Source organism: Dendropsophus ebraccatus, chromosome 11, assembly GCF_027789765.1.
Source record: "Dendropsophus ebraccatus isolate aDenEbr1 chromosome 11, aDenEbr1.pat, whole genome shotgun sequence".
Classification (NCBI taxonomy): Eukaryota; Metazoa; Chordata; class Amphibia; order Anura; family Hylidae; genus Dendropsophus; species Dendropsophus ebraccatus.
Genome location: NC_091464.1, coordinates 23,340,266 through 23,484,444, shown reverse-complemented (window position 1 = coordinate 23,484,444; position 144,179 = coordinate 23,340,266). Strand labels below are relative to the sequence as shown.

The window sequence follows — 144,179 nt, the reverse complement described above, 5'->3', positions numbered from 1 at the left end:
TTTTTTTTATTTCATTGCAGGCAGCAAAGAAAATTCCTGCTCTGCCCAAGAAATGATTCAGGTGTCTGGCGGAGTAAGTATTTCTAAATGTCTCATGTTATTTTCTTAAAAGCACTATATTGTAATCCGTATTCTTCTTCTTCTTCCGTTTCTTCTTCTTCCAGCTATTTTTCTACGAGTAATACAGCCCGAACCGCTTTGCGTGCACACTCCGATCAAACTGCGTTTCGAAGCCCTCGGCGGTGTGTGGTGTGCTATCTATTTTTCGTTTCGATCGGATTTGTCATTTTTAAGAAATTTACGTTTAAAGACCCCGAATTTCCCATAGAAAATAACGGCCCATTGAAAGTAATGGCCACACTCTAACCGCTAACAGCCAATCACAGCACATATGCAAATAGCTGAGATATAGCAGCCAATAGGAATTCTAAGGTCTTGTCAGTCAATGTATCACACCATCCACAGTCACATGTCCACTATTGGCCAATAGAAGATGTAATATATGGAAGGTCCTTAACGATTTTGTCTCACTGACATGAGTAAGATTGTCATGGTAACCGAGCAATGATCTTTACCATTATAAATACCCAGATCGCTCTTAAAGGGACCCAAGTCGCTCTTAAAGGAACCCAAGTCGCTCTTAAAGGGACGGGAGTCATGACACTCTTAAAGGAACCCAAGTCGCTCTTAAAGGGACGGGACCCAAGTCGCTCTTAAATGGTCCCATGTAGCTCTTAAAGGGATCCAAATCACTCTTAACCCCTTAACGACCGCGGGTGTAAGTGTACGCCCCCAAAACCCGTGCCTTAACGCAAACGGGCGTACATTTACGCCCGCGGTTTCCCCGATCGCTGCGTGTACACACGCAGCGATCGGGGAAGATGGCCTGCTATAACGTATAGCAGGCCATCCCTGCTTGTCTGCACGGGGGATGATTAACCCCTCCCGTGCTGACGATCGCCGCTATTGGCTGATCAATTCAGATCAGCCAATGGCGGCGATCTGCAGCTTTCCGGGTCATCGGTGACCTGATGGCCCGGAAAGCAATGGCGGTCGGTGCTGTCCGAGGACGGCACCGACCGCCATTACTGTTAAAAGTAATGGTGGCCACGGTGCCACGTCCCGACCGCCGTGACCGGCCGGCCGATTACGGCGATATAAGTAGCCCATGAAAGGGTTAAATACCTGCTGTGGACACCTCAGCTAGGTACCTGAGGTGTCCAGAGCAGGTATTGACCCATACTCACCGAACCCAGCGTCCCGATCGCGTCTTCCGGGATTCCGACCGCCTCCTCGTCTTCGTCGGCGTCTTCGTCTTTTTCCGGCGGTCCCCATCGGCAATCATCGGCTCCAGCGTCGTCAAACTTCGGCTTTTTCCGGAATTTGCGTTCTACTGCCCCCTAGCGGCTGATAAGTGTATACAATACACATATCAGTAGCTATAGGGTTGAAGAAAGGGTTTTTTTTTTTCCAATTTATTTTTCTTTTATTTTCCGCACCCTATCGCCGCTGAGTGCGCCACTGATCAGCAACTCCTCCTTTTTGGCGTAGGGTGTTTTTTTCCTATATCCAACAGCCATGGTCTGCTTATAAGTGCCGCACATAAGTGCAGCATTTATCGGCAACTCCTTTCTTGGCGTAGTTTTTTTTTTTATACTTAATGTGTAAAAAACACCATTACACTACACGGACTAAAGTTTTACACTACACCACTACACATTTACATACCCCATATACTAGTCCCCGTATAAAGATGGCCCCCAGGGTGTTTTCAGTGTCGGACGCATACGCTATTATTGCCTCCGACACCGAAACAGCCAGTGAGGATGAATGGGGGGATCCTTCTTTCTTACATTCATCCTCATCATCCTCATCATCCAGTGACGTGTCTGGGGGTAGCGTAGCGTACGCTGCCCCCCAGACACGTCTTTTCCGCCAGTACCGTCCCAATAAGAGATCACGGTATGGTGTGAAATTCTACAAACTCTGTGAGAGTACCTCTGGGTACACTTACAGATTTAGGGCACGTGCACAAGGATAACCCTTTGTGCATTCCGCAGCTGGCACCCACCGGCGGACTGATGCGGGCGCGCATCTCCGCCCGTGTCATAGACTCTATCCTATGCATGGGCGGATTCCATCGTCCGTCCAAAGAATGAACACGTTTGACGGAGAGCGGAATCCGCTCGTGCATAGAATGGAGTCTATGACACGGACGGAGATGCGCGCCTCCATCAGTCCGCCAGCGGGTGCCAGCTGCGGAATGCACAAAGGGTTATCCTTCGCCATTCCGCAGTGTGCACATACCCTTAGAGTGTATGAAGGAAGGGACACCCGAATCCAGCCCCCAGATGCCCCCCCCCCATCCTGGGAGTTAGTGGGGAGATCGTTCGGGAACTGATCTTCCCACTGCTGGATAAAGGTCACCACCTGTACGGGGATAACTTTTATACCAGCACTCCCTCTTCCGGTCCCTCGCTGCCCGAGCTGCTGTAGCTTGCGGCACGATCCGAAAATATCAGAAGCAGTAATAGAGCCCTAATATTTAGCAGCCATGGAGTGGACCCAGCGCTTCTGGATATGAAGGACCCCGTATCGCACCAGGACAACATTTTCCAGGTGACGTCCCCCACGCTGGAAAACAGGAGACCCCAGAAGAACTGCAGAGTGTGGCGTAACAGGGGGATCAGGAAGGACACCATTTTCCAGTGTGACGCCTGTCCTGATCACCCCGGCCTCTGCATACTGGATCGCTTCAAGGCGCAACACACATCATTGGGGTTCTACATTATCTAAATTCTGTCCCTTATTCCTATTTCAGGGGTCACGTTGATCCAGGGATTATTCTGATCGCCATTATGGAGTCGGGAAGGAATTTTTCCCCTGTGATGAGGCTACTATCATCTGCCTCACGAGGGTTTTTTGCCTTCCTCTGGATCAACACAGGTTGAATTTGATGGACACCTGTCATTTTCAACCTTATAAACTAATAATTGGCCTAATACCCCCAAATAAATTAGAATTGTCCCTTTTCCCCAGCTAAATAGACATGGCCGCCATTCCCATTAGAGGATGCCATGATGCAATTACAAAGCCTCTGTGCGGCCAGGACAGTAGAAACCCCCCACAAGTGACCTCATTCTAAAACCACACCCCATAAGGAATCTAACAAGGGGGGCAACGGTGATATGGCCCCCTGGTGACGGCCACATTTTGGACGTGAAAATGAAAAAAATGGTATTTTTTATTTTCACGGCACATGTTCTACATATGTGCCTGTTACCAGTGGGGTCCATATGCTCACTGCACCCCTTGTTAGATTCCTTATGGGGTGTAGTTTCCAGAATGGGGTCACTTGTGGGGGGTTTCTACTGTCCTGGCAGCACAGGAGCTTTGTAATTGCGACATGGCCTCCATCCTCAATTCCAGCCTCTAAATGGCGCTCTGTCCCTTTGGTGGCTTGCCCTGTGCCCATATGGCACATTATGTCCACATCTAGGGTATTTTCGTACTCAGGGGAAATTACCCTACATGCTTTGCGTTTATTTTCTTTTTTAACCCCTTGTGGAAATGGAAAAAAATCAAGGCTAGACCAACATTTAGTATAATTTGTTTTAAATTTTTACTCTAAATCATTGATCTTGTCATGATTTTTTCATTTTCACAAGGGGCTAAAAGATAAAAAAAAAAAAAAAATGTGTAGAGCAATTTCCCCCGAGTCCGTAAATACCCCACATGTGGACATAAAGTGCCATGCGGGTGCAGGGTAAGCCTCCGAAGGGAAGGAGCGCCATTTGGTTTTTTGAGGCTGGATTTGGCTGGAATGGATTTCGAGAGGCCATGTTGCATTTAAAAGGCCCCTGTGTTGCCAAGACAATTGAAAACCCCCACAAGTGACCCCATTATGGAAACTACACCCCTCAAGGAATGTAACAAGGGGTGTAGTAGGCATATGGACCCCACTGGTGACGGACACAAATGTGGAACAATGTGGCGTGAAAATGAAATATTACATTTTTTACACTATAATGTTTGTCTAGCCTTGAATTTATCATTTTCAAAAGGGGTAAAAAGAGAAAAAAACACACAAAATGTTTAGAGCAATTTCCCCCGAGTCCGTAAATACCCCACATGTGGACATAAAGCGCCATGTGGGTGCAGGGCAAGCCTCCGGAGGGAAGGAGCGCCAATTGGATTTTGGAGGTTGGATTTGGCTAGAATGGATGATGAAAGCCATGTCGCATTTACAGAGCCCTCGTGCTGCCAAGACAGTGGAAACCCCCCACAAGTGACCCCATTCTGGAAACTACACCCCTTAAGGAATCTAACAAGGGGTGCAATGAGGATATGGACCCCTTGATGACGGGCACATTTGTGCCGTGAAAGTGAAAAAATGAAAATTTTCACTTTCACGTCACATTGTTCCACATTTGTGCCCGTCACCAGTGGAGTCCATATGCTCACTGCCCCCCTTGTTAGATTCCTTGAGGGGTGTAGTTTCCAGAATGGGGTCACTTGTGGGGGGTTTCCAGTGTTTTGGCAGCACGAGGGCTCTGTAAATGCGACATGGCCCTTGAAATCCATTCCAGTGAAATCCAGCTTCCAAAAGCCAATTGGCGCTCCTTCCCTTTGGAGGCTCGTCCTGCGCCCGCTTGGCACTTTATGTCCACATGTGGGGTATTTCTGTACTCGAGAGAAACTGCGCTACATGTTTGGTGTTTTTTTTTTCCTTTTATCCCTTTGTGAAAATGAAAAATTGAAGTCTAGAACAACGTTTTAGTGTAAAAAATACTTTTGTCTTTTTTCACGCCATATTGTTGGGAAAATCTGTGAAGCACCTGTGGGGTCCAGATGCTCACCGCACCCCTTGTTACATTCCTTGAGGGGTGTAGTTTTCTGAATGGTGTCCCTTTAGGGGTGTTTTTTAGGTTTTGGCACCCCAGAGCCTCTGCCAACCTGAAGTGGTACAGTCAGAAATGACCAAATATAACAGAGCCATTGAAATGCACTAGGTGCTCCTTTATATCTGAGGCTTGTGGTTGCGTCAAGTAGCGCAATAGGGCCACATATGGGGTATTTCTATAAACTACAGAAACAGGGCAATAATTATTGGGGTGCATTTCTCTGGTAATAGGTTTATAATTATGAAAAATATTGGATTACAATAAAATCTCTGCACAGAAAATTAAAATTTTCAAATTTCTTACACACTTAGTTTTTATTTCTGTGACTCCCCTAAAGGGTTAAAAAACTTTCTGGATGTGCTTTTGCAGAGTTTTGGGGGTGCAGTTTCTGAAATGGGGTGCTTTGTGGGGCTTTCTAACATACAGTCCCCTCAAATACACTTTATAGCTGGGTTCACACTACGTATATTTCAGTCAGTATTTTGGTCCTCAAAACCAAAACCAGGAGTGGATTAAAAACACAGAAAGGCTATGTTCACACAATGTTGAAATTGAGTGGATGGCCGCCATTTAATGGCAAATATTTGCTGTTATTTTAAAACAACGGCTGTTATATTGAAATAATGGCAGTTATTTACTGTTATATGGCGGCCATCCACTCAATTTCACCATTGTGTGAACAGATCCTTTCTGTGTTTTTAATACACTCCTGGTTTTGGTTGCAATATGAGGACCACAATATTGACTGAAATATACGTAGTGTGAACCCAGCCTAAACCTGAACAGATCCCTAAAAATATCTGATTTTGAAATTTTACAGAAAATTTGGAAATTTGCTGCTAATGTTTTACGCTTTCTATGGTCTAAAAAAATTAAATATAGTTTAATAAATGCCGCCAACATAAAGTAGACATGTTACTAATGCTATTTAATATATAATTTATGTGGCATAACTATTTTCTGTATAAGCAGAAAGGTTTCAAAGTTGGAAAAATGGGTTATTTTGGGTTTTTTCATAAAGATTCGTTATAAGTATCGACTCCAATTTCCAAGAAATGTAAAGTACAATATGTCACGAGAAAACAATCTCAGAATCAGCCGGATAGGTAAAAGCATTCCGAAGTTATTAATGAATAAAGTGACACTGGTCATATTCATAAAATTTGCTCCGGTCCGTAAGGCCATTTTAGGCCCGGTCCTTAAGGGCTAGAGCGACCTGGGTCCCTTTAAGAGCGACTCGGGTCCCTTTAAGAGCGACCTGGGTCCCATTATGAGCGACCTGGGTCCCATTATGAGCGACCTGGGTCCCTTTAAGAGCGACCTGGGTCCCTTTAAGAGCGACCTGGGTCCCTTTAAGAGCGACCTGGGTCCCATTATGAGCGACCTGGGTCCCTTTAAGAGCGACCTGGGTCCCTTTAAGAGCGACCTGGGTCCCTTTAAGAGCGACCTGGGTCCCTTTAAGAGCGACCTGGGTCCCTTTAAGAGCGACCTGGGTCCCTTTAAGAGCGACCTGGGTCCCTTTAAGAGCGACCTGGGTCCCTTTAAGAGCGACCTGGGTCCCTTTAAGAGCGACCTGGGTCCCTTTAAGAGCGACCTGGGTCCCTTTAAGAGCGACCTGGGTCCCTTTAAGAGCGACCTGGGTCCCTTTAAGAGCGACCTGGGTCCCTTTAAGAGCGACCTGGGTCCCTTTAAGAGCGGCCTGGGTCCCTTTAAGAGCGACCTGGGTCCCTTTAAGAGCGACCTGGGTCCCTTTAAGAGCGACCTGGGTCCCTTTAAGAGCGAAATTGTCACATCCGGGGCAGGGAAGAGTGAGCCCTATTCTGAACCCAGACCCCTATCCCTACCTGCTTGGACGACCTGCCCTAAACAGCAGTCCCCAACTGGGCGGCGGTCCCTACACTGGCTAAGTGCAGGAGGGGAGATGAAACAGTACAAGTCTGGAGGAAGCAAGGGCAACAACAAAAACAGGAGAACTACAAGTCCCAGCAGACCTAACCGTTAAGGCTAGACAAAGGAGAAAGATAAACCAAATACCAACAAGCCAGGTCAAACCAGGAAGTCACGTCATACACAGAATCACAATCCAGAAGTACCACAAGTCCAAGCCAGAAGTCAAACAGAGAAAGCAGTCCAGGGAAACAAAGAACAAACCAAACAAGCCGAGTCAGAACCAGTTGGTCACGTCAAATCCAAATCAGAATCCAAAAGGCAAAGTCCACAATATAGATGAAGAGGTCAAACACAGAAAGGAGCACACAATAAACGCACGAGCCAGCCAAAAGACTTGATCACGGGCGAGGCATGGAAGCCTCCACCTGTTTAAATCAGAGCAGGGAGGGAGTAAGGAGGCAGCATCAGCTCTGATTGGACCGGCGTCTCTGTACTCTGACAGGCTGAACAGCATGCCTGTCAGACAGTCCAGAAGCCCCCCCCCCTTTCCAGCTGGTGTGCTGAGAGAGCAGTGGAGGCATCAGCAGGTATGTTCATAACAGAAATGGTCCCTATAAGAGCAACCTAGGTCCCTTTAAGAGCGACCTGGGTCCCTTTAAGAGCGAAATATGTTCCTTTTAAGAGCAAAATGGGTCCCTTTAAGAGCTATCTGGGTCCCTTTAAGAGCAACCTGGGTCCCTTTAAGAGCGACCTGGGTCCCCTTAAGAGCGACCTGGATCCCCTTAAGAGCGACCTGGGTCCCTTTAAGAGCGACCTGGGTCCCTTTAAAAACAAAATTATGTCCCTTTAAGAGCGAAATATGTCCCTTTAAGAGCAAAATATGTCCCTTTAAGAGCGAAATATGTCCCTTTAAGAGCGACCTGGGTCCCTTTAGGAGCGAAATGGGTCCCTTTAAGCATGAAATTGGTCTCTTTAAGAGCGACCTGGGTCCCTTTAAGAGCAACCTGGGTCCCCTTAAGAGCAACCTGGGTCCCTTTAAGAGCGACCTGGGTCCCTTCAAAAACAAAATTATGTCCCTTTAAGAGCGAAATATGTCCCTTTAAGAGCAAAATATGTCCCTTTAAGAGCGAAATATGTCCCTTTCAGAGCGACCTGGGTCCCTTTAGGAGCGAAATGGGTCCCTTTAAGCATGAAATTGGTCCCTTTAAGAGCGACCTGGGTCCCTTTAGGAGCGACCTGGGTCCCTTTAGGAGCGACCTGGGTTCCTTTAGGAGTGACCTGGGTCCCTTTAAGAGCGACCTGGGTCCCTTTAAGAGCGAAATATGTCCCTTTAAGAGCAAAATGGGTCCTTTTAAGTGCGACCTGGGTCCCTTTAAGAGCGAAATGTGTCCCTTTAAGCGTGAAATTGCTTCCTTTAAGAGCGAACTGGGTCCCTTTAATTGCGATCTTGGTCCCTTTAAGAGCGACCTGGGTCCCTTTAAGAGCGAAATATGTCCCTTTAAGAGCAAAATGGGTCCCCTTAAAAGTGACCTGGGTCCCTTTAAGAGCGAAATATGTGCCTTTAAGAGCAAAATGGGTCCCTTTAAGAGCGACCTGGGTCCCTTTAAGAGCGAAATGGGTCCCTTTAAGCATGAAATATGTCTCTTTTAAGAGCAAAATGGGTCCTTTTAAGTGCAAAATGGGTCCTTTTAAGAGCGACCTGGGTCCCTTTAAGAGCGACCTGGGTCCCTTTAAGAGCGACCGGGGTCCCTTTAGGAGCGACCTGGGTACCTTCAAGAGCGAAATATGTCCCTTAAAGAGCGACCTGGGTCCCTTTAAGAGCGACCTCGGTCCCTTTTAAGAGCGACCTGGGTCCCTTTGAGAGTGAAATATGTCCCTTTAAGAGTGACCTGGTTCCCTTTAAGAGGGACCTGGCTCCCTTTAAGAGCGAAATGGGTCCCTTTAAGAGCAAAATCGGTCTCTTTAAGAGCGACCTGGGTCCCTTTAAGAGCGACCTTGGTCCCTTTAAGAGCGACCTGGGTCCCTTTAAGAGCGACCTGGGTCCCTTTTTAGAGCGACCTGGGTCCCTTTAAGAGCGACCTTGGTCCCTTTAAGAGCAACCTGGGTCCCTTTAAGAGCGACCTTGGTCCCTTTAAGAGCTACTCTGGTCCCTTTAAGAGCGACCCTGGTCCCTTTAAGAGCGACCCTGGGTCCCTTTAAGAGCGACCTGGGTCCCTTTAAGAGCGACCTGGGTCCCTTTAAGAGCGACCTGGGTCCCTTTAAGAGCGACCTGGGTCCCTTTAAGAGCGACCTGGGTCCCTTTAGGAGCGACCTGGGTACCTTCAAGAGCGAAATATGTCTCTTTAAGAGCGACCTGGGTCTCTTTAAGAGCGACTCTGGTCCCTTTAAGAGCGACCCTGGTCCCTTTAAGAGCGACCTGGGTCCCTTTAAGAGCGACCTGGGTCCCTTTTTAGAGCGACCTGGGTCCCTTTAAGAGCGACCTTGGTCCCTTTAAGAGCAACCTGGGTCCCTTTAAGAGCGACCTGGGTCCCTTTAAGAGCGACCTGGGTCCCTTTAGGAGCGACCTGGGTACCTTCAAGAGCGAAATATGTCCCTTTAAGAGCGACCTTGGTCCCTTTAAGAGCGACTCTGGTCCCTTTAAGAGCGACCCTGGTCCCTTTAAGAGCGACCCTGGGTCCCTTTAAGAGCGACCTGGGTCCCTTTAAGAGCGACCTGGGTCCCTTTAAGAGCGACCTGGGTCCCTTTTTAGAGCGACCTGGGTCCCTTTAAGAGCGACCTTGGTCCCTTTAAGAGTGACCTGGGTCCCTTTAAGAGCGACCTTGGTTCCTTTAAGAGTTACCTGGTTCCCTTTAACCTCTTAAGGACATAGGACGTACCGGTACGTCCTATGTCCTCACTTGCACTTCAAAGCGGGGCCGCGCGGCGGCCCCGCTTTGAAGTGCCGCGATCCCGGGTGCCGCGTGTAGCCCGGGACCGCCGCTATTAGCGGGCACGGTCTGATCGCCGTGCCTGCTAATTAGCTAATCGGAGGCAGCTGTCAAAGTTGACAGCTGCCTCCGATTACCGGAGGCAACGTTTCCCTGGTGTCTAGTGGGGGAGATCGCTCCTCCGGGACCTTGTCCCGGAGGAGCGATCTCCGTTACTGATGCCGGCCGGGGACGCGTCCAAGATGGCGCCGTCCTCGGCTCGGCACTCGTTCGTTTTCGGCTGCAGCAGCCGAAAGCAAACGAGTGCCGATCTCATGGATCTCTGCAGCATATCTATGCTGCAGAGATCTCAATGAGAGATCCAAGTGTATATACTAGAAGTCCCCCATGGGGGCTTCTAGTATATGTGTAAAAAAAAAAAAAAAAGTGTTGTTAATAGTAAAAAGCCCCCTCCCCTAATAAAAGTCTGAATCACCCCCCTTTTCCCAGGTTTTAAATAAAAGTAAACAAATAAATAAATAAATAAACATGTTTGCTATCGCCGTGTGCGTAATCGCCCGAACTATTAATTAATCACATTCCTGATCTCGTACGGTAAACGGCGTCAGCGCAAAAAAATCCCAAAGTGCAAAATTGCTCATTTTTGGTTGCATCAAATCCAGAAAAAATTTAATAAAAAGCAATCAAAAAGTCGTATATGCGCAATCAAGGTACCGATAGAAAGATCACATCATGGCGCAAAAAATGACACTTCGCACAGCCCCATAGACCAAAGGATAAAAGCGCTATAGGCCTGGGAATGGAGCGATTTTAAGGAACGTATATTGGTTAACAATGGTTTGAATTTTTTACAGGCCATCAGATACAATATAAGTTATACATGTTATATATCGTTTTAATCGTAACGACTTGAGGAACATGCATAACAAGTCAGTTTTACCCCAGGGTGAATGGCGTAAAAACACATTTCCCCCAAATAAAAGAAATGCGTTTTTTTTTTCAATTTCACCACACTTCGAATTTTTTTCTGGTTTCGCAGTGTACTTTATGCAAAAATTCAGCCTGTAATTGCAAAGTACAATTAGTGACGCAAAAAATAAGGGGTCATGTGGGTTTCTAGGTGGAAAAATGCAAGTGCTATGACCTTTTAAACACAAGGAGGAAAAACCGAAAACGTAAAAACGAAAATGGGCCATGTCCTTAAAGGGTTAAGAGCGACCTGGCTCCCTTTAAGAGCGACCTTGGTCCCTTTAAGAGCGACCTGGGTCCCTTTAGGAGCGACCTGGGTACCTTCAAGAGCGAAATATGTCCCTTTAAGAGCGACCTGGGTCCCTTTAAGAGCGACCTGGGTCCCTTTGAGAGTGAAATATGTCCCTTTAAGAGTGACATGGTTCCCTTTAAGAGCGACCTGGCTCCCTTTAAGAGCGAAATGGGTCCCTTTAAGATCGAAATGGGTCCCTTTAAGAGCAAAATCGGTCTCTTTAAGAGCGACCTGGGTCCCTTTTTAGATCGACCTTGGTCCCTTTAAGAGCGACCTTGGTCCCTTTAAGAGCGACCTTGGTCCCTTTAAGAGTTACCTGATTCCCTTTAAGAGCGACCTTGGTCCCTTTAAGAGCGATCTGGGTCCCTTTAACAGCGACCCTGGTCCCTTTAAGAGCGACCTGGGTCCCTTTAAGAGCGACCTTGGTCTCTTTAAGAGCGACCCTGGTCCCTTTAAGAGCGACCTGTGTCCCTTTAAGAGCGACCTTGGTCCCTTTAAGAGCGACCTGGGTCCCTTTAAGAGCGAAGGGACCCAGGTCGCTCCTAAAGGGAGCCATGTCGAACTTAAAGGGCTGGGAGCCAAGTTGCTCTTAAAGGCACGGGAGCCAAGTCGCTCTTAAAGAGACGGCACCCAGGATTAAAGTTTCTCTTAAAAGGAAGTCACTGGTAAAGGGGCGCTCTGGAAGTCACTGGTAAAGGGGCGCTCTGGAAGTCACTGGTAAAAGGGCGCTCTGGAAGTCACTGGTAAAGGGGCGCTCTTTTCAAGCACTATGTATTTCCCTGGAAATGCAAATCTAGTTTTTACATAATATTTCCCTGCTCCATCCTTGTCTGTTCAGCACTCCTGACATTCTTCATAGCACTTTTCATCCCTTACTTCCCACCCTCAATATATGGGTTCCTGACTCCCATGTAGTAGGCCTCTCCACACTGTGCATAAAGAATACCACCCCTATACCTCTCCCCTCATTTGGACAGTCATGGGCAGGTTCATTTTTATATTGGCCTGCAGTTGAAGCACAAGCACAGGGGTGAGAACACAGGTGAGGGACAATACCCCCCCCCCCACCACCACTACAACCACTTTGGTGAGCATGGTTAACTTATCACAGGGATTGGCTGGACAGATACAGTATGTATGTCGAGTGCCACACTGGCCATTACTATAATGAATAACCGCCAATTACAGTTCCCCCACCTCATAGAGAATGCAGGAACACTCAGCTGTGTCCCGAACGTGTGGTGAGGCCATGAGAGATAACCGATGAATGATTGTTCAGCCATCAGTTATTGAAGATGAATGTCCATCTTTAGAACTATTAAACCCCTATTACACAGGCCAATAGGGAGGAGCAAGCGAGCGCCAAACTGTTAGGTCAGCGTTCGCTTGCTCCTTGTCCCCCACTCACTGCAGCACTATTGCTTGCACCGACAGAGAATGGTTCAGACCAGGGGGGCCACAAGAAGCTGCAAGAGGGGGTCCCCAGACGCTCTTTAGATCATCCGGGGAGCCCAGAGGAGATAGGTGTATGATGCTGCCGCTCCTATTGCGCGGAGTGACAGCCAAAAGAAGAGCCTGTGGAGCCTCATCAAAGAGTCTCGAAACACAGGACTAGCCAGATATCCCTCCGGGAAGGACCCAGCAGACCGTCGTTATCGTTCAAAATCTTTCAACATGTTCAAAGACAAGAATCAGCCAACATCGTGCATGTCGGCCGATCGTTGCCTTTTAACAGGAGCTATTACAGCAAGCAATTATCCAATACAGCTGATAATCGCTTGGTGTAATAGGGTCTTTACATTGAACTATATGCATTGGCTTATCTACTACAACACACTTTTAAAGCTCTCTAAAATACACAGTAGTGCAGGAGTCATTGCAGCTCTAGAGCCCAAAATAACTTACCCAATAAGTGGAGCCCCCGCTCTGTAGGACAGATGTTCTGTCATTACCCATGGGGAGGCTGAGGGCCCCAAAAAGGCATACATGGGCTGTTTTGCAATTTATGTATATTTGCATGTTTATTTAGCAAAAATAAAACCTAAAAAAATATAATAATTGTGTTTTGTGCCTATATGTAGACTCAAGAGGAAAATGTGATATATGGAGATGTTGTTATTAGTGATCACAATAAAAAGCCACTGGAAAAGAAGTCAGAAGAAACCACCTATGCTGAAATCAAGGTAATTTCCTATGTCTATGTTGAAGTAAAACTGACAGATTTGTCTACTCGCTCATATCCAGCCTTTATAATGTGTGCGGGGAGGATTGTTGTCTCGGCACTGTTTTGCTTTCACATGAAAACCTTGTCAAGTAGAATATTGATGTCTACGGGAAGCAGATGTCTGAAGAGCTTTATCCTATAAGGCTACAAACCCACTTGGCGGAGTCCCCTCGCTGGCAGACATCCCTGCTGCGAGTTTGTCTGCAGCCCACCCCATTAACCCCCCGGCCGCCGGAGCTGATACATCACCTGATCCCGGCTCCGGCTTGCTTCGGCGGTTCCCGGTGTCTTCAGCAAGTCTGAGCGGGGACCAGGTGAAGTATATGCTCCAGCCAGCCACCCGCCCGCAGCCCCTTTAACACCTCCCGCAGCCCCGGCCGCCAGATCGCCCCCGATCGGTGCTGCGGGGGGGGGAGGGGGGCGATCGGACAGCCGGGGCTGCAGGGGGGCGATTGGGGGGGCGCGTGCGAGCGATCGGGGCTGCGGGGGGGCGATCGGGCGGCCGGAGCTGCAGGAGGTGTTAAAGGGGCTGCGGGCGGGCGGCTGGCTGGAGCATATACTTCACCTGGTCCCCGCTCCGGCTTGCTGAAGACACCGGGAACCGCCGAAGCCGGGATCAGGTGAAGTATTAGTTCCGGCGGCCGGGGGGTTAAGGGGGTGGGCTGCAGACAAACTCGCAGCAGGGATGTACATCCCTGCTGCGTGTTTGTCTGCCATTAAAAGTATAGGGCCGGGATCTGTAGCGAGTCTCGCTGCAAATACGCAGGGAGGGGACTCGCTGCAGACCCGCCAAGTGGGTTTGTAGCCTAAAAGGGAATGTTCACACTGAGGAATAGGCGCAGAATTTCAGGCAGATTCCACATGAAAATGCATGCTCGAAATTCCGCCCGTAAAAAATGAACATTGTGAATGTTCATTGGCTTTAATGGGCTTCGTTAACACGGCGGAATTTCAGAGCTGAAAATTCCGCCGCGGATCCGCTTTCCTCCTGAAGAATTGACATCTTTGGGTGGATTCCGCTAGAGGAATCCTATGGAACTCAATGGGGCTTGAATTTTGCTTGAATTCCACTTGCATTCCGCTCGAATTCTGCCAGAGATGAATAGATGAGGAATTTCAAGAAGAAAACTTTCCTCTTGAAGGGTGGGTTCACACTACGGAACCCAAGCGGAGAATTTCCGACGGATTCCTTAGCTCATGCCCGTTCCTAGCCACGCGCCTCTCTGCCGGCTCCATAGACACCATTCTATGGGCAGCGGATTCAACACTGACTTGGAGGGGCACCAGTTCCCAACCACCTTTGGCACCAATCGAAGAATTCAGATACTGGACATGATACAATATTCAAAGAAAGGCACCACTGATCTGAGTGACCCATAGCCCGTAGTTCACATTGCTTTGTCAGTGATTTCACAACAGTGGAAATAACTTGGAGACAACTCTTGAAAGTGAAAGTGGAACTTTAATAACACCAGGATGTACAGTTTTTAGCTTTGGTAAGACTTTCTTAGAAAAAACTCGGAAAAGATTACTACATCTGAATCATTGCATACTGCAATTTATGTTTTGAACTGCTGACACTGTTAGATATCTATTAGGACAAGGAGACACATGATACCTTTCATATATCTGTCTGTGCTTCCAGGACGTAGAAAAAAAGTTTTTATTCCTTGGTTTAAAGAGTCGAGCCCCTGAATTGCTACAAACTAGGAAGCTTCTTTGACCACCCCCATTCTTATTTGACAGCCAGATGGAAGCTAAGCCATGTCTCCAAATCTCATATATGCACTGTGCATATAAGTTGTTTGCAGGTATGAGATTTAAAAGCAGGTTCTGTTTTTTTAGCTGTCAGTTATCAGTGATAAGTAAGAGGGTAAAGGAGGCATTACAGCCCTCATCCCTTCAGGAGCTTGGTAAAGCCTCTTTGACTCTATGTATGTTTTTCTATGCTACAGAAGCACAGACGGATATATGAATGGCACCATGTGTCTCCTTGACCTAACAACTATCTCATGGTGTCATTCATTCATTTAGAATGTGAATTTCATCTGACAGATTCACTTCAAGGCCACGTTAACACACTATTTTTTTTTTTTTAGTAAAATAACAGCCGTTATTTGATACTTAAAATAATGGCCGTTATTTTCAGTCTTTAATGATTTCCATTGAAGCCTTTGGAAACAACAGTCTTTAGTTCACACACTGAATAGAATAACGGCCATTGTTGGCAGCAGCCGTCAAATTAATTGTTTTAGGACATTTATTGGCCGACGTTATTTAGCGAACAACGTTATTTTAGGTTGTTCACACATATGTATTTTTTTTCTGGCCGTTCTTTTCAACAAAATTCAATGGACTTTTAAAAATCACCCCACCCAAGAGGGTGTTGAACGTAGCCATCATTCAACCTAAATTTAAATAATATAACGACGGCCCTCATTGCAATGATGGCCGCCAACGTATGTTAAACGGCTATTAATTATTACTCAAAATAACAGCATAGCCTAAATGTATAGATATATTTTTCCCCTTTAACCAGTTACTTGGTGGAAATGACTCACTCGTATAGCTATACATATATACATGACAATATTTTTCTACATAATTCTTACAGAACACATCACAGCAAGATGATGGACTTATCTACACAGAGGTAAAACATAATGCAAAAAGTAAAGCAAAGAATCTGCCTCGAAGTATTGATCCAGAAACCACTTATGCAGAGGTGAAAGGAACGTCAGCAAAGCTGGAGCCAAGAGCTGGCAGCAACGACCTATATGCCACCGTGAATAAGAACAAGCCGCCAACCGCACAAAACAAGTAAAAGACAAAAATGTGTCATGCCGCTCCAGTGAATAAGGACACATCAAACATCTCCTTTTCATGTGTACAACTACAAAATAGTACTGGCTATGCTGAGTGCCTAGTCTATAGGATTTAGACTACAGGTGTCAAACCTTCGGCCCTCTGTCAAAACTACAATTCCCATCATGTCTGGACAGCCAAAAGGAAAGAAAATATGGCCGTGCAGGCATATATCATCTGTCCCATAAGTAAAGTGGAATCTGCATAAATGCTAAAGTTTGTGTATCCAATCATTGCAGGGCCGTTTCTAGCTAATTTGAACTACAGGGCGAACCTTGCTAAAAGCTATGGCATGTAGAAGTGTTATTTAACCCTTTTCAGCTGGGGTAAAAATAAAGTCATTCAGTGACTCACAGGTGACGTTGTGTTCTGAGGCGTCACTTTCCTTTTCCTCTCCTTCTGGCCCAGGCCACCATGATGAATTCTTGCAGCTACAATTCGTCTCTTCTGAACCTGCCAGACAAACATCTTAGGCTCCGCACTTTTACAACTTCCACTTTTTTGTGTCATGTGCATTAAAGTCAGTAGGTATGTGGGTTGCCCCTATTACTATATGGGGGCACTGCTGTGCCCCCATATAGTAATAATGCCTCCAGCTGTACCACTGTGCTACCCACATAGTAATGATCCCCCCTGTGCTCTGGCCCATATTAAAAATCCCCCCATGCTGTCCCCATAGCAATAATCCCCCCTATGCTGTCCCCATAGCAATAATCCCCCCTATGATGACCCCATATCAATAATCCCCCCCTGTGCTGACCCCATATCAATAATTCCCCGTGTGCTCTATCCCCATATTAATAATCCCCCCTGTGCTCTATCCCCATATAAATAATCCCCCCTGTGCTGCCCCCATATAGTAATAATCCCCCCTGTGCTGCCCCCATATTAATAATCCCCCCTGTGCTGCCCCCATATTAATAATCCCCCCCCTGTGCTGCCCCCATATTAATAATCCACCTGTGGTCTGCCCCCCCCATAGTAATAACCCCCCCTGTGCTCCCCCCATATCAATATTCCCCCCCTGTGCTCTCCCCCCCCCCAAATATTAATAATCCACCTGTGGTCTGCCCCCCAATGTAATAAACTCCCCTATGCTGTCCCCATAGTAAAAATTCCAACCCCCCCATGCTCTGCCCCATAGTAATAATCACCCCCTGTGCTGCCCCCATGATAACAATCCCCCACAGTGCTCTGCCCCCCCCACCCCCCCCATTGGCTAACACACACACACACAAAAAAAAACATTATACTTACTTTAAAACATCCAGAGAGTCCCTCTCTCCTCTTCCAGCCTGTGAGGAGCAGGCCGCCGCCGTACACATCTTCTCCCTCCAGCAGACACAGTGATATGATGCCACTGCGCCTGCTAGAGGGAGAAGATGTGTGAGGGGGTGGCAGCAGCGACCTGACAGGTGATCGGCGCTCAGTTGGAGTGCGGTCCGGGGGAGCTGCGGGCGTTCGGCTGGTCGTCAGGACAGGTGAGGAGGCTGCCAGGCGCGCGGTCCGGGGGGTGGGGCTGCGGGCGTTCGGCCAGTCGGGAGGTGGCGGTCTGGGCAGGTGATGGGGCAGGCAGCTGGGGGGCCGCGGGGCGCACGCTGCAAAGTGAGGTCCGGGGGATGCCACCAGCGCCCCCAGGCTGTCGGCACCCCGTGCGGTCGCTCGGCCCGCCTGCCTATAGAAACGGCCATGAATCATTGCAGTGTCTGCTAATAAACTAAATACAGAGTGTCAAAAAAATTATAGAATAATAAGAATAAGTTATTCCATGAACAAGGATTTCCATAGAGGAGGATTTTACTACCTCCTTTTTTCACAGAATGGTTAAAGCAATTCTTTATCCACCAACCCAACCCACCAAACTGCTAGTACCATACGTTTAATGAGAGTAAATCCTTACCTATCGTGTCTTTTAAAGTGCACCCGGTGGCTTGGTTAGAGCAAAAAATGATCTTTAAATCTGTAGCAGCCAAGACAAACTGGCATGGCCTAGAGTGTCTGTGCCCCAGGTCTGTCACGCCTCTCCTTTCTTCCTCTGCAAGTTCTTATCATTAGGAATGCCCCTAGGCAGGATTTCTCCTATTCATCACTTATCTAAACCTGTGCTGTAGTGACACATGTGCACTGTTTAGAGGAGTTATAAATAGAAATCCTGTCTAGGGGCGTTCCTAATGATGAGAAGTTGCGGAGGAAGAAAGGAGAGGCGTCACAGACATGGGGTACAGACACTCTAGGCCACACCAGTTTGTCTCGGCTGCTACAAATTTAAAGATCATTTTTTGCTCTAACCAAGGCACCGGGCGCACTTTCAAAGACATGATCGGTAAGGATCTACTCTCATCAAACGGATGTTACAGCCTTCATCTCTGTTACAGCCCACATTGGTGGGGTGGTGGATAAAGAGTCGCTTTAAAAATTTCAGACTACATGATAGTAAAATATCACAAGCTATAGTGCTCCCACAGCAATGTACTGCAGAGAGGGTGATGGAATCCCCTACATTGTGAAGCCTCTGGGACAACATTTTTTTTAATATATATTTTTATTGAAATGGTAACAATATCATGAAGAATATCTGCAATCTATTGTAATAGCCAGGATATAAGCAATGAATCACAAGAGTTACAATTTGAATTAATTCATTAATAGGTTATGTTCCCACTTCGGGCAGGATCAGGCAGCAGTCCTGTTATATAGATGACTACTAATAATCATGATTATTATTAGCGGCTATCTGTATAACAAGATGGCTGCCTTTGCCGATATGTTTCCAAAGTGGGAACATAGCTATAGTATGTAACCAGTATTACATAATAAAATAATTAAAGGAGGAGGTCGGCGGGTTATAAAATCCTGCAGCCGGCAGGGGGAAATTAATTACAAGTACTAACTTACCTCTCCCTGTGCCCATGGTGGGTGGTGGGGCTGACCACAGGACCCTCTCCGGGCTCAGGGATCTCCGGCGCTGGCACGTCACGACCAAGCTGATGGACTGGCCGCTCAGCCTTTTAGTGACTGGGGCGACCAGTCCATCAGCCGGGACAGGCCTTTTTCCTGCGGGACAAGCCTTGTGACTGCGGGGGGTCCTGAGACCGGTCCCACCGCTCACTGCAGGCACAGGGAGAGGTAAGTTAGTACTAGTAATTAATTTCCCCCATGCCGATTGCCGGATTTTATAATTCATCTGATTTCTTTAATAAAAGGTACAGAGGTCTAGTCAGAGTGAGCATTGGAGATAGTATGCAGTATTCTTTCATGCTTCCACTAAAGAGTCTAAAGGCACCCAACATCCTACTATACAAGTGTCTATCCTCAGAAGGCGGCCAGCAATGGAGTTTCAAAACCTTAAAGAGGATGTACCACCAGGTCGAACGGCGCCGTCACGGGGAAGTCGGTGCCGCGCCTCCATTAGAATGAATGGAGCCGCGTCATACAGGGGAGGGTATTCCCTCCCACTGGGGGCGGCTCGGCCTACCTCCAGTGCTTGAGCATCGGCCGATTCTGATGCACAGAACGGTGCCGTGCCCGGGAACCGAAAAACGGACCGCGGCACCAGCTTCCCCGTGACGGCGCCGTTCAATCTGTCGGTTCAGCTTAAAGAGGAAGTACCTAGTGGTACATCCTCTTTAAAGATGTCAGCAAAGTGCACTAACATAGCTCTTTCCCTTAAATAGAGGATGTTTGATAATATGCGGATTACTGCAAAAGCAATTTCATAACCGGTTACCATAGATTTATAAGAAGGCTGCACACAGTATACTGTATAATTAACCCATGTAGGGCTGAAAAGTTGCTGCTACATGGATGTATACATTTTATATCTTTAACTGGATACTAAGGTCTCCGGCACATCACAGCAACACTGTGGCCTTTATGGGGGAGATTTATCAAACTGGTGTTAAGTGAAACTGGCTCAGTTGCCCCTAGCAACCAATCAGATTCCACCTTTCATTCCTCACAGGCTGTTTGAAAAATGAAAGGTGGAATCTGATTGGTTGCTAGGGGCAACTGGGCCAGTTCTACTTTACACCAGTTTGATAAATCTCCCCCTATATGTCTGGGCCATTGTGTTTCAGTCAGGGTCATGCGTACATTACCACCATACAAGCAGCTATAAAACCGCCATACAGTAATCAGATACCAGGATAGCCACAGTGCACGTTATATAGGAGAATACACCACCTATCATATGCAGAACTCATATATTTTGTGTTTCTACTATTATTTCTCTTGACAATGTATAAATTTATTGATAATTGACCATTCCTCATGTTGAGGGATGTGTTCCTACACAATGCGGCAGTGAGTATAAGGATTGGGAAGGCTGTATAAGGATTGGGAAGGCTTAGGGTATGTTCACACTGAGCATAATCAGCGTAATCCCGCCTGCCTCGGGAATTGACATGTATCCCGGCTGCCTCAGTGTCAAACAGTGATTTCTGCCGATTTTGCTTAGTGTGAACATACCCTTAGTTGTCACAATGGGACATTGTGGTCAGTGACAGCTGCACTCCATAAGATGCATGCAGCTCAATGTGCTGCTTTATATTGCAACTTTTGTTCCATAATGAAACATGAAACTAATAAAGAACATCCCCATCAACCTTTTCTGCCATGGACCAGTGGTTTGGGGCCAATGGCAATTGTTAGTATTTCTTTAGATCTTTTAAAAACATGAGTATACGATTACTAAGGATGTCAGCCATTGAAGAGCAATGTAACCTGAAAGAAATATTATTGAACCCATTGAAGTGATATTTTGTCTCCAATAAGATTTCCCAGTCCATGCATGCACGTAAATACTTTTAGGATAAAGGCTGTGTTAAACAACACAATAATCCAGGGAAAGCGAGCACCGGGCTGTCAGTTCTGCGCTCGCTTCCCCCTCGTTCCCCGCTCACTGCCTGTGCTACTACACGCACAGACAGCGAGTGGTAGGAGCCGCCTATACGATCCTTAGATCGTTTGGGCTGCCCATTCAAGTCAGCAATGGTCTGCTGCCACCATTTTTATTACATGGTGGGACCTTTAGTAAAGACACAGTTACTCACTGTATCTCTTTGGCTGATAAGCCGGGCAAATGGTAATGTCACCCTGGTACTTACATCCACTATCTGTGTAATGATGGACCGAAGCAAAAAAGGAAAAGGTGCAAATCTTTCTGGTAAAGTTTTTCTATTTGTTGGTTCCACTCTTGGTTTTAGCTTAAAATACTGATTAGACATTGACCAAAAACTATGTGTGAAAGCAGCCTAACATATGTTGGACATGTTGTTTAGTCACATCCTTTATTCAAATCAGCGCTGACAGAAAGCACATTGAAAAGTACAGTCCTTTCTATCTGTTGTATTGGCTTTAATGTTAGGGATTTCTAGACTTATGTTATGTGCACAGTTCTATAGGCCTGGACATGTATTCTCAGTATGTCCTAGCACTTAATATTTCTAACCATTGGATACTTACTCCTATGCTCATAACCATGTATGCATCTTACTGTATGCATCTTTATAGTAACATTAAATATTTTATATATATATATATATATATATATTTTTTTTTTTTCCATTTATTTATCTAAGTTTCTACGGTAATTGATATCTATTAATAAAAATACTTTATAAATTATATAATTATTAATATATCACAAATATAAGTTTGTAATCGTGTCATCTTATTTCATTAACAATTTCCATCCTTCTACATTTTGGGGGACACTTATCAAGACTGGCATACGAGTACGTCAGTCTTAAATAAAGCGCAGCCCCTTTTGCCCGGCTGGCATGAGCCTCTTAGTACAGCCAGCCGGCCGTGCACCTTCTATCTAGTACAAAACAAGCTTCTCACTATTTTCTCCTTATCCTCCCTGGATCTCTATGTCAGTAACATGGTGATAAAATTAGAGCTACTTTGAATTTGTTAACTGCCTCTTGGAACGGTTCTTGCCAAAATTTCAAGCTATATTACATGCCTGTAAGCAAAAACCTGTTCTTTGTTCTCCACATTTACAGCAATCTAAATAATCAGACTTTATGCATATATTATCACACTTTATATGTATATTGGGCTACTTTATACTTATATTATCACACTTTATATGTATATTATGACACTTTACAGGTATATTATCACCCTTTAGGGTAGCTTCACATGTTAATAACGCTGCGAGTCGGCTAGGTCCTGGCAGATCACTTTTACTACATACACGCAGCGGTCTGAACGACCGCTGCGTGTATGTAATTCTGCTGGCCGCTTAACCCCTTCAGCTGCCGCTCGGCTCCCGCTCTGTATACTTTACCTGTCCTCGCTGCACGGGTCCCGGCATACTGCTCTCCCGCCTGGCCAATCAGTGGCTGCGGCTCGGCAACACACTGATTGGCTGGCCGGGAGAGCAGTACGCCGTGGACCCCGTGCAGCGAGGACAGACAATGTATACAGAGCGGGAGCCGAGCGGCAGCAGAAGGGGTTAAGCGGGCGGCAGAATTACATACACACAGTGGTCGTTCAGACCGCTGTGTGTATGTAGTGAAAGTGATCTGCCAGGACCTAGCCGACTCGCATTATTATTCGTTATTAACGCTGCGAGTTGGTACGTGTGAAGCTACCCTTATACGTATTTTATCACACTGTATACGTACCGGTATATTTTCACATTTTATACACATATTATTACACTTTATACGTATATTATCACACTTTATACACATATTATCACACTTTATACGTATATTATCACCCTTAATACATATATTATCACACTTTATACGTATATTATCACCCTTAATACATATATTATCACATTTTATACACATATTATCACACTTTATACGTATATTATCACCCTTAATACATATATTATCACACTTTATACGTACATATATTATCACACTTTATACGTATATTATCACCCTTAATACATATATTATCACACTTTATACACATATTATCACACTTTATACGTATATTATCACCCTTAATACATATATTATCACACTTTATACACATATTATCACACTTTATACGTATATTATCACCCTTAATACATATATTACCACACTTTATACATATATTATCACACTTTTTTAATGTATATTATCACAATTACTAATATTATAAAAATAACTGGCACTCCTCTGGCCTTGTGAATATATTGCTGCTGGTTACGTCTTATCTGGTTATAGTTTTACTGTCATGAGAGGAAAGGAAGCATCCTGGGTGGGAACTGCTCCTGTAAATATAAATATAGACATATCAATGTATATAACTCAAACATACAGTATACTGATATGTGAAAAGTTGTCCCACTAACAGATAGGGGACACTTAACAGATGGTAGGAGGGTTATGACCGCTGGGATTGCCCGCTCTCTCCAGAAAGGGGACCCTACTCTCCTGAATGAATGGAGCGTCAGTGTACATGCGTGAACACTGCTCCATTCATTCTCTGTAAAGTGCTATACCCACACTGGCGTTATGTTGCCCGTGGCTAGCTGGGTGCAGAGTAAAGTGTCACATATGTAATTCTCTAGGGTAATCCACACTCTTTTTGTGGAAGTTCAGTGATGCAAAGTGGAAGCAAATGACTTGTCACACTAGGATTCTGTGAAACAATTGTAGACTTTACTAAACAGTCTCTATAGAGCAGCACAGGTAAAAACTTCTGAGATGACATACACTGTGAAGACTTGCAGTTACCTTCAGCAATTGCTCTTTGGGCACCTTTACTGGAGTTTAGTCTCTGAATGCACTAATGCCAACATATGCAAACAAACGTTAGCTAAAGCATGAGAGTCCTAGAGGCTTTAAAAGAGAACTCCAGCCAAAACGTATTTTGTAATATGTTATTACTTAGAGAAAGTTAGACTAATTCATAATGTACATTAATTATGGGAAATGCACATATAGGGCTATTTCCCCTAATTTAGTAGATCAGGGAGTCTTCAAGTTCTCTCAAAAACCGAATCAGGTGTAATTCCTATGGAGTGTCCAGCAGGGGGCACACTATATGTAGACGTCTATGGCACTGTATTGAAGTCTATGTAGTTTTTTTTTTACTTATTATGTTCTCTTGCCCTGGTGCTCTCAGCTTCTCCTCAGCCATTCTGCAGGTCACTACCATTGATTCCTGGTATCTAATGGTGAGTTGCCATTTTGAACGATTGCTTCATACATGTTTGTATAATTTTCTTTACTTACTGCTGACTGGTTATCCTCTTATGCCCTATCATCAAGTCTTGGGGTTATCTGAGTACTAAGAGACATTTTTTGGACCTGGGAAAGATGACTACTAAAGGTGGGACCCAGTTCTGCAGATTATAGTTGCTTCACCATTAAAGGGGTACTCCAGAGGAAAAAAAAGTTTTCAAATCAACTGGTGGCATAAAGTTATACAGATTTGTAAATTACATCTATTTAATAATCTTAAATCTATCAGTACTTATCAGCTGCAGTATGTCCTGAAGGAAGTGGTGTATTAGTTAGTTCCAGTTAGGCATGGTGTTCTCTGCTGCCACCTCTGCCCATGACTGGTCATGGACAGAGGTGGCAGCAGAGAGCACTGTTGGGGACTGGAAAGAATACACCTCTTCCTGCAGGACATACAGCAGCTGATAAACACTGGTTAAATTAAGTTTTTAAGATAAAAGTAAATTACAAATCTGTATAACTTTCTGACACCAGTAGATTTGAATTTTTTTTGTAAACCTGTAGAATAAAAGTAACTAGCGAACACTGTTGCCATAATAATTACAATAAAACTGTATTTTCTAAAGTAACTATAGATGCCATAATCTATTACTATGCACTACAATGGAACAAGGACACTTTTGGCATGGAACATAAAGCTGAAAAACTTACCATATTTCTTTTTTAAAAACACACAGATTGATAAAACGGTGAAAGTCGCCAACAATAGAAAATTCAAAATCCACCGCCAACAGCTCCATTCATTGTAAAAACATCTAAAAATAAGAAAATAAAATGTGACATTACAACAATGACTGCCCATTTTTATGGTTGACAATTGTTACCTGGCATACTTCATTCGGCTGGGTTCACACTGCATTTTTAGCATACGTTTAATGGACAAAAAAATAGTGTCAGCAACGTTTTTGTGTCCGTCAAAAAAAACGGATCCGTTTTTATTTATAATGGAAGTCAATGGAAAAACGGATCAAAACGGATCCTCACAAATGCATCCGGTTTTTGCAGTCCGTTTTTAATACATTTTTTGCAAAAAAAAACGGATGAAAAAAACGGGTTGCAAAAACGCAGTGTTAACCCAGCCTTCTCCTGCCTAAATAACAATAGTAACAATATCAATAAGAAAGTGATGGAAAACATAGGACTTGCTTTCTACTTTTCTTTTTTTCTACTTCTTTACTACTTGTTTAGTCTGACTTCACTCTAAGCTCAAAATAATGTTATTGGAGCATCATACAGCTGTGAGTGACTTATGGGACAAGGTAAGGCTGTGATGGCTATATGAAGTACCTGCAGTTATTGGGGCATTACATGTACATACAGTGGCTGTTGTGTAAGGGTTAGAGCCCTAAACATGTTTAAATATCATCAGCCCATGGCTAGGTGTAAAAGTGAAGCGCATGCAGCTGATGGCTGATGCTAGGATAAAGAAGAAAAATAAAGATTATACTTACCTGTCCAGGCTCCTTGGTGTCCCGCTGCCTTGTCCCTGTGTTCTCTGTTCACCGCAGCTGCCTCCAGCACTTCTGAACCTGTCTCTGAAGTGACAGGCCGCTCAGAGACCTTCAGAGATGTAATCAGAAGCCCCTGAGGAACAAGGCTGAAGGACACCGGTGGAGCCTGGACAGGTAAGTACATCTCTTTATTAATTTTTACAGATCATTGTCCTACAGACAAAGGAGAAATGGACTGCCAAGTGCTTCACTTTCTGGCTTGCCTCAATCTCCGTACACCTGCGGAAGACGGTCTTCATAGATCTAATGAGGAGTATGGGTCGTTCAGACCTTAACTGATCAGAACTTTTGAGATGTCTGTAGCACATGTTAAGTTTTTAAAGTGATAGTACCTATTATATATATTATGAGGATACATATTATATTATGTGTTTAGGACTTTTTCTCACCACAGCTGTGGGGATATTCTTGAGTATCCATACATGAATATGTTTGCTTTTACCTGTTAATAATCATAATTGAAGTTACATTTTAGGGCTGTGTCTTATTGTAGAAAATTTGTTTTCAATAGGACAGGCCCATATTACATAAAAAATATATATGTAATAAAATTCACTATACCTTGAAAAAACTTCACTCTCCCATTGGGTAGCATTTTCTGGCACGATAGTAGTATTGGTAGTGATTGCAGTGGAGGTCAGTATGATATAAGAACGATTATACTTCTTATAATCTAAAAGGTTAAGAAAACAAATTGATAATGGCTGTGTTCATAAAATTACGTTGGACAGACGTAATTTTGGCACCAAAATGCTGGCGGTAAAAAAAATGTCCGCCAAGTGCCCAAAAAAGACAATGTGTAAACAGTGCCAAAAAGTTACACTGAAAGATTAAAAATAAAATGGTTACAATTCACCATAAAGAATTTATTCAGTGGTGTAATAGAAATAGTGTGAAATTATTTCATATCCAGAATTTAGAAATACTGTATTTTCCGGCGTATAAGATGACTTTTTAACCCTGAAAATTTTTCGTAGAAGTGTGTGTGTGTGTGTGTGTGGGGGGGGGGGGTCATCTTATATGGTCGCCCCATATGGTGGGGGAGCTAAAAAATGGACGCATCCACACCGTATGGGATGACCATTATTTAAAAAAAAAAAACAACAATTCTATTCACCTGTGACCCGTGGATATTCCAGGTCATAGTTTATATCAGTTTTTAGAGCTAAGAACAATAAGTTCTTCTATGTTTTAAGCACTAGGGATATTACAGGGGCAGATAGCTTAGTTTTCTTAATTTTGGTTAGGGGCAGATAGAGGGAAAATGAGGAATGTAATTGGGTCCTCTCAGTGTTGTATTTTTTGGTTTTCTTGCCATCATCTACTTTCCATGTGAATCGTCATTATACTCATACTCCAGTCACCTGGTGGTAAGTTGCCATTTTGTTCTTGAATAGTCTAAAATTGATGTGTACTTGCAGGATTTTTCTTGGAACTATCAAACGACTGCTATGGCGAACGACCTGATCGTTTACTAAATTACACGGAACGATGACCGTTACTTATTAACGTTCTTGCAGTCGTCCTGTTGTCGCTACTGCGAACTACGTCCTATTACGCTGAACGATGCACAAAGGATTTGCAAACGGTCAATTATAAAACTAAGTCCAAATTCTATCAAACGACCAACGATTTCTCGTTGGTCATTTAATCGTTGTCTGCTCTTCCACTAAATGATAAAGTCACGTACCTCACTGATGGATTGCTCACTTAGCCAATCATTGACTGGGGCGGGACATTACTGCAGTCACTGACTGGCTGGGCAGGCAATCCATCAGCGGGGTACGTGATGCTCCAGCAGTAGTGCCTGGGCCCATGACATATGAAGAAGCCATCTGGAAATTATTTTCGCTGTCTGTCTGTGAGAGTGGTGCTACAGGGGCACCCACCTGATTTCCTGTATTTTTTTTTTTTATTGCATGGGAGTTTATTGATCAGAGTTGATGAAACTCTGACCTGATCGTTGTGATTGGATTGTTGCTCATCCGAACACTGAAGATTGAGCTGTCAGATTCATTCCCTGGAGATAGATTCTCTGACCTTCTTGGCAATAGAGAATATAGAAGGCGGCACTCACCAGTATCGGTTAAAAGATGCTTTATTGGGACAGTAAAGGCATCAGCAAAAGGTGCTTTTAATTTTTGTGGAAAGCACCTTTTGCTGATGCCTTTACTGTCCCAATAAAGCATCTTTTATCCGATACTGGTGAGTGCCGCCTTCGCTATTTTCTCCATTGCCAAGATATTGCTGGACTTGTTTAAGCAGAGTACCACAAGTGGTGTGGGTTCCTGTGCCGAGACGGTGCCTTTTGTAACTATATAGATTCTCTGACTGGTTTGACTTTGAATGGCATTCTGCAGCTTTCTGTGTACCAAGTAGTTGTGATGGAACAGGTTAGCTGGGTTTACATCATGTCTGGCATGATGTGAACCCAGCTAACCTGTTCCATCACAACTATTGCCTACTGCACAGATGATCATCTCAGATATGAGTCACAGTTATTTAGAAAAAAAAAAGTTTAACCTCTCTTATAGAACAGGATGTAGAGAACATTTCCAATAAACCACTTGCTCTGTACTTTTGAGTAAGATTATTTCATGTATTACTTCCTTAAAGTGACTCTGTACCCACAATATGCCCCCCCCCCCCCCCCCAAACCACTTGTACCTTCAGATAGCTGCTTTTAATCCAAGATCTGTCCTGGCGTCCGTTCGGCAGGTGATGCAGTTTTTGTCCTGAAAAACAACTTTTAAACTTGCAGCCCTGTGTCAAACTGCTGTGGCCTAGAGTATCTGTGCCCTAACCTTGCACCACCCCTCCGGCCCTCCTCCCCACCCTCTTCACCATTAGGAATGCCACTGGCAGGATTTTTCCTATTCCTCTGCAGTGAATACTGGACAGGTGCCTTGAATACCTGCCTGGGGCATTCCTAATGATGAAGAGGACTTCTGGCATGGGTCCCAAGGCCAGTCCTGCCGCTCAGTAGTGGATTGTAATAGGGGCGTTTTGGGCGGCAGCCCGGGGCCCTGAGCTCCTGGGGGGCCCATGACCACCCAAGAAGACTTATACTTTCAGTGGTGTACTGTCTCCTGGCTACACTTCCGCCATGATTTGCAAAAAATCACAGTTTTTTTGTGGCAATTTTGCACAAATCTGGACATTATGACATTATCTGTCCTGTACAATGAACGCCAGGATAGTGCTGCCATAGTTACAGTGGGGTGGGGGGGCCCAGGCTTGGTGAACAGCCCGGGGCCTATGGTAGGGTTAATCCGCCCCTGCTGCCTCTCACCGCAGACATGGAAAGAGGTATGTTCTTACTGGTTATCAAATTCCCCCCTGCCAACTGCCAGATTTTTAAAATGGCCGCAATGTACCACTGCATTGACTCTAATGGAGCCGCGTCACAGAGGGGAGATTGTCACAGCCCAGCCCTCTTTACTTCATACCAGGCTGGTGCTTGGCACTGATGCAGTGCGTGGGAAAAACAAGCCATCATGTGGTTCTGAAGATGGAGAAATTAAAGGAGAAGTCCCAGGTCAGCCTTTTTTTTTTCAAAAGAGCCGGAGAGCTGGCTGAACATGACAACATGCACCAAACTCCCCGCTGGTAGGGGCACTACAGTGAAAAATTTTTTATTTCAAATCATCAACTAGGAGATTTGTAATTTACTTCTATTAAAAAATCTCCAGTCTTCCAGTACTTATCAGCTGCTGTATACCCTGAAGGAAATGGTGTATTCTTACCAGTCTAGAGAGCAGGAGAGGTTTTCCATGGGGATTTGCTACTGCTCTGGACAGTTCCTGAGATGGACAGAGGTGGCAGCAGAGGTCACTGTGTCAGACTGGAAAGAATACACCACTTCCTGCAGGATGTACAGCAGCTGATAAGTACTGGGAAATTGGAGATTTTTAATAGAAGTGAATTAATAATCTCTGGCATTTTTGTACACCATTTGATTTGAAAGAAAGAAAAAAATTCACTGGCGTATTTAAAGAATTATGAATTACAGAATGTGAGGAGGAAAAAAAAAAAAAAAAAAAAAAAAAAAAAAAGGTCTTGTCCTTAGCTTTTGCAGAATTTAAGCAATGTAATATTTCCAAAGCAGCTGTATGTACAAGCTTCCTTTTTTAGGTTTTATTATCTAACCACATGGCCCTATCCGGTCAAATACTTACATATTTTGCATACATAGCATGAGGGTGGTTAACTTTGTAGCCACTGTGTGTACTTTGTTTTAGTAACTTAGCAAATCTGAAGTGTTTTCATTGATTTGTAGACAAGTGCAAATGTTTTATATTAACTATGAAAGCAACAAACAGCAACCTACACATTGTGTCATTAATGTAGTGCATGCTATACATGGTAATATACAAGCTGTACAGATACATAGGCTCCCTCTCAGAACAGATAATGTTTATAGCCAAGCTCTGATTCGCAGTACTCATTTCCACGGTTTAGATTTTCTGCAAAGTTCGGAGGGGTTTGGGAAGATGGCGCCGCCACTCATATAAAAAAATAAATAAACATATTCTCACCTGTCTGTGGTCCCCCGGGGGCTCTCTGGTCCCATCCCGGCATCTTTTGTGGTGAAGGCCTGCTCAGCCAATTGCAGGCTGACAAGGACAGGGCAGCACTGCCACCTGTGATTGGCTGAGCAGGTCTTGTCACTTTTGTCTCTAGAGCCCACTCAGGCAATCACAGGCCATGGTGCTGTCCCGTCGCAGTCAGCCTGTGATTGGCTGAGCGGGCTGTCACTCCTGAGACAAGAGGGACAGCCTGCTCTGCCAATCACAATTTGCGGTGCTGTCCCGCCCTAATCAGCCTGTGATTGGCTGAGCAGGCTATCACTGTAGAATACGCTAGGACAGGAACGGAGAAGGAGGATCCAGAGGGAACGCATACATATAAGTATAAGGAGCGGCCTTTAGAAACGGCATTAAAACAGCTAAAAACTGCAGGCATTTAATGCGGTTTGTTAAAGTTTGGTTCAGCACAAACCCGAACTTTACATCAAAGTTCTGCAAGTCTGCCGGACCGAACTTTTGAAAGCTTCGCTCATACAAGGAGCCAGGATACAGGAGATGGTGGCATCCAGCCTAGTCGGCCATCCATAGTGAACTGATGGAATAGAAATAAACTGATTTCAGTGAACCCTTGCATTATGAGCATAATAGGTTCTGTGAATTATTATCAAAGCAATAGTTCCCATTAGAAGTAATTAACGCAGATGATTTACTCCAAAACCCAAAAATCATAAGGTAGGTACGGTGTTCGTATCAATAAAGAAGACTGCATCAGTAAGGAAGGGGTTAATCAGTTAACTCTCCTGCCACACACAACTGCCCAGGTGATTGCAAACCTGCCGGTGCTGGTTTTAGTGCCGGCTGCCTTGAGTGAAGGGGTTAATTTAGGGGTCAGAGGGAGGCACAGACGGGCACCAGTGGAGAGACGGAAGACGTCTGATGACCGGCAGAGTTGATAAGGTAGCAGTGGGTTATAAGGAGAGGCTTTCTACCCAGTACAGTGTCACAATGGGGGACACAGGGGGGCTTGATTAGGAAATCTTACTTCTTTACCGAGTAACATTTTTTTTTTTTAAAGGCCATATTTAACAATTTTCTAATTTACAGTGAATAATAGATATTGAGTACTGCACTACAAATAAATGGAATACAAAAGTATGAGATGGTTTACAAGAGAGGTGGGGAGTAAAGTTACCAAGCCCGATGGGGGCGGGGAAGGGGGGAGGAGGGGGGGGGGGGTAGGGGGTTTGGGGAAAAATGTATATACACCTAGATGTTAAATAATGATGATCTATTGAATTTGTATGTATTTGTATATGTTAATAAAAATATATATATATATATATAAAAAAAAAATGTAATACAAAAGTAGGGGTCCTTACGGGTCCTTTTTACACACACTCATATCTGACAGATTTTTTTAAAGCCAAAGCCAGGAACAGACTATAAACAGAAACAGGTCATTAACCCCTTAGTGCTGCAGCTAGTTTGGGCTTTCATGACCAAGCTAAGTCTTCAAAATCTGACCTGTCTGACTTTATGCGGTTATAGCGCCGTGATGCATTAATGTATGCTAGCCATTCTGAGATATTACACTTTATTTTAGGAGCAAAATTTAGCCACTACCTTTTTTTTAAATATCAAACATATGCTATTATGCATGCGGTAGAAATGACAATTATTGTATTCTCTGGGTCACTACGGTTATGTTGATTTGTATAGTTTTTTTTATTATTACTACTTTGGCACACTGTCGCCACAGTGCAAGATCCATAGTGTTCTTATGTTTCACACAACAGAGCTGGCTTTGGGCTCATTTTTTGCGGGAAGATGTGTCGTTTTTATTGATACCAAGTATTACATATACATGACATTTTCATCTCTTTTATGGCGTATTTTCGGAAGCGGATTGATAAAATACAGCTATTCTGGCGCTGTTTTTTCTATTTTTCTTTTACAGCGTGTGTCATGTAATATAATTAATAAAATAGTTTTATAAATTGGGTCGTTACGGACCTGGCGATACCAAACATGTATAGGTCTTATGTTTTTAGGTGATTTTATGTAATGTAATTTAATGTTTTATGTATAGGGAATATAATGTACTGTAAATGTATAATGTATAATGTGTATAAAATTATTGGGGGGGGGGCTAGGGGAATTTTTTTTAGTGTGTTTTGGTGCAAACTTTTTATTTCTACTTTTACACTAGTGTACATTACGGTACACTAGTTTATACTAAGCAGTGATCTTTTGGTCACTGTTACAATACACTGCACCACTGCTGTAGTGCAGTGTATTGCCTATGTCAGCAATGAGCTGACAGCCAATCTACACAGTTATGCCTCTCGTATGGCTGTGTAGAGGCTTCACCCTGGCAAGGCCCCTTCAGAAGGCCCCCTGGATTGCCATGTCGACGACTGGAGGCCCAGACCTCGGCACGGGACTTCCAATCAGGTGAGTATAGTCATGCACCTAACCAGAACCCCTATCATGCCGCTGTCATGACTTGACAGGGCCATGACTTGACCCGGCCAGGTCAAACATTGGCCAATGTCTGAAATTTCTGGATGAACATTTATTTTAATTAGAATGGAGGCACATTCACGTGTGCCTGAACTTTAATTTGCCATAGACCACAATGTAAAGTGTGAGCACAGGTTATTTTGTACGGCCACTGTTCGATGAACAGCGGCCGTACAAAATAGACCTGTCAATTGTTTTGTGCACTGGCCGTAGTGTATACACGACAGCCGTTATTCCATACACCTCAATGTAATTGCACACTGTTAATAAATAGAGGCCATTCTTGCAACCTGCAAGAACGGCCGTTGTTTATTGCACAAATACTGTGTGTGAACGTGGCATTAGAGTGCAGCCACCCAAGAGTCCATCAATAACAATGTAAAGGCATGTGAGAAGAATCAAACAATAAACAAAACTCATCGAGTAACTATTTTTCAAAATTCTTTAGAAAAAAAAGTAAAAATTTTTCTCACCCAATTCAATGGTAATCTCAAAAGAAGCCAGAGTATGTAACTTCTCCACCTCAATCCCACATGTGTATTTTCCAGAGTCTTTAAAAACAGTAGACTTCATTGTAAATGATATTGTGCCTGAACTGTCATCATAAATCTGTATCCTCTTACTATATTTATTGGATAGGAAACCTCGGGTGTCTGCCAACGTGTCGCATTGTGTACCCGATACTTGGTGGCACAAAAACTTCCTGTAGGACACCAGGGAACTCTTCTCGTATAAACATTTTATAGTTACGTCTTCTCCTTCCTTCACAGTGTGTTTCATATCCTGCTGCATTCTATACACTTTTGGAACTGTAAAATATATAACATAAATATTTGAATCTGTTCACATCTGTGATAACTAAGTTATTATTGGGGAAATCAACCGACGGAAAGATAAGTATTGCAAACATTATTAAAAAAAACTTAATTTGTTATATTGAAAAACAAAACAAAACATAATTTGACTTTTAGAGGAGTGTTGTTGCCCGTTTATGGTGTCAAAGTGTTTTGTTTTTTTTAACCCCTTCAGGACCGGGGTAATTTTTGTTTTTGCGTTTTCATTTTTTCCTCCTTGTACTTAAAAGGCCATAGCAGTTGCATTTTTACACCTACAGAGTCACATGAGCCCTTATTTTTTGCGACACTAATTGTACTTTGCAACAACAGGCTGAATTTTTGCATTAAATATCCTGCGAAACCAGAAAAAAAATTATATACGCGGTCAAATTGAAAAAAACAAAAACAAAACACAATTCTTTTTCTTTGGGGGGGGGCTTTCTTTTACGCCGTGTGTCCTATGGAAAAACTGACATGTTATATATGTTACGATTACAAGGATATGTAACATTTATAACTTTTATTGTATCTGATGACTGGTAAAAAATTAAAACCATTGTTAACAAATATATTGCTCCATTCCCAGGCTTATAGCGCTTTTATCCTTTGGTCTATGGGGCTGTGTGAGGTGTCATTTTTTGCGCCATGATGTGTTCTTTCTATCGGTACCTTGATTGCGCATATGTGATCGCTTTTTATTACAATTTTTCTGGATTTTATGCAACCAAAAATGTGCCATTTTGCACTTTGGAATTTTTTTGCGCTTACGCCATTTACCGTACGAGATCAGGAATGGGATAAACTAATATTTTGGGCGATTACACACGTGGCGATACCAAACATGTTTATTTATTCTGACTTTTATTAGGGGTGGGGGCTTTTTATTAATAATGACACTTTTATTTTTAACTTTTACACTTATACTAGAAGCCCCCCTGGGAGACTTCTAGTATAAGTGCACTGATCTCTCATACAGATCTAGGCTGGGTTCACACTATGTATATTTGAGGCTGTATTTGGTCCTCATGTCAGGTCCTCATAGCAACCAAAACCAGGAGTGGATTGAAAACACAGAAAGGATCTGTTCACACAATGTTGAAATTGAGTGGATGGCCGCCATATAACAGTAAATAACGGCCATTATTTCAATACCACAGCCGTTGTTTTAAAATAACAGCAAATATTTGCCATTAAATGATGGCCATCCACTCAATTACAACATTATGTGAACAGAGCCTTTCTGTGTTTTCAATCCACTCCTGGTTTTGGTTGCTATACAGCCTCACAAATACAGCCTCAAATATACATAGTGTGAACCCAGCCCTAGGCTGCATAGATATGCAGCATAGATCGATGAGATAGGCACTCGATTGCTTTCGGCTGCTGCAGCCCGAAGTAACCGAATGCCGAGACAGGATCAGCACCATCAGACCCTGGCCGGCACCAGTCACAGAGATCGCTCCTCCGTGACAAGGTCACGGGGGAGCGATCTCCCCACTAGACACCAGGGAAGAGCTGTTCTGAAGTCTTCAGATGCAGCTGTCAACTTTGACAGTTGCATCTGAAGACTTAATTAGTGGGCACAGCGATCAGACCGTGCCCGCTAATAGCCGCGGCCCCGGGCTACATGCGGCACCGCTCTGAACGCCCCCACCCACGCAAGGACATAGTTACGTCCTTGTGTGGGAAAGGGTTAAAGCAGTGGCGTAGCCACCGTGGTCGCGGGGGTCGCCGCCGCGACCGGGCCCGCCACAAGGGGGGCCCGCGGGGCCCCCCGATCAATCACTCTTGTGACCGCAAGCATTGTTTTGCTTGCGGTCACAAGAGTCGGGCTCCGTCTTCCCCCGGCTGCTGCGCGGCTGCCGGGGGTGTCGCGTCTTACCCCCGGCAGCGCGCGCATCCCAGAACTCCCTGCGCGCCTTGGGCCCTGACTTCCGGTTCCGGCGCGCAGGGAGTTCTGGGATGCGCGCGCTGCCGGGGATAAGACGCGACACCCCCGGCAGCCGCGCAGCAGTCGGGGACAGACCAGGAGGAGTGAGAATCAACGTGGGAGCGCGATGTCAGGTGAGTTAAGTTTTGTTTTTTTTATCAGCCTGTACGGGTGGGGGGAAAGGAGGGGGGCATCTATGAGGGTGGGGGGAAAGGAGGGGGCCATCTATGAGGGTGGGGGGAAAGGAGGGGGCCATCTATGAGGGTGGGGGGAAAGGAGGGGCCATCTATGAGGGTGGGGGGAAAGAGGGGGCCATCTATGAGGGTGGGGGGGAAGGAGGGGGGCATCTATGAGGGTGGGGGGGAAGGAGGGGGGCATCTATGAGGGTGGGGGGGAAGGAGGGGGGCATCTATGAGGGTGGGGGAGAAGGAGGGGGGCATCTATGAGGGTGGGGGGAAGAGGGGGCCATTTATGAGGGTGGGGGGAAAGAGGGGGGCCATCTATGAGGGTGGGGGGAAGGAGGGGGCCATCTATGAGGGTGGGGGGAAGGAGGGGGCCATCTATGAGGGTGGGGGGAAGGAGGGGGCCATCTATGAGGGTGGGGGGAAAGAGGGGCCATCTATGAGGGTGGGGGGAAAGGAGGGGGGCATCTATGAGGGTGGGGGGAAAGAAGGGGGGCATCTATGAGGGTGGGGGGAAGGAGGGGGCCATCTATGAGGGTGGGGGGAAAGGAGGGGGCCATCTATGAGGGTGGGGGGAAGGAGGGGGACATCTATGAGGGTGGGGGGAAGGAGGGGCCATCTATGAGGGTGGGGGGAAAGAGGGGCCATCTATGAGGGTGGGGGGAAAGAGGGGGGCATCTATGAGGGTGGGGGGGGAAGGGGACCATCTATAAGGGAGGGAGGAAGGGGACCATCTATAAAGGGGGGGAAAGGGGACCATCTATAAGGGAGGGGGGGGAAGGGGACCATCTATAAGGGAGGGGGGGAAGGGGACCATCTATAAGGGAGGGGGGGAAGGGGACCATCTATAAGGGAGGGGGGGGTGAAGGGGACCATCTATAAGGGAGGGGGGGGGGGAAGGGGACCATCTATAAGGGAGGGGGGGGGGAAGGGGACCATCTATAAGGGAGGGGGGGGGGAGGGGACCATCTATAAGGGAGGGGGGGGGGGAGGGGACCATCTATAAGGGAGGGTGGGGGGAGAGGGGGCCATCTATAAGGGAGGGTGGGGGGAGAGGGGACCATCCATAAGGGAGGGTGAGGAGAGAGGGGGCCATCTATAAGGGAGGGGGTATAGGGGGCCATCTATAAGGGAGGGGGTAGAGGGGGCCATCTATAAGGGAGGGGGTAGAGGGGGCCATCTATAAGGGAGGGGGGCAACATAGGGGGAGAGGGAATACACAGAGGGGGGCATATATTATTAGGAGGTCACAGAGTCAGGGCTACCCACTAAATGAGGGTGTAAAGGGGACAGTACAGATGTGCAGTGTGTATAGAGATGAGGATGGTGTCAGAGTGTGGAGCCTAATATATCTGTCTGGCAGATTCTGTGGATTCGTGGCTCGGAGAAGTTCTCATAACGGCCTAGGACGGATGGAGAAGATGATGAAAAGGAAAGAACTCCGATCAGAAAAGACGTCTCCTGTGAGTCACCTGATATATCTGCACTGTAATGTATATGGTGTATAGAGCCTGTGTAGAGCTGGGGCCACCTCTATATGACTGGATGAGGTGATTTAGTATACTGGATTTGGTCAGTAACAATATGGTGGTGATGGTAGTGGTTGTGGTGTGGCAGTAATGTTTCCTCCCTATATACTGGTATTACTGGTAATATTGGTCTCAGTATACAGGATTTGGTCGGTAACAGTATGGCGGTAATAGGTAATATCTGTCTTGGTGTGTGTGTGTGTATATATATATATATATATATATATATATATATATATATATATACATACAGTGGTACCTTGGTTTAAGAGTAACTTCGTTTAAGAGCGTTTTGGTTTAAGAGCTCACAGTTTTTCAAAATTGTGACTTGGTTTAAGAACATTGCTTTGGTTTAAGAACTTCCTGTATCGGGTGGGAGCGCGAGTGGAGAAGGGGCATGGCCTGCATAGCGGGGTCTACAGCACTGTACTCTAAACACCTTCCAAATCATAGCAGATCCCCTTCAGGCTGGGGCTTACATCAGGGGACAGGACTGTGTGGGGGGGGGGTAATCTCTCCATAGCTGTAACCCCTCTCTCCCCGGACAGAGAGTGCTGCATGTATGTGCCCACATCTGTACTGCTCATTCCTTCATGCTCCCTGCAGTCTCTGTCAGCCCTTGTGTTTCCCATCCTCTCCATTACTGTACAGTACAGAATAATAAATATATTTGGGGTGCGGAACCAATTGTCTGCATTTACATGATTTCTTATAGGAAAATTTGCTTTGGTTTAAGAGTGGATTTGGATTACAAGCACGGTCCTGGAACGAATTATGCTCATAATCCAAGGCACCACTGTGTGTGTATATATATATATATATATATATATATATATATATATATATACACAAACACACACAACAATAGCATCACTTGGTCGTGAAAGGAGGGGGGGGGGCCCAAGTTGGCCTCTCGCACCAGGGCCCAGGAGACATTAGCTACGCCCCTGGGTTAAAGATCTCTCTCCTAGTTGTTTTTATCCTACATAAGGGCCCTAGAAGACAGTCTGATTCACAGGGTAAGCAAGCACCAATCTTACCCGGCTTGATAATCGTGCGGGCAGGGCTGCACAGATATTGTTATTGATATCCGTGCAGCCCTTAGTTTAATCTCCTCCACAGTAAATTAACGTCGCTGCAGCCTATGCCTGATGCTGCAGTGACGTTAATTTACAATCCAGGATGACACAGGCGCAGGAGCACTCCGGTGCTGAGAGTTAACCATATAGTCAGCACAACCGCAGCATCTATAGGGCTCCTGACAGAAAATTCTCCCTCTACAGAGGGAGAAATCTCTGCCGGTGTCCTTCAGGGCTCTGCAAAGTGATCGCAGATCCCCGATGGTAGCCATGGAAACCGGAAGCTTCAGGCTACAGTGGCCGGCAAGGGAAGGTACTGGGCACGCCGGGCGCGCGGCCATGAGCTCTGCCCCCTCCCCTCTCTCCCCTGCTGCTGTCACAAGATTGTAACAGCGGCAGGGGACAAACACAGGGACATTAGCTTAGGGGATCATTATGATCCCATAAGCTGATATCCTAAAATGACCTGGGCATTGAGGCATCAATGACCCCAGGTTGTGAAAGGATTGGTATATGGAAAATAATAAATAATTTTATGCTTACCTCTCCACACTCGCCAGTGTCCTCCTGCCACCCTCCTGCCATGTCTGTTTCCAAATCTGTCTCTGCAGTGACAGCCTGCTTGGCCAATCACTGGCCATGGCGCTGTTCCATCTCTGCTACTGATTGGCTGAGCGGGCTGACACTGGAGAGACGGGTTCTTCTGTAGTTGTGGTGGCAGCTGCGGTCAGCAGGGGGTCCAGAGACCGCAGGAAGAAACATAGGTAAGGAGCATGGATAGGTAAGCAACATCTTTATGTTTAGTCAGACGATCCAATAATTTTTAAACATGTAATAAAGACAACAATCATCCATGGAGCGGACGATTGCTTGGTTATCTGCTGATCGTTGTTTTAACTGCATAGGGCGATATCTGCCTGATTTGGCCCGATTTAGCAGATAGGCCATGTTCACACTCAGTAAAATGAAAGCAAAATAGGTATAAAACACAGATGTATTTTGAATCTAATAATGCGTCTCTTGAATACAATTCTGTTGCCTTTTTTGTGATGGTCTGAGGATAGACAATGAAATGATTTTAGAAGACCAAAACCACATCGGCTCTCTAGTACAGCCCTAAGGCTGCCCAAAAAACATGCATACAGCAATAGGCCATAGACTCCATGTTTTCCAGGACTCACTAACGCTGCATCCAACGTCTTTAGCCGACAGCAATCAAATGCAGAGCGTTCGGGTTCTGGCAAACTGGATCGTCTAGTAAGCACCAAGTCTTAGTGACACTTTGTTTGTTTTTTTGCAAAACAAATGCCAATAGGAATTTATGAGACTATTCAAAAAGTGTTTTTTCTTTCTCACTTAATGTTTTTTTCATTTTAATATTTTCTTAATGCATATGTAGTATGTGCTTTGTATGGCACTGAAAAAAACAAATCTGTCTATAAAAAGATATGAACATCATGGCATTTTTCAGAAAAACAAACAAAAAGGGTGTATAAAACAGGTTATGGGTACAAACCCACTTGCCGGAACTGCAGCGAGTCTCCTTGCTGCGTTTTTTGCAGCGAGACTCGCTGCGGATCCCAGCCCTATACTTTCATTATCAGAGAAACTCGCAGCAGGGATTTATATCCCTGCTGCGATTTTGTCTGCAGCCCTCCCCATTAACCCCCTAGCCGCCGGACATTATACATTACCGGGTCAACGTTCCTGCTTGCTTCGGGGCTCCCGGTGTCTTCACGGCCCGCCTGCCAATCAGTGCGCTGCGGCGGGGCAGCGCACTGATTGGCCGGGCGGAACGTGTTGATCATGATCGCCCCCTGCACCCCCCGGCCGCATGATCGCCCCCCGCACCCCCCGGCCGTACGATAGCCCCCCGCACCCCCCGGCCGTACGATAGCCCCCCACACCCCCCGGCCGTACGATAGCCCCCCGCACCCCCCGGCCGTACGATAGCCCTCCGCAGCCCCGATCGCCCCCGGCCGCATTATCGCCCCCCCCGCACGGGCTGCGGGGGGGGCGATCAGGGCTGCGGGGGGCTATTGTACGGCCGGGGGCAATCGGGGCTGCAGGGGGGGCGGGCAGGATATACATTACCAGGTCCCCGAAGCAAGCAGGAACGGGGACCCGGTAATGTATAATGTTCGGCGGCTAGGGGGTTAATGGGAAGGGCTGCAGACAAAATCGCAGCAGGGATGTACATCCCTGCTGCGAGGTTCTCTGCTAATGAAAGTATAGGGCTGGGATCTGCAGCGAGTCTGCAGATCCGGCAAGTGGGTTTGTACCCTAAAGGATATAAAAAAAAATCCCCAGAACATCATCACTCTTTTACATGGCCTGTGACTGCCATAACTGCTCAGCCCTATTCCTTCTAATGGGTGTGAGCTTTAAAATAAGATACAGTCAATGCATATAGGTGGCACTGTTTCAGAAAATCCTTTTCTTTCAAATAAACTGGTTTCAAAAAGCTATATAGATTTGAATTTTCTTCAATTTAAAGGGGTTATCCAGCGCTACAAAAACATGGCTACATTTCCCCCTTACTTGTCTCTAGTTCAGGTGTGGTTTGCAGTTATTCCATTTACTTTAATGAAACTGAGTTTCAAGTCCCACCCAATCTGGAGACAAGAGTGGTGCGAAAGTGGCCATGTTGTTGTAGCGCCGGATAACGCTTTTAAGTTTTCCAGTACTTCTCAGCTGTATGTGCTGCAGGAAGCGGTGTATTCTTTCCAGTCTGACACAGTTCTCTCTGCTGCCACCTCTGTCTGTAACAGGAATTGTCCAAAACAGGAGAGGTTTTCTATAGGGATTTGCTACTACTCTGGACAGTTCCTGACATGGACAGAGGTGTCAAACTGTAAAGAATACAACAGGACATACAGCAGCTGATAGTATGCGAAAAACTTGAGATTTTTAAGTAAGAGTAAATTACAAATAACTTTTTGAAACCAGTTGATTTTCACCAAAGTACACCTATAAAGACTAAATTTAAGTACTTTACAAGTCTGTATAACTGTATGGCACACATTGTCTCCTGAGTTCCCCTATAATGAATATTGTAATGTTTTATGATAGAAAAACTTACCCGCTGTGATTTGGAGATACACCAAAATCATAGGATTCAATGTCATAGAAATCCCATGAGGTTTCCCAATCCCACACCAATACGTTCCTCCATCTTCCAATACAAGATTTCTCATGGTTATGAAAAGATGTCCGACTCTGTTATCATGAATACTCATTCGACCGTCACGACAGTTTTTCACAGACCATTTGCTCTCACATAGAATTTCACAGGTACTCTTGTGTTCACCGCGGCACCAAAATTTATCATAAAGCGAAAATTTGGTTTTATCATAGGTGCATAGAATAGTGATGTCTTCTCCAGCTTTTCCAATCCTTGTTTTCTCTGTACTGAGGTCCTTTGCCATCAGGCCTAAGTAGGGATATAATAATATATCACATGGTAACTCATATACTGTATCTACCTATTATCTCCCATCTTTCTCCTATCTATCTACTGTATCTATCTATCTATCAGAGTGAAACATCAGTTTTCTAAGGTATTAAAATTATTACGGTCATTTAAATTAATTTTTGATATGTCATGAAGAGATGCCAGAGGGGCGCCCCCATATTTATTGGGGGTGATATTACATGAAGAAGCAGACAGCCATAATGGTGCACTGATGGGTTAAAGAGACTCTGTCAGCAGGTTTAGGCTGTCCTATCTCAGGGTAGCATAAACTAGTGACAGAGAAGCTGAACAGAATGATGTATCACTTACATTGTTTTGTGCAGCTGATTCAGAGATATCCTCCTGAATAACATGGAGAATAAGTAGTCCTCTCCATTATATGCATGAGCCCAGTAGTCCTGGATATTCATGAGAAGCAGAAAACTCTGCCCACCAGCTGCTGATTGGCAGTTATCTATTTCCCTTACGTCCTCAGCAGCAGCACAAATGGGGAAGATCCTATCTTCCTGCAATGGTAGGACAGATGGTACCAATAAAAGAAGACTGATTAGGAGCCCTATAAGAAGGCCATACAGACCCCTCCTCCTTGTGTTTTTTTCTGTCCTCCTGGGGGACAGGTGGTAGGAGAGGGAAGCAGGCTCAGGCCTATGTTTGTGTCTGCCTTTCCTTTCCAATGATTCTTCCTTTCCACATGGTCGTGTGGAGAGGGGGAGTTTATCAAAAAATTTTTTGTTTTTTTCCTGCTCTGCTGTATCAGAGAGGAGATTTACTTTTTAGTAGAGTTATCACTCAGCTTCTCTGCTGTATGAAGCCGCTGTGTGAGGGAAGCCATGAAGCTGCTGCAGTAAGTATCATGGTGCTGCCAGATCTGTGTCCTCACCTGGGCGGCTGCTGCAGTAAGTATCATGGTGCTGCCAGATCTGTGTCCTCACCTGGGCGGCTGCTGCAGTAAGTATCATGGTGCTGCCAGATCTGTGTCCTCACCTGGGCGGCTGCTGCAGTAAGTATCATGGTGCTGCCAGATCTGTGTCCTCACCTGGGCGGCTGCTGCAGTAAGTATCATGGTGCTGCCAGATCTGTGTCCTCACCTGGGCGGCTGCTGCAGTAAGTATCATGGTGCTGCCAGATCTGTGTCCTCACCTGGGCGGCTGCTGCAGTAAGTATCATGGTGCTGCCAGATCTGTGTCCTCACCTGGGCGGCTGCTGCAGTAAGTATCATGGTGCTGCCAGATCTGTGTCCTCACCTGGGCGGCTGCTGCAGTAAGTATCATGGTGCTGCCAGATCTGTGTCCTCACCTGGGCGGCTGCTGCAGTAAGTATCATGGTGCTGCCAGATCTGTGTCCTCACCTGGGCGGCTGCTGCAGTAAGTATCATGGTGCTGCCAGATCTGTGTCCTCACCTGGGCGGCTGCTGCAGTAAGTATCATGGTGCTGCCAGATCTGTGTCCTCACCTGGGCGGCTGCTGCAGTAAGTATCATGGTGCTGCCAGATCTGTGTCCTCACCTGGGCGGCTGCTGATGTTTCTTTATACTTTAGCGAGGTAAGATATGCTGCTTTTTCTTTTTGAGTTGGAAGCCTGGCCTGTGTGTCAGGAGGATAATTGGATATATATATATATGTTGTATGAGGCTTTTACGCCTCAAATGTTTTGTTTCAATATCTTTCACTTTTTTAACATTTGTTGTGCAAGTCCAGTTAGACTGCTTCACTATATGAGTGACCTATGTGACTATAGTGTGTATACATGAACACAGCTTTAGAGCTGCTAGTTGTGTATTTAGTACACCTGCTGTCTCATTATTTTCTCCAGTACTGCTACAATGAAGCTATGTGTGTGTGTGAACACAGCCCTAGAGCTGCTAATTGTGTACACCTGTTGCCTCATTACTCCTGCTGCCTGATTACTTTCTATAGTACTGCTATCAGATGATGCAGTGAAGCTCTGAAACTGTATGTGAACACAGCCCTAGAGCTGCTAATTGTGTACACCTGTTGCCTTATTTCTTTCTATAGTACTGCCATCGGATGATGTGGTGAAGCTATAAAACTGTGTGTGTGTTTGTGTGTGCACACAACCCTAGAGCTGCTATTTGTGCATTGTGAACACCTGCAGCCTGATTACTTTCTATAGTACTGCTACCAGATGATGCAGTGAAGCTATGTAATTGTGTGTGTGAACACAGCCTTAGAATTGTAGTTGTGTACTGTGTATACCTGCTCTCTGATTACTTTTCCAGTATTGCTATCAGATGATACAGTGATCATGTGGAGCTTCTGTGTGCTGACATTTAAGAATGCAGTGAAGCTTCTGTGTGTGAACACTGTCTTAGAATTTAGTCGTGTACTATGTACACCTGCTGTTAATTACCTTCACTTATGGTGCGTTTACACAGAGAGATTTATCTGACAGATTTCTGAAGCCGAAGCCAGGAACAGACTATAAACAGGGTGCAGGTCATAAAGGAAAGACTGAGATTCCCTGTCTTTTCAAGTCCATTCCTGACTTTGGCTTCCAAAATTGGTCAGATAAATCTGCCTGTGTAAACGCACCATAATACTGCTATCAGATGATGGTTATCATGTGGACCTTCTGTGTGCTGCTATTTAAGAATGCAGTGAAGTTATGAAGCCACTATGTGTGAACACTGCCTTAGCATTGTAGTGTATTGTGTACACTTGCTGTCTGATTTCTTTCACTATACTGCTATCAGATGATGCAGTGCCCTATGAAGCTACTGTGTGTGAACACAGCCTTGGAGTCTGAAGTTGTGTACTGTGTAACACCTGCTGTCTCATTACTTCCACTAATACTGCTATCACATGATAATACTGCTATCAGATGATACAGTAACCATATAGAGATATATGTGTGAGCAGATGCTTAGAGCTAATGAATGTGTAATGGATACACCTGCTATCTGATTATTTTCCCTAATACCGCTATCAGATGATGCAGTGATTCTATGGAGCTTTTTGCGCTGCTCCAGTGCTGCTATTTAAGAATGCAGTAAAGCTACTGTGTGTGAACATGGCCTTAGGATTGTAGATGTGTACATCTGTGTACTATCTGAGTAGTACTGTTATCAGATAATGCAGTGACCTATGAAGCTACATCCTTAGAGATGCTGGATGTGTACTGTGTATACCTGCAGTATAATTACTCTGTAATACTGTGTACACCTGCTGTCTAGTTACTCTCTGTAATACTGATATCAGATGATGCAGTGACCCTATGGAGCTTCTATGTACTGAAGGATGCAGTAAAGCTATGAAGCTGCTATGTGTGAACACCGCCTTAGGATTGCTGGTTGCATATTCAGTGCACCTGTGTGTCTGATTCCAGGCACTCTGCACTAGTCTGTTAGTTGGCCGGTCAGTCTGGCACAATTTCCATCCTTGGATGTAGCCGGATTCTAGTAACAGAACTTCTGGGGAAAAAGCTTTCTTGGCGTACAGATCCCGCAAGATTCCACTTTCAGGTGGCAGAGAATTCATTTGTGGATTGCAACTTTTTCTCAGAAGAGACAATGACTGCTTAATATTTTACATCTGAATGATAATCTACAGGCTGAACTGGATGGAGTCAGAGGTCATGGCTCCTTCAGATGAACAAAGACCTTGTTAAAAAAAAAAAGAAAAGAAAAAGACTTTCGTAGTAATTTTCAAAAATAAATAAATAAATAAATTGTCTCTTACTACAGTTGAGCAGTATAATTGGCTGCCCGATCCCCACAGTTTGGAGACTGGTCCTTCGTTGTAAGGGGGCAGATGTTCACTCCAATATAAAGAGAGTTGGATCTGTATTGGACATTCTCATGAAAGTCGTTTTTTTCTTATGATCAGGTCCATTATCTGCCCCAGTCTAATAAGAGGAGAAGGAACTTCTACTTTTGTTCCCCATTCCGTAGGAATTCTAGTACGGAAGGTAAAGGAAAGAATCCTGCACAAGAAGGACCAGATGTCTCGGAGGCCTTGGGGATGGGGACAAGAACTTGTGACTACGTCTTTTCTGACAATTTATTTCCATAATGAGAGAGGTCTGTACCAGTGTTATATGATAGGAAAGGCTACCATATTGAATTTCACAATTTGAGGAAGATGCTGTATGTGGGATCTATGATCTGTGGGTCCCTCCTAGAGGGATGTTATCTGACCGTGTATACCTGTATACGGCCTCCTCTGAGGAGGGTGCTGTATGTGGGATCTATGATCTGTAGATCCCTCCTAGAGGGATGTTATCTGACCGTGTATACCTGTATACAGCCTCCTCTGAGGAAGGTGCTGTATGTAGTATCTATGATCTGTAGGTCCCTCCTAGAAGAAGGATGTTATGTGACCAGGTATACCTGCATGTACCTGTATACGGCCTCCTCTGAGAAGGCGGTTGTATGGAGGATTTATGCTCTGTAGTTCCCTCCTAGAAGGACGTTATCTGGCCATGTATACCCGCATGTACCTGTCTACAGACAAAAGCTGCATATTCCTTTACATCAAGACCTTTTGTACAAGTCAATTGGAATTCTTTTCAATTTAAAGCCCTTCTGTTTGGTATCATCTCGGCTCCATCTACAGTCACCAAGGTAATGTCTATTGTACTTTTGACTGTTTGAGAAAATTTAACCTCATCATTGTTTCTGGCATGGGACAATTCCTAGAGAAGAGAATAGATCCCCAGTTTGTGACATTCTCTCTTCCTCCAGAGAGATTACAGAAGTTGACACAAGTCGGGGTTCTCGGCACTCCCCAGTTGCTGTCACTTCATCTGATACCCTTGGGTCTTAGGTCTGCTCTGGAAATAACACCCAGAGACAAGGATAGCTTTTCCTGCTCAATGGCAACAGTCTCCCAATGAAGTGGTTAGAGAGAACCATTGATGTATCAAGCACACAGTGGGGCACTTGTATGCAGGAGCAACGAGCAAAGGAGCCTTAATCCCCATCAGAGTTGTTGCTGGCATCCAACATATGAAGGGAATACTAGTCCACTCCAGCACACCAATCTATGGAAAGCTATCAGTATAAGATCAAAACCGCATCTAGGATGGCGCATATCGATCTTTATAGGGGCACTAAATCAGTAGCATTACTACTGGAGGCAGGGGCATTTTGTCTGCTGGCAATCTATGCTGCGATGTAACCCTGTCGGAGGAACGGTCTCTGGACCAGAAGCTTTCTGGTAAATCGCATGGAGGATAGACCTATTCCTATTGAAGGTTCAAATTGGGAACCCTTTTTTCTCACTCCTATAAAGCCCAGAGTCTTGCAGAATCTGAGACAAGATTGGCCCTTGGTCAGCCTTATTTGCCCCTATTGACCCAAGAGGGCATGGTTCACAATGGTGAGCCCCCGCCTAGGAATCTTCTGGGAAGTCTCCCAGTCTCCCCAGCTACTGACTCACAGTAGCAGAGATTACTCCCAGCATCCCTGCCAGGTGTGGGCAGAGTCTAAAAATCTTGCAAGTAGCAAGTCTCTGGTTTCATGATGACCTTTTATTATCTAAAAGCATGGCGCTAATTCCATAGGAATAATCTGGAGGCTTCTGTATACCCTCAGTTAATAACTTAAGAGGGCAGGCTTGTCCGAAGCTTGACTGCCATCAACAAGATGGAAATTGATATGCTGTCAAAGTGGTGACCACTCTTCTGTAGTCCAGAGCCACAACTGCCTACAGAACCTACCTGAAGGTAAAGAAGATGTTTGAAGCCTGGTGGGTGACAGTCTCTTCCACATTTACATTGTTACAATCCATTATTCCTGCCAACACTGGAGAGGAGGAGCTTCATCCCTTAGATGTGGGAAGGGCTTGGAGCATGTATATTGAACGGACAAACTCCTTCAGGTAATCTAACCACTTGTTTTTATCCTTTGCAGGGAAAAACAAGGATGCAAGTCATCCAAAGCTTCTCTGTCCAGATGGATAAGGGAAGTCATCTCCATATGTTACCAAAAAGCGGGATTACAAGTACCTGATGCAATCAAGGCACATTCAATGAGGTCAATATCATCCACATGGGCTGAAAAAAGATCTGTACCCTTGGAACAAATATGCAGGACTGCTTCATGGTCGTCCGTCATTACCTTTGTCAAGCACTATAGACTAGATATTCACGAGTCTGATCAACCAGTTTTTGGCTCAGCCATTCTGTCTTCTGTAATGTAATGGCCCTCCCTAGTCTGTTTTCATAGCTTGCTATATCCCCATTTGTGCTGCTGCTGAGGACGTAAGGGAAAGGATAATTTTTTACTCACCGTAAATTTTCTTTCCTGTAGTCCGAAGCAGCAGCACAGACTTCCCGCCCTGATTTAAACAAACTATTATTTATGCAGCATAACTTGATTGTTTCAATGCCTTATTAACTAAGATTTTATTATGAGTTTTTAATTTTTTGGTCGTTAGAATTGACACAAGGAGGAGGGGTCTGTATGGCCTTCTTATAGGGCTCCTAATCAGTCTTCTTTTATTGGTACCATCTGTCCTACCATTGCAGGAAGATAGGATCTTCCCCATTTGTGCTGCTGCTTCGGACTACAGAAAAGAAAATTTACGGTGAGTAAAAAATTATCCTTTATGCTGTGTATAGGCAGTCAGCTGTCAATCAGCAGCTGAAGGGCGGGGGGAGGGGTGTGGTGCATATTAGGAGAACAGCTAAACAGAATGATGGAAGTAATACATTGATCTGTTCAGCATTTCTGTCACTGGTTTATGCTGCTCTCATTTAAAATGTCACTGTTTTGGTTTTTGTTTGTTTGTTCTTGCAGAAATCAATAGTATGATTTTAAGAAACTTTGTATTTGAGTTTATTAGGCAGATATGACCTTATCTGCATTAAAAAGACTTTCCCCAGGTCCCCCCCCCCCCTCCCTCCTCTCTCTCACTCACTGCTCATTATCAGGAAATCTCGACTAGTTCACATCAATTGAGCCCTGTGTAACCTATTGAGAGGGGAGGGGTGAGGAGGGAGATTAGTCGCCAGCAGAGAACAAAGGATTGCACAGTGGGACCTGTGTGAAAGCCGGTATTCAGAGGTCAGAGAGGTCAGTGCTGACTTCAGAAGAGCTAGCCCGGTGATGTAGCTGTAAATTGGTGCCTCATTGGTGCCTGTTTTGGTGCCTCATCTCCCTCTACCCCTCACCTCTCCATAGACAACCATGAAGACAGGTGGGAGAGCTTCAAACTGCTTTTCATGATAAAAATGCATTTTTCGGCTAATAAACCCAATTACAAAGTTTCTTAAAATCGCCTGTACTTGGTTTCTGCAAAAAAAATAAAAAAATAAAATGTAATCGACAGTGACACTTTAAGGCAGCACAAACCTAGTGACATATTCCCTTATATTCCCTTTACACAGATGGTGTAGGCTTAGCTCCTTTGCCTGCTTCATATGTCCCCTGTGCACATGGACATACATGTACATGGGTTGATGCATATGGAAGGATTAATGGACGCGTAAACAAATTAAAAATCTTACTTGAAATTATACTGTACAATGATAGATCACATACAGTTGCTAAAATGGTTTCATTTTACAATGGAAAACTAGAATTACATTAAAGGGAATGTAGCAGCAATTCATGTTCCAAGTTGCTGACACTGTTAAGGCCCTATTACACAAAGTCATTATCGGCCATATTTGGCCTATTTTCGTCCATTACGGCTGATAATCGCTTCATGTAATAAAAGGCAATGATCAGCCGACATGCAGCTGACCTTTGTTTTTCAACATTAATAGCAATGATCTGCTGCAGTCGCTGTGTGTAATAGGAGTGGCGGCAGCAGATTGCCATTATATCCTATTGGCCCCCAAGCCCCTCTTACATCTCCCTGCGGCCCCCCAGCACTTACCCACTTGCTGTCAGTGCATGTATTAGCACCCACAGCAAGTGGGAACGAGGAGCAAGCAAGAGCTTACCTGACAGGTCGGCACTCGCTTGCTCCCACTGATAGGTGCGTGTAATAGGGGATTTAGATAGCTGTTAGGTCAAGGAGACACACAGTACCTTTCATATATCCAGCTGTGCTTTCAGAAAGCTGTAACACCTCTTTGCTCCCCCCTTCTTTACCTGAGCCAGCTTGAGACTCAGCTTCCAAGTGTCAGTAAAGCAGGTTCAGGTATGGTAGTTAGGAGGTATCCCATTGTGCAGCTATTCAGGAGCTTGGAAAAGCCTCTTTGACTCTTTGTACCAGATACTAAAAACATCTTTCTACGTTCTGGAAGCACAGCTGGATGTATGAAAGGTACCATGTACAGTGCTAACAGTGCCAGCAGTTTAGAATGGGATTTACAGTTGACAGATTCCCTTTAAACTTAAAGGAGTTTTCTGGGCATTTTACATCACTGGCCGCCGACATCTGACTATTATCACTGTAATAAATATGTATATGACACTGTCCTGTAGTTGTAACCCTATAAAAATATGTAATATCATGCAGCCAAATTAGTAGGGTAACATAGTGGGTCCCCACCATTGGGACAGAAGAACTGGGAGGTTAACTTCATTCAATGGGTCAATACAAATACAGTGATACCATGTTCGGACCCGCTATAACTATCTTAGTTTTCCATCTAAGGATCTGTGAGAGGGCCCCGTTTTTGTAGCTTTATCTTGGATGTCATGATTAGCCTTGAGTGACCTGTCATAATGTTCATGTCTAGAGATGAGCGAACCGGTTTGGCTGGTATGGGATCCGGTTCGGATTTTTCCAAAAGTCCAAGTCCGATCGGATTCGGATTTTTGGAAGCCCGCTCGAAGTGTTCCGGGCGGGAAAAGCGCTTTCCCATGATGCCCGGAACACATCCAATCAAGCACTAGCCCACCCCCTGTGAGGTCAGTATTGCTTTAAGAGGATCAGTCACATGACCACACAACACAGTCTGCACAAAGAGAGAGAGAAAGCATACTGTTAGCGGTGCACAGAGCTCGTCATTGACAAAACGCTGCTGGTGCTGCTGTACTGACTACTGAGAAGCAATTGTAGAAAAGCAAAGACCAAAAGATTAGGAAAGCGGAGAGGAGAAAGATCTAGTGATTGAGAGAGAAATATAGAGAGGGCGAAAGATAGATTAGGCATAGGAGAGCAAAGGGTGGACGAAACAAAAACGTGCCCTGTAATGGTGAATTTCCTGCATAGACCCTGTAATGGTGAGTTTTCTGCATAGACCCTGTAATGGTGAGTTTTCTGCATAGACCCTGTAATGGTGAGTTTTCTGCATAGACCCTGTAATGGTGAGTTTCCTGCATAGACCCTGTAATGGTGAGTTTTCTGCATAGACCCTGTAATGGTGAGTTTTCTGTATAGACCCTGTAATGGTGAGTTTTCTGCATAGACCCTGTAATGGTGAGTTTTCTGCATAGACCCTGTAATGGTAAATATTGAAGTCTAAAGAAAAAAAATGACTTTTAAGATATTGAAAAGATAATGATGTTACTGACATGTAGAGCCCTAAATTCAACCAAATACACTACCCCCGTATCATATAGATGCTTTAAACTACGAAATTTGAAGAAATCCGAAATTCGGTCGGACCGAACTTTTCAAAAAAATCCGGATGTCTGGTCAGAACGAACTTTTGAAAAGTTTGCTCATCTCTATTCATGTCAGGGAACGTTAACCGAACCTAAATGCTCTCCGTTTGATTCCCTGTAGGTACATAAGTCGGATGCCGCCCTAGGGAGTCCTGGAAAACATAAATTATATCCATGTTTTCCTGGCAGCCCCAGGAGGTATCCAACTTATGCAGCCACAGGGAATCAAACGCAGAGCTTTCAGGTTGCACTAATGTTCGCTAACCCAAACATTTTGACAAGTCCGCTTAACCCTAATCATGATCTCTAATATCATGGTCAGTGAGCGGAGTGTCAGCTGCAGATGGCAGCCGGTACCTGCCTGGTATAGGCACATGCTTTGTAAATATACAGCAGATGCTGCCAAGTAGTTAAGAGTGGAAACACATAAAAACAATAACTGATTTATAGACAATTTTCCCCCTGATCTTTTTTTCTCTATTTGGTTTTTTTTTTTTATCTAAAATTGCATAAAAATAAAGAACATGCTAATTAAGTTAATTGAAATAACGGCCAATTTTTGCCCAGGATTACTTTCTATTGACAACAATATTGAAATAGAAGAGGAAATGAGAGGGTACCTGAGTGTTTATACACAAAAATAGAATGATGACATCAGTTAAAAAGAATAATTGAAAATAGAAGATGGATAACTAATATAACATGAACTATCTGTATACTCACATTCTCATCTACATTTTTCAACAGTCCAAAACAAACAATGCGATCACTAATATCCATCAGTAGCTTTAAAACTGAACTTCAAAATCGAATAACTTTATCGAAGCTAAAAACTCATCTGGAGGTGCATAGGTGAGTACTTAAGTAGGTTTAGTAGTGGAGCCAAAAATTATACAAATCCTAAAAATATCTATAATTTTTCCTCTCTGTCTATTACTTATGCAAGACATATATGTTTATATGTTCATATAGATGTATGAGCATTTATTATTATTTAATCACAGGATTTATATTGGGTTGTAAAACTTCCCTCATTAACTGTAAAATTGATATGGGTTCCCATATGTATATATCCTTACCTGGCTGAACCAACAGGAGAAGAAATGAGCACAAAAAATTCATGTTTTCTTCTTCACGTATTTCGAAAGAGAACAAGGTGCATTCAGAAAGTGTTAATAGCCACTAGAAGCAAAACCTCTTTTCCTGTTACGCAGAGGCAAGCAGCCAGTCCCCCACCCACCAGTCTACCTTATGGCTGACCATGCTGGTCTAATTATAGAGTCATTTCCCATACATTCTACTCATTAGAACAAATATTCTGGGGCTTATGTAAAAACAGGTAAATTCATGATAAAACTTTATCTATTTAACATTGTGGTAGTGAACCTCTAAGGGCCGTATTACACTGGACGATTATAGTTCGAAAAATCGTTAAGATCTAAATGATGATCATTTTGTGTAATAGCAGGACACGATGAAATGACCAACGAGAAATCGTTGATCGTTTGATAGAATATGGACCTATTTTCATTGTTGACCGTTTACAATTCATTCGAACATCGTTCGGAGTAATAAAACGTCATTCGGTCTTTCCCTGGTCTATTAGCCCGGAAAGGAAGAGTGCAAGAAACACGGTAAGTTTCTGTGTAATAGGATGAACAATTTAAGATTGTTTGTCATAGCGATTGTTTATCGTTAATCGCCCAAAAATTACCCCATGTAATACCACCCTTACTTTGTTTAACCTCCTCCCGCCGCTGGGCAGTAAATTAACATCACTGCAGCCTATGCCTGATGCTGCAGCGACGTTCATTTACACCACAGGATGAGACAGGCACAGGAGCTGTGCCTGTGTCATCCGAGGCAGGTCCCTGCTACCCTCCGTTAACCCTATAGATACTACAGTCTGCACGACCGCAGCATCTAAAGGATTCCTAACAGAGAATTCTCCCTCTACAGAGGGAGAATTCTCTGTCCACTGTCCATCGGATCGGAAGTGATCACAGAGCCTCGAAGGTAGCCATGGAAACCAGAAGCCTCAGGCTTCCAGTTTCCTGTCTACGGAGGCTGGTGGGGGGAGGGAGGGAGTGAAGGCTGGGCAGCAGGGCCAGCGGCAGGGGACAGTGGAGATCATTATGATCCCATAAGCTGATGTCCTAAAATGACCTGGGCATTGATGCATCAATGACCCATGGTCGTTAAAGGGTTAAAGAAGCGAGAATAGCAAAATAAAAATTAAACGTTCTCATCCATTGCCTTGTTCCAGTGTCGGACTGGGGTATCTGGGCCCACCAGAGGAAATGGGCCCACCAATTAAGAACCAGTGAGAAACAACACGTCAGTCAGTGTTTGGGCAGGTTCTAAAGTTGGGGGCCCACCGGAGGATCCTCTGATGGGCCAGTCCCACACTCCCTGGTTCTAATCCATTGCCTGGGTATGATTTAGCTTCAGGTTCTATGTTTTGGCTGTGCTTTTAGTTCCCATCTATTTTTTATTTTTGCATGTTTTTTTCCCCCTGAAATTTAGAGGGTGTTTAAAAAAAGTATAAGGCATTCAGATTTACCTATAAAAGTTTATTTTCCTATGTAATTTGCCTTATGTCGTAGACATTTGTACTTAATTTTTTGGTGGCGAAATATGTGTTATTCTTCATAGCATTCTTCAGTAAAAGAGTAGAGATGAGCGCAACTGGAGCATGCTGGAGTCGGATCATTCGGCATTTGACGTTCCCAGGCAATCTCTATAACTCTTTGGAATGCTTTTCTACCAGATCTTGTATATAAAATATTGCTTTTCTAGACTTTTACTAATTTTCGACAGATAAAAATAATCTATTTGACCATAGAAACAAACTACAGAGAAAAAAAATGTTTTCAAATCAGCTGGTGTCAATGACTTCTGTTTTAAAATCTCAAGTGTTTCAATACCTATAAGCTGCTGTATGTCCTGCAGAAAGTGGTGTATTCTGACACAGTGCTCTCTGCTGCCACCTCTGTCCATGTCAGGAACTATCCGGATTTGCTGCGGCTCTGGGCAGTCCCTGACATGGACAGAGGTGGCAGCAGAAAGCATTGTGTCAGACTGGAAAGTAAACACCACTTCCTGCAGGACATACAGCAGCTGATAAGAACTGGAAGACTTGAGATTTTAACTAGATAGCTAGGATTCACGGGGCACCCCCTGCCCTGCGCACAACAAAAAACACTGCACATATATATACACACACAGAGTGGTCCAAAAAATGTATCCATGCCTCATGAGGCCCGGGATCGCGGCTATTAGCGGGCACAGTCCGATTGCCGTGCCCGCTGATTAGATAATCGGAGGCAGCTGTCAAAGATGACAGCTGCCTCCGATTACCGGATTCAGCCGTTCCCTGGTGTCTAGTGGGGGAGATCGCTCCCCCAGGACGTTGTCCCGGAGGAGCGATCTCCATTACTGAAGCCGGCCAGGGACCGCTCCAAGATGGCGCCGTCCTCGGCTCGGCACTCGTTTGTTTTCGGCTGCAGCAGCCGAAAGCAAACGAGTGCCGATCTCATTGATCTTTGCTGTATATCTATACAGCAAAGATCTCAATGAGAGATCAAAGTGTATATACCAGAAGTCCCCCAGGGGGAATAACCCTAACCCCAGGGGGCCTTCTAGTATATGTGTAAAAAAATAAAATAAAGTGTTGTTATCAATAAAAAGCCCCCTCCCCTAATAAAAGTCAGAATCGCCCCCCTTTTCCCAGGTTATAAATAAAAGTAAATAAATAAACATGTTTGGTATCGCCGCGTGCGTAATCGCCCGGACTATTAATTCCTGATCTCGCACAGTAAACGGCGTAAGCGCAAAAATATCCCAAAGTGCAAAATTGCGCATTTTTGGTCGCATTAAATAATAAAAAGCTATCAAAAAGTCGCATATGCGCAATCAAGGTACGGATAGAAATAACACATCATAGCGCAAAAACTGACACCTCACACAGCCCCATAGACCAAAGGATAAAAGCGCTATAAGCCTGGGAATGGAGCGATTTTAAGGAACATATATTTGTTAACAATGGTTTGAATTTTTTACAGGCCATCAGATAAAAGAAAAGTTATACATGTTACATATCGTTTTAATCGTAACGACTTGAGGAACATATAAAACATGTCAGTTTTACCATAGGACACACGGCGTAAAAACACATTCCCCCCTAAAGAAAAAGAATTGTGTTTTTTTTTTTTTCAATTTCACTGCGCATATAATTTTTTTCTGGTTTCGCAGCATATTTTATGCAAAAATTCAGCCTGTCATTGCATAGAACAATTAGTGACGCAAAAAATAAGGGCTCATGTGGCTCTGTAGGTGTAAAAATGCAACTGCTATGGCCTTTTAAGCACAAGGAGGAAAAAACGAAAACGCAAAAACGAAAATTAGCCTGGTCCCGAAGGGGTTAAAAGTCCGTAACTTGCAAACTTATTGACGGAATTGTCTCATATTTAGTAGTGTACTAGTTTGTAGTTTCGGCAGTCACCACACAAGCGTTGTATTGTTTTGTCAGATGACAGTCGCCGGATAGTCTGTGTTGTGTTCGTAGTTGCCCCTAGTTACTCGAGTAAACATGGCTGGCGCAAGGCTTACATTTGATGAAAGGAAGTCAGTTTTGAAGTGGTATTTAAAGTACGAAAACATTAATGAGGTTCAAAGGCAATGGCGAAATGAGTATCAAACAGAGCCACCGACATGTTTAACGATTCGTCGCATTCGAAACAAATTTGAAGCCGAAGGCTGTGTTAAAAGATGTACACAAACAACGATCTGGACGACCTGTAACAGTAACAAGTCCAGCTAACTCCCGTCGTGTGTTACAACAATTCACTCGCTCACCACAACAATTCACTCGCTCACCACAGAAGTCTTTGAGACAGTGTGTCCGTGAAACTGGAGTGAGACGCTCAAGTGTTCAGCGAATTTTGAAGGCAGCAAAGCGGAAGTTCTACATTCCACGATTGCTACACGCAATGAACGAAGACGACCCAGATTGTAGAATGGAGTACTGCGAATGGTATAACAACATGGTGCGCAACGATGACGAGTTTGCAGAGATGATTGTGTGGTCTGATGAGGCACAGTTCAAACTCAATGGTACAGTAAATCGCCACAATTGCATCTACCGGGTCGCCGAAAATCCGAACGTCCATGTCGACAAAGCCGTGAATTTGCCAGGAGTAAATGTGTGGTGTGGGTTGTCGTACCGGGGCTTGATTGGGCCATTCTTCTTTGACGGCACAGTTACCGGTGAGGTGTACCTTCATAAGCTTCAGACATCCATTTTACCTGCCATCCGAGACCTGTATGGAGACGGAAGATTCTACTTTAAACAAGATGGTGCCCCAGCCCACTACCAACATTGTGTTAGGGCGTATCTCGACGAAAATCTACCAGGAAGATGGATAGGCCGTAAGTTCCCCAGACTTAACTTCTGTGGGGAACACTAAAGGACGCCATCTATCGACAAAAGCCACGCACATTGGATGAACTTCGAGAATCCATCGTACATTCATGTGCAAATATCGAACTGATCACGTTGCAGTCAGTAGTTTGTGCTGCAGTTCGACGGCATCGTTTGTGTGTGGATGTGAATGGTGACCATTTCCAACACCTACAGTGACATCTTTAAGTTGGACTTTAAGCTACACTTTCACCAAATATGCGACAACTCCGTCAATTAGTTTGCAAGTTATGGACTTTTAAACAGTGGATACATTTTTTAGGACCACTCTATATACACTCTGTGATGTGGCCAAAAAAAATCTGTCAGTCCACTGTTTTTAACTATAAGGGCCCATTAGGAGCCCTTATGGTTAAATACAAAGGTGCAGGACAGTCCTTCTGCTTAACTTTTTATGTACTGCAGTGGTGTCTAAGTGACCCAATGTTCATAAGACAAGGAGACATCTGCTTTACTGCTGGTGCACTGATAACCCCTGACCTCTGCCAGGAGCTCTGCACATTTTCCTACTTGATGGCAAGCAGCCAGAATAGAGGTCAGGGGTTATCAGTGCAGTGAAGCAGAGATTTTTTTGTCTTCTGCTTGTTAACCCTTTTTTGTGTTGCTTGTAAGTAAACATTGGGTCACTTACACACTGCAGTACATAAGGGGTTAAGCAGAAGGACACAGGACAGCTCTTACCTTCTCCCTCAAGTCCCATAGCAGTTGCCTACCCTGCCTCTATGGTAGGTATGCCATTGACTAGAAGTAATTTGTACATTTTGGTTATGTGTACACAGCGTATTCAGTCAATTATTATTAATTGAATAATTACATTGCATTGACTTCTATGGTCTGACCTAGTGCAATCTTATATTTGTCCCCAGTCCAGCTGGTTTCAAACATGGCAGTTTTTGAGCCAAAACCAGAAGCCAATCAGTGTGCTTTCCCGATGCACCCACTGATTGGCTTAGTGGGATATTCGTTAAACGTATACATTCTATGAAAAAAAAACGGATGCAATTGTGTGTCATCCGTTTGGAACCCTTTTTCCATTGACTTCTGTTATAAAAAAAAAAAAACAGATCGTTTTTTTAAGCACACAAAAATAGCGTTGACTACATTTTTCTGTCCGTTAAAAGTAACCAATTATAAACGGATACATTGAACAAATTTAAAAAACACAGTGTAAACCCAGCTTTACACTGTTTCAAATTAAATGCCCCATTATACCCAAAAGTTTGAGAAGGTGCAAAATTATCATCGACTATGTGTAATGGTGCCTAAGGGCCCATGTATTTGGTTTCCATAAAATTTTATTAAGTTTTTTGGAATAGAACGAACAGCAAATAGGCACACAAGGTGGGCAGACAACGATAGCCCAGGTAAACTGCGCAGCAGTATAACAGTGGTCAGAAAAATTTGACATAAATAAGCGCCTGTCAGTCTTCATAACAGAACAATACATATAACCCCCCGCGATGCCCAACTGGGGCATCTACAGAGGCCTATCATAACTATATTTAGAATTCTCGCCCAAACTTAGGCCAAACAAACCTCTTCCTGGCACCATCACTTTCGTGGAACCAGGGGAGGAAAGACAAAGGTGGAGAGGAAAATAGGAGAGAAAAACAAAAAGGGGGGAGAAAAGGAAAGGAGGGCTGAGGTGAGAGAGCCAGCCCAAGAGGAAGGAAAACAGAGAGAGAGGGAGAAGAGAGGGAGGAGAGAGGGGGGAGGGAAGGGAGGGGAGTGGAGAAGGGGAGACTCACTTTACCCCCTACTCCTCCTCACAGAATGCCCCGCACAACATACAATCTCACACCGCCCCTAAGGGTTATCAGATAAATATGAGATCCAGGGACGCCAAACCTTATGAAATTTCTCCTCCTTGTCATTTAGGATGGCGTGCAATCGGTCATTGACCATAATCCAATTAAGTTTCACCTTTACTAATTCAAGCGGAATAACAGCTTTCTTCCAAGAAGTGGCAATTGCGATATTTGCAGCTAAGAAAAGGAAGGAAGCAAACTGTTGGGTGGTTTTCGGCGTCCCTGGGAGCTTCACATTTAGAAGAGCATGAGATGGAGACATTCGTACATTACATTGCGTCAGGGAGTATAACATATTAAATATCCTCCTCCAAAAGCGTTTAACCTTTGAGCATGCCCATCACACATGGTACATAGAACCTTCTTCGCCACAGTGGCGAAAACATAGGGAAGAATAGTCAGGGACCATTTTGGCTATCCGAGCCGGCACCAAATACCAGCGTAATAGGACTTTGTAGTTAGCTTCTACCAAGGCCGCATTAATAGATACTTTGGCTGTATTGGTAGCAACATCTTGCCATTCCCTAATAGAAAGGGAGATCCCCAGATCCCTTTCCCATTGAATCATATAACTTAACTTGGAAGGAGGCGAAATGAAATGGGCATACAATAAGGAGAGTGTGTGTTTCCCAAGAGGCGAGTTAATACACATGTTTTCAAAGAAAGTTGACGTCGTTACATCCGTTGACCTGCCCTTCAGGGCGGTGAGAAAGTGTAAAATCTGATTATACCTAAAGTGTTCAGAATTAGGCATTTTATGAAGGGAGACAAAGAATTCTCTAGGGCGGATACCCTGCCTATAAAAAAAATTACCAATTCTATATAGGCCTTTGTCAGACCACCATTTAAAGGTCGCAGGACGCCGCCCCGGCTCAAAGTCGGGATTGGCGAGCAAAGGAGCAGCTGTAATATGCTCTGAGGTCAATCCAAAAGAACGGCTAATACGGTCCCAAAGGGCCAAAGTCGAAGAAAGGAGTGGGCACAAAATAGTGGGTCGTTTTTGCATTGGGGATCCAGGGCAGCAGGTCTATTGGAACAGAAGAGCAGGCATATTGCTCAATATCAAGCCAGCCTGGGCGAGCAAAGGTCCGGTGCAAAGAAACGATTGGTGATAGGCGGGCAGCATAGTAATATTTAACCAGATTAGGTAAACCAAGGCCTCCATTATTACGGTTAGTATAAAGGGTGCGTTGGACCACCCTACAGCGACGAGGGCCCCAAACAAACGTAAGGATATCCTTTTGTAGACCCCGCAGGAAAGGGATCGGGACATCTATAGGAACTGTACGAAAAATATAAAGAAAAATTAGGGCAGCCAAGTCATTTTTATCGCGGCAATGCGCCCAAGCCATGATAGGTTCAGGGTCGACCAATGTTGTAAATCGGTCAATAGCTTCCTCCTAAGTGGCTTAAAGTTATGCAAAAATAGGGATGATAGAGAGGGGGTAAGGGAGATCCCTAGATGGCTAAGCCTATCATCCCTCCAGCAGAGATCAAAGTTCAATTTAATCAATTTCGCAGCAGGTTGGGGAATATTAATATTTAGAATCTCAGATTTACTATGATTAATATCTAGGCCAGAGACTCTGGAGAATTTATCCAGAAGATGATAAACATTAGGGAGAGAGGTCAAGGGAGAGCTAAGCAATAATAGGATATCATCCGCATAAAGTGCACATTTATGTTGTTGACCATTGACCTCAATACCTTTTTAATGCTTCCATGAGCTCTGATCAGATGGGCCAACGGCTCAATAGCTAATATAAACAAGGCCGGAGATAAGGGGCAACCCTGCCTTGTCCCACGTTCGATCCAGATAGGGGGGGAGAGGTGACCTCTTATATTCACTTTAGCTGAAGGACATGAGTACAGACTACGTAAAACTGTGAGAAATTTAGGACCAAAACCCCACTTACTCAAAACATAAAATAAATAGTCCCAATTGAGGGAGTCAAAAGCTTTATGCAGATCTAAAGATAAGCATAAGGCTTGTTTAGTGGAGGTTTGGGCCCACTGCGACTGTACCAAGGAGATTAAATCCATTACCCTCCGAGTCTGATCCGCTGCCTGTCCGTTAGGGACAAACCCTACCTGGTCAGGGTGAATATAATGCTCTATAAAGGAATTCAGGCGAGTGGCCATTATTTTTGTAAGAATTTTAACATCCACATTAATTAACGAGATGGGTCTATAATTGTCACACAATAAATGGTCCTTGTCTGGTTTGGGAATTACTGAAATAAAGGCATTAAGCGATTCAGGGCAAATAGCTGACCCATCTCTCAAATAATTACACAATGACACTAAATGGGGAGCCACTATGTCTATAAATTTCTTATAATAGAAGCTGGAGAACCCATCAGGTCCGGGCGCCGAACCTCGTTTAAGAGTTTTAATAGCTATCTTCACTTCTTCCAAGGACACAGGGTCGTCCATTAAGTCCCTATGTTCAGTGGAAAGCGTTGGCAAAGTCACATCTTTAAACAAGGCCTCCGCTTCCCTTTCCTGGAAAACCCTATCTCGCTTATACAGCTTGGCATAATAATCATAGAAAGCATCTAAAACTTTCTGAGGATGTTGAGATGTAGTACCGTCGGAGAGCTTTAGTTTCGGGATTGTCACATGGCGGAATTTAGGGGTTAGGCGTCTTGCTAATAGGGACCCAGGTTTGTCCCCTTGACTAAAGAATTTATATTGGGTCCACCTCAGACTCCTTTCTGCTACAGCGGTCAGACATAAATTCAGTTCTGTCCTGGCTAACTCTACTTTAGCTAAGAGACCCTGATCTGGGTTGCGTTTATGCAAAGCTACCAATTTCTCATATTCTGCCGATTTTAGTTTCAATGTGGATTCCTGTTCCTTCTTAATTTTGGAAGCTAATTTCATAAGGGTACCCCTAATGGTGGCCTTGTGAGCTTCCCAGTTAACAGCAGGAGAGGTATCCAGGGGCGAGTTATGTTTGGGTTGGTCAACAAAGTCTCATTCAATCTCCAGGGTAAAAAATTCGGAGCAATCCAGAAGGAATCTAACATCACTGAAACGGGGTCATGATCAGACCACGGAACAGGAGTAATAGATGCCCTGGTCAGATTGAACGAGAGTTGCGAGGATAAGAGAATATGATCAATACGGGAATAGGAGGAATGGGCTACAGAAAAGTAGGAGTAATCCTTGGTTGTAGGATTTGCTGTCCGCCAAGCATCAATCAAATCTTGAGAACACCACAATTTAGCCAACAGAAGGCCTTGTTTAGAAGGAGATCTGGGTTTGGGGACCCCTCCCGGTTGTTTATCTAAAGAGGTGTCTAAAGCCAGATTCGAGTCTCCACCACAAATCAAACGACCCACAAAATGAGGCACTAAGGAATGAAACATAGATTGAAAGAATGATACCTGCCCAGAATTAGGGGCATAATATGAGAGAAAGGAGACAGGGGAACCTTGTAACATGCCCGTTAGCAAGAGATAACGACCATCTGGATCACCGTGCGTGGATGTCAGTGTGAAATCAACCGATTTGGAAAAAAAGATGCCCACTCCTTTCTTCTTTTCACCTGCAAGAGCTAAATGAAACACAGGAAAATGTTTATGCATAAACTTAGGAGCAGAATTAACAGAAAAATGGAGCTCTTGTAAAAAGACCACGTCAGCTTTCATAGAATGGTACAATTGAAAAGCTTTTTTCCGCTTAGTAGGACTATTCAGACCTTGAACATTATGTGAGACAATTTTGATGTGGGATCTAAGGGATGAGATTTTCCCCGGTTAAGGAACCGCTAGACAGTACCGTGAGGAGGGACAGGGGGAGGGAAAAGAAAAAGGGGGGGGGGAGAGGAGACAGGACAAGTGAAAACAAAGAATCAAAGAAGAAGGGAGAAGAAAGAAATGAGAATAACCCTGGAGGGGCCAGAGCCCCTTCATCAGGACCTCAAGAGACCGCCAGCCCATATTCAGACAGGCGAGCTCCGGAGATCAGTGAGAGCACAAAAGCATAAACCCACCCAGAGCAGCACTAGGTAGTCTAAGTCCCGGCCAACATAACTTATGCAAACAACCTCTGAAAAGAAGGCACGGTTAAAAGGCACAACAAAGGTCTAGACAAACAATATCAGGACAGGAAGGCTGTCAAAAATGCAGGCAGTCCCCTCTAAGTTCAGCGCTGTGAGGATGTGTGGGCGCGATCCTTCCATAAAGGAGACAGCGGGGGTTTCCTCCGCCAATCCGGTGGCTCTGGTTGAGGTGATCTCTACGGCGATCCACGTGGTTCCTTTGTAAGAAAGCCCAAGGAAATGAATAGTGACTCTCCCTCCCGAAGCAATGTGAAGCTGTGTTGACGATTCTTATAAGTAAAAACCAAACGGAAAGGAAAAGCCCATCTGTAGCGAATTTCCTTTTTTTGTAATATCTACAGAAGTGGTTTCAAGGTTTTGCGCTTTTGAATGGTGCTAGGAGCAAGATCCGCATAGATTTGTATTGGACAGTCTCGCAATTGTAGATCAGGAGTATCCCGAGAAGCTTTTTTCCTTAGTGGTGTAATAATGAGGCTTTACCACTATGTCTCTTGGCAGACCATCAGATCTTTGGTGCTGTGAGGGCCCTGTGGACCCTATCCAGATCATAATATCGGTCCGGGAGATCCGGGACAAGTTCATGAAACAGTTCCTTGACCGCCTCATCTAAGTCAGTCACGGTTTCTGGCAGGCCACGGATACGAAAATTCTCTCTCCTTGACCTGTTTTCAAGGTCCTCAATTTTAGCATAGGCATCATCTAGCTGATCATAAAGTTCCCCAATACAGGATGAGTGTTTGTTCACAGTGGCCACAGTAGAATCAATCTTATTCTCCATTGCATCAAGCCTGGACCCCAATTCTTGAAAATCCACTTTCAAATCAGCAGTGATTTTGGAACATGCCTTATCCAGTTCCTGTTGTAAGAGTAGGGAGAATCTGGATAGCAGCACCTTATCTGCGGAATATTGCACTACTGGAGCAGGAGCAGTATCTCCCTCATCCATGCTCAGCATGTCTCCTTCTGGCTGACTGGGGCTGTGTTGGCTGAGAGCCAAGTCACTGCTGGACTGGCTGAGCGCAATGTCTGCCATTACTTTATCTAATGAGGAGGCTTGGGAGGATTGTTCCTCAAAAAGATCAGCAGGGCTGGTTGATCTGGGGTTTGGGGGTGTTGTGGGACCCTTTGCTGCAGTTACCTCCGTTCTGGGAGCTTCAGGAGGACCCGCGCGCCTGGTCAAGATGGCGCCTCCCTGCTTCTGAGGCGGAGAGGGCCGGCGCTGCTGTGGTGCTGCGGGAGACTGCGTGGTCGGGGCTGCCGATTTTTGCTTTTTTCCCCGTTCTGGATGCCATTCGACTTCGGGGACCTTCACCGAGCCGTGCGAGGAGGGAAGGGACCGGACCGGAGCAGGTATAAGCTGATTATCGCTGCCGTGGGTGGGCAGGAGTGCGGAGCTCAGCAGCACACGTCCACCATAGACCCCGCGCGCATGCGCTCTCAGGGCCCATGTATTTGGAGGTTGCTCTGTTTCTCTGTCTATCATCTAATTTTGGGGTGCCTTGTTGATTGCAGTTGAATTAGCATTGTAGCCACACTAGATTCCAGAGATACTTTGAAGTCTGGAGACATCTAGCTTAATAACTTTAAAGGGGTACTCCAGCGGGGGGCAATTTTTAGCTGGGACCAGGGAGGAGATGGCCGAGGGAAAAGACGTCCACTCACCTCCCTGGTTCCAGTGGTGGGTCTCGCATCGCTGCGCTCCGGTGCCCGGTTCCCAGCCGCTTCCGGGTGTCTGACGCGGGCCCGAGACGTGACTTGAAACGGATCCCTCCTCCTTCACTGAGTGGCTGAGCGGACCTGTGACGTCACGTCTCGGGCCCGCGTCAGACACCCGAAAGCGGTCGGGAACCAGGCACCCCACCGCAGAGTGGACGTCTTTTCCCTCGGCCACCTCCTACCCGCTCCCAGCAAAAAAGTGCCCCCCCCCCCCCCCCCCCCCCCCCGCTGGAGTACCCCTTTAAATAAACTTTGTGGGTAGGTTATAGCGCCATATTACCTTGTGTCTTTTTTACCCCTGAGACCTCATTCACACAAACCTTGCCGTGATCCGTGCCACGATCCCCAAGTGCAGCACCCCTTGCTGCCGGCAGCAAAGACGACAGGAGTGCAGAAGTCAGGAGCGCAAAAGACAACTACTCGCCTACTCCCCCCGTGCCGGTGAACAAGGGGGTAGTAGACAAGTAGTTGTCTTCTGCGCTCCTGTCTTCTTTACTGCCAGTGGCAGGGGTGGTATCCGTGCCGCTATCCGCACTAGGACATGTCCTATTTTTTCACGGTGCGGATCGCAGTTGGGGTCGTAGCATGGATAGCATGAATGGCAGTATTCACTTGAATGGTTCCTAAAATTGACAATTTCACAGAATGTGTGAATGCAGCCTGAGACTGATGAACTGGTGCTGGACACCACTGCATAAAATGAACTCCTCTATACATCTTCAAGGGTCTTTAGTGAGCCGTTCTAGGGCCTTTTCAGGATTCTCAGTCATTTTTTTCCATCTTATTTACATATCGGCAATGTTTTCCAGTTATTACATCACGTTGCCCCCTCATTTTTAACTGCACTATAGTCATTTTTTCTGTTAATTGTGCAGAACTGAGCTCCCATCTCCATTAAACAACCCACACCTTATATAAATTACACATCGGACTTGTTTTTTTCTGTTAATTGCAGGGATTCAGACACATTTGTCAAAATATCAGAATAATATTATAATCTGCCACCGTTTACATGATAGATGAAGTCTGGCGGGTTATGACACGGTTGTAGAAATGAACACAATATACCAGTTTATGAAAAGCCAAGATGTTTTGTTTACAGTCAATGGGGATGAAGTAGTAAAGTCTATGAATTAGGCTACATTCACACGTTCCGTAGTTTTGTCCGTAATTGTAGATACCCAATTGCAGACAAACTTAGGACCTGTTGATTTGAATTGGGCTGTTCTCACTGTTTGTATATTTATGGATCCACAAAACCACAAATCAGCTTTTCTTTTTTTGCTGATCCGCAAAAAAAATAAGGATTACGGATGCAATACAGATTAAAGGGAAACTCCAGAAAACTGGTTTCAGAAAGTTATATAGATTTGTAAGTTACTTCTATTTAAAATTCTGAAGTCTTCCAGTACTTATCTGCTTTATATCCTGCAGGAAGTGATGTATTCTTTCCAGTCTGACACATTGCACCGGAGTACTCCTTTAATTTTATTTACAGATTAAGGCTATGTTCACACAACGTATGAGACCGGCCTTTCCGTGACCCCGGCTGGGTCACGGAACAGCCGGCCTCTGGCCGGATCATCTCGACCGGTACTTAGGTCCTGGCCGGGTGATCTTTTCAGCCGCGGAGCACACAGTGAAGCGAGTGGCCGGAGCTGCTTGCTTCACTGTGTGAACTGACAGGGCTATCTGCGGCCACAATTCACTGAATTCCGCCCACAGAAAACTGACCTTTCAGTTTTTCTCCGAAGCCGCATGGGATCCCGGCCAGAGCGTATACAATGTGTGTACGCTCCGGCCAGGATCCAATTGACAATAAGGCTATGTTCCACCCCGCAAAACTACGCCCGTAGTTCTGCGGCGAGAACTACGGCCTTAGTTTTACGTAGTGTGAACATAGCCTAAAGATGATTGTAGACATCTAATACAGTCCTGAAAAACTACTGAACATGTGAATGTAGCCCTATTATACAGAGCCATATTTGGCTGAATCAGGCTGCAGTGGTCCCAGACAGTCATTGGCTGAGCAATCTGTCAGATCAGACGCATCACTCTGAAGCTGCAGCCACAAAGCCAGGGAGGAAGCAGAAGGCAGGAGAAGACCAGGAGAGTGGAGAGGTAATGTATATTAGTTTAGGGCAAGGGCTGCGCGAACATCACTAACGATGTCTGTGCAGCCATTCCTAACTGAGCCGTGTAATAGGCTCAGAAAACGCGTGCTGATCCAGCAGATTAGTGCCAGCTAATACCACCCTTACTGGCCTTTTTGAGTTGAGCGATTTCAATGAATAACTACCAAGTTAATGTCTCACTAGTGGAATAGGATCATGGTATAACTTCTGGTTACTCAGAAAAACACCAGGAATGCTCACCTGCTGCAGTGTGCTGCTATACCGTAGCATCTGTCGAGCGCCTGCAGGCTATTGAGCAAAAACTCCACACATACACAATGCATAAAAATTCTTCAGCTTTTGTGTATTTTTGTAATACATTGAAAAAGTCAGCAATGTCAGCAACACCTGAGTGAACAACACAAGAGATTGCTGCATGGAGGGGCAAAGAGCATATAAGAAGGGGTAATGTGATAAGCCCACATCTGGTTATACGTATGCTATGTGATGCACTTACCACTAGGGGGCATTTTGTTCCATATTAATTTCTATAGCTGATTTAGAACTCAATGAAAGCTGTACATATCTGTATGTCATGAGCGCCTCCTGGTGGCAGCCACAGTTGTGACAGTGGTAGTAACAGTCCACACCTGCCATAAGGTTTCATAAATCCTGACTAGATTTGTGTGCTTAATGCTGCGTTTACACGTAACGATTATCGTGTGAATTTGCGCGATAACGATCTAATTCGAACGATAATCGTACGTGTAAAAGCAGCGAACAATCAAACGACGAGCGAGAAATCGTTCATTTTGATCTTTGAACATGTTCTCAAATCGTCGTTGATCGTTCGCAAAAAAAACGCAGATGGTTCTGTGTCAGTCGTTTGCCAATTTAACCAATGTGTGAGATAGGCTTAAGCGATCGCAAAACAAATTTTCTGTACGATCTATCATACCGTCTAAACGCTGATCGTTATAAATAAAAATCGTTACTCCGACATTGTTAATCGTAGGATCGGGCGAATTATGGTAAACGCAGCATAACACAGACAGGCAAATATCCGTGTATAGGCCTACATGTATCCAACACACTGACAGCACAGACATCATAAAAAATAAAAGATGCCACAATGAACTAGTATTGATTAAATTGTGTATATATATATATATATATATATATATATATATATATACTGTATATACAGTATATGATGTCCTTGGGATATGAACAAGTCTATGATGTTTTTTTTAACTTTATAGTTAAATGTGTATGGTGTATTGTGTTGTATGTCACAGTAAGTTTATTGGCAAATACACAATCTATGTTGACATGATTAAAATATTATTTACAGTACAGTGGGGCATAAAGGCTTTTTTTAACCCCTTAGGAGCCTAAAATGATCTTAACCCCTTAAGGACGGAGCCTGAAATGGCCTTAAGGACCGGGCCAATTGTCACTTTTGCATTTTCGTTTTTTCCTCCTCGCCTTCTAAGACCCATAACGCTTTCATTTTTCCACCTACAGGGTCATGTGAGGGCTTGTTTTGTTCAAGAGCAGGTGTACTTTGTAATAGCATGTTTCAATCTGCCATAAAATGAATGATGGAATCCCCAAAATATCATTTATAGGGTGAATTGATCGCTTTTTATTAACTTTTTTTATACATAAAATGTCATTAAAAAAAAAGCAGTCTGTGTTTTTTTTTTACCACTTTTTGTTCACGCTGCAGGAATAGGATTGTTTTATTTTAATAGGACTATTACGCATGCTATGGTATATAATATGTTAATTAACTTTATTACTTTTTATGTGTTTTATGTATGAAATGGGAAGGGGGGGTAATTTACACTTTTATTGGGGGAGGGGCTTTGGGCTATGTTCACACTGCGTATGAGATCGGCCGGCTCTGGCCGGAGCCGCTTGCTTCACTGTGTGAACTGACAGGTCTTTCTGCGTCCGGAATTCACTAAATTCCGGCCGCAGGAAACTGACCTGTCAGTTGTTTGCGGCGGCGTATGGGATCCCGGCCGGAGCGTACATGATGTGTGTACGCTCCAGCCGGGATCCCATAGAACAACAGGCATTGTTCCAACGCGGTAAAAGTATGGCCGTTGTTGCCATCGGTAACAACGGCCGTACTTTTACGTAGTGTGAACAGGGTTCGCACTACGTATATTTCAGTCAGTATTGTGGTCCTCATATTGCAACCAAAACCGGGAGTGGATTAAAAACACAGAAAGGCTCTGTTCACACAATGTTGAAATTGAGTGGATGGCCACCATATAACAGTAAATAACGGCCATTATTTCAATATAACAGCCGTTGTTTTAAAATAACAGCAAATATTTGCCATTAAATGGCGGCCATCCACTCAATTTCAACATTGTGTGAACAGATCCTTTCTGTGTTTTCAATCCACTCCTGGTTTTGGTTGCAATATGAGGACCACAATACTGACTGAAATATACGTAGTGTGAACCTAGCCTTATAGTTCCCTTAGGGGACTATCACTTACATATATTGGATGAGTAACACTGATCCCTTCTATCTGTGATCTTCTGATTCAGCCTCCCTGTGGCAGGCTGAATTAGAAGACCGAACAGAGGACTACACGGAGGTAAGGAGAAGACCTCCGGCAGTCAGGAAATGCGATTGGGACCCCCGCAGACATGCTGCGGGGGTCCCGATCGCTAAGTGACGGGAGATGCTCCGGTCACTTACACTTAAACGCCGCGTCATTAAGGGGTCAATGAGGTTGTCCGTCATTTTTGTTCTTATTCGAAATGGGAATAATTGGTAGAGGCCAAACCATAGGCAATCTGTTATCCCCAAGCACACTACGCAATCAACAGAGTCAGAGTAACAAACGTAACTGGCTTTCTTTGTCAGGCATGTTCAAATGTGCACAACCAAGGTGCAGTTTGTGCGGGTTTGTGAAAAAACAATCGGTCGTCACTTCTTGTAGCACACAGTGTCGGACTGGGCACAGTCCCCTGCAGCCCCCGGCCGCACGATCCCCCGCAGCCCCCAGCCGCACGATCGACCTACCCCCCCCCCCTCCCCCGCAGCACTGATCCCTTCCCTTCCCTGCAGCTCCGATAATGCGGCCGGGGGGGGGGTGCGATCGTGCGGCCGGGGCTGGGGAATGGGGTATATCGTGCGGCCGGGGCCTGCAGGGGGCGATCAGTGCTGCTGAGGATGCGATTGGGGAAGCAGGGGGGCGGCCAGGCTATACATTACCGGGTCCCCGCTCCTGTCCCGAAGCAAGCAGGAGCGGGGACCCGGTAATGTATAATCTCTGGCGGACGGGGGGTTAATGGGGCGGGCTGCAGACAAAATCGCAGCAGGGAATGTACATCCCTGCTGCGAGTTTCTCTGCTATTGAAAGTATAGAGCCGGGATCTGCAGCGAGTCTCGCAAGGGGACTCGCTGCAGATCCGGCAAGTGTGTTTGTACCCTAATAAAGAATTACGTTTTATGAAGCTGGAGATCAACAACTTTCTTTCATTTCATATACACTACAGTAGCCATCCTACAGATGTGTGTTTGGGTTTCAATCAGCCAGGATTCTGTTACCTCAGCATAAAATATATAGAATGGTGACTGCCATGAGGTGAAGTCTCCTCTCTCCTCTCCATATTACAGACAGCAGCAGCACTGCCCTCACACTGTACAATAATAACAATATAGGGGGAGATTTATCAAAGCCCGTGCAGAGGAAGAGTGGAGCAGTCGCCCATAGCAACCAATCCGATTGCTTTTTTCCATTTTTAAAAAGGTCTCTAAAAATGAAACCTAGACTCTGACTAATTGCTATGGACGACTGTTTCCCTGTTCCTCTGCACAAATTTTGATAAACCGACCCCATAGTTCCGTTATTTAGATAGCTCCGACCTATTCTGCAGTGATGTACAGAGATTGTAGTCACTCATATTGGTCCCCGTCCCCACTGGGTCTCTCAATGTTTTGGAGAGTGTAATAACATCCATGCAGACATGGAGGGCATACATGCATCTGTTATCCCAGGACCCCAACATTACAAAGCAACATAGCTAACCTCTATGCCTCCCACAGTATTCTTAAGCTCTGTGCCTCCCACAACATGGCTAACCTCTGTGCCCCCCACAACATGGCTAACCTCTGTGCCCCCCACAACATGGCTAACCTCTGTGCCCCCCACAACATGGCTAACCTCTGTGCCCCCCACAACATGGCTAACCTCTGTGCCCCCCACAACATGGCTAACCTCTGTGCCCCCCACAACATGGCTAACCTCTGTGCCCCCCCACAACATGGCTAACCTCTGTGCCCCCCACAACATGGCTAACCTCTGTGCCCCCCACAACATGGCTAACCTCTGTGCCCCCCACAACATGGCTAACCTCTGTGCCCCCCACAACATGGCTAACCTCTGTGCCCCCCACAACATGGCTAACCTCTGTGCCCCCCACAACATGGCTAACCTCTGTGCCCCCCACAACATGGCTAACCTCTGTGCTCCCCACAACATGGCTAACCTCTGTGCCCCCCACAACATGGCTACCTTCTGTGCTCCCCACAACATGGCTAACCTCTGTGCTCCCCACAACATGGCTAACCTCTGTGCCACCCACACCATGGCTAACCTCTGTGCTCCCACAACATGGCTAACCTCTATTCCCCCCACAACATGGCTAACCTTTGTGCTCCCACAACATGGCTAACCTTTGTGCTCCCACAACATGGCTAACCTTTGTGCTCCCACAACATGGCTAACCTTTGTGCTCCCACAACATGGCTAACCTCTGTGCCACCCACAACATGGCTAACCTCTGTGCCCCCCACAACATAACTATCAGCTCCTGGTCTCCTCCATGTCATGCTGCCCTTACTGCTGCAGTTTCTACTGGGCTCAGATGTTAGCTCCTCCTACAGAGGTGTGGCTAAATAAATGTGGCTGCATAACCCCACCCACCTGATGAGTCACTGTCCCTTTACTGGCAGGAACAGGAAACAGACAGGGAATGTGACATCACAGGAAGTGAAGAAAACACAGGAAGAGTGGTCATGTGTCTGAGCCTGAGAACACAAAATGATGGCTATTTTGTAGGAACATAGCCTCAAATCTCACCTTCAGGTATTATAAAAATTTGGTACAGTTCACACCTTTAACATTCTAAAAAAAAAAAATAAGTAAATTAACTTTTACCAAATAATGGCAGGATAAAGTAGACATATTGTAAACATTAATTATCAACTCATTTATGTTGACAAAATATAAAAAAAACAAGCACAGCACCTCATCAGGTGACATATCAAAATCACGACCATTATAAAGCACAAAACAACTATACAAATCAAGGACCACAGCTCCAGTTCAAATCCCCTGTATACCAGGTGATACAGACCAGCGCAAGTCCAAGACTTTCAAAAATCAGATAACTCTCTGCGCAGGCCAGATAGGTGAGCTGATTTATTTAAAGTCCTCTTCATCAGGTTACACAGACATATAATTATTATATTATATCTGTGTAACCTGTCAAAGAGGTATTTACCCCGAAACGTGTTGTTATTGGACCTTTAAATAAATCAGTCAACCTATACGGCCTGCACAGAGAGGTATCTGTTTTTTGAAAGTCTTGCAACTCATTTATGTGGAATGATGATGTCCTGTCCATGATAAGTCACACCTCGGCGTGGTCCTTTGCCCGTAAGGTACGGCTGAGTCTGTGCTTTTGGCTATGAATTTGTGCTTGTAGTCTGTTTCATTTGCACCAGCCTGAATACTGCTTTATGCCTTCTACCTCAGTAATTGATTTTCTTACCACACCCATCCCTTCCCTGTGGCCAAATAACCTCTCTTTTGCCTGGATGATTGACAGCTTCTCTTTTCGCTCACTCTTGCTGGATTCTGGACCTCTGTTCCAATCACATTCTGGACCAGACCCCTGACCTCAAATATATACTCCCCCTTTGCTTTCTTTGTAAAGCGTGCTTGAGCATCTTGTGTTCTTTCTCTGTCTGCTATTTCTGGTTTCCTGACCTTGGCTCATCCTAAACTCAGCTTTGTCACCTGACTGTTCTCTTGGATCCTGATTTTGTACCTTGCTGCCTGTTTGGTTTTGCCCCCCACCTGGTGAACTTCACTTCTAAGTTTGTCTCGTCATTCTTCTGTGTCATAACCTTATCGCAAGAAGGGTCCATCTCCATGGTTGTCCGCAGTCGCCTAAGACTGTTGAGGCAAGTAGGCAGGGACAGCTGGTCGGACCAGAATAGGGCTCACTGTCTATGCCCTTCCCTGCCCCTTCTCAGGCTATACCTTACCTACGCTCAAGACAGATGATCTTTTTTATAAGCAGAGAATTTCACAAATAATCATTCAATGTATCGATCCTCATTCTCCCAATCGGTATGGGTATGAACACGCGGACCGATCAAAACTGTTGACATGTTTCTCTGACATTTTTTTAAAGGACAGAGACATTTTAAAGACTTTTTGTGTTCTTAGTACAAGACACCTCCCTGTCCTTCTGTGCTGATGTTTTTACCATCTGCTGACACTAGGTGGCCTATGAAGCCAGGCTAAGCGACATGGCATTAACTTATTTATACTGTAGTATTACATAGGACTGACAGTGACATCTACTACATTATCTGTACTCAGAGTTATCAGCTGAGAGACTGGTATCATTTGTTTTATCACTCTGCTCAGCTACCTGCCTATGTCTGCATCTCTGAGCAGGATAAGGAAACTGATAGATTCAAATAGAATCAAATTTTGTATGAGCACCAGCAGGGGATAGAACAACACAAATAGGGGATAGCACAAATATATATTTATAATTTTACCATATTATCACCATACTGTCACATACCATTACACATTGACCAAATCCAATAAACCAATGCCAATATTACTAATAATGTCAGTATATGAGGAGCATATATTATTGCCGCTCCTCCACCATATAGTGACTTATATCACCATACTAATATCTGGCTCGTTTATCATGAAGACTTTTCTCCGCCACAACTTGTCTCCACAGAATCTGCAAGACACACATTTTAGTCTTCAGGCTCATACAGTATAGATGTCTTCTGTGCCCCCATATAGTAGTTAGAAATCTCTGTGCAGGGATTATCCACCATGTAGTCTCCCCAGTAAGTAGCATCCTTCTGTAGGTATTCCCCTTGGATTGTAGCCCCCATGCCCCAGTTGATAGTATTCCCAACCTTAGGCATCCCCGGGTAACTAATTCTCCCCTCCCTCAATTGGTAGATTCCCCCACAACCTATGTAGTAGGCATCAACCTGCCTGTTATCTCTCTGTTAGTTAGCCCCCCCCAGTAAGTAGTACTCCCCACGTAGTAGGCATACCTCTGTAGGTAGTCCCCCAGCTAGCCCCCCAATGGGTAGTGTCCCCTGGTAGTTAAATACTCATCACCCCTGTAGTTAGCACCCCACAGCAATTAGCCACCCCCCACCTGCATGTCTGTGGCTGCAAGAGTGATTGGCAGGGTGGGGAGCCAATGGCTTCCCGGTCTGCAATTACAGCGCCACAAGACAACTGAAGCTCTTGGGAGGCCAGCTTGACCACCGGGTGCTGCCAGTGCCAGTGATGCTGGCTGAGGGGGCCCGGCTGTTATGGACCGGAGCATCAGGGGGCCTGGTGCTAGTTAGGCCTGACTTCTTGGGTGGAGGCCCACCGGAAGATCTTCCTGTCCTCCGGTTAGCCAGTCCAACACTGGAGGGGACCCATAAGACCATATATTTATCACCTTTCTAGTAGATGCTCCCCACCCGTGAGTAGTCACTGCTCTCTGCCTGTCAGCGTGCTCGGAGGGTATGATTGACAGGCCGAGGCCCGTTTCTGGTGCCTCTCTGCTTGTCAATCATCCCACCAAGTGTGCTGACAGAGAGAGCGGTGACTAGAGATGGATGGGGAGCTGCCCAGATGACTACCTCCCGCCCCTCTCCCTGCCGTGCGCCAAGGGATTAAACTTAATTTTCTCCAGTATAAAGCTGATGCTGCAGACGCGGCCGATATGTACCAGGAGCTGTACAGGGGCTTTATACAGTGCTGCAGGGAACCAGATCAGCCCAATTGTGCTGATTGGTTCCCTTTAAGTGGAAAAAAACTTTAAAGGTGTATCCCAGATTTAAGAATAAAAAATATGTTGCTAAAGCTATGAAAAAAGGGTTATACTTACTCCATGTCTTCTGGCTTCCTCCTGTGCCCCCGACCCAATCAACTGTATTCTACCCGCTTCCAAAACAAGAACTTGGGGCAGGACTTGCCCATTCAACCAATCTCTGGCTGAGATGGGACACCACTGTGACCTGTGATTGGCTAAGCGGGAAAATGCTATACAGGAACTGCAGGGGACCAGGCAGGGCTAGGTAAATATAGCTTTTTCTTTTCAATTTCCAGCAACCTATACATTTTTTCCAAACTCCACAATACCTCTTTAAAGGTGTTGGACAACCCCTCAGTTTACAGGTATTTTAGGAGACAGTGCTCCTCAAAATTCAAAACACGTACAGATAAATAAACCGATAAAATGATATATACTAAACAACAACCAAATATGTAAACTGAACATTTGTAAATAATATAATAAACTGTGTATTGTAATGTGGCCCCAAAATAGCACAAGATTATATACAAATGAGCAACTTGCTGGTGATCTGTATCGACAAAGAACACATTGTCTATGAGACAGAGGAAGAGGTAACCAGATATTGTCACATCACATGCATAGAGTAAATGCACAACCCTCGGAGGGATACGTGTTCTCACAGCTGCTGTGTGAAACAACTACTGCAATATCAAACATCGAACATTTTCTACCTCAAAGCAAAGAGCCCAGGCCTTAAACAATAACCAAACTTCTCGCTTAACCTGATACGAAAACTGGAAGGCAGTAGGACCCAGTTAATTTCTGTTTTTTATCTTGACCACAAGTAGCTGTCAGTAATAGCTTCCGCTTAAGACTTTATACTTGTTTTGTGCTGTCGTGATGTTTGCTAACCACACTCCTCGCCTCTGCTGCCTGGTGGTCTTCAGAAACATATACTTGATGTGACCAAATTCACTGCCGGCCTAAGAAGATGGAGCAGAGGGAGATTATTCAGCGTTATATCAACGGGTACGAGAGGAAAAGAGCTAAATCCGAAGAGTTTGCCCATGATTTCATGGTAAGCTAAAATTTAATGGAGTCTTTTTTTTTTTAGTTGTGTTGTTTTGTAGTGTTAGTTTTTATGTATATCTGGTTCACTTGTTTGTTTATTAACCAGCCATATCAAGATCACAGGATTACTATATTTATTCACTTATAGACTGTTAATACATTATATTTTATTCACTTTATAGACTGTGTATATCATCACATATGTGGATATGTAACCTCTAGTATCTTTTATGCTTTATTGAGAACTGTAATCTAGTATGGTGGGGATAAAACTTTGAATGATGATCATTTAAAGTTGTATTTTATAGATTTTTTGCTCTAAAATAGAAACGTTCCAAGAAAAGTCAAAAACATCTTGGGCCACAAAATGTGACTTCATTTTAATCATATGATAAAGTTTAACTATTACTTTGTCTGATATCCAAAGCCTCTGTATGTTATATCGTGTTCATGCAGTACAGTGGCCTGAAACCATATGAAAATTGTATTGTATTTTATGTATTGAAAGCATATATTGTTTTGTGCCCAGATTACATTTTCATGGCATTTGTCTTGGACAATGTACCATCTGAATCATGGAACACTCAGGAGTAATGTTTAACAAATTTGCCAAAAGTTTGGGTTCGGCGACATCGTCCGTACTGGAACACTCAGCATTTGACTCCCATAGGCTGGAGAAGTTGAATGCCACTCTAAGGAGTCCTGGAAAACATGGATACTGGCCGTAGGCTGTATCCAGTTTGGCTGGTAGCCCTAAAGCGGCATCCTACTTCTCCAGCCACCGGGATTCAAATGCCAATTGTTTAGGTTTGGACAAACATTGCCGAACCCGACCTTTGGGCAAGTTGGCTTAACACTACTTAGGTGCACTCATGTCAATCAATATCTTAGGGAAGGTAGCTGTACCATAAAAAAATTGTCTTTTCCTATGACTAACACATCAATCACACAAGGGACAGATATGGCCCCAGGCTGCCAGTTGGGCATTACTTTACCCAGATGTGTTGTGTAGCTTCTTTGTGCCCTGATGTGTTCCTGGTACATAGCTGCAAGTGGACACCACAAAGCTCCTAAAATTAATTGTGAATGTACTAGATTCCTGTTGACAAACAGTAGATGACATGTTATATCTACTAGATTGCTTCAGATGAGTTGAATAAAGAACTTATCCTCCTGATTTTTAAAATGACTCCGTACCCACAATCCAACCCCCTCCCCCCCCAAACTGCTTGGATCATCAGATAGCTGTTTTTAATCCAAGATCCGCCCTGGAGTCCGTTCTGTAGGTGATGCAGTTATTGTCCTAAAAAACAACTTTAAAAACTTCCACCAGTAGATTACATATGCAGTTAGAAAACCGCTTGCTTTGTCATAGAAACAATGTTAATGACACCTGGATTTTGATGAAGAGACTTAAAAGTCCATCTTTTATCAGAAATTGTAAGCTCGTCAATGATAGAATTCTACAGCCATATAAATCCAACTATTGAGCGGAAAAACTCCTTACATTGACCTTACATTGGCTTACGCACTCCATGCAACAGTATGTAAGAGGTTAAGCTGGGAGTTCATTTTTTCCCATGACATCAATATAAAACTGTGTACGCATCTTCCCTCCCATACTCATATGTCAGATGACATTAATCAGGGCACTAACCCAAACATGAAGAAACTATTATACTCCGAGACATAGCTGGTGCACACATATAGTCTTCCCTTTAAAGCTGCATGAAGTTTTAACAGTCTGTATTTAAAGCCTCAAACTACATAACAATGTATACACATACATAATGGCCAGGGCAGGCACAATGGTAACCCTCTATGACGGACACAAATATTCTTACATTGTTGTTTTGGGGACTTTTTGTGACTGATTTATTGTTGGTTTTTATTTATGCCTACTTGGGAATTACCAAACCAGAATATTAGTGGTAACTGACCTAAATGTAACCGGAAGTCATACATATGGCAGAAAAAAACAAGGTCGACTTTGTGACTTTGGAGTTATGTGTCTTTTCATACTTAAAAATATCGCAAGAAAATAGTAATAAATAAATAAAAATAAACATAATGTGTGTGACTCCTCTAATGAGGATGGGTGGATATGTTGTTCCAATATCTTGTGACTGATTTATTAAAATGTTGCACTGCCATAGTAAAGGTATCTGCTGTATTTTCCAGCATATAAGACTACTTTTTAACCCTGAAAAATCTTCTTAGAAGTCGGAGGTAGTCTTATACGCCGGGTATGGTTGCCCCATACGGTGGGGGAGTTCAAAAATGGCCCCATCCCCACCGTATGGGACGACCACTACAAAAAAAAACAAAAAAAAAACAGTTAACTCACCTGGGGCCCAATCCCAGCCTCCGCGCGCCTCCTGTCCCGTTCCCGGCGCATGCAGTATGACGTACACTGACTGCACAGGGGATCCCCGAAGCTCTTCCGAGCAGCCGAGTGTCTCATCGGAGACGCTCAGCTGCTGGGAGAGCTTTGGAAGAATGACAGAGGCTCCGGAAGTAACAGGAAGTACCAGGGAAGTAGCAAGGCTGCGGTCAGGCAGGGGTAACATTTTCCAGCATATAAGGCAAACCCCTGACAATCTTCTTGAAGGTCAGGGGTCATCTTATACGCCCAGTTGCCTTATACGCCAGAAAATACGGTAAGTAAAAAAGTTTCTAAATTGTCACAAAAAAGTAAAAAGGTTGCAAACAAATTCACTTTGTACTGACCAGACTTAGGCCTGCAACAGTCTATGCAACTCTTCACAAATGATATATTGGGTGCTAATCCCAGATTATGCCGATTTTTGGATGAATATGTAAAACAGGCAGATTAAATAAAAAAAATTAGCATCTAAAAAACCCATTTGCCTGTCGAATACTAGTTCATAAATAAAACTAGGGAGAAAAATTCTATTATTCCTCTAAAAATAGGCGCAAAGCCATTGATATACTGTATTTGCCCCAGTATGTTTATGCCCAGCATCTTCTACTATAATGTTCTTGGTAGGGTGAATTCACACACAGCAGATTCATGGCAGGAATTGCTATATCTGTTCTAGTTCACTCACCAGAACCAGATTATCAGTCACAGAAAATTCCAGGTGCAGGGAAAAGCTGGATCCAGTCCTGGGAAACTGGTAGAAGTTTCCCAGGACTGGATCCAGCTTTTCCCAACACCGGGATTGGAGCAGTATGGACTTCAAAGCCAGCAGCCTGACAAGATGCCAGCTGATCCTAACAATGCGATTCGCTTCCTTTTTACTGTGAATTCGCTCATCCCTAGTACTAAATCATGATGCTCCCAAGCGGCCACACCACTACCCCACCAAATGACACTTCAGTGTAGCACTCTGGAAATGCTCTTAGCCGTAAGTCGTAGGGGGATTTAACATTGGTACCACAAGTCATTACCGGCTGAAATTTTTCCACAGCTTATGGCTATGTTCAAACAGTGGGGCGTCCGTCAAAAAGAGGTCCTTCTTTCAATGAATAACAACCACAAATAATGTTTATGAACATTATTCACGTCCGACATTATGAAAACAATGACCCTTACATGGCTCTATTCACTGCGTAGCTGAGCAACACATGAGATCTGAGCAGCCACCTATCCCCTGTGTTACACAAGGTGATGCCTGGCCGACAATGATAATTTTATTGGCCACACAAAGAATCCGATCAGCTGATGGACGTGCATTTCCTCATTTGTTGGCTGATCATTTTTAGGCTGTGTTCACACAGTGAGATTTTGCCCCCTTTTTTGTAACAATTTTTTAGAATTTGCAGGAGAAAAATTTCATTGTATTTACTGTAAAGATACGAATGACAGTAAAATTGCTTTGTTTTTACCACAAATTGCATAATCGCAGTACAATTGTGACATTTAGGATAAATTGTGAAAATGATGTTAGAAAAACGGTCATGGTTGATCTGAAAATTTCTCCCATTTGCACCCAGGACCTTTGTTGCTCTGGCAGTGACCACTGGGGTCTTGGTGACGTCTCTTCTCCTCCCCTCTAAATACTCTTTGGTTGGGCAGCTCTAGGAAGAGTCCTGGTTGTTCCATTTAAAGCGAATGTACCACTAGGTACTGTACATTGCTTTTTTTTTTTTTTACATGAACAGATGCGGAGATTCGGCTGCCGCAGCCCGCAGTCCTTTGTTCAACCCCTTAAGGTCAAAGCCAATTTTCGTTTTTGCACTTTTGCTTTTTCCACTTTATGTTTAAAAGTCCATAGCACTTGTATTTTTTCACCTAGAAACCCATATGAGCCCTTATTTTTTGCGAAACAAATTGTACTTTGCAATGACAGGCTTTATTTTTCCATAACATATGCTGCGAAACCGGAAAAAAATAATTTGCGCTGTCAAATTGAAAAAAAAAAAAGAATTTGTTTTGATTTCAGGGAGTTTCGCATTTACGCTGTTCGCCCTATGGTAAAACTGACATGTTATCTATGTTCCTCACATCATTACGATTACAACGATATGTAACTTGTATAACTTTTATTTTATGTGATGGCTTTTAAAAAATTCAAACCATTGTTAGCAAATATATGTTCCTTAAAATCGCCCTATTCCCATGCTTATAGCGCTTTTATCCTTTGGTCTATGGGGCTGTGTGAGATGTCATTTTTTGCGCCATGATGTGTTCTTTCTATCGGTACCTTGATTGCACATATGCGACTTTTTGATCACTTTTAATTACATTTTTTCTGGATTTGATGCGACCAAAAATGCGCAATTTTGCACTTTGGGATTTTTTTGCACTTACGCCGTTTACCGTGTAACATCAGGAATGTGATTAATTAATAGATCGGGCAATTACACACGTGGTGATACCAAACATGTTTGTTTATTTATTAAAACACTTTTTTACTGTAACTAGAAGTCCCCCTGGGGGATTGTATATACACAGCACTAATCTTTTATAGAGATCAATGCTGTGTATATACACAGCAAAGATCTATTGGATCGGTGATAGATTGCTTTGGCCTGCTGCAGGCCAGTGCAATGTATTGCTGAGTCGGGATCAGCGTCATTGCGACGCTGAGGCCCGGCACGGGCAGAAGAACGGATCTCCCCCCCTCCGCGATCGCAGTGCGGGCGTGGGGGAGATCCGTCCCCAGGGGCGTAGCTAATGTCTCCTGGGCCCTGGTGCGAGAGGTCAACTTGGGCCCCCCCCCCCCCTTTTCACGACCAAGACCGATATTACCAATAACACCAGCCTATAGGAAGAGAACATTTAATCACCATACATATTACCGCCATACTGTTATTGACCAAATCCTGTACACTGAGACCAATATTACCAGTATATAGGAAGGAAATATTACCGCTACACCACACCCACTACCATCACCACCATATTGTTACTGACCAAATCCATACTGAGACCAATAAAACACAGTACCAGATAAAAGTAACAAATATTACCAGCACATACTGACTAACACCACCGCTGCTACTGAATAATCCACTGTACACAGATCACTATCACCTCATCCAGTCATATAGAGGCTGACCCAGCCCTACACAGGCTCTGTACACCATATACATTATAGTGCAGTTATATCAGGTGACTCACAAGGGGCGTCTTCTCTGATCAGAGTCGTTTTAATTTTCTCCTCCATCTGTCCTGGGCCGTTATGAGAACTTCTCCGAGCCACGAATCCACAGAATCTGCCAGACAAACATATTAGGCTCCTCACTCAATTAGGCACCATCCTTATCTCTCTACTAACTGCACATCTGTATTGGTCCCTATATGCCCTCATTTAGTTGGTAGGCTGACACTATGTGATCCCCCTTATAGTATATGCCCCCCTCTGTGTAGCCTCCTTATAGGCCCTCTCCCCCCTTACTTATACCCCCTTATCCCCTTCTCCCCCCTGCTTACAGATGGCCCCCCACTCCCCCATAGATGGCTTCCCTCTCCCCCCTCCCTTATAGATGACTTCCCTCTCCCTCCCCCTCCCTTATAGATGGCTTCCCTCTCCCCCCATTATAGATGACTTCCCTCTCCCTCCCCCTCCCTTATAGATGGCTTCCCTCTCCCCCCATTATAGATGGCTTCCCTCTCCCCCCATTATAGATGGCTTCCCTTTCCCCTATTATAGATGGCTTCCCTCTCCCTCCCCCCATTATAGATGGCTTCCCTCTCCCCTCTCCCCCATTATAGATGGCTTCCCTCTCCCCCATTATAGATGGCTTCCCTCTCCCCCATTATAGATGGCTTCCCTCTCCCTCCCCCCATTATAGATGGCTTCCCTCTCCCCCTTCTTATAGATGGCTCCCCCCCCCCCATTATAGATGGCTTCCCTCTCCCCCCCCTCCCCCATTATAGATGGCCTCCCTCCCCCCATTATAGATGGCTTCCCTCTCCCTCCCCCCATTATAGATGGCTTCCCTCTCCCCCTTCTTATAGAGGGCTTCCCTCTTCCCCCTCCCCCATTATAGATGGCTTCCCTCTCCCTCCCCCCATTATAGATGGCTTCCCTCTCCCATCTCCCCCTTCTTATAAATGGCTTCCCTCTCCCCCCCTCCCCCATTATAGATGGCTTCCCTCTCCCCTCCTCCCCCATTATAGATGGCCTCCCTCTCCCCCCTCCCCCATTATAGATGGCTTCCCTCTCCCCTCCCCCATTATAGATGGCTTCCCCCCCCCCCCCCCCCCATTATAGATTGCTTCCTTCTCCCCCCCCCCTATTATAGATGGCTTCCCTCTCCCTCCCCCCATTATAGATGGCTTCCCTCTCCCTCCCCCCATTATAGATGGCTTCCCTCTCCCCCCCCCATTATAGATGGCTTCCCTCCCCCCCCACAATTATAGATGGCTTCCCTCTCCCCCCCCCATTATAGATGGCTTCCCTCTCCCTCCCCCCATTATAGATGGCTTCCCTCTCCCCCCCCCATTATAGATGGCTTCCCTCCCCCCCCACAATTATAGATGGCTTCCCTCTCCCCCCCCCCCATTATAGATGGCTTCCCTCTCCCCCCCCCCATTATAGATGGCTTCCCTCCCCCCCCCACAATTATAGATGGCTCCCCTCTCCCCCCCCCCATTATAGATGGCTTCCCCCTCCTCCCTTCTTATAGATTACCCCCCTCCTCTCCTCCCCCTGTGCACAGCAGATAACAAAAAAACAAAACAAAAAAAACTCACCTGCCATCCGTTCCCACGTCGAACCTCTCGCCTCCTGGTCCGGTCCCCGACTGATGCGCGGCTGCCGGGGGTGTCCCGTCCTATCCCCGGCAGTGCCACGCATCAGTGAACTCCCTGTACGCCGGGGCTGGGACTTTCGGCACAGGAAGCGTCTCTGACGTGCACTTCCTGTGCCGGAAGTCAGGGCCCCAGCCGGCATAGGGAGCTTACTGATTCGCCGCGCTGCCGGGGATAGGACGGGACACCCCCGGCAGCCGCGCATCAGTCGGGGAACATAGAACTCTTGTGACCGCAAGCAAAATTATGCTTGCGGTCGCAAGAGAGTGCAGTGGCGAGGGGGGGCCGCTGCGACCCTGGTAGCTACGCCACTGTCCGTCCCACTAGACACCAGGGACGTGAGTGATAAAGCATTTCAATGCAGCTGTCAGGTTTAACAGCTGTATTGAAATGCTAAATTAGCTGGCGCGGCAAGGGGGACCCGTGCCAGCTAAAAGAGGCACTTCCCGGCTACAGATCACAGCCGGGAGCGGCGCCGTTCAAAGCAGACCCCTCTCTGAACTCCCCCCACGTCACCATGACGTACCAGATAGGTCATGGGATGCAAAGGGGTTAAACCACCACCTGGTTCCCGCACACAGTGGGAACTTGGGGTGCGCCCACCGCCCCCAAAGGGACAAAAACCCCTTCCCTCTGTGACACGGCTCCATTAGAATCAATGGAGACGCCTCACAGAGGGGAGAGGGTTTTTTCACACTTGGGGCCGACGAGCCTGCTCCCAATGCTTCATGCTGGGCCGGTGCTCAGTAATAGACCGGCGCCATGCACAGAAACCTGGCGGAGGTTCAAGGAAAGGACCGCGGCAGCGGCATCCCGACGTCTGTGGCGGTCTGTTCATGTAAAAAACATAAAAGCGATGTATGTAGTGGTACATTGGCTTTAAGATTAATGGAGCGAGCTAATAGTCTGAATATTTATATCTATGTGAAATTTTAGTTTTTCTTTTATTTTATTATTCTAAAATTCTGTTTTCACTTTGTCATTATGGGGCACGAGTGCAGAATGTTGGAGGGTGTATTTATTTATTTTAACACAAGGTAGCACTTTTACAAAATGTGAGTAAAGTAAAAGGGTTACTATTAGAGAAGAGCGAACCTGGAGCATGCTCGAGTCCATCCGAACCCGAACTTTCGGCATTTGATTAGCGGGGGCTGCTGAAGTTGGATAAAGCCCTAAGGCTATGTGGAAAACATGGATAAAGTCATTGGCTGTATCCATGTTTTCCAGACAACCTTAGAGCTTTATCCAAGTTCAGCAGCCCCAGTTAATCAAATACCGAACGATCGGGTTCTGATGGACTCGAAGCCGAACCCGGTTCGCTCATCTCTAGTTACTATGGATTGTAAATCTCTGCCTGCCCGGTTGTAACTAACATATGATGGTTTTCTCACCTATGCAAAAACTCTGAGTATACGGCATTCGGAGGGTCAAGCTTCCTACACCAGGCCGATGTGGCTGCCTCACCTCTCTGACCTAGTCTGCACTGACTGCAGTCTCTTATCACTCAGAAATGAGCTGAGTAGTTTAGTTATGAGCTGGCTGAGGACTACACAGAAAGGTGATGTTCACACACAGTATTTTTGCTCAGTATTTTCACCAGTTTTTTTTATAACCAAAACCGGGAGGGGGTTTAAACACACAGAAAGGCTTTTGTTTACACACTGTTGAAATTGAGTGGATGGCTGTCATTTAATGGCAAATAACGGACGTTATTTCAAAACAACAGCCATTTTTTTTTTTTTTTTTTTTTTTTTTTAAAGTCAATTATTTGCCATTAAATGACGGCCATCCACTCAATTTCAACAGTGTGTGAACATAGTTTTTCTGTGTTTTCATTCCACTCCTGGTTTTGGTTATAAAAAATACTGACCAAACTACTGAGTAAAAAGTACATCAGATCTTTCTTCCTTTGAGCTACCGAACCACAAGTCCCACAGGTTTTTGATCCACAAACATGAAATAGTAGTGCAGACACATTCTCCATTTTGACCATTTACCCAACTTCACTCTATTTGCCACTCCCTCAATTCCTTACATTTTCCCTCTTGTGTGCTGTGCCTTCTTGAAATGTATCAATATATTGACAACTGGGTGTTACTGCTCCCCTGTCATTAGGGTGTGACCCTACTCACTAATGCTGCGTTTACACGGAACGATTATACTTTGCAAAATTCTATGTATGCTGTGCCTCCTTGACATGTATCAATATATTGACAACTGGGTGTTACCGCTCCCCCTGTCATTAGGGTTTAACCCTACTCATTAAGGGTCCATTTACACAGAAAGATTGTCTGACAGATTATCTGCCAAAGATTTGAAGCCATAGCCAGAAACAGACTATAAACAGAGATCAGGTCAGAAAGGAAACCCTGAGATTTTTCCTCTCTTCAAATCCATTTCTGGCTTTGGCTTCAAATCTTTTGCAGATAATCTTTCTGTGTAAATGGACCCTAATGCTGCATTTACACAGAACGATTATCGTTTGAATTTTCGCAATAACGATCGCATTTGAGCCATAATCGTTCGGTGTAAACACGGCAAACGATCAAGTGACGAGCGAAAAATCGTTCATTTTGATCTTTCAACATGTCCTCAAATCGTCGTTCATCGTTCGCTAAATATTTGCAGATCGTTTCGTGTAAACAGTCTTTCAAAGATTCACCCTATGTAAAAGATGGGCTTAAGCGATCTTAAAAACGATCGCATTAACAATTTTTCTTATGAATTTTCTTACGATTTTTCTAACGATTTAATCGTCTAAACGCTGATCGTTATAAAAAACAAATTGTTGCTTCAAAATCGTTAAACGACCGATTGGGCGAATTATCGCTCCGTGTAAATGTAGCATAACACTATCCAATCAATTCTGATTTTGTAGGCACACTCTCCATAGACAGGGGAACAAGCCTAGTCGTCATTTTATCATACATTTGCAGTGTACGCCTATGTTCCCACTTCGGAAACATATCGGGGGGAGGGTGGCCATCTTGTGACATAGACGGCCACTAATAATCACCATGATTATCATAATTATTAGCAGCTGTCTATTTAACAAGACAGCTGTGTTTGCCCGATATGTTTCCAAAGTGGGAACATAGGGGGAGATTTATCAAACATGGTGTAAAGTGAAACTGGCTCAGTCGCCCCTAGCAACCAATCAGATTCCACCTTTCATTCCTCACAGACTCTTTGGAAAATGAAAAGTGTAATCTGATTGGTTGCTACGGGCAACTGAGCCAGTTTCACTTTACACCATGTTTGATAAATCTCCCCCATAGCCTACAGCAGGGGTAGGGCATCTTGTCTCTCCGGCTGTTGCAAAACTACAACTCCCATCATGCCTGGACAGCCAAAGCTAAAGCTTTGGCTGTCCAGGCATGATGGGAGTTGTAGTTTTGCAACAGCCGGAGAGCCAAGGTTCCCTATCCCTGGCCTATAGCATTAGAATGATACAGCAAAGAGTTTTTGAAAAAATGTTCGAAAATTGTTATTTTATGAGGAATAAGAGTAAAAAGTAGGATATAATTATGTTCATGTGTGGCAGATCTTTCTTGCGGCTGTCAGATATCATTATCATACATCTAAGTATATATGCCACATACATGCTACAGAGACAACCCCTTATGGAGGGAATATATTTCTGCAACAGACATTTCTGTACGTCTACCATGTGCAGTGTAGCCTTGCAATGCATCCACACATTTAAAGGAACACACGTAGCTTACAATACAAGTACTTCCCCTTCAGACCAAGCAGCTGATTTCTTTAAAATCATTTTGAAAACATAAAAAGGCCCGTATAGTTTCCAGGCAGCGTACAACAGAGGTAGAGCCGGGCTCAGTGTTATGGTATTGGGCTTTATTTCATTGCTTTTACAGGGTTAATGAGAATCAATTTCCAGAAAATTAAGTTCAATTGAAGTTTTTAAGCTAAAATAATCTTTTTTGTGGTTATTTTTCAGTTGTTTATTTTGACATATGAATCAAAATCATGAAATATTACAGTTTTCATACCGGCCGCTGAGCCTCATATTAGGCTGACATGTCCTGTAACGCTTCTATTATAAAGCTGGAGGCGAATGAGATCTATATTTCACCACAGCTTATGGTCATACTCCATAACATGCTCTGTGACCTCTGTACAGGTCACAGAGCATGCCCACAGGACATTTACAAAGAAGATAAAAGGTCACTTCAGGCTGTGGCTTGTCAGGGCCACATGGATGTGTTCATGGCTTCACTTCATTTTTCAAAAATTACTCCTTAGGCTAAGTTCACAAAACGTATGGACAAAAAACATTGTTTGGCATTCCAAAACAACAGCAGTTGTATTGAGCGTCAAACAACGGCCTTTGTTGCATTTTTTATTTTTTTTAATCTCTTCTATACGAACATCGCTCTCTCTCTCTCTCTCTTCTCGTATGTTCAGGGTAGGGGTTGGTTGGTTGGGCGGGTGTTTGGGGGATTTATTTTTGGGGAATGATGTAAGGACATTTTAGTATGGTTCATGACAACAATGCTGATTGTATTATGAATAATTTTATATGGGATCTTAAGTATGCTTTATTGGTGATGTATGTTAGCTATAGAAATACAATGTCATGAGCTCACAGATTTCGTATATTACTAGGGGCTCCGGGTTTCTGGTCCTCTGTATGTATTCCCTTGCTCTTTTAATTATTGTTCTTGTTATGGAAAAAAAATTCAATAAAGACTGATTTTAAAGGGAAAAAAAACAACCGTCTGTTGTTGCATTAAAAATTGCATAAACATCAATGCACAATGGCTGTAAGTAATCGACATGTCATAATCGACAGTAGCACACAACAGCTGTTGTTCAATACATTGTGTGAACAACGGCCGTTGTTTGCATTGACTTCACTGCAACACATTTCACAATAAAAGATAGCTTGTTGTTTTAATTGAAAAAAATGGCCGTTCTTGTCATAAAATGAACATTGTGTTACCATTGCCTTACAATGGGGAAAAAAAAGATTTTAAGTACTGGCCACTAGGTGTCTCTCTTCTCTGCTATCCACCACCTGTTGTTATGGGAAATTTGTCTCTAATAACAGCTAGATCAGGACAGAACACTGGAAGTGAGAAGCAGGCTTGGAAAGTCGCCAGCTATCCAGTCTGTGTCCTGAGCAGAGGTCATGGAGGTACATAGTCTCTAAATTGACCCTTGGGGCAAGAGTACATTGGCCCAGATTTACTTATGTGTCTCTGCCAGAATTTTGGCTGAAAAAGTGGTGCACAGGACCTTTCTCCACATTTATTATGCATTTTAGACACTTTTCCGTCTGTTTTGAAAAAGGGGCAGAGTTTCAGCACTAGTCCCTAGCACCTAGGGCTCACTATAACAGTCTCTTGGAACATCTTGGAGACCAGTCTGTATAGTCAGATAAATTATAGAATGGAGGCCGCATGTTAAAAAAGAGGTTGAAATATTATATTTGGTGCAAATAAAATACCTCATTTTGGATGTGCTGCCTCCATTATATACTTTGACCTCTTTAGGGATAAACAGTACACAGTTTCTGTACTGCTCCAGCGCCATTTATGCAGGTGTTGCCAATAATGGTGCGTTTACACAGGCATATTTATCTGACGGATTTTGGAAGCCAAAGCCAGGAATATATTTGAAAAAAGGAGAAAGCTCAGTCTTTCCTTTATGACCTGTTCCCTGTTTATGGTCTGTTCCTGTCTTTGGCTTCAAAAATCTGTCAGATAAATCTGCCTGTGTAAACGCACCATAAGAGATAACACTCCTATTTCAGGAGTCTTCTAGTCTCAGCTGTGTCTTCAGCTCTCCTTACTTTATTTGTTGGTGTGCATCGCCCACTACTGCTATTCTTTTGAACGGGACGGGAATCATGTGATAAGTTATTGATCCCACCAGGTCTCAATGCTGAGACCCACTGGGATCAGGAGATATAGCCAGAAAAAGAACACAACCACCTGCTCTGACTGAGTTGTGATGATGTTACGACTCGGGGGGAAAATGCCTGTCCTGTCTGGTGGACTGGTCGCTCGTCCAATCAGTGACTGGAGCGACATTCTGTCCCAGTCACTGACTGTCTGAACGGCCAGTCCATCAGCCGGGTCGTGACGTGTCAACTCCGGAGATCCCAGAGCCCGACAGGGGCCCCGAGTCTGGTTCCGCCGCTAATCGCGGGCATGAGGGAAAGGTAAGGTCCTACTCGTTTTTAAATTCCCCCCTGCTCCTGCTGGCTGCCGAATTTTAAAAATGGCCGGACTTCTTGAATTAAAACACAGCTACAGAAAATACTAACTTTCCCTTTTGGGCAGTCCCAATGGCAAACTCCACTGTACTACGTCTGCAGATATCTGTGGGTAGGCCTCCGTCATGTACATGAGCAACCTAGGAGTTCCATAATAATAAAATAGCTTGGAAAACATTTAGCTATGTTTTCTTTAAACCTTTAAAGCTTTTACTAAGCTTCTTCTATTGAAACCTTTTCTTCCTCTACACGCCCTTGTCAGACATTATATTTCCATTTCCTGACTAGTTGGAAAATATGAGTTGTGTGTGTTGCAGCATTTCATCTATACAATTCACCATGGTGTTGAGTATACGTAATATATAATGCATTCAAAAAGACCAGACCTGTCTACTTTTTAGACCTGTCTACTTTTTTCACATTTTGTGGCCGAAAAATAAAAAAATGCTTTAGGGTATATGCACACTACAGAAATCTCGCAGATAACTTGCTGCGAATTCTGTCGCTCGCCCAGCGCTCATGTTTAAAGTCTCACCAGTCCCACAGGCTCCATTCTATGCCCAGGCAGATTCCGCCATCTGCCCTAAGTATTGTCATGTCAACTCTTGTCTATAGAATGGACTATAGAATGGAGTCTATGGGACAGACGGAGAGTGAAGTGGGAGTGCGTGGGGACGAGCGACGGAATCCGTGGCAAGTTATCCGCGGGATTTCCATAGTGTGCATATACCCTAACTCTATTTTGTTGAAGTACCTTTGGCAGTGATTACAGCCTCCAGTCTTCTTGGGTATGATATGAGGTTTGCGCACCTGGATTTGGGTGTTTTCTGCCATTCTTTTCCTAGATCCTTTCAAGCTCTGTCAGAATGGATGGGACCATCAGTGGACAGACATTTTCAGGTCTCTATAGAAATGTTTGATTGGGTTCAACTCAGGACACAGAGTAGTCGCTATGCCACTCCTATGCTGTCTTGGATGTGTGCTTAGGGTCATTGTCTTGTTTTAAGGCAGCTTAGCTTTTGCTGTCCAGGCATGATGGGAATTGTAGTTTGGCAACAGCTGGAGGGCCGAAGGTTCCCCCTTCCCTGTTTTAAGGTGAACCTTTTGCCCAATTAGAAGTCCAAAGCACTCTGGATCAGTTTGTCATTAAGAATATCTCTACTTTGCTTCATTCTGCCCTCGACAAAGCCATACGCGAAACGTCTGTTGGGTTGGCTGGGGTTCACCCTCTGACTTTCTACCTCTTTATTCTTTGTTGCACTTTGTTCCCTACCATGCATCTTACTGTTGCAACTGGGACATTATTTGTTATGTAGAATTGTGCTGAGCCCCAAAAAGTTGCTTATTGAATGCACCTTATGGCGTGTGTCTATAATTTAATGTGGAAGACATTTTTACATGTATACCGTTCATAGGTTGTATCTGTCATTCATCTGCCCTTATCTTTCCTCTGCTGTGACCAGAGTCTCACTTGTGGCTTGTACTTATACTTGTACTACACTTTTTGTTTGTTTGTTTTTTTATGGGTTTTTTTTGTGATTATAAAACTTATGTGATTTTTATTTGCTATATGTTTCTGTTGTTTTTGGTTTTCCATTCAGTTTTCCCATAACCCTGACCAGGAGTTTAATCAGACTGGACTACCTTGTTTCTCACAGTCTAAGAGTCCTGTAGGTGCTTTTTTGCCAACTCTAGGCAGGACTTTATATTTCTTTTACTGAGGCTTTTCTTTTCTGGCCACTCTGCCATAAACCTCAGATTGATTGTTTGATGGTGCAGTGATGGTCCTACCTGGCTCGCCAAAATGTAAGAAATATTATGTATATATAAATATATATCTAGAGTATAGATAATACGTATATATACACACCACCCTCTAACTGGGTCTAGATTCGAGGTTGGGCCAGTAAATGAAATACAAGAGCGAGTGTAAAGTAAATCACATATTGTCCGAGTGGAATACTGATTTTATATTTGTTATAAAAGTTGTACAGTCATATAAAAGAGCAGAAAGAGATAAGGAATACGAAACTACAATACAAATACAATATAACCAATAAGGAATAACCATTACACTACAGGAAACTAAATATTACATCAATTCCAACAACAACAATTTCAAGCATAGTTACCACACACTATCAGCCTTTAACCACACAGGTCTCCATCTCCTTCAGGTCTGGTCTCCACTTCCTGTGACCTCCCCTTCCTGTCCTGCTCCTCTCCTTCCTGTCCTCCTTCCCTCCTGAGCCCTCTTTTTATGTCACATCCTCCATTGTTTTGTCCCTATTCTCACAGACGTGTTGTCTCCACCTCTTTGTCCCAAAAGCCTTTGATCATGGCAGAGACAATTTGCCAATTGGTATCACAGTGTTATCTTGCATCTGTAAACACTCTACCTGTGACACCAGGTGACTATCTGATGCGAGAATCTCGGCCTACAATGGATATTTAGTATGCATGTTTGGGAAAAATACAACCATATACAGATGTAGCCTGTGTTAAACTGATCACAATGACACTTTTAACTAAACTTAACAAAGCTCTCTGATACAAGTGTTGTGTCAGAGATCAGGTTAACCCTGGCTACGTCTGTAGTCCTCCATCTTAATTCCAATAAATAGATACCTTATAAAATATATCCAAGATGGCCGACTATAAGATATATATATTTCCTAAGGTTCATTTCTTACAATGGTTGGCCTTATGGAAGTTTCTCCCATCTGCACACAGGATTTTTGGAGCTCGGGCAGAGCGACCATTGGGTTCTTGATCACTTACCAAGGCGCTTCTCCCCCTGATTACTTAGTTTTGTGGGATGGCCTTCTCTAGACCTGTGCCTACACACTATCTTGTACCTAAACTCTACAGGCAGTTCTTTCCTCTTCATGGCTTAGTTTTTGCTCTGATGTACATTGTCATCTGTGAGATGTTATATAGAAAGGGCTGTGTCTTTTTAGATTATGTCCAACGCCTGAATATACCACAGGTGACACTAATCAGGTTGTAGAAACATCTCAGAGATCATCAAGAGAAGTGGGAGATTCCAGAGCTAAATTTCAAGTGTCATAAAAAGGAGTGTGAATACTTATGTCCATGAGAAAATTTCCAGAACCTCTATAACCCAGTTTTCAAATTTAAATCATGGGGTATTAAGGACTTATTCCCACGTCCCATGTATTATGGAGGTGATGGATGGGGAAGCCCTGTAGTGGAGTGTCGTCGCCCCCCCCCCCCCCCCCCCCCCCCCATTGACATACCGGGAGTGGGGAAACTGTTTGAATCTCTACAGCACTAAATCGCAAGAAAAATAGTGATTCTTTACCGTGATTGCGCAATTCAAAGCCTGTGTTCACACATGGCATTTTGTTGCGTTTTTGTTGCATTTTTTTTTTATATGAGTTTCTTGCTAATTTGCCATGTGTGAATCATGGCAAGAATGGCAAATTTAGCTACAATTGCGCATTTCATGGCAAAGTAGGCAATAGAAAGTTACAGGGGGCATGGTATCACGGCATCTACTGTACTTAACAAAGCATTAGACATCAGCTGTTTGGGAGAGCTGCGGTACCTGCACAGTGAGTGGGAATGGAAATAGGAATTCAGCTGTGGCTTACCGGATCAATTGATTGGAGGTGGTGCCGGGTGTTCACACCCTGTTGATCAGTGATCCTGAGGATAGGCGATCAATCATTTTAGCCTGGAATACCTCTTTAGGCTATGTTCACACTACGTAAAACTACGGCCGTTGTTGCCGATGGCAATAACGGCCATAGTGTTTACGGGGTGGAACAATGCCTTACTTTCAATGGGATCCCAGCCGGAGCGTATACACATTGTATGCGCTCCGGCTGGGATCCCGTACGGGGCCGGAAATTACTGACACGTCAGTTTTCTGCGGCCGCAATTCAATTAATTGCGGCCGTAGGAAACCCTGTCAGTTCACACTATGAAGCAAGCGGCTCCGGCTCACGGAACGGCCAGATGTTCACGTTGTGTGAACATAGCCTTAAGGTGACATAATTGTTACTGGTGATATAGATTACATTATTATTATTGTTATTATTATTGTTGTTGATTCGATTATTTATACTGTTGTAATTAATATGTCTTCTTATTAAAAATCAACTGTGTTTCCAGTTGTAAAATGTTTTATACTACTTCTTCATTGAGAAATTTATCATCTCCCAGTGTGCTGATGCTCATTGACAAAAGGGGTCAGAGGAGGATATCAAGAATGTTCTGATTAGAGATGAGCACCTCTCAGCCATAGGGTGCCATTAGATGAACCGATTTTTAACAAAAAATGATATAAACGATATAAAAGAAACCTAAAATTGTTCACCATATTACATAGAATTATAGTCGTTACAACGATCATTTACTCCATCTGATCCCAGCAAAAGAAGGAACGATTTGGAATTACACTGAATGACAAATGCGGAATTACAGTGACCGATTAGCAAATGATTAAAGGAGAAGTCCGGTGAAATTTTTTCAAAAGTTATACAAATCACCAATATACACTTATTACAGGAAATGCACATAAAGTGGAAAAAAGCACCTTATAAGCATTAGTGTATATTGGTGATTTGTATAACTTTTGGGGGGCAATAATCATCCCATGTAATAAAAGGTAATGATGAGTCGACATGAACGATGTCGGCTGACCATTGCTGTCGTTTGTCTTTCTATAGGAGTGGCGGCGGCAGACCGCTATGGGCTGCCCGGACAATCTAGTGATCATCCGAGCAGCCCCCCTGCAGCTCCCCGCAGCCCCCCCGTGCATGTAGTAGCGGTGGCAGTCGCCCCGTGTAATAGGGCTTAATGCACACACACATTTGTCTATCTCCCCCGTTGTTCCTTAGCACATATGGGTTCTGTGTGTGTTTTGAGTGAATATTTGATTTATGACTAAAAACCACCCTGATGCCCATGCTGGTTTCATAAGGAGTTGTATAGAATAGCATTGTGGTTTGACCAGTGTGGTCCACATGCATGGTAACTTGCCAAGTATGTGATTATAATTCTCCATTGTAAATTTGTTGTAGCAATAAACTGAGACACGGCATATTGAAGTTATTTTAAGCAGATGAAAGAGGAAGATGCCACTTCCGTCTTCCAGCATGAAAACGTTTCACAAAATGATGAGTAAAACCCAAGGCTTTTTCTCAGTGTAAATCTTACATAAAATATTTTCTTGACTGCATTGTAATGACACAAGTCATATAAAAACGGTGTTTCGGCACAGCAGGATGTGTCTTGTGTGAGCTTTAGTAAATGCATTGCTTGAGTGGGCTGTACGTGTCATCTATGAGGTTAGTGCATTCGGTAAGCAATGTAAGGAAGTGGGGAAAGCAGACGTAGAACATACGGTGAGAAGCGAGCGCCTGTGTTTATTTTTACACATAGTCAATTAGAAGGTAGATACACCCATCAGCCTAACAATAAAACCACAGACAGGTGAAATAAGTAATATTTAGAGATCAGCAAACTTCAAGCATGTTCTGGTTTATCCTAACTCAAGCGTGCGGCATCTAAATAGTGGCTGAAGAGGTTAGATGGAGCCCTAGGCCATAGGCGTTATCTATGTTTTTCAAGACCCCCTAGGGCTGCATCCAACTTATTTAGCCACCGGTAATCAAATGCCACACGCTCGAGTTAGGGTGAACCAGAGCATGCTTGAAGTTCGCTCATCTCCGGTAATATTGGTTGCCTAATAATAAAGGCAGCTGTGATTGGTTGGGATATATATATATATATATATATATATATATATATATGTGTGTGTGTATTAGGCAAAAATGTTTAAGAAATCAATGCTTCTGTAATATCCGTGTCCATGCAAGCTTCAGCATCAGCCTCTGTCCACAAAGTACTGCAGAGAATGTGATGTTGACTGTGATTTTGTACATATTTTGTCTTGCACTGGTCTGAACACTGCTCTATTTCTCTTATTGCTGTATTAATTGTTTTTTTTACCACACCCATCTGTTTCCCCTGCTGACTTTGTTCTGGGCTGCAGACAGTTAAGCTAGTTGTGATTGACAGTTCTTTCACCACTCATATTTCTTCCATACTAGTCTGTGATCTATGTGGTCTGGATGTCAGAGAGCTGGTCCAATCACACCCTGGACCGGGACTCTGACATTAGATAAGAATACCTCTGGCCCTTTACGCAATGCTTGCTATAAGTCTATTTGGATTTTGCTGGTGTTTACCTGTATTGCTATTTTGTAGTTTAGTACTGTTTAAGGCTGGGTTCACACTATGTAACTGTGCGGCTGTATTTGGTCCTCATGTCAGGTCCTCATAGCAACCAAAATCAGGAGTGGATTGAAAACACAGAAAGGCTCTGTTCACATAAGCACGAAAGTACTCTCCAGCTCGCTTGATTACTTTTAAACCTTTATTATATAATGTTTAAAAGGCCGACGCGTTTCGGGCTCTCTTGCCCTTATTCATGGCTCTAAACAACATGGAATACGGTGTGTTAGAACATACATATCTGCATATACAACCATGTAAGTAACAAAACAGATAAAAGAAAAAACCCACATATAAAGCATATATACATACAGAAATGTGAATGACATGCACAAAAACAAATACATGAAATTAGTAATGTTAATATTAAAACATGCAATGTCACGTATGAATTGAAAAAAGTACTGGGATGAAAAGAAAACTGGAATGAAAATGCTAGGATAGGAAAAAAAACACATCAGGACACATCATATAAGAGGGTGTTTTGTGTTTTTTTGTGTTTTTTTGTTTGTTTGTGTTTTTGTTTTGTTTTTTTTTTTTTGTTTTGTTTTGTTTTGTTTTTTTTTTTTCCCATCCTAGCATTTTCATTCCAGTTTTCTTTTCATCCCAGTACTTTTTTCAATTCATACGTGACATTGCATGTTTTAATATTAACATTACTAATTTCATGTATTTGTTTTTGTGCATGTCATTCACATTTCTGTATGTATATATGCTTTATATGTGGGTTTTTTCTTTTATCTGTTTTGTTACTTACATGGTTGTATATGCAGATATGTATGTTCTAACACACCGTATTCCATGTTGTTTAGAGCCATGAATAAGGGCAAGAGAGCCCGAAACGCGTCGGCCTTTTAAACATTATATAATAAAGGTTTAAAAGTAATCAAGCGAGCTGGAGAGTACTTTCGTGCTTATACCTTGTTGGATGCCCTTGGGTCCGGGGGTTTTTTCTCGCGTGCTCGTGGAGAGGCATACAGCCATAATAAGAACACCACATTCCATCTAAAGGGACCTTTTTGTTGTGAGTGCTGACCATTCTTCGTTTTTTGCATGCTCTGTTCACATAATGTTGTAATTGAGAGGATGGCCGCCATATAACGGTAAATAACTTCCATTATTTCAATACAACAACCGTTGTTTTTAAATAACAGCACATATTTGCCATTAAATGGCGGCCATCCACTCAATTACAACATTATGTGAACAGAGCCTTTCTGTGTTTTCAAACCACTCCTTGTTTTGGTTGCTATACAGCCTCAAACATACAGCCTCAAATATACGTAGTGTGAACATAGCCAATGGCTGTTGTATTGAAATAATGGCCGTTATTTACCGTTATATGGCGGCCATCCACTCAATTACAACATTATCTGAACAGATCCTTTCTGTGTTTTCAATCCACTCCTGGTTTTGGTTGCTATGAGGACCTGACATGAGGACCAAATACAGCCTCAAATATACGTAGTGTGAACCCAGCCTAATACTGTATTTGCCCACTTAGTTTTCTGACCCATTTATATACAACTATTCTTTAGTCTTTGTCTTGTTTTGTCTCTGTGTGCACTTTAGTGTAGGAAGCGACCGCTGCCAGTTGTCACCAACCACCTAGTGTAAGGCTGGCAATTAGGCAGGGTTGGTCTTGGGGGGCCTAGCTCTAGGGCTCACTGTCCTGTCTTCCCTGACTAATCTTCCTAGTCATATGGTCCTAACAGCTTCAAAAGGTTCCAAAATCCAATGAACATACAGTATTTTATTCAGCACATTATTGTAGTGAATTATGTCTTACTGATAGGAAATGATACATTGCACTCAAGGCCTTAAGCCAGTGGTGCACACCATGCAGTCCTCTGGCTGTTCCAAAACTATAATTCCTATTACTTTGAAAATCTCACCATCTACAGCACATAATATCATCAAAAGATTCTGGAGAAATCCATGTGGGCAAGAAACAAGGTCAATGATTAATATTGATCTAAATCTGAGAGACCTTAATCTGACTGAACACCCTTGGGATGTGCCAAGTATGATCCATAGAGGTCCCACTTCACAACTTACAGAACATAACACAGGACACTGTAAAATGTCTCCTGGAGTTCTATAGAGTTTCATAGTGTCAGAAATGTGTTGGCAGCGATAGGGGCCCTGCACAATATTTTAATGTTATGGCTGATTGTTACATAGTAGTTGGTGGTAAATAATAACTAGACATGAGCGAAGCAGCTGGAAATTAGTTTTGCAAGCTTCGCTAATTTTTGGTCAAACTCATTAAGATTTGCGAACCGAATTTTAGCCACAACTATAGTAGCTACAGTACTGGGACTATTAACCCCTTAAGGTCAAAGCCAATTTTCGTTTTTGCACTATTGCTTTTTCCACTTTAAGTTTAAAAGGCCATAGCACTTGAATTTTGTCACCGAGAGACCCATATGAGACCTTATTTTTTGCGAAACCAATTGCACTTTGCAATGACAGACTTTATTTTCCCATAAAATACGCTGAAAAACCGTAAAAAAATCATTTGTGCTGTCAAATTGAAAAAAAAAACGGAATTTGTTTGGATTTCGGGGAGTTTTGCATTTACACCGTTCGCCCTGAGGTAAAACTGACTTGTTATGCATGTTCCTCAAGTCGTTACGATTACAACGATATGTAACATGTATAACTTTTATTTTATCTGATGGCTTTTAAAAAATTCGAACCATTGTTAACAAATACTGTATATGTTCCTTAAAATTCCCAGGCTTATAGCGCTTTTATCTATGGGGCAGTGTGGGTGTCATTTTTTGCGCCATGATCTTTACTTTCAATCGGTACCTTGTTTGCGCATATGCAACTTTTTGATCACTTTTTATTAAATTTTTTTCTGGATTTGATGCGACTAAAAATGCACAATTTTGCACTGTGGAATTTTTTTGCGCTGACACCGTTTACCGTGCGAGATCAGGAATGTGATAATTTAATAGTTCGGGCGATAACGTGCGCGATGATACTAAATATGTTTATTTATTTGTTTATTTATTTATATTTATAAAATGGGAAAAGGGGGGTGATTTGGACTTTTATTAGGGGGAGGGGATTTTTATTAATAAACACTTTTTTACTTTTTTTTTTTTTTTTTACTGTAACTAGAAGTCCCCCTGGGGGACTTGTATATACGCAGCACTGATCTCTCATAGAGATTAATGCTGTGTATATACACAGCAAAGATCCATTAGATCTGTGATCCATTGCACTGGGACCCACGCCGGCTAATAGAGGCCATGACGTACCTGGTATGTCATGGGTCGCTAAGGGGTTAAAGAATGGCAAATTTGTTAAAGCATATTGCTATAAAAGTGTCAAAAAGAAAAAAATCACAATTAAAAAAAAAGTCAATCAGCCAGTCAATTATCCAGTTTCTGCCATTCCTCTCCTCTCTGTCCCTATATCTCTCTGTTAGTCTCTCCCTGCTCTGCTGTAACTGCCTGCTACCATCCTGCTCTCTCCTCCACACACAGCCGATTGGCCGCCTCCATTACCAAACTGGCTTATATAGAGGGGGAGGGGCTGACATCACAGAGGGGCCTGCAGCTGATTGGATGTGCCCTAGCGATTATGGTTAATCCCTTTGTCCCGCCCAGTTATGCTCCATGTGTGGCTGCCATTTTGTTTTATTTTGTTTTTTTCTATAACGAGTCGGCGGGAATTTGCTTTGCTGAACAATTGGCAGCGAATCTTGATTCGCCAGATTTTCTTTACTCATCTCTAATAATAACCCTGATGATTTCCAGGTTAAAACCCATATCCAAACATAGCAAATAGGATCGGGGTTTGAGTACCATCATTCCTCCAGCATGTCAGGTCAATAGTAGACTCACATGTGTCATCACCAATATACTGCAACTAATACTGGTACAAGCCAAACAGATTTGCCAGAATTTACCACTTTTAGGGATGAGCCAATGACCTTCTGTGTATAGCAGCACCTGGTTAACATCCTAGATTCTTTGTTCCCCTATATCAGTGGACCCTTCAACTTTCGCCATTGAAGTAAACATGTATTCTCAGTTGAGCCAAGCATGCCTTTTTATGGGTTGAGGTGAATGAGCTTTTTACACGCACACTACTCTGGCCTTCCTAGTATACTTTTATTAAAATCTCCTAGGACAAATGGGTGGGTACTGCAATCCAATTAGGAAATCCATAAGAACATAAACAGTGTCTGTATTCAGTAGATGGAAAGTGCATGATGAGGCTGGTAAATCCAATGTCCCCACAATGCTTCAAGCTTATTAGTAGACCCCAAGTCTGATATAATAACATCAGGACACTGCTCATAATACAAGAGTCATAAGCTAGCTTCATGTAAGAGATACGCTGTGTACTATATTGTGTAAGCAGGATGGTTCTGCTTTCAGTTTTTTATTTAAATAGTCACAAACTTTTTAACAAACTTTGCATCAATCAATAGTACAAACAAGTATGAGAAACGTTGTAACATGCCTTCTCTTCTAAATTCATCATTAAAGGGGAACTATCAGCAGGTTAGACGAATCTAACCTGCTGATAGCTCCCTAGTGGCCTGGGAATGCTGAGGAGGAAGGTATGTGTCTTACCTTCATCCTTCGCACCGTTCCCATGCTGTTTTGATGTGAAATCCTATGCCCGGTAAGCTGTTAGGAGCACTGGGAGCGGGGCTGCATGGGGGAGGGGCTTTGACCCCACTGTACTGCCCCTTCTAATGTGTATCAATGGAGGGGGCAGTCCGGGGGTGGGGCCGGATATCCCTGCCCACAGTGCTCCTAATGGCTTACCGAGCAGAGGATTTCAGAATAAACAGCACAAGAACAGCACCGAGGATAACGGTAACAGACATACCAGCTGCATTTAAATGGCCTGCGTCCCCCATCCCAAGTGTCTAATGGGGCAATCCCTTTGCCTTACCTGGCCATGCCTCAGCGTCACAATGACGCTGATCCCGCTTCAGCAATCCATAGATATGGGCTGCAGCAGCCCAGAGCAATACATCACTGATCTTATGAATTAGTGCTGTATAATGTATACTGCACTGATCTCTCATAGAAGTTCTCCAAGGGGCCTTCGAACGAATGTATGTAGAAAAAAAAATGTAATTAATAAAAAATCCCCTCCTTTAATAAAAGTTTGAATCACCCCTGATTTTATAAATAAAATGCCTAAGCTATTAAATTATCCAATTTCTGATCTCGCATGGTAAACAGCATAAGTGCAAAAAAAAAATGCCAAAGTGCAAAATTGATGATTTCTGGTCACATTAAATCCAGAAAAATTGTAATAAAAAGTGACCAAAAAGTCGCATATACGCATTCAAAAGCCATCAAATCGTATTGACTTAAGGAACATAGATAACATGTCAGTTTTTCCATTGGGCAACCAGTGTTAAAACACCCTCTACCCCCCCCCCCCAAAAAAAGGAAAAAAACGGTGTTATTATTTTCAATTCAACTGCGCCAAATAATTTTTTTCTGGTTTTGCAGCATATGTTATAGAAAAATAAAGTCTGTTATTGCAAAGTAAAATAAGTGGTGTTAAAAATAAGGGCTCATGTGGGTCTGTCGGTGAAAAAATGCAATTGCTATGGCCTTTTAAACACAAGGAGGAATAAACAAAAGCGCAAAAGCGAAAATTGGCTTTGTCCCTAAGGGGTTAATTAATTAATAAATGTGCCTAAAATTGCTCGATTTTTATCTTTATAATGTTCTTATTTTTTGGTCTATGGGGCTATGTGGAGAGTTATTTTTTTTGCACCATAATCTATTTTTTTTATCGGTACCATCAGTTCTTATTACATTTTTCTGAATGTGACGTAACAAAAAAATCTGCAATTTTGCACTTTGGTGGGTTTTTGCATGCAAGAGGACTCCTATGAGCAATACATAGGAATCAATGAAGTCCATCATATCATAATGACAGCATGACGGGTATACCAGTCTTCAAGCGAGCCATTGCCACCGAGACAAGTCTGTTACAACGTTTGCACCCTTCCCAATCTCACCCACGCCCTGTCTTTTGGCCACCGCCACCTCCTTTGTGAATATTTGAGCTGGCTATCAATTATTCTCGGAGGAGATTCTGGAGACACAGCGGTGGCTGGACTGCGCGAGCAGTGTCACAGGTACCTACGCAAAGTGTGTGTAATATGTAATTGGAAACTGTCAACACAGATATATGTATACGATTCAGTGAAGTCATAACTGTGCTAGTATACATACAGTAATTCACATAAAGAAAGGGAAAGTCACATGTACAGACCGCATCTCACAGTCTGGAATCCTAGTGAGAACCTGAAATGTATGATAGTGTGTGGGACAATGCGGTAGATGGAGAAACCCCTAAACTCCAGAGATGGCAAACAGATCAAAAGATGTTTTAGCTGTGGTAAGACATTAGTTGTCATCCTTACGCAACACTCATAGCGAAATTCTTATAACATAAGATGATTCAGGTGTTCCCCAGGTTTGTGCGTCATTAAGTGTACAGTCATGGCCAAAAGTTTTGAGAATGATACAAATATTAATTTTTACAAAGTCTACTGCTTCAGTTTTTAAAATTACAATTTGCATATACTCCAGAATGTTATAAAGAGTGATCAGCTTAACAGCAATTACTTGCAAAGTCAGTATTTGCCCCAAAACACATTTCAACATCATTGCAGCCCTGCCTTAAAAGGACCAGCTAACATCTTTTCAGTGATTGCTCCATTAACACAGGTGTGGGTGTTGATGAGGACAGGGCTGGAGATCAATCTGTCATGATTAAGTAAGAATGACACCACTGGACACTTTAAAAGGAGGCTGGTGCTTGGCATCATTGTTTCTCTTCTGTTAACCATGGTTATCTCTAAAGAAAACACATGCAGTCATCATTGCACTGCACAAAAATGGCCTAACAGGGAAGAGTATCGCAGCTAGAAAGATTGCTCCTCAGTTAACAATCTATTGCATCATCAAGAACTTCAAGGAGAGAGGTTCCATTGTTGCCAAAAAGGCTGCAGGGCACCCAAGAAAGACCAGCAAGCGACAGGACCGTCTCTTAAAAGTGTTTCAGCTGCGGGATCGGGCTACCAGCAGTGCAGAGCTTGCTCAGGAATGGCAGCAGGCAGGTGTGAGTGCATCTGCACGCACTGTAAGGCGGAGACTCTTGGAGCAAGGCCTGGTCTCAAGGAGGGCAGCAAAGAAGCCACTTCTCTCTAGAAAAAAACATCAGGGACAGACTGATATTCTGCAAAAGGTACAGGGAGTGGACTGCTGAGGACTGGGGTAAAGTCATTTTCTCTGATGAATCCCCTTTACGATTGTTTGGGACATCTGGAAAACAGCTTATTGGGAGAAGACGAGGTGAGCGCTACCACCAGTCTTGTCTCATGCCAACTGTAAAGCATCCTGAAACCATTCATGTGTGGGGTTGCTTCTCAGCCAAGGGAATTGGCTCTCTCACAGTCTTGCCTAAAAACACGGCCATGAATAATGAATGGTACCAGAATGTCCTCCAAGAGCAACTTCTCCCAACCGTCCAAGAGCAATTTGGCGATCAACAATGCCTTTTCCAGCATGATGAAGCACCTTCCCATAAAGCAAACTCAGGGAAAAAAACATAGAGATTTTGGGTCCATGGCCTGGAAACTCTCCAGATCTTAATCCAATTGAGAACTTGTGGTCAATCATCAAGAGATGGGTGGACAAACAAAAACCAACAAATTCTGACAAAATGCAAGCATTGATTGTGCAAGAATGGACTGCTATCAGTCAGGATTTGGTCCAGAAGTTGATTGAGAGCAGCCAGGGAGAATTGCAGAGGTCCTGAAAAAGAAGGGTCAACACTGCAAATATTGACTTGCTGCATTAACTCATTCTGTCAATATAAGCTTTTGTTACTCATAATATGATTGCAATTATATTTCTGTATGTGATAAAAACATCTGACAAACACACATAAAAACCAGAGGGAAGCAGATCATGTGAAAATATAATATTTGTGTCATTCTCAAAACTTTTAGCCATGACTGTATACTGTACATTGTGTTACGTATACATTCCATTCATACTGGTCACCCTCGACCTAAAAGTCTACCACTTTGTGAGTTAGCACTGATAAACACTTTCCTCCATAGCAACAAACTGACTGTATCTTACTGTGTTCATGGTTGTAAATATATGGCTCCCATAAAAGGCTAGTTACTTTTCGAACACAGTTTCCCCGAAAATAAGACATCCCCTGAAAAGAACTAGTAGAGGTTTTGCTGATTTGCTAATTTTGCCCTACCTTCACTGTCCATTGTAGAGAAGCTGCATGCAGAACATGAAACCATCACCTGCTGTTCCCTTTTGCGTCCGTCACTTGTAAATGTGCAGGGAAGGCATCAAGAGGCCAGGTGCCATTCCCATTGTCCCCTCCCATCAGATGAAGAGCTGCACAGAGTGTACCGTTATCCTGTCCCCTGCCGCCATACTGTACACTGTCCCTGCTGAGCTGTACGATTGTGCTGTGTTGAGCTCCCCCTGGTGGCCGGAAGCCATCATACCATAATCTCTGTCCCTGCTGAGCTGTACAATTGTGCTGTGGTGAGCTCCCCCTGGAGGCCAGAAGCCGTCATACCGTGCGCTCTGTCCCGCTGTGCCCGTGACATGTGAATTCTTCTTCGTGGAAAAATAACACATCCCCTGAAAATAAGACCTAAAGCAAAAATTTAAATAAGACACTGGCTTATTTTGGGGGAAACTTGGTAGATGGGATTACTGGAAGAGTTTTTGTCTTTGGATTGCTGACACTTGTAGCCTCTGACTAGCTGAATATTGTTTTTGAAGGTTTTATTTTTAATCTATCATCCAGAATCCTAATTTTATAATATCCTGTTTATTTTATATTTTAAATACATTTTTTTGTTAATTTCCCATGTCATTATTTGTATTAAAAGAAAAATCCTAATGTACACCCTAAATTGTTATTGATAAAGTATAGAGCAAAGTATGCATTGGGTTAAAAAAAATATATTTTTTATTCTTATAATAAATACTATTATAGTTTAATAAAAAAAATAATGTCTGGTTGTCACTTGCCGCATAGCTATATTAATAGCTGTAAACACTTTAAAGGGGTTATCCGGTTAAGTAAAATAGATGTTAAAGAATCCTCCCTCCAGGAGACTGTGCTCCCTTCTGCCCAAGAAACAGAAAACTGTGTCTTGGGCATTCGTCTCTGTTGTGCTGCTGAACTCCGGCTTTCCCTCCGGGACCATCATGTGACCAGCATCCCTGGCCCACAGTCTCTGCACTCTGGCAGCTCCTCTCCAGGGTGAAGTTGCTGATGACTTCACTGTGAATAACCCTCCCGGCTGACTGGCATCACAGAGTGCAGAGACAGCCTGCTAGGGATGCTGGCCACAATCTCCAAATGGAGGGGGGAGGAAGGGGTTCAGCAGTGGGACTTTCTTTGTTTTATAAGCACTAGAAATGAGCGAACCATGATCATGCTTGGACTCGTCCGAACCCAAGTGTGTGGCACCTGATTAGCGGTGGATGAGGGCAGAAGTACACTGCCGTCCATGTAGGTCTTTGCGAAAGCTAAATAGTAAGAATTTTTTAATTAAGACTATTTATAAAGTTGACTAAATTTTGCATTCAGGAAACAAGTGAACAATAAAAAAAATCAATGCAAAGGTGTCCATAGCCTTTAACCTTTTCCATGCTGTGTGTGTAATAGAAGCATGTGGTGGTATTGGGGGGTGCAGACTGTGTTGCTCAGTTTTTAACCTGAGTAGAAGGTAAGTGCAGGACGGAGTGAACAGAAATAGATAAACCTCTTGCAGAGTCCCCACATTGTGCCGGAGAGGTGTGTATGATAAATACTATACTATAATAAATGTATAATAAATTTACTGAGTAATAATCATAATAATCTTATTTTTTACTCCTAATAGAATCTGAAACGACAATCTGCAAAATATAAGATCGATAACAGTTACACTACAAAGGCAGCAGAAAGACCAGAAAACTTTAAGAAGAATCGATACAAAGACATCTTTCCGTGTAAGTTACACATCAGAATTGTTCATTTTTGGATATTAGGATTGTATAGGAATCAAAATTCGTATACTATCAATACGTATGAAATTCTAATAAACAATTATTTGAGAGGTTTGATACAACTGTTCTTCTTATACAAACAAAAGGGAAGCATTTATAGGAAACATATGAATGTTCTTTATTTATTGTTTAAAAAATATAAAAAAAATACACTCAACTCTGGGGTCCATGTTATGTCACATGAAAAGAATTTGTTACAAAATGGAAACTTATGACCACACAAATGCAAAAAATGGGATCCCAAGACACCCCCAAATGAGTATATCTAGTATAGTGATGATGCCATTGTACAATGTTCCCCCTACACATAGAATAAAAATCATTAGGTATATATACAGTAAGGCTAGGTTCACACTATGTAACTGTGCGGCTGTATTTTTTATGCGGCTGTAAATGTGCGGATGAAACTACGGCCGTGGGAAAAAATAGACATGCGGCTGAAAACATACGGTCATTTACTTGGAAATCTGGTTCAACTAAAAATAACAAATAAAGTCTTAAGAAAGTGATGCAAACACCTCTGGATGCATCTGGGAAAGCAGGGAAACACAGTTTACATGAATTGCTATTACTGGGGTTTGCGATCCTCTGCACTAATGCCGATGTCTCTCATGGTTAATATATTGAATTAATAAAACACATTTTCTTTGTAATAAAGTGCCTTTCGTTGTTCAATAATTTAATTCTAACGAATCCATCATTTTGCAATTAAATATACTGTTAAAATAAATATATATAAATATATATATTTATTTTTTGACAGTATATTTAATTGCACAATGATGGATTCGTTAGAATTAAATTATTGAACAACGAAACTGATTTTATTTCAACGAAAATGTGTTTTATTAATTAAATATTAATTAGTACAGGAAGCTCCAGTAAGCCGTTAATTCATATTGCCGGCAAAAGAGCTTTCTGTACTAATCATCACTTTACTTTAATTAAAACATCAAATGTTTTTCTTCTAATTATGTTATCACAATAGCATTATTAGAAGAAACATTTAGAATTATATGTGCGCTCAGCTGATTGGCTGATCGGCTCAGCGCACATATAATTAGCGGGTCCGCAGCACAGTGACTTCATTGTGCTGCGGACCAGCGAAGAGGACACATCGGGGTGAGTATAGAGCTCTCCCCACCCCCTCCCCAGCACTGCACCCCTCCCAGCAAGGAAGGGGGGTCACTTAACCCCTTCCTTGCTGGGATTGGTGCAGTCTGACATCAGTCTGGCCCCCAAGGGGTTAAGGGGGATGCAATGCATCCTCCCTTAACCTCTTGGGGGCCAGACTGTAAGCAGCGATCTGTAAAGATGCTGCATACTGTAAGGTGCACAACACCGCTCACAATGATGGGTGTAGTGCTCCTGTTTCTGTGTTTTTTGTGCCAGTGGTCCCGGAGCGTCAAAATTGGCGCTCCTGGACCGGGCGGCAGCAGGCTGGTAAGATTTAGGCTGGGGAGGGCCTAAACCAATGGCTCTTCCCACCCTGGTGTTACCAGGCTGCTGTCGTTTGGTTTTTAACCCGGCTGGTTATAAAAATAGGGGGGACCCTATGCGTTTTTTTTAAATTATTTATTTAAAAAAAAAACGCATAGGGTCCCCCCTATTTTTATAACCAGCCGGGTTAAAAACCAAACGACAGCAGCCTGGTAACGCCAGGGTGGGAAGAGCCATTGGTTTAGGCCCTCCCCAGCCTAAATCTTACCAGCCTGCTGCAGCCCGCTCCAGGAGCGCCAATTTTGACGCTCCGGGACCACTGGCACCCGGCTCTTCCCAGTACCCCTGGTGGCATTGGGTACTGGGGTAATAATAGGGGGTTATTGTTAGCCATTTTATACCGGCTAACACTAGGCCCCAACTTAGTAATGGATTCTGTCTATTAGACGGCTTCCACTACTAAGTCTATAAAGTAAAGAAATAAAGACAAGACACAAGTTAAAAAATTTTTTTATTCAAATAAAAACACCCCCACACCCCTCATTGACCATTTTATTAAAAAAAACAACAAACAACCGCTGGTCATCGACGTAGTCCACGGAATCCGACGTAATCCCCTGGATACCGATATCTGAAAAACAAAAAGGGAGAAGCACACAAAAAACACACAAACAGGAGCACAACACCCATCATTGTGAGTGGTGTTGTGCTCCTTACAGTATGCAGCATCTTTACAGATCGCTGCTTACAGTCTGGCCCCCAAGGGGTTAAGGGAGGATGCATTGCATCCCCCTTAAAGGGAACCAATCACCGGAAAAACGCATATAGAGCTTTTGAAATGTGCTGTTAGAGCACACAGCACACTTGCCACACGTGTTTCCATAGCCTCCGTGCCGCCCCCGTGTAAGCCGCAAAGTAACTTTATAAAACTGGCGCCCTGTATGCTAATTACCTGAGGTAGTCACCTGGGCGGTGTTCGGCTAGCAGGTAGTCACTGTCCCCTGGGCGTTCTACCGCTGTAATCACGCCCCTCTGGGCGTGATTCAAATGGCCGAGTAGCTGTGACATTCTGATGCCGGACGCCGCCGCACATGCGCAGTGCAGCCGCTTCCATTCCGGCGGTACTGCGCCTGTGCAGAATAGCCTCGAATAGCCTGTTAGCCGGAGTTCGAGGCTATTCTGCACAGGCGCAGTCCAACCGGAATGGAAGCGGCTGCACTGCGCTGTGCGGCGGCGTCCGGCATCAGTACGTAAGCGTGCCGACGTTGGGCACGGCGCGCTCCCGAGTGACTCCACAGCCACTCTGACATTTGAATCACGCCCAGAGGGGCGTGATTACAGCGGAAGAACGCCCAGGGGACCGTGACTACCTGCTAGCCGAACACCGCCCAGGTGACTACCTCAGGTAATTAGCATACAGGGCGCCAGTTTTATAAAGTTACTTTGCGGCTTACACGGGGAAGGCACGGAGGCTATGGAAACACGTGTGGCAAGTGTGCTGTGTGCTCCAACAGCACATTTCAAAAGCTCTATATGCTTTTTTCCAGTGATTGGTTCCCTTTAACCCCTTGGGGGCCAGACTGATGTCAGACTGCACCAATCCCAGCAAGGAAGGGGTTAAGTGACCCCCCTTCCTTGCTGGGAGGGGTGCAGTGCTGGGGAGGGGGTGGGGAGAGCTCTATACTCACCCCGATGTGTCCTCTTCGCTGGTCCGCAGCACAATGAAGTCACTGTGCTGCGGACCCGCTAATTATATGTGCGCTGAGCCGATCAGCCAATCAGCTGAGAGCACATATAATTCTAAATGTTTCTTCTAATAATGCTATTGTGATAACATAATTAGAAGAAACATTTGATGTTTTAATTAGAGTAAAGTGATGATTAGTACAGAAAGCTCTTTTGCCGGCAATATGAATTAACGGCTTACTGGAGCTTCCTGTACTAATTAATATTTAATTAATAAAACACATTTTCGTTGAAATAAAATCAGTTTAGTTGTTTAATAATTTAATTCTAACGAATCCATCATTGTGCAATTAAATATACTGTCAAAAAATAAATATATATATATATATACATTTATTTATATATATATATTTATTTTAACAGTATATTTAATTGCACAATGATGGATTTGTTAGAATTAAATTATTGAACAACGAAAGGGACTTTATTACAAAGAAAATGTGTTTTATTAATTTAATATATTAACTATTAGAGGCATCGGCATTCGGCATCATTGCCGGCTATTTTTGAAGTACTCCGTACGGACCGCCTGTCAATCCACGGCCGCATGTCCAGCCGCAAACAATGGTCTTGTTCATTTTTTACGGGTCCGTTTACGATAGGGCCGTAGATTCATACATAGTGTGCACTGTGCAGCCGTATATCCTATACTTTCCAGCGTACACATGAACCACCAAAAATACCGCCGCACAATTACAGCCGCAAATACAGCCGCACAGTTACATAGTCTGAACCTAGCCTTAACGTGCAAGTGCTCAAACCATGTAACACAGCTCAAATGGTTAATACAACCAACAGGTAGTAACTCGAGGGGGGGGAATTACACATAAGGTATGCAACATCACAAGGACAGGGGGGCTGATAGTAAGGCACCAGTAGGCCTATCACACATCCCCTGCCACAAACCTGTGAACCAGCAATGGAGGGTCTCGGGTCCACAACCAAGGTTTGAACGATTTTTCATTTGTCGTTTCATTGTTGGGTGTTATTACACGGACAGACAGATAATCGTTCATTTTGATTGTTTTAGCGAATTTTTAAACAATAATCGTATCGTGTAATAGGACCTTTAGTTGTACATACAGATAGATACAGTGGGGGAAAAAAGTATTTAGTCAGTCACCAATAGTGCAAGTTCCACCACTTTAAAAGATGAGAGAGGCCTGTAAATGACAATGACAAATAAGTATTTGGTCAGTAACAAAATTTCATCTCAATACTTTGTTATATATCCTTTGTTGGCAATGACAGAGGTCAAACGTTTTCTGTAAGTCTTCACAAGGTTGGCACACACTGTTGTTGGTATGTTGGCCCATTCCTCCATGCAGATCTCCTCTAGAGCAGTGATGTTTTGGGGCTGTCGCTTGGCAACATGGACTTTCAACTCCCTCCAAAGGTTTTCTATAGGGTTGAGATCTGGAGACTGGCTAGGCCACTCCAGGACCTTGAAATGCTTCTCACGAAGCTACTCCTTCGTTGCCCTGGCGGTGTGCTTTGGATCATTGTCATGTTGAAAGACCCAGCCACGTTTCATCTTCAATGCCCTTGCTGATGGAAGGAGGTTTGCACTTAAAATGTCATGATACGCCCCATTCATTCTTTCATGTACCCGGATCAGTCGCCCTGGCCCCTTTGCAGAGAAACAGCCCCAAAGCATGATGTTTCCACCCCCATGCTTTACAGTAGGTATGGTGTTTGATGGATGCAACTTAGTATTCTTTTTCCTCCAAACACGACAAGTTGTGTTTCTACCAAACAGTTCCACTTTGGTTTCATCAGACCATAGGACATTCTCCCAATACTCTTCTGGATCATCCAAATGCTCTCTAGCAAACTTCAGACGGGCCCGGACATGTACTGGCTTAAGCAGTGGGACACGTCTGGCACTGCAGGATCTGAGCCCCTGGTGGCGTAGTGTGTTACTGATGGTAGGCTTTGTTACATTGGTCCCAGCTCTCTGCAGTTCATTCACTAGGTCCCCCCGCGTGGTTCTGGGATTTTTGCTCACCGTTCTTGTGATCATTTTGACCCCACGGGGTGAGATTTTGCGTGGAGCCCCAGCTCGAGGGAGATTATCAGTGGTCTTGAATGTCTTCCATTTTCTAACTATTGCTCCCACAGTTGATTTCTTCACTCCAAGCTGGTTGCCTATTGCAGATTCAGTCTTCCCAGCCTGGTGCAGGGCTACAATTTTGTTTCTGGTGTCCTTTGACAGCTCTTTGGTCTTCACCATAGTGGAGTTTGGAGTCTGACTATTTGAGGGTGTGCACTTGTGTCTTTTTATACTGATAACAAGTTTAAACAGGTGCCATTACTACAGGAAATGAGTGGAGGAAAGATGAGACTCTTAAAGAAGAAGTTACAGGTCTGTGAAAGCCAGAAATCTTGATTGTTTGTAGGTGACCAAATACTTATATTTCCACCATATATTGCAAATAAATTCTTACAAAATCAGACAATGTGATTTTCAGGATTTGTTTTCTCATTTTGTCTCTCATAGTTGAGTTCTACCTATGACGTAAATTACAGACGCCTCTCATCTTTTTAAGTGGGAGAACTTGCACTATTGGTGACTGACTAAATACTTTTTTTCCCCCACTGTAGATAGATAGATAGATAGATAGATAGATAGATAGATAGATAGATAGACACAAAGAAATGAAGTACACACAGTTGAAAAATAAAACAAAATATATTTAGTACTGCCATAATCTTTAACCCTTGAGGATGTCAGAGGGTAGTGATGTGTGTTGAGTTCTATTAGACCATCCCCACCCAGAATGATGCTGCCACTACCATGCTTTACTGCAGGTGATGAGCACTGCCCGGTTTCCTTCAGACACTTAAAATTCAAGCTCAGCTTAAAGGGGTTATCCAGTGCTACAAAAACATGGCCACTTTTTCCCCTCTCTTGTCTCCAGATTGGGTGGGGTTTTCAAACTCAGTTCCATTGAAGTAAATGGAGCTTAATTGCAAACCACACCTGACCTGGAGACAAGAGAGGGGGAAAAGTGGCCATGTTTTTGTAGCGCTGGAAAACCCTTTTAAGTAAAAGTCCTGTTAGTTTCAAACGTTATCAATGTAAGAATTATGGAGGTCATTGTACCCTTGGGAACACTGAGAACCCAAATATACAATGTGAATTCGGCACATCTAACCACAGTATAATGTAGATCCTTCACTGTCAAAAGAGAATATCAAGGGAAAGGACAGTCGATAAAATAAAACTTTTATTATTTCCAAATATAAAATATTATTTCCACAAGGTGTATAGTACAATGGTGAAATTATTTACATAAATACAATACAAAAATACTTGAGTTCGTCATTTTTGGAACACTGAGAACAGCAGACCACGTTTGTACCCTTCTCAGGATCTCTATGCAATCTTGTCTCTGACATTGACTTGATTTTTGCTCTGATCTGAATTGTCAGCTATGGGACTTTATATAGACAGGGCCGTGTCTTTCTAAATCCTGTTAGATCAACTGAATTAACCACTGGTGACTCCAATTAACATGCGGGGAAAAAAACATCTCAAAGAGGATCAAAAGGCTGAAAGAAGTAGGGCACAATTTGATCCGTTCAGTGCTGGTTATTTAAACCCCAACAATTTATTATGGTAGTGCTCGTAGCACTGGGATCCTGGGTTCAAATCCCTCCAAGGGCAACAAGGAGTTTTCCTGTAGTTGATTTAATGAGAAATAACAGCGATATCATGAATAGTGTGAAGTGCGTAATATAACATTTATATATAGATGAAAACATGTTTAGGGTGGGTGGAAAAACAAGTGGGTGGACAATAAATGGGTGGAATGGAAACTTCAGTGAGCTTGTGGTAAGATGCACTATATATATAATATGTATTAGAGAATGAGCATGGTTGGGTGGGCATAGAAGGTTTTCAATGTTGTCTCACCTCCTTTTTCCCTCTATATTGCAGTTGACCACAGTCGTGTAGAACTCTCTCTGATCACCTCAGATGAAGACATCGATTACATCAATGCCAGTTTTATTAAGGTAGTTTAATAAACCTGTAGACCGCAAATGTAATTTAAGTAACCATTAATAAGGGTGGGGCCACACTGCGTTTTTGCAGTCAGTTTACAGGAAATCTGTCTCTAGGTTTATGCTGGCTTAAATGAGGGCAGCATAAACTAGTGACAGAAATGCTGAACAGATCGGTGTATTACTTCCATCATTCTGTTCAGCCGTTCTCCTAATAAGCAGGAGAATAGGATTCTTGCCACACCCCTCCCCCCAGCTGCTGACTGACAGTTGATGCCTATACACATACAGCATGGATAGATAACTGCCAATCAGCAGCTGGTGGACGGAGTTTTCTGCTCCTCGTAAATATCCAGGACTACTGTGCTCATGCACATAATGGAGAGGACTACTTATTGTCCATGTTATTCAGGAGGAGATCTCTGAATCAGCTGCAAAGAACAATGTAAGTGATACATCATTCTGTTCAGCTTCCCTTAGGGCTGTTCACACAACAGAAAACAGGTGGAAATTCCAAGCAGAACCCCTGCCCATGTACTCCGCTCGAAATCCCGCCTGCTATCTGTTTTAATGTGATGCCTCACGCGGCTCCGCTAAAAGAAATTACATGGGGTTCCATCCGGAATGTCCACCAATTTTCCGTATTGTTAACTGGCCCTTAGGACAGCATAAACATACTGAGTCTCTTTATCGTATGCGCTTAATGGAAGAAAACGCATGCAACGGTGTGCCATTCGTTTGGAACTGTTTTTCCATTGACTTGTATTATAAAAAAAAGTTTATAAAAAAAAATGATAGAAAATATATATAATGTTTTAGCATTAGGATTAGTAGCAGAGCTGTATGTGTATAATGTGAATGTTGTAGAGTTGTGTATGTGTGGGTATACCCTACTTTCAAAAATAGAATTAAAAAAAAAACACAGTACTCGAAAACAACTCATTGGATAGATTCACACATAAGGAGTCCGCTGCAGATTGCACACTGTGGATTTTGCTCTTTCCATTGATCTCAATGGGTCAGCAGTAAATTAGCAAATCCACTAAAGTGTCAGATTTACTGTAAAAAATCAATGTGTAGAAAAATCTGCTGTGTAAACTGTGAGTCAGGATAACTACATGTATTCAGTATCATAAAAACATAACACATAAAGAATAGTGCAGAGCAGGCATTATTAGGCTATGTTCGTATTTTCTTGTCAGTTTATAATTTTTAAAATGACGTCCGTTATTTTGAGGATTGGCCGCCCGTCAGTGCTGGTACATTATTCTAGTTAGGGTGGACGCCCTTTGGATGTGTCTTTAATTGAAAAGTCCATTGAAGTTAATAGCAAAGATGGGGAAAGGACGGTGAAAAAAGAAAAACTATGTGTGAACAACTAAAAAATAACGTCCGCTGTTTGCAAAAGACATTGATATGACATATTTTTGACGTTTGCGCAGATAATGTCCGTCATTATATACACTGTGCGCATTGGACTTCAGTCAGCCCATAGACTCGCAGTCTATTGCATTGCAGTCAGTTAAATCGCAGCAATAATGGCCATCTTTTGAAATAAAAAAAAGAAAAGGCGTCCTCTTTCTTTTTTTTATGTAGTGTAAACATAGCCTAATACTGATACAAATGACACCTTACCTCAGGATGGGTAATCTAACAAGCATACGCAGCTGATTGTCTCCTATAATGCTGCGTTTACACGGAACGATTATTGTGCGAATTTGCACGATAACGATCTAATTCGAACGATAATTGTACACGCAAACGATCAAACGACGAGCGAGAAATCATTCATTTTGATCTTTCAACAACTTCTCAAATCGTCGTTGATCGTTCGCCAAAAATTCGCAGATCGTTCCGTGTGAACAGTCGTTCGCCGATTTAACCAATGTGTGAGAAAGGCTTAAGCGATCGCAAAACGAATTTTCGTACGATATATCGTACCGTCTAAACGCTGATCGTTATGAGAAAAAAAAAAAACGTTACTCCGACATCATTAATCGTACGATCGGGCGAATTATCGTTCCGTGTAAACGTAGCATAACTGTGAATGGTATACATTGTAACATTGGTATACCTATTGAATCTGTCCATGGAATCTTTTCCCATGATATGCCTCACATTGTATTCTTACTGTATCCTGTCCGGTCTTCATTTCAGGGTGTTTACGGTCCCAGGGCATATATTGCTACTCAAGGTCCTCTGCCATCTACTCTTGTAGACTTCTGGAGAATGATCTGGGAATACAATATTGGGGTAAGGTGCTTACAAGTACTATGGACACTAAAGAGTATATTACATATTTTCTATAACATTTCACCAAATTCAGTAACTTATTATACGGCCAATATACAAATACCATCAACTCTCAGTGATCTTCTGAAGCAAATAGGTGCGTCTATCTACTAGTGACATATCCACTTGGAGGCCTCTGCCACTAAGATCATGGCGGATATGGAGGCTTCCAATAGGTTCCAGAAATCTAAGGGACATGACTCTTGCTCCTCATAGGGGTTACCCAGAAAAAATATTTTTCTTTCAAACCAATATTCTATTCTATAAAAAAAATCTTTCCATACTTATTAGCTGCTGTATGTCCTGCAGGAAATGTTTTATTTTCAGTCTGACACAGCGCTCTCTGCTGACATCTCTGGCCGAGACAGGAACTCTGTCTCGGTTTTCTATAAATCCCTATAGAAAACCTTTCCTGCTCTGGACAGTTCCTGTCTCAGCCAGAGATACCAGCAGAGAGCACTGTGTCAGACTGAAAATAAAACATTTCCTGCAGGACATACAGCAGCTGATAAGTATGGGAAGACTTGAGATTTTTTAATAGAAGTTAAAAACAAATCCATATAACTTTCTGACACCAGTTGATTTGAAAGAAAAAGATTTTTGCTGGATAACCCCTTTAATAATACTATGTTATCTAATGAAGCATATTGCAAAGAGACTTTGTTAATACCAGTACACAATAAAAGTCTGGAGGACCCATGAAACATCTTCAGAGGCTTGTTGTGTTCCTTTAGAAAACCTCAAAAATGTTAAGGTACTTACATACACATATTTTGTAGAAATAACCAAAGTGATTATGTTTCTATTTTAAAATGTTATGGCATAAAGCTATGATTGGTATAAGTTTGCCCTTATGGACCCCCCCCCCCCCCCGCCAAGGTGGAACCCCACTAAAGTGAGCTTGTCTCAGAAGTAATGGGGGCTCCAGACAGCAGGGGACACCGGTGACACCACACAGGACACCGGGGGAGCGCAGAGAGGTAAGTATAACATGTCTTTTATGTTTCCCCATATGGCAGCTATCACCAGATAACCCCTTTAACATTTAATTATACAATCAATAACCTTTATCTCTCAAAACCAGAATATTCCTTTAACATATTTACACTTTGTTTTTCAGATTATAGTCATGGCCTGTATGGAGTTTGAAATGGGGAAGGTAAGTTTAGAAGTAGTTTGTATACTTTTTATTCTCTCTCATTGACATTATTTAAATTTATTTGAAACATTAAAAAAGAAAATGTTAAAATGTGTCTCCTCTAATATTAGAAAAAGTGTGAGCGTTACTGGGCTGAGGTAGGATGTGAAGTGTTACAGTGCGGACCATTCTCTATCACATGTGTGAGTAGCATTACTATTTTGGCCGTTAGATCAAACAGTGTTCTGTGATTTGCAAATCCTTTAATTATCCTTCCTTGTTCCTTAGACTAAGGAGGAGAAGAAGACAGACTATGTCATCAGGCTGTTGGCAGTGACTTATGGGAATGTTAGTGTCTTGTGATTTATTTATTTTTTTAATTTAATACTGGACAATGCATTTTTTGTGCTTTAACTTCTTTTGTTTTCTCGCAATCTGATCCCCCGACATGAGCTGCATCTCTCCACAACTGAATCATCTTCTCCTGCAGACTAACAATTCATTCCATACAGTACATGTCTTTATCTATTCAGTTTCCTTCTCCCATTTTTGAGCTGCTGCTTTCTGCTGAAGACGCAAAAAACTGTGTGTGAGCTTTTCTCTCTGCCCCTCCCCCTTCTCCCTCCTCCCTTCCAAGGTGACTCGTGTAAACAAGTCCCTGGCAGGCTGAATCTGCAACTTTGTAGCTTTTTTGTAATGCTGAGAGGAGTAATCTGAGGTCAAGTTGCTGATGAACTCAATGGGGGACATTTATGAAACGTCTGCCTGAGGTGCAGATTTGCCCCTTCTCCCTGGCGTACGGCTGCCGTATGTCCTGCTCACCTGATGGGTGAGCTTGGGGGTGTGTGACAAGGCGGAGAGGAGGCGTGGCTTCAGTGTCTTCAGCAGAAAGCAGCAGCTCAGAACTGTGAGATGGAGACAGAAAAGGTAATGCCATGTATGGAATGAATTGTTAGTCTCCAGTAGGAGAATGATTTAACATATATTTTACCTAACCGGAATACCCCCTTTATAGTTGTCCAGATAAAAAGTGTATACCTGTGTACAAAGAATAAAACAGTAATATTCTTCTGCCACTGATCAGCCTATGTTTAACCATGACCAAGACCATTCTTGAAGGGAATCTCTGTAACCATCTCTTACCACCTTTAGCCTTTATTCAATCAGTCAATAACTTATAATATACTGGTTTCTCCATACGTCTCTGATGCAGGAAATAAGAATAGTTCATCAAATCCATTACAAGAACTGGCCTGACCATGACGTGCCATCTTCTGTGGAACACATTTTACAAATGATAAAAGACATTCGTCTTCTCCAGAGAGATGACAGCCCACCATTGTGCATCCACTGCAGGTAAGGAGGGTGTTATTGCCAGCATGAGGCTCCACCCTCTGGTAATACATTTATTCAATTGGGGGGAGTTTATTAAAGTGGTTTTCCAGTTAAAACTTACTTGTCCCCTATCCTGTGGAGTCAGAAAGTCATTGCAGGGGGGCCAACCTCCATTCCCTTTGGCGATCTCCAAATTGGCTATTGGCTCCTTTGTTTTTAATATATTTGCTGGTGGACACGTGACCTGCAGCTCTAATAATTCTCTATGGAGCCACCGGAAAGAGCAGAGTGCTATACTCAGCTCTCTCTGGCGGCTCCATAGACAATGAATAGATCTGCGGGTCACGTGCCAACCTGCAACTCTATTTAAAACAAAGGAGCCGTGGCTGATCTAGAGATTGCCAGAGGGCATGCAGGTCGAACCCCCTGTGATCACTTACTTGTCCCCTATCTTGTGGATAGGGGACAAGTAAGTTTTAATAGGAAACCCCTTTATGTCATGCATATAAGGTCATTGGATGAAAATGTGACATTAGGATACACATTTAGAGGGGAATTTATCAAGACCAGCCTACCCCTACACTGGCCTTAAAGGGGTTCGGCCACTTTATAGTAAAATTGTTCAGTGTATAGTATTAGCAACTGTACTCACTGCACTTACTGACAGCAGCTGAAATCAGACTCCCTTCCTCCGGGCTGGGCTGCCCTGCTCTGTGGTGAGTCTGTCCATAAGATGGCCAACATCGAGACCATGCCCCATCCCCATATAGGCATAGACATAATGTTAGACAATTGGGGGCGGGGCATGGTCACATGCTCCAGGATTTCGGCCATCTTATGGACAGACTCACCATAGGGCAAGACAGTATAGCTTGAAGGAGGGCAGTCTGACTTTAGCTCTATGAGGTACACAGGGAGCTGCTGTCAGTAAGGGCTGTAAATAGTTACTAATACTATACACTGAACAATTTTACTATAAAGTGGCAATCCCCTTTAAAATAAAGCTCCACCCCATGCACCCCGCTGGATCTACTAAGAGGTGCACTGACATTAGTGTCTGGTGTCCAGCAGATTTTTTATTTTTATTTTTTTAATAAAAACCTTCTACTGTCTACCACAATATATCTCTTAATTATTCTTATCTCCACTATGATCGGCTATGTAGGCAAAGACTTTTAGCTCTCTCCAGCTGTTTACCAAATACTTATATATATAACCAAGCTGATGAATTATTGAAGCTGCAATGCCATCTAGATTCAGATTACTATTACTGCAGGTGGAACATCAATCATTCTGTGCTAAGCATCTGATTAAATGTTAATCTGTATGACTAAAGCATCACTTTTATCCATTTGTAATGTTTTGCTGAATTTAGCGCTGGTTGTGGGCGGACTGGTGTCATTTGTGCTATTGATTACATATGGAGGCTTCTAAATGATCAGGTAAGATTGGTGTTGCCAAAAATTATGATATATGTATGTTTATATATATATATATATATATATATATATATATATATAATAATTTTTTTTTTCTTCATTAAGAAAATAAAAACTGTGTATCTAACAGGCCAGGGCAACATTGTAAATTTCTGTAGGACTACAAATAAAAATGTAGCACTACAAATAAAAACTCTCCAATCTTCCAGTGCTTAACAGCTGCTGTATGTGCAGCAGGAAGTGATGTATTCTTTCCAGTTTGGAGAGCATGGTTGGTTTCTATGGGGAATTGCTACTGCTCTGGACAGTTCCTGTCACAGACAGAGGTGGCAGCAGAGAGCACTGTGTCAGACTGGAAAGAATACACCACTTCCTACAGGGAATACAGCATCTGATAAGTGCTGGAAGACTGGAGATTTTTTAATAGAAGTAAATTACAACTCTCTGGCCCTTTCTGACACCAGTTGATTTGAAAGAAAGAAAAAAAATCACCGGAGTACCCCTTTATTCCATTTGTTTGTGAGATGGAAAAGAGTAAAATACACCAATTCTGGTATTGAGTATTTATCCTTTACAGAATAAATAACATTATATCTTTAAAGGTTATTCCAATTTAAAATACTAACCACTTACCACCAACAAGATCTGGAGAATGGAGACCTGAGTCATGTCTTTCACTTTTCCCCCTCTCTTGTCGCCAGTTCAGGTGCGGTTTGCAATTAAGCTCCATTTACTTCAATGGAACTGAGTTTGAAAACCCCACCCAAACTGAAGACAACAGTAGGGGGAAAGTGGCCATGTTTTTGTAGCGCTGGACAACCCCTTTAAGGCCATATTACATGGCCAGATTTGCCAAATAAGTGAGCGCCCATCTGCTTGATCAACACTCACTTACTGAGCATATTACACAGCTCAACTATTGTGCAGCAAGGTCTGAAAATTTATATATATATATATATATATAGTTAGCAATGTCTGCAGCCCTTGCCTTAAAGGGGTAGGTCACCCAAAAAAAATAAAACTGGTGGCAGTGAGTGCAAGAGATTTGTAATTTACTTCTATTAAAAAATCTTGACTCTTCCACTACTTATCATCTGCTGTATGTCCTGCAGGAAGTGGCATTCTTTCCAGTCTGGAGAGCAGAAGAGGTTTTCTATGGAGATTTGCCACTGCTCTGGACAGTTTCTGACATGGACAGAGGTGGCAGACTGGAGAGAGAAAAAACACTTCCTGCAGGATATACAGCAGATGATAAGTTATGGAAGACTGAAGATTTTTTAATAAAAGTAAATTACAGATCTCTGGCACTTTCTGGTACCAAGGGAAAAAATTGGGGTGAACAACCCCTTTAAATGTAAAATAATAAACTTTACACATACGTCTCCACACTGCCTGATGTCTTCCTTGCTTCTGCCCACAGCCGCAGCTGGAACTTTAGAGACGGTCTCTGAAGTGACAGGCCACTCAGCCAATAACTATCTGAGAGGGGACAGCACTGTGGCCAGTGATTGGCTGATCGGCCTGTCACTGCAGAGACCGGCTCTAAAGTTCCAGCTGCGGCTGCGGGCAGAAGCTAAGAGAACATCAGGGGGCATGGACAGGTAAGTATAAGATTTATTATTTTTTTTGCAGTCACCATGTTAAAAGACAACGATCATTGATGATCTTGTCTTTTGCTGATCGTTGTCTTTATTACACTGAGCGATAATCTGCTAAATCGCTCTGATTGGTCAGATTATTGCTCCGTGTAATAGGGCCTTATACCAGGGAGCTAGGGAAGAGATTGCTGAATCACTCGCAGGGCACACTGCAACTCTTTCTGCTTAGCTCTCTGTATGTATCATGGCTGCTCAGCTGGGTCACACATATTAATGGACACTTTGCCATTTTGTTCTCTTTCTAATTTAGATAATTCCAGTAAATTTCAGCATTTATGCCATTATACAAGAAATGAGAACACAGCGGTCTTCACTAGTACAGACCAAGGTATGCATTTGATCATTAGCATGAGTAATATTGTTTTCACTTGCCTCATCTAGAAAACCCCTTTAAATCAACCACATTTGGTATAAAGAGATGAGTCAATATGTAGTTTCTATTTCATAAGGGGACAGGAGACCACTGTGTAGTTTCTCCTACTCAGGATATTGGACAGTACTCTGACAGTACTGGGGTAGTCACTATATATTTAAAGGGGTTGGCCACTTAATAGTAATATAGTTCAATGTATAGTATTAGTAAGTATATTCACTGTACTTACTGACAGCAGCTCCCTGTGTACCTCATAGATTTAAAATCAGACTTCCCTCCTTCAGGTTGTGCTGTCCTGCTCTGTGGTGATTCTGTCCATAAGATGGCTGACATGGAGGAACAAGTGACTATGCCCCACCCCAGTGTCCACCACTGAGCCTGTATATGCCTATGGAGGACACTGGGAGGTAGGGCATGGTCACATGCTCCTCCATGTTGGCCATCTTATGGACAGAATCCCCACAGAGCAGGACAGCACTGCCTGGAGGAGGGGGAGTCTGATTTTAGCTCTATAGGGCACAGGGAGCTGCTGTCCGTAAATGCAGTGAGTACATTTATACTAATACTGTACAGTGAACCTCCTCCCCACCTTGTCGCGCCCTCCCCTGCCCACCCATCAGATGAGCAAGGGATACGGCTGGCGTGCACCAGGGATACAGTAATCGTAAAGGTCCCTCTATATTGGGGAAATGAAGGTCCACTGTGCTGTCCCCCATGGCCCACATAAATCTGGAGCTGACCCTGGTTAATTCCTAAGGAAAAGTCATGTGAATTACTGCCGTCTTTGGTGTCATGAGGACTAAATAATAGTATTTTTAGGCTGAATAGAACATGGGCTGAGTGTATCTGGTAACTCCCATATAAAGACATCAGATGATTTTTACTTAGACGGGGCAGGAGCTGGAAAATCCAAGTCCTACCCCATGCACGCTGTGTATTCAGTTGTGGTCTTGGGTGTGGGATAACCCGAAGCAGAAGCTGCATAGTTTACATATGTCACTTCATTGTAGTTCAAGTAGATAACTAATGATCAATGTGAAAAAGTCTTTGAAAAAAATTAAAGGGTTATTCCACTCAAGCATAACTTCTGATATGTTGCTGCCCATGGGGAGACTAACAATGCCTTCCATACTTGTTATTATCTATTCAGTCTCCTTCCCCCAGTTCTGAGCTGCTGTGCCACCATGGACACTTATCCCCTATCCCCAGGGATAAAGGTGTAAATGTGGGGGGGATTTCTCACCACTGAGACCCCCAATAGTTTTGACAGGACTTTCAAAGCTCTTGTCTGAATTTAGTGGCGATGCACATAGCCGCCCGCCACTGCATTCACTGTGGTGCGTACAGCACTTTGTTATCTTTGGTACGTCAATACACAATGATGGTGTTATAATGTGTATATAAACTTGGCTGGTTATGTTTGTAATATTTCCAGGAACAGTATGAGCTTGTCTATAGTGCAGTCATCCATCTGTTCAAAAACGAACTGGAGAAGATGAATGGGATATCAGACTCTGAGGATACCAACGTAAGTGTCGGCTCTGGAGATGTACGTATATATGAATTAATATTCTCCTATGATAAGAGCAATATATCTGGCTTGTAACATACACAGCTTGCTAGTAGGATGTCACTCTGGGCCAGGTCCTCCTTTTAAAGGGGTTATCCAGCGCTACAAAAACATGACCACTTTCTTCCAGAGACAGCCCTGCTCTTGTCTGCAGCCTGGCCAGGGTTTTGCTGCTAAGGTCCATTGAAGTGAATGGAGCTTAATTGCAAACCGCACCTAAACTGGAGACAAGAGTCGTGTTGTCTCTGAAAGAAAGTGGCCATGTTTTTGTAGCACTGGATAACCCCTTTAAGGGTGAAGTCTGCCCTGCCCAGGAGGGCTTATTCTAATGGAGACAATGGAGGGAATGTCTTAAGAGACGCGTTTCTTACACAGCTCTGATTTCACATTCTCTTCTACATTCACACCACTAGGTTTATTAAGAGTTGCCGTGCGGCAGACTCAGACATTTACGCCTCTTTGCACAAAAATCTGAGACTTTTTGCCGTTACATGGCCTCCTCTCAGATTTATCATGATTTATGCCAGCTCGCAGGTGTAATTCATGATACAAATCATGAAATCATGATACAAAGATTTGTACCACAATGCCTGCGCCAGTCTTGCGGGCTGTACTAAGAGGCATGCGCCTCTTACTAAATCCATCTGGAGAAAAGGGGATGGGGCTTTATTAAAGATTGTCATACAAATACTCCAGTCTTGATAAATGTCCCCCATCGTTTTTATTCAAAACCCATTTCGATTTATATTTTATATTCTGGTCGTTCTTCCACGGTAGAATACATCGGCCTTATTTCCTGACACTGTCTCTATGACACTACTCCTTCATTTTCCAGAGATACAACAAATATTTCTTTCAGCATCCAGCATTAATAGAGCATAAGACTAGAATGAGGTATGCCTGTAGTAACAATGGATACACACCAACATTGGTATTAAAGGGGAACTATCAGCAAGTCATACAAATCTAACCTGCTGATATGTAGCTAATGTACAGGAGACGCTGAGGAGGAAGGTATGTGTCTTAGCTTCCTCCTTAGCGCCGTTCCCGCACAGTTAGTTTGCTGAGACCATTAGGAGCATGAGGGAGGTGTTAAGAGCCTTCCCCGCCCCCATAGCGCTGATGTGCTAGCCAGCCCCTTTCTTCTTATTAATAATGAATGGGGTAGGCTGGATCGGCACTGTGGGGGATGCCTCAGTGCTCCTAACACCCCCCCTCAGGGCTCCTACAGGTCTCACCGGACTTTTGGGAGACACGACTAACTGCACAGGAACGGCGCCAATGAGGAAGGTAAGACACATCCCTTCCTCCTCTGCATCACCTGTACAATAGGGAGATATCAGCAGGTTAGATTCGTCTAACTTGCCGACAGTTCCCCTTTAATGACCTATAATGAGATTACAGAGACACCACCAGCATATAATATATTAGGAAAGAGAAAAATGTATGTTGACTCCACCCTACTATGGATATTGAAAAATGTAAAGTATATACTCCGAGTGCACTACTATTCCGACACCCAAGAATAACATAGAAAATATAGCAATAATGTAGGCTCTCTAGGAGTAGATCATATATGGCTGGTTCTATGTAAATAACTAGGTTTACAAGGAGATTTTTATCATGAAAAATATCGTGTTTTTATATTTCTAAAACATTTAAAATTCATATAGTCATAAAAATCATGATCATACACAATAAATCAAAATAAATAGATCCAAAGTGAAATAAAGCAAAACAGAACAAAAAACTAAAAATGCAATATACAGATTCAATTCAATAAAAAATCAAAAATACAAAATGATAAAAAATACGGAAAAAATCTTATGTTGAAAAAAATAAAAAATATAATATGATGAAAATAAAGAAAAAAATCCAATGTCCTATATTGTGGTTTAAAGTATCAGCGCAGGGCCCTTGCGCTGTATGTTTAACAGTTAAAATCGTGGTTTACATATGGGATATGTCTCTTTAAGATATTTTAAGTTCTCTAACCCCTTATCCTGTATTGGTTCCGGACCGTATAGCTGTATCGTAGTATAGCGGTATTGTTCAAATGGTGACCATTGCAGTACAGCGATATAAACAGTAACAGTTGTGATGCTGTAATACGTTTGCGTGATGATATTTATAACATTTTAGTTCTATAAGTCCCGTTTCGTATATATCTGTATCTAGATTGTGTTGGTGGATGATCCACCTCTCACCCGATATCTAGTAGTCGATAGCCGTGTAAGAGATGAGTTGGTCGGACTTCAGGCTGTATAGCCGTCCGGTCTTCGCTGTTCGATAGCCGTGTAAGAGATGAGTTTGTCGGACTTCAGGCTGTATAGCCGTCCGGTCTCCGGTCTTAGTTATCCATTTTCACTGAGGAAAGGAGTGAGCATACTCCAGAAACGCGTCTGATAAGGATAACTCAACCGATAAAGACATTTATATTTACATTTAACCATCATCGTAGCCTCTACCCTGTATTCCACCCTGTACTCACCAGGACCGTTATCAGAGATTCAAATGAGCGGGCGCTCCATACCACGCGGACATAGTGACAGCTGCTGAATAGACTCCATACACGCCAGCAAGCGAGAACAGCGGAGACCGGACGGCTACACAGCCTGAAGTCCGACCAACTCATCTCTTACACGGCTATCGAACAGCGGAGACTGGACGGCTATACAGCCTGAAGTCCGACCAACTCATCTCTTACACGGCTATCGACTACTAGATATCGGGTGAGAGGTGGATCATCCACCAACACAATCTAGATACAGATATATACGAAACGGGACTTATAGAACTAAAATGTTATAAATATCATCACCCAAATGTATTACCGCATCACAACTGTTACTGTTTATATCGCTGTACTGCAATGGTCACCATTTGAACAATACCGCTATACTACGATACAGCTATACGGTCCGGAACCAATACAGGATAAGGGGTTAGAGAACTTAAAATATCTTAAAGAGACATATCCCATATGTAAACCACGATTTTAACTGTTAAACATACAGCGCAAGGGCCCTGCGCTGATACTTTAAACCACAATATAGGACATTGGATTTTTTTCTTTATTTTCATCATATTATATTTTTTATTTTTTTCAACATAAGATTTTTTCTGTATTTTTTATCATTTTGTATTTTTGATTTTTTTTTAATTGAATCTGTATATTGCATTTTTAGTTTTTTGTTCTGTTTTGCTTTATTTCACTTTGGATCTATTTATTTTGATTTATTGTGTATGATCATGATTTTTATGACTATATGAATTTTAAATGTTTTAGAAAGATAAAAACACGATATTTTTCATGATAAAAATCTCCTTGTAAACCTAGTTATTTACATAGAACCAGCCATATATGATCTACTCCTAGAGAGCCTACATTATTGCTATATAATATATTAGCTCCGTATCAGAAAGAACAATGTGTTACAATATGAACTTGACCATGTTGTATAGGGGTATTAAGAGATGACTTTGGTGCTAGAGAATAGGCCTAGCCCCATACTGATTAATAATATAAGGGGCCTTAGTACTTTGATGCAATATGGATATTTCTTTTCCTGATAATCTTTCACATAACGTTTGAAGTAAAGTGCCATACAAATTACATGTTAGAAAATGACTGGATTTCCCATTTAAAGGCCACTTGAGTGTTTTTTTTAATTTTTTTTTAGAAATATGCTATACTCTTATTCCCTCTTAAGCTCGGTTGAGTCCCTTGATGTCCCACAGACCTGTATTTGGTTATGTGTCCTTGAAACATCAAAGGCGTTCAGTCTATTTCATCCTGTCCCTCTAATGGTTCCTAATGAGATGAGCTGTTTTGTTGTATTATCAGAAGGACATTACATTGTACTTCACAGGCAGAAAAGAGTGGTCATGCATCATAAGTAGAACGTCTCCCTGTGTTAGCGCTGGAAAGGTCATTAAAGACATTGAGAATTATTACCATCTCCTCTAATCCTTATGATCCTGTGTTTCTGTGTTACTATGAAATCAATGCGGAGCATGGTTTATGTATTAAGGATTCAACTTCTTATCTCCTAGTTCCTAGTGTAGTGGTGGCTATATGTAGGTATGTTTTTTATGTTTTAAAGTGTCCCCTAGTACTTTTACATATGGCGGGCTGGAACTGGTAGCATAAAAAGGCATATACTTACCGCTTGTGCTGGCTCCGCCTTTTTGTTGGGCCCGGTCTTGCAGGGTTTGGAAACAGCGCGTACACTGTTGCTTCCTGGAGAGGTAAAGGTGCAAGGGGCATAACTACCACTGTAGCAGCCATAGCGGCATCAGGGGACCCGGTGGCCCGCTCCTGCAATGCACTGGGCCACCTGAACTGTCATCATTTGTCATTAATGTCCCTTAACTGCAAGCGTTCTTGCAGTTATGAAGTCATAACTACACTCTATGGCTTAGGGCCCTATTCCACCGGACGATTATCGTTCGCATAATCGTTAGCGATTAACGATCTCAAACGACTGCTTTTGCGAAAGACCTGAAAACATTCACTCATTTCCATGGAACGATAATCGTTACTTATGATTGTATTTGCGATCGTTTTTTCTTCGCTATTTCTTCGCTATTGCGTTCGTATCTACCGCTAACGACTGAATGCCGTCTTATTTAATGCGAACGATTTGCGAACGTTTTGCAAACGAGCAACGATAAAAATAGGTCCAGGTCTTATAAACGACAATCAACGATTTCTCGTTCGGTCGTTAATCGTTTACTGCATTTCAACCGAACAATTATTATTCAGATTCGAATGATTTAACGAATCAACGAATTAACGTGCCGCAATGACCAGAGGAGGATTGCAAAACGGATCCCTCAATAGAAGAGCAACACCCCCCCCCCACCCGCCAGCGGAGATGACAGGAGCGCTGAAGAAGTCGCCCACTCCTCCGTGCCAGGCGGCTCACATGTTGACCAGCACAGGGGGAGTAGGCAAGTAGTTGTCTTCTGCGCTCCTGTCATCTCTGCTGCCGGGCGGTGGGGAAATCCATGCTGCGATCCACACCAGGACATGTCCAATTTTTCGGGGTGCGCCTCGTGGTTAGTGTCGCGGCATAGATTACATGAATGGCTGCATTGATTTGAATGGTTCCTAAAATTGTTTGTGGTAGCATACTGAAATAAGTTAGGCCTTCACTATGTGTGATATTCATTGATACCTCCAGCCCTCATCTGTAACTATGCACATTATGTTCACACTGAGGAAAAGAAGCAGAAATTCCGAGCGGAATCCCCGCCTACCTCAGTGTCTCAGTGATACAGGACACCTCAAGTACAGGACACCTCCACTCTCCGCAGCTCTCGCGACATGTCAATTCTTTAAGCAGAGAGCGGAGGCGCCCTATACTTATCATTGAGACACTGAGGTAGGCAGAATTCCAAGCAGAGTCTGTGGCGGAGATTCCGCTTGGAATTTCCACCTCTTTTCCTCAGTGTGAATGTACCCTAGAGAACACAATAACAAATTACAGAAAGGTTAAATGGAAATGATATCCACAAATACACTCTATCCAGGCTGCTCCTGTGCCACCTTACACGTATACTTCAGTGATTTATACTGATACATGTAACCTATGAACAGCTGTGAATTGCTTTTCTAAATATCTCTATTTTTTTGTATTTAATGTATAGAAATTTTTGAATACACAAGATCCAGGAGACACTGACAGAGATTTGATAGATCTGTCCAGCAGGTAAAGGTCAACTTATATTTCATCTTCCAAAAAAAAAAAAAAAATTTTATTTTGATGTTTTTTAAAATGCCAACATGTCTCAGGCAGTATAGTCCTTAGTCATGGCGTTTCGCAATCTTGTATTTCAATATGATATATTGTAAGTATGTCCCAGCATGTTTTGTCACTTTAAGCATACCTGTTTTCCTGGCATCGATTTTTATTTAAAAAATCTCAGGTCTTCCCATACTAATCAGCCGCTGTATGTCCTGCAGGAAGTGTTGTTTTATTTCCAGTCTGACACAGTGCTCTCTGCTGCCACCTCTGTCTGAGAAAGGAACTGTCCACAGCAGGAGAGGTTTTTTATGGGGATTTGCTACTGCTCTGGACAGTTCCTGTCTCGGACAGAGCTGACAGCAGAGAGCGCTGTGTCAGACTGAAAAGAAAGCAACATTTCCTGCAGGACATACAGCAGCTGATAAGTATGGGAAGACTCGAGATTTTTAAATAGAAGTAAATCGTGGGGCGCTGATATCCGGGTAGAGTTATTGCTCTGGCCCATTCACAATGGATGAGTGAAAGCATCAGGCAGTGGCAGCGCCAGGTTTCTGCAGTGCAGCCCCAACTGGGGTGAATGGGAGCTGCATCTCAGTAATCTGCTCCACAACGAACGATGCACAGCTAAAGCGGTTCATTGTGTATGCGCCAGAGCCTGAGGGTCCATTTACACAGAAAGATTATCTGCCAAAGATTTGAAGCCAAAGCCAGGAACAGACTGTAAACAGAGATCAGGTCATAAAGGAAAGCCTGAGATTTTTCCTCTTTTCAAATCAGTTTCTGGCTTTGGCTTCAAATGTTTGACAGATTATCTGTCAGATAATCTTTCTGTGTAAATGGACCCTAACCTCTGCCGATCAGCTAATGGACGCAGGTGCCCAGTGTCTGCACCCCACCCCATCAGGCATTGATGGTCTATGTTTTGAATACCAATGTTAAATGGCTTGAAAACCCCTTTAAAAAAACTACTGCCTCCTAGGGCTGTAAAATACTCACCTTGCCCTGATAGCACTCTGTTCTGGCCTCCTGATACTGGCCGGAAGACATTGTAGCCTAAATGATGGGCTGCACTGTGTTCGGACCATCATCAGGAATGCATTGACAGGGTATTATCAGGGGAATGGAACACAGGGACCTAGGCGGAATTGGATGATACGAAAAACACTTTGCTATAGAAAGAAACTGTGGAATCTGATTGGTTACTAGGGGTAAATTAGCCAGTTTCACTTTACACCATCTTTGATCAATCTCCCCCTATATCTTATCTGACCTTTCTCAGGCCATATGTGTTCCTCTATTGTTTCAAAATCTGTTATCTTTACCTTACAATCGACGTCCTCTTCTTCTTTTTGCCAAGTTCTTTTTCTTAGTACTGTTTTCTTAAATTGCAATGGGCAAATTGCATGCTCAGATGCAAATACCAAGCAAAAACCAAGTAACCAAGCATATGACCCTTAAAGAGACTCTGTCAGTAGGTTTATGCTGTCCCATCTAAGGGTAGCATAACATAGTGACAGAGAAGCTGAACAGAGTGATGTATCACTTACATTGTTCTGTGCAGCTGATCCTGAGATATCCAATAACAATAAGTAGCCCTCTCCTTTATGTGCATGAGCCCAGTAGTCCTGGATATTCTTGAGAAGCAGGAAACTCCGCCCACCAGCTGATTGGCAGTTATCTATCCATGCTGTGTATAGTCAGTCACATGTCAATCAGCAGCTGGAGGGCGGAGGCAGGGGTGCGGCAAGAATCCTATTCTCCTGCATATTAGGAGAACAGCTGAACAGAATGATGGAAGTAATACACCGATCAGTTCAACGTTTCTGTCACTAGTCTATGCTGCCTAGTGACAGATTCCCTTTAACCCCTCTAATGGAAAACTCAATTGATATGAATGAGCAACTATAGTCTGCTATGTGCCGGGGTTAAGAAAAAAGTATGAGGCTACGATCACACATCTTTTTTTTTTTTTGGCTGTTTGATGGTCGTTTTTGTGGATGGCCGTAATTGTGCAACCAAATAACGGCTGTTATTTCAAAACTAAAGTTGTTAGGTGGTCACAGGATGAGGGATGTCCAAAAAGTTGTGTGGTCGTCGCCTTAGGGGCCTATTTCACAGGAGCGATAATCGTGCGATCGTGTCATCGGCTGATCGTTCAGACCTAAAATCGTCGTTCGCCACCAGCGCATCGCTACGGTTGAATAGCGGTGCGCTGCGGCGACCGACGATTTCAGCAGAGCCATACATTACTTGTCCGGGCGCAGGTCTTCTTCTCTCGGTACCGCGCGCAGCATCGGCTTCGGAGCGGGGCTGTCTGAACTGATAGACTGCTAAGCCAATCACTGGCCGGGACCGCCACGGCCAGTGATTGGCTAAGCGGTCTGTCAGTTCAGACAGCCCCGCTCTGAAGCTGCTGCGGCTCGCGGGACCAGAAGTAGACCTGCGCCCAGACAGGTAATGTATGAAGCAAGGGCTGCAAGGACATCGGTAACGATGCAGCTATTGTTTCACGATCATCGGGGCCGTGGAATAGGACCCTTAGATTGTGTTTTAAGTTAATGGCTTTGCCTACACTTCTAAGATTATTACTGTCCCTTTTAAAGTTTTACAGAAAATACAAGAGAAGATATTCACCAATGGACCGGAGGTTCTGCAGCAGCAGCTTGTAGCATTGGGATAGATTTTAATAATGTGTTGGAACCATTAATACCACCAAAGATGTATAAAACATGCGGCAATACCCAGCAAAATAACCTCAAAAGTCAAACCCTGGACTTATTTGATCAGTGTTTTGATGTACCCCAACCTTTACCCAGGACACAATATGGCAAGCATATCCATAATGTTGACTCCAACATCAAGCCTCTTGCAGTAGAAAGAAGGATGTACAGTGGACATACACCATTAACGCAAACCAAATCTTCTCCATTTGAACTGCAGAGACATTCCTGTATACTTTCAAATACTGAGTCACATATGTATCCTGGTGCATTCAATGCTTTATCCAACATGGAGCAAGGGCCCAAACTGACCGGGTCCTTAACTAACATAAGCACTGTTCCTAGCAGTAACGTATATATTCGCTTGACTGAAGACCCTTATTTTTCGCCAACTCCATCCTCTGACCCTGGTTCACCCAAATTTGTTGATTTGTGTCTAAAAGCTGTTTGCCCCGAAATTACTGAATCGAAAGTGAGCAGTACGCAGACCTGTAGCTCATTACTGTCTGAATCAGAAGATCTGTGCCATGGAAATGAACCTTCCATACAAGCGCCGCTGGAAGGGTTAGACGTTTCTCAGTTAAGCAGCCTGAATAGCAAGAGTAAGTATCAACTACTTTAACAGGTTAAAGAATTTTCTTAAGGGCTTGTACACACTGAGCAAATTTTGCCGAATTACACAGCGGAGCTTTCCACCGCGGAATCCCACCTGCCTCAGTGTCAACCAGTGTCCCTATGGGAGGGCTTGCACACCTCCGCTCTTTGCGGCTCTCAACTCAAAGAATTGACCTGTCGATTCTTTGAATGGAGAGTGGAGGAAGCGGATTGCACCAATTTTGCTCAGTGTGAACATACCCTTGGATGTCAAACTCGGTTAAAGTAAATAAATAATAATGAAAAAAATAACGGTCCTTTTTTGAACCGCCTCCTGGTTCCCACGCATGGTGCTGGTCTATTCCCGAGCACCGGCCCACTCCTCCCTCTGTGACGGGGCTCCATTAGAACCTATAGAGCTGCGTCACATGCTATGACAATCCGCCTTTTGCTGGTCGAGAGCACCAACATGATCCAGGAAAACATCCATTGAAGGGTGAGCTACCACTGGGATTATCCATTAAGCCGTAGCAACGTGCAGCAGAGTAAGTCGGCTTTAGATGCTCTTTCCAACATGCTGGCAAATTGAAGCTGCTGGTGAAGTTGCAGGGCATTTGTAGAGAAGAATAGCCTCTTAGCATGGAAAAGTCTTTGTCCCTGTCAACAGTGGCCTCACTGCAGAATCCCTAGCCCAACATGGCTAGGATAGAGAAGTGTTTGAAGAAGGCAGCTTAAGAATTTTTATGCACCCTATAATTCAGCGTGGTACCCACAAAGGGGCCCTGGCCAGCTGGCCAGGCCCTAGCTAGAAATTCTCTCAGCAGATATTACTTTTCTGACACTGACTAAAGACTAACCAGAACTAACTAGACTGAACTGCTCCACAACTATAAGTAAACTTCAGGGAGCTTTCCTTTAGGTAGAGATGAGCAGACAAGGAGACAGAACTTTTTTGATAAGTTTACTAGAAAGAGAAGGGACATCTGTGAGGTACCCTCGGCAGGGATTGGATACCTAACCAACTCTCACCTGGTGGCAATACAAAAGAAAACCTGAGAATAGTCACATACACAGTTAAACCTTTAAATTCAGATCTTCAGCTGTGCTATGGAGTTACCGAGAATACAGTTAGACACCTAGTGGTGGGATACGCCCTTCAATCTACCGAACACTAGCCTATGGCAGTGCTGACCTACACAGGGACGGAACAGAAATGGCACATTGGTTCTGGGACACTGCATTCCCACAAAAATGTTTGACATGTCATTGAGACAAGCGATTTAGGGGGGCAGGTTGGGGGTACAGAATCGCTTTAAGCAGAAGCACCTTGTCATCTCTATACATGGAAACAGTTGCCTGCCCAGGATTGCATACCATAAATTGTTGTATACATGAAAAATGATGTTCAGATGATGTACCCTATTTCCGTTACAGATGATGATAGTCCCCCTCCATTGCCAGAACGTACACCTGAGTCCTTCATAGTTCCCAATGAACAAGGTAAGAAAAGCATGTCTATAAAAAATACAAGCCAATGTAACACGAATATGTTAGGTGGAGAGACTCAAAAAACAAGTCTCAAAAAAACCCTCCGTGTTTGCAGATTCTGAGCAGGTTCAGGACTCCGCTCAGTTGCAGCCTACATTGCAACCAAAAGTTCCCTCCATAAGAATTGGCACATCGCTGGAGTGGGGTGGTGTGTCCCAACGAAAATTTGATGATTTGAAGCTCATGGCACGCAGCAAGGTACACTTTATCTATAAAATGTAATAGAAATATATTTATTTTTTTAATTTTATGACACTATACATTCTGAAAACTAAAGGCCCTTTTACAGGACCCGAATATGGGCAACAAGCTCTCCTAGGAATTCTCATTCACCTTATAATGTAAAAGTGTCAGAGATCAGCCGATGAGTGAGCAAATGCCTGCTCGTTGGCAGCTTTTATTTCTTGGGGGGCTGCGAAATTTATGGTTGTCAGCCGCACATCTCTCGTTAACAATAAATGTTACGTGCCGCACTAATAACACAGCGATAGTCTGTGCAGCCCGGCCACTCGGTTGATCGTGCCCTATCTGCCGATCTGGTCTAAAGGAGCATGGAGAAAACTGCTGTGTGTGTTTCCAGCAGAACTCGCACCGTGGACTAGGAATCCCGCCTGCCTTACTGTCTCAATGTGATGTCTACCGCTCAAAGAATTGACATGTCACATTGAGACGGTGAGGCAAGCGGGATTCCGAGCTGAGCCCACATGATGAGTTCCGCTCAGAATTTCTGACGGTTTTGTTCAATGTGAACAGGCCCTTAGACTTTGTTCCCACACAGTATTTGGGTCAGTATTTTGCAACCAAAAGCGGCAGTGGATTGAAGACACAGAAAGGCTATGTTCACACACTGTTGAAATTGAGTGGAAGGCCGCCATTTAATGGCAAATAATTACTGTTATTTTAAAACAACGGCCTTTGTTTGCATTAAATTACAGCCATCCACTCAATTTCAACAGTGTGGGAACAGAGGCTTTTTTGTGTTTTCAACCCACTCCTGGTTTTGGTTGCAAAATACTGAGCAAAAATACTGTGTGGGAACATAGCCTAAGGGCCTGCCTTTGTATAAAAAAATGACTTAGCTTTTTTCTTTCCGCTGCAAACTTTGCTCCAACCACTATTTATCACGGCTGTCTGGATTTAGCAAAGAAAGCGTAGAAAAGTGTACTAGATGGTCTAGGAATACAAATATATATATATATATATATATATATATAAAGGCTTTACTGCATATTTTACTTAACAAATCAGACATACAGACTAAGGCTATGTTCACACTACGTAAGTTCCGTAGTAATCACGGCCGTTGTAACAAAGGCCGTGATTTGTAACAAAGGCTGATGATCTTTTGTGAGACTGGCCGTTCCGTGACCCGGCCAGGTCATGGAACGGCTGGTCTCATACAACGTGTGAACATGGCCTAAAACACACACAATACCAACATTGCCCGTGGCTGTGAGCATGAATAGGAAGGAAACACACACTGGCTCCTGGAGGCTATGCCTAACAGTCAGTATTTTTTCAACCAAAACCAGGAGTGGGTTGAAAACCTAGAAGGTTCACATTATGTAAAAATGATGTCCGTCTTTTATAACGGCTGTCATTGTGCAAATAACGTCTGTTATTTAAAAAATGGACATTATTTGCACAACGGCGGCCGTTATTATAAAAGATGACGTCATTTTCCTTTGTCAGTTTCACTCCTGATTTTGGCTTCAAATTCTGATCAATATAGTGACAGAAATACTGACCAAAATACAATGTGTGAACATAGCCACTCATAGCCATCACTGACTAAGCCTAATAATAATACTGTCAACCTACATAGCTTTCATACTATCTCTTTAATATTTAATCTTATTTTCCATTCTTATTTTTTAGAGTGTAAAAGTGAGAGGATCAAAGTTTGGTAAGTTCATAATTCACTAAACAAATCTACAATTTTGTCATATTTTGTTGCAGCGACTCCCAATCATCTCAATAGTGAAGGATTGTGGCTGCAACCCATCTATGCATGCACCATTTTTCAGGACTGTAAGATGCCAATTTTTGAAGGCAGCAGCATTAGTGATATATATCTAAGCCTGGACCAGGGCTTCTGAAGCCCTGCAGTTCCTTCGCTTTGGCTGTCCAGGCATGATGGGCATTGTAGTTTTCAACAGCTGGAAGGCCGAAGGTTCCCCATCCCTGCTATAGATGGTGAGATAGCTAATAATGAGTCTAGACAAGACAAGCAGGTCAAAGTCAGATCCAAGGTGGGGCTAAAGAATAGGTCGAATGAAGTCAGACATACTGGATCAAGCACAGGAAATCTATTTAAAAAATGCACACGGCAAAATAGCCAAAAACATTCAACAGAGGCTGATCACCAAAGCAAAGAAGATCAAAGCAGTTCCCCTTTAAGGTTCTGGGAGAAGGATGTTGCATACTGCCCCTGGTCCTAATCTAAGGCTAAAGTTACACACTTAAGGATAAGGATAGCGGTAAAGTCCCATAGTTTTGGGGCCACCACAGCTCTGAATATGATGACTGATCATCCTGGGGATAAGGAAGCCGTCCGGCATCTCATATTAGCCCATAGCTGCTGCAGATAATCAGAACAGAGCGATAGAAAGGCGTTATTCTCTACACGATCCTTGTTTTTTTAATAAAATCTTATCCCCAAAATCCCCACAATACCTTTAATACAGTATAAGGCTATGTTCACACTACGTAAAAGTACGGCCGTTGTTGCCATTGGCAACAACGGCCATACTTTGTACTCCTGTGAACATTGCCTACATTTCTATGGGATCCCGGCCGGAGCGTATACACATCGTATACGCCCCGGCCGGGATCCCATGCAGACCCGCAAATAACTGAAATGTCAGTTTTCTGCGTCCACAATTCAGTGAATTGCGGCCGTAGAAACGCATGTCAGTTCACACAATGAACTTCATTGTGTGCTGTGGGGGGTTCTGATGCGGGCACCCGCTGATGCACCTGCATCAGAACACTACGGCCATAAAGATCATCCGGCCGGTGCTGCAGTACCGGCCTGGATGATCTTGGCAGAGACCGGCCGGGTCACGGAACAGCCGGTCGTTCACGTAGTGTGAACATAGCCTAACATTTGTATTGCATCACTTTATCTTTATACTGGAATAACTAAATATAATGTTTTCTATATCCTAGAAAAAAGCCGGAATAGATCACCTTCTCCTCCTCCAATTCCCGAAAGAACCGAGGACTCTTATATTATTGCTGATGAAGCCTGCCGTGAGTATAAAGACAAAACAGTAAAAAATATATAATAGGATTTAAATAATACATGCTGCTTCTTAAAGGGGAACTCTGGGCAGCCTTGTTGAAAAAAAAAAACAATGCAAGGTCTTACCTATGTTCTCCCTTGACACTCTTCATGCGGTTGTACAGTAGTCCTGCTCCTCTGATGCAGTTTTGTGGCAGCTCTGTATCTCTTGCTGCTCCTCTTCCCATGCATTGCTATCAGACTACATTTCCCAGCAGTCTTTGGGATGCACACTCAGAACGTCCTGTTTCTCCCACCCCCATAACCCGCCCCTCCCGTACCCTGCTGATGCAGAGCCCCCACAGAGTGCAGGGAGCTGATTGGTGATGCAATTCCTTGAGGGCTGTGACTAATGCTGCGTTTACACAGAGAGATTTATCTGACAGATTTTGGAAGCCAAAGCCAGGAATGGATTTGGAAAGAGGAGAAATCTCAGTCTTTCCTTTGTGACCTGTTCTCTGTTTATAGTCCATTCCTGGCTTTGGCTTCAAAAATCTGTCAGATAAATCTCTCTTTGTAAACGCACCATAAGGGTCCATTTACACAGAAGGATTATCTGACAGATTATCTGCTAATGACTTGAAGCCAAAGCCAGGAATAGATTTGAAGAGAGGAGAAATCTCAGGCTTTCCTTTATGACCTGATCTCTGTTTATAGTCTGTTTCTGGCTTTGGCTTCAAATCTTTGTCAGATATTCTTTCTGTGTAAATAGACCCTTATAGGCAGCTAAATCCACTGTGTGAAATCCACTGATATTTACTGTACACAAGTGTGGACCCCCCATCCCTGATCATTATGGGGTTTCTTCTTCAACAACAGAGGGTATGCCTCATTTGGTGCACCCCTTGCTCTTGGTCTGGGCCTGTGGCTATACAGCTTGCTCTGAGCAGGAGGCATACACCCACTTGTGCATCAACCTTAGGCCATGTTCACACAATGTATTTTTTTAATTAATCACGGCTGTTGTTGCAATTTTGCAATAGTTTACATTGAAAATGAATGGAATCCTGTCCGGAGTGTATACACATAGTATACGTTCCAGCCGGGATTGAATAGTGGACGCACAGAACTGTCAGTTCACACAAAGGAAAGTGGCCGTAATTTCCATTGTGCGCTATAGTGAATTGGGATGCAGGTGCACACAGGTGCTATCAGCAGGTTAGATTCGTCTTTAACCCCTTACTCAAGAGGGGGGGCAGTAACCAGTGATCTGCATTGAAATAAGCCATTATACTTAGATTTAAAAAAAATGAGATTTAAAAAAATAGAAGTCCGAATATGACGATTCAAAACCATGCTTTTTTCTACCAAGTAAAAAAAAAAAAGTTAGTAAAACAGAGCAAAAAGTATATACATTGGATATCACATATCATATATTGCAGTTTTTTTTCCATTTTTAATTATTTTTTTTTACTATTTTGCAGGACGTTTTATAAGAAAATGAAAGGTGTCTGTAAAAGGACTATTGGGTCCTACAAAAAATAAGTCCTCATATGGCTCATTATATGGAAAGTTAGGAATGGGTTAAATAACTTGGAATTAAAAAAATAAAAACTGTACAATTATTTAGGCAGATTCGATTGGAGATAAGAATTAAATGTTTAAAAATGATAGAACAATGCCGGCTGCTTTGCATTGTGTATCTGCCGTTTAGACCTTATACATGGGCTCTATATTTTTAGACGTGGGAAGCGTTGTTCCAGAAATCCCTGAACCCTTGCATCTCATTGAAACAGAAATCAGTGGCTCCGTGCCACCTTCAGAACCTGAACAACAAATCACCAGGAAAAAGGTAATGAACGCTTTGAAAGCAGCAAACATGAGTGTTTGCAGGATTCTCGTCTACAGCTTCCTTTCCTTATATTTATATGGTAATTAACCATAAGTGTGATAACCCGCTGCATTGTGGTAATAGGACTAAACCTCACAATAGCTCCTCAACAAGAATAAAATTATCAAGGAATGGTAGACAAAATATTTTCCATCCCTTCATCATCCATTGAAGTAAATGGAGTCCACTTGATACAAGTGAGATTTCCATGTCACTACAAATAAATGGTTTATTCTACAATATACAGTCTATAGTCCAGAGGAAATGTTATGGAGACAATCCCATTTTATACTACCGTGCAGTTGTGATCAACATTTCTGGTTCCTCTAAATATTAAAGCAGGTTATATATAAGCAGGTTAGACGAATCTGCTGATAGCCCCTAAGGGTATATGAACATATAGTAATTTTTGCGGAAAACTGTGCGGAATCCGCTGTTCGGTCCCCTGCGCTACCACTTGAAGTTCTGCCTCTTCCATACTCTCCATTATATGTTTGGGCGGATTCCGTCAACCACCCAAATAAATGACATGCCAATCCGCCCAACCATAGAATGGAGTCTATGGAGCCGGCAGAGAGGGAGGCAGGAGTTTTCCGCAAGAATTACTACCTGAGGAGGCAGATATGTGTGCGGTACAGGTCCCACACTGGTAGTCAGAGTAATCTTCACTCTGGTGCACTGTTAGGAGCACTGCCGCGCCATCGGCCCGTCCGCTTCATTCTTTTGCACAGCTGCACCGAGCAACGGCCATTGTCAGTGCGGCATATACATGGAACAGGCAGCAAGTAAGTTATAATAGGAAAACCTCTTTAGGAGAGGGTATGAACTGTCAATTGTTCTACAGATCAGCTACCCATGTAAAAGGCTCTTTAGACTAGATGGGGGAGATTTATCAAACATGGTGTAAAGTAAAACTGGATCAGTTGCCCCTAGCAACCAATCAGATTCCACCTTTCATTTTCCAAAGAGTCTGTGAGGAATGAAAGGTGGAATCTGATTGGTTGCTAGGGGCAACTGAGACAGTTTCACTTTACACCATGTTTGATAAATCTCCGCGTCAGAAAACTAACCTATGCTTGCAGTATCTGTCAGAAAATGGCTGACCAGTATGCTGACGTATACCACAGCATACCCAACCAGATTGTTATTTGTAGGACTTAAAAGTATGAGAGTCTGTACTTATGAGTGGCACAAAAAGCAGTATACGGAAAGTAGTCGCTATGTTCTGTACACCGAAATCAATGGGTCAGGCAGGGGTACACTGGGATATACTGTACATCAGATGGTTTCCTGAAACAAGCGTAGGGTTGTTTTCTTATGTGAACATAGGCTTAAAAAAAATGCAAAATACCTTTATTTCTAATGATTAAATTCTTATTTTTTGTTCATTTAGAGTCTGAAAATATTGAGAAACATGAAAAAAAGTAAGTGAATATGTGGAAAATATATTAGAATTTAGCCTAACTTTATGTCATACATATAGGGGGAGATTTATCAAACATGGTGTAAAGTGAATCTAGCTCAGTCGCCCCCGGCAACCAATCAGATTCCACCTTTCATTCCTCACAGACAATTTGGAAAATGAAAGGTGGAATCTGATTGGTTGCTAGGGGTAACTAAGACAACTCTACTTTACACCAGTTGGATAAATCTCCCCCATAGTGTAGATATGTGTGCAATCATAAATAATATTTCTACATACTCTAGAACATGGGCTTACAAGGATTCTCTAGAATTGTGTTAAGAAGTTAAAGAGAACTTGTCACCCCAGGCAGCCCCCCCCCCCCCCCCGAACCCAGCTCACCCCTGGACAGGGCCCCTCATACATACCCCCACCTGTGTGTCCCACTCCCGGTGCCACTTCCGCCACGGAGATCTGGGTGCAGCTCATCTTCCTGCTCAATATGCATGAACGGAGATGAATCAGATGGCCATAGGAAATCACTGCTCCAGTGAATCTGTGGCAACAGACTGATGAGCATTTAAAGGAGAAGTCCGGCCACAGGGTGTTTTTTCCCAAATGCAGGGGCAGTGGGGAAAATAACAAACCTCACCCACGAACCTCTCCTCGTGCCTCTGCAGCGATGTATCGTCGCTGTGGGATATCCACCTAAGCTGACGTCACGACTCTGGTGATGGACAGCCCACTCAGCCAATCACTGACTGGGGTGGGACTCTGCCCAAGTTACTGATTGGCTGAGAGCCAGTCGTGACATCATCCCAACTCTGGGGAAAATGTGCTGGAACTGGTCACATGTGCAACGTGGACACGGGGAGAGGTAAGTAAGGACTGCTTGTTATCTTCTCCCCTGCCCCTGCCTCCTGTGGGATCCTTCATACGGCCGGACTGTATGACACATTTCTGCAAAAACAACCAACAGACTGAGCATATTGTATTGGGACTGCGTATATATATATATATATATATATATATATATATATATATATACGCAAAAACTATATACACATTTAGACTATGTTCAAACAATGTAAAAATAGGTTCAAATAACGGCCATTATTTGTCCTTATTTTTACCTAGTGGGAAAAAGACTAAAAATGCATGTTAGTTTATGTGTTCTTGTTTATTACTTATTTATTGCTACTGATACATTATTATCTGCCATTAAAAACAATGGGAAAATAGTTATGAAAACTGTATAAAGTTTCCAATAGCAACAAATCACAGCACTGCTTTATTATGTGAGGAGAATGAAAAATCTAAGCAGCAATTTTGTTTTCCTTTCACAGATGTTTGCAGTTTAGCGAAAAGTGAATCTGCATCTTCTCAACCAAGTAGTCCCTTCTCATTTTTACATTTTGGTAAAAACTATTTTTTTTAATTCTATATATATTTATTTTATTATATTATACTGTATTATAGTCTTTTATTTATCTCTTATTTATGTAGAATATTACATATTTACATATTCTTCAGCACTTTACAGAGATTCACCATCAGTTGATATTTTCATTTATTATTATTATTATTATTATTATTATTATTATTATTATTATTATTATTATTATAATATGTTATATTTATTAGTGTTGGTAAACACCTAAATGCTCAAGTGCTCGACTCAAGTAATGAACCCCAATGAAATCAATAGGAGACTTGGGCATTTAACCAGGTGCCCCCCTGCTTGGCATACCGTCGGAGTTCTAATGTGCCTTGCAGAAACCTATTACATATTTTCATTCTAATTTTTGTTTATTTCGTTTAAATATCCCTTCAAGGGACAAAATATGCAGAAATTAGAATTGAAAAATGTAGTGGGTTTGTGGGGCAGGTGGGAGATATAACTGACGGCCACCTTTACCCAAGCTCCATGAGGAGGTCAGGTATCGAGCATACTTGTGCCACATTAATATTTGTTACATTTACGGCTACAGTTTCATAAAACACAAGAAAAATATACTCCATGCTCCATGGTCAGATTCAAACCAGTTAGCATGGCTTCTTAATTTCCAATTACGTAAAAACTAACTACATAGTAAATGGGGCTGCGGATCCCTGCTTAGTAAACTCTATGGGCAGACAAACTCGCAGCAGGATGCACATTTAATGTCCAACTCAATCAATGTCCAACTCAATCAATCAGATAAAAATGTAGGTTTCAGTGCATGTCACCTGGGTCATGGTGGTTCATTTATTTTCTGTAAGTTCATTATCTCCATTTAATTATACTCATTTTTATTTTTAAGGATTCGGGAATCGATTTGCAAAACCAAAGGGGCCTAGAAATCCACCAGCAACTTGGCACATATAAAAGAACATCAGCACATTTCTGTTTCTAAATTAAAAATTAGATATTGTGTTGGCATTCTATTTATTATGCCATGTTTTCAGGAACGGTGACTCCTCACTTTATACCGTATGGCCAAAGATAAAGTCCCAACCAAATATGTTATATAACACAGGGTTTTACATGACATGAAAGTTGGAACCTAAAACACCTAGTAGCCTAAAGTCATGAACAACTTCAAGTATGTTTTACCCATATAAATGCGACAGATGGGAAAAGTATGGGGACGCGTGACTATAAAACCTCTTTGAGATGACCACCAAAAATTGCATTGAGAAGTGGCTTTCAAGAGGTCTTCTCAAAGAAGTATGCCGAATATATGGTCATAGGAAACCTGCTCTGGATAAGGAGATGGTCTTCTCAAAAAAGGAAGGTCTTATGGAGGGATTTCACTGTGAAACTTTTTCATTTCACTTATGTACAGTACCTGATACTCTCACTAAAAGGGGTGTCCATGTCCATTATTACCCATATAATGTAAATCTACATTTTGCAAGCAAATGCTTTAAAAAATTTATCTAAGAAAAGATAAGCAGAATTGCTTAAAGGAAAGGTCCAGCGTGGGGGCAAAAAAATAATTTCAGTGTGGGGGAACACAATAAAGAAGGTATATTTACCTTTCCCAGTGCCTGCGCAGCGCACGTCCTGCTCCTGGACCCGACGACAGCCTGCACGTCAGGGATACCTGGCGGGATACCTATGCAATCACTGATTGGCTGAGCGGGCTGAATCCCACCCTTCAGTGATGTGGCAGCCAGGTCCAGATGCACCTCACATGTGAGAGAAAATGGCATCCGGTAGGGTACGGGAGCCGGTGATGCGGCGCAGCGCGGGCATAAGATCCCTTATGCATATGTTCTTTCTTATGTTCCCCCCTCAGAAAAGATGATCCCGGCCAGTACTGCAGTACCGGCCGGATGATCTTTAGCGCCGCTGAGTTCTGATGCTGGTGCATCCGTGCGCGGCCGCATCAGAACTCTTCACTGCACACAATGGCACCAGCCGCACCGGCCGCACGCTCCATTGTGTGAACTGACAGGGTTTTCTGCGGCTGCTATTCAATGATTAGCGGCCGTAGAAAACTGTCATGTCAGTTTTCCGCAGCGCCGTTAGCGATTCCCGGATGGAGTGTATACAATGTGTATATGCTCCGGCCGGGATTCCCTCAGCCTGCAGCACTACATAACTACCGCAGAAATCATGGCCGTTGTAACAACGGCCGTGATTTCTGCGGAACTTACGTAGTGTGATCATAGCCTAAACCATGATAAATGTTTGCAGTATCTCCACATTCCATAGAAAACAGTAGTGGCCAGTAAAACGCATAGTAATGGGATAAGAAAGGCCCATTCTTATATGACTACCTAGCGACACTTGCGGTCAGAAACAATCAGTACATTCCAATTATTATTGTATTAATGATGGTGTTTTAATAAATGTTGTTGGGCTGTAAATATAGAATCTGTATGGCGGAAGGGTCACATCAATCTCCACACGGTTGGAATCAACTGGAACCAGTTGGTTTAAAATCAATTTACTTGCTCTAACTGAAGGGGAAAATGGGCAGATGGCGCATTATAAAAAGTTTTTTGAGAAACAGAATTTTTCCCCCCTTTCTTACAAAAATATTTTTACTTCACGAATGTATAAAAGTATGAGTTAAATAAATATTTATATTGATTGCATTTGTGTGTAAATGTAATGGGTTTCAGAGATACCTGTGATCCTTGTTCTTTGTCTTACTGTTAATTGTTGTTCTTTCTATGGCTATGTTTACACAATCTCAAAAAAAAAAAAAAAAAAAAGGTGTCCGCTTTTTCTATTTAAAAAGACGTCTGTTATTGCCTCGATTTAAATGACTTCAATGCAATGCATTGAAGTCAATGGGATGACGGACGTCCAATGCGCACAGTGTATAAAATCACGGACGTTGTCTGCGCGGACATCAAAATAATGATCATGTCAACTATTTTTGGACATCTATTGCAAACAGCGGACAATATTTTATAGTTGCTCACACAGTTTTTCTTTTTTCACTGTACTTTCACTA

General features: G+C 43.4%; 1 protein-coding gene across 2 annotated transcripts; it reads left to right on the top strand.

The window, feature by feature from the left end:
* Nucleotides 1-75,381: 75,381 nt before the first annotated feature.
* On the top strand, nt 75,382-143,131 carry PTPN22 (protein tyrosine phosphatase non-receptor type 22). 2 transcript variants are annotated; one of them, XM_069945712.1, is made up of 21 exons: nt 75,382-75,760; nt 105,427-105,535; nt 112,722-112,798; nt 114,944-115,039; nt 116,199-116,237; nt 116,348-116,419; nt 116,505-116,564; nt 117,430-117,572; nt 118,927-118,993; nt 120,899-120,976; nt 122,457-122,549; nt 128,247-128,308; nt 130,948-131,666; nt 133,093-133,158; nt 133,262-133,404; nt 135,085-135,112; nt 136,378-136,461; nt 138,175-138,284; nt 139,717-139,747; nt 141,072-141,143; nt 142,029-143,131. In XM_069945712.1, exons 1-21 carry the CDS (start codon nt 75,674-75,676, stop codon nt 142,091-142,093), a joined length of 2,301 nt encoding a protein of 766 aa, XP_069801813.1. In that variant the 5' UTR covers nt 75,382-75,673; the 3' UTR covers nt 142,094-143,131. The 2 variants fall into 2 exon arrangements, with proteins under 2 accessions (XP_069801813.1, XP_069801812.1); XM_069945711.1 differs by having other exon boundaries at nt 122,457-122,570.
* The last annotated feature ends 1,048 nt before the right edge of the window (nt 143,132-144,179 follow it).

Coding starts and splice junctions, on each gene's coding strand:
- PTPN22 (XM_069945711.1), top strand. CDS start 75,674: ATGGAGCAGAGGGAGATTATTCAGCGTTATATCAACGGGTACGAGAGG. Junction 138,285..139,716: donor AACAAATCACCAGGAAAAAG/GTAATGAACGCT, acceptor TTGTTCATTTAG/AGTCTGAAAATATTGAGAAA. Junction 141,144..142,028: donor CTTCTCATTTTTACATTTTG/GTAAAAACTATT, acceptor TTTATTTTTAAG/GATTCGGGAATCGATTTGCA.